This window comes from Candoia aspera, chromosome 7 (genome assembly GCF_035149785.1).
Source record: "Candoia aspera isolate rCanAsp1 chromosome 7, rCanAsp1.hap2, whole genome shotgun sequence".
Lineage (NCBI taxonomy): Eukaryota > Metazoa > Chordata > Lepidosauria > Squamata > Boidae > Candoia > Candoia aspera.
In genome coordinates, this window is record NC_086159.1 from 23,944,713 (window position 1) to 24,066,608 (window position 121,896).

General features: G+C 38.4%; 3 protein-coding genes across 11 annotated transcripts; 2 read left to right on the forward strand and 1 right to left on the reverse strand.

Annotated features, from left to right (window-relative positions):
- Positions 1-9,248: 9,248 nt before the first annotated feature.
- On the reverse strand, positions 9,249-16,840 carry CKAP4 (cytoskeleton associated protein 4). Its single transcript, XM_063309526.1, has 2 exons — positions 16,117-16,840; positions 9,249-12,078 (listed from the first exon to the last, which is right to left on the reverse strand). The coding sequence occupies exons 1-2, from the start codon at positions 16,480-16,482 to the stop codon at positions 10,753-10,755; spliced, it is 1,692 nt and encodes a 563-aa protein (XP_063165596.1). The 5' UTR covers positions 16,483-16,840; the 3' UTR covers positions 9,249-10,752.
- Positions 16,841-26,519: 9,679 nt separating this feature from the next.
- On the forward strand, positions 26,520-49,704 carry TCP11L2 (t-complex 11 like 2). Of its 4 annotated transcripts, XM_063309113.1 has the most exons (13): positions 26,534-26,657; positions 30,484-30,515; positions 31,852-31,951; positions 35,459-35,516; positions 36,154-36,326; positions 38,470-38,605; positions 39,095-39,215; positions 40,403-40,623; positions 41,527-41,663; positions 43,005-43,195; positions 44,198-44,379; positions 44,497-44,669; positions 47,038-49,704. In XM_063309113.1, the coding sequence occupies exons 5-13, from the start codon at positions 36,188-36,190 to the stop codon at positions 47,280-47,282; spliced, it is 1,545 nt and encodes a 514-aa protein (XP_063165183.1). In that variant the 5' UTR covers positions 26,534-26,657; positions 30,484-30,515; positions 31,852-31,951; positions 35,459-35,516; positions 36,154-36,187; the 3' UTR covers positions 47,283-49,704. The 4 variants fall into 4 exon arrangements, with proteins under 4 accessions (XP_063165184.1, XP_063165183.1, XP_063165186.1 ...); XM_063309114.1 differs by lacking the exon at positions 30,484-30,515 and having other exon boundaries at positions 26,520-26,657; XM_063309116.1 differs by lacking the exon at positions 35,459-35,516.
- A 1,907-nt stretch (positions 49,705-51,611) lies between these two features.
- POLR3B (RNA polymerase III subunit B) lies at positions 51,612-121,600 on the forward strand. Of its 6 annotated transcripts, none has more exons than XM_063308541.1 (28): positions 51,612-51,705; positions 53,252-53,284; positions 54,126-54,182; positions 54,273-54,337; positions 54,993-55,068; positions 55,471-55,571; positions 59,768-59,859; positions 61,641-61,758; positions 63,262-63,370; positions 68,492-68,614; positions 69,618-69,734; positions 73,131-73,265; positions 78,028-78,189; positions 80,335-80,535; positions 81,659-81,821; positions 83,413-83,566; positions 85,881-85,955; positions 87,271-87,369; positions 88,212-88,339; positions 92,627-92,836; positions 94,949-95,107; positions 95,528-95,645; positions 96,109-96,251; positions 106,197-106,300; positions 107,204-107,370; positions 108,951-109,064; positions 109,672-109,845; positions 120,965-121,600. In XM_063308541.1, the coding sequence occupies exons 1-28, from the start codon at positions 51,640-51,642 to the stop codon at positions 121,092-121,094; spliced, it is 3,393 nt and encodes a 1,130-aa protein (XP_063164611.1). In that variant the 5' UTR covers positions 51,612-51,639; the 3' UTR covers positions 121,095-121,600. The 6 variants fall into 6 exon arrangements, with proteins under 6 accessions (XP_063164611.1, XP_063164612.1, XP_063164613.1 ...); XM_063308542.1 differs by lacking the exon at positions 120,965-121,600 and adding an exon at positions 112,804-113,001; XM_063308543.1 differs by lacking the exon at positions 109,672-109,845.
- The last annotated feature ends 296 nt before the right edge of the window (positions 121,601-121,896 follow it).

Sequence of the window (121,896 nt, forward strand, 5' to 3'; positions counted from 1 at the left end):
GGTCCTGCCCTGTAAATAGCTTTGTCATCTTCCCCTGGCTAGCTTTACTTTGAATGTTGGGATACATCTCATAGTTTAGGAAAGTTTATAAACCTCTGATGGAATCTTCTTTGATAAAACAATTGTGTCTTCCCCATTTCTCCTTCATCTTCTATGATTGCCAAAAAAAAAAAAACCAAACAAGCAAACAAACAGATAGAATCCTACTATTTAGGATCCCAAGAGCAGTCTAAACAATTTTCATCCCCAATGAAACTCTTTTAACGAAAATGGTTATGATACAAGGAAAGCTCCTTTTTGAATCAGGGGATTGGTATGAATTCCACCACACAGCTTGTAAAGTGGCATGTTGTGTACTCTCCAGATAGAAATACCAAACATGAAATTTCCCTGGTTATACTTTATTCAGAGTTCCTAAAACAAACTTCCCTAGGGGTATTCACAGTAGATGGTCAAACAAGTCAAGATACAGTAATGGCCACGACAGTGTGACTGAAGGTCCTCCTGTTTTTTATGTGAAACTCCTGGCCTCCTCCTTTCACTGTGGCTTCCAAATGTATTGGCTACCATCACCCATCATTCCAGAGGCCAGGCTAATTGGGGATGATAGAAGTTGTAGTACACATTTCTAAAATGCCTAATTTGAGAAGCTCTTTGAATCTCAGATATATCAGTTCCATTAGTACAAAACAACAAAACTGATTATTATGACACATCATCTTAGGCTGATATATACAATTTATGTAGCAAATGTTTACTGTTCTGCTACTTCAGAGAAAACAAGTAAAGAAAAGTCAGTCTGTAGAATTTGATTCCTTGCTGGTCAAACAGTAGCTCCACCAAGTGGTGAACATTATTATTTTGTGACAAATGCATTACAGAGAATTTTACAAATATTTTGACATATAATACTGTATTGGGGGGTCATAGCCACTTTCCATATAAAATGGCCATGATTTTGTCCAATTGAAAAGAATTAAAATAATGTAATTAAAAGGAAAATCAAATATAATGTGACATTAATAAAAACAATGAATGCAGAACTAAGAAAGGCAGACAAGAGAAATACAGCTCATAGTACCTGCTCTCTTTTTTCTGTTTGGCTTTTCAAGACTATTTGATATGTTTTCAGACCTGAAGTAAACTATATCAAATTTTGATTGTGACATTAAGTCAGAAAAGCCAATTGGCTGTACTTAATATTAGGCAATATTTTTATTTATCAAATTTTGTCACTACACATCTCCCCCCAAAAAGGGACTCTCACTATGTCTTGTGTGTTCTTGGGTGACACCTTCCCTAGAGATATCCAGCTGGTACTCACGCTTTTATCCCTTAGACTCTTGTATTTTTATGGACCCTAGAGTGGCTTATATTATAATTTCCTAACTTCATCATTTCTTTCATATATCTATCATTCTATCTGTTTCTTGGTTTAATTATTTAATTCCTTTAATGTTTTGTTTTTACGTACCTTTCTTGCTTGCTCGTTGAGATATTATGATGGAGAGATGGGTTTTCAAAAATTCAGAGATAAATCCCTATTTTAATTAACTCTTAAATGAAAGCCGGCTGGGTGACCTTGGGCCAGTCACTCTCTCTCAGCCCAACTCACCTCACAGGGTTCTTGTTCTGGGGAAAATAGGAGGAGGAAGGAGTATTAGGCATGTTTGCTGCCTTGAGTTATTTTTAATAATAATAAAGGCAGGAGATAGATAGATAGATAGATAGATAGATAGATAGATAGATAGATAGATAGATAGATAGATATGCATATATATATGCAAGGTGCTGTAATGCAAATATAATCTTTCAGCTAAAAACAATATTGAATCTATGTTCATAAAAACATATTTATATGTTATTATAATAAAAATATTCTATTAGAACATTTCTCTTAACTAGTTCTAATAATTAAAAAAATGTGGTGCAGATGGAGATACAGACTAAGACTAGAGACTGTCAGACAAAGGCTTCTGCAAGTAATAAGAGAAGTGGCAAATTCACTATATTAAAGAAGACAAATAATTCCCTGGAGTACCTAGCCATACCCCTCATTATGGTTCTTACCACATGTATAGGTTATGTATGCTCAGAGGAAAAAACCCTAGGGGCAATTAGGCTATATTATAATAAATAAATGCAGTTCCACTGTGGTTTCTGATTAGGACAATAGTTTGCTTGAAGAACAGTTGCTTATCTAGGATTTCAAGTCAAGACATTGAGTAAAAAGCAGATGTTTTGAAACTAAAACATGTTTTAATGTAGAGTTGACCTAACCAATTGTTTTATCTTTGGTAACCCTGTGCATTCTTTTTCTCATTCTAGGTGTTGTTGCACAGTAGCAATAGCTTGTGAGCCTGTAACAGTAGCTTGATAATTGATAATAGAAGGCGGATCTTTGTAATTCAGGGACAGGCAGAAGTTTGGGGCTGGTGTAGAATGTGCTCTCACAAAATAGCTGCCATGGTGTAGGTCTTGCTTTCATATAAGACCTTCCTTCTCAATCATGATTCATCCATACATCAATAGCTGGCCATATTGCAATTAAGGAATTAACGTCTTACCATACCACTGTCGGTAACATAATCCTGGCAGCTGTTCTATTAATACGTTCGTGGTAGGCAGACATTCAGCAGGGGTGGCTTCCCCCCATCATTGTCCTTTTATGCCAAACCACCCCCCCAACCCAGTCCTTAAGTGAGTTTCAACCAGGTTTTACTGGGGCAAGAAGAGCCAAGCTTCCTCTCACTACTAAAAAGAGCCAAAAACCTCACAACTTTCCTAATAATGTATATGCATTTTAAAAGTCACATAGTATAGACATGGTTCTTTTAGCAAAATAATGAAGGGGTGTAGAGCAGAGATGGAATGTTAACAGCAAAATGGCAGAGAAAGTTCACTTCGAATTCACACATGAATTTCAAGGAAATTGTTAATCGCACTATGCTTATTATGTTTTCTGCCCTGTCTCATAACTTCTTAAGGTTTTCATTCCACCACAGACCAAAGTGGTGTGGATAAGAAAGCCTGGAATTTTGTATATTTATGTCTAGCTCGGAGAGAAAATCCTTCTGTTGCTGACCTAGTTAGAATAACCAACCCTTTTGTCTTTATGATGGAATGGTAAGAGTGGGTGGAGATGACTAACATTTCGATCAGAATAGTTTTTCCAATAGTTCAGATTGCTAAAATGAAAATCTTTCTTTTTTCTTCCTCTGTTGAAAAGCCCATGCAATAATAGTCACAGTTATGTGTGTTCTTCCACTCTACCTTCTTGAAAATCAGACACCAGTGGGGCACCTGAGCATCCTTGCATGTGGCTTTCTTGTATAGCAGCTGGGCAGATAGATAAGTCAGAAAGGAAGATGCGAGACCCCCCACCAAAATTGTACAGCAGGGTTTCTCAACCGGGTTTCCATGGAACCCTAGGATTCTGCGAGCGGTCACCAGGGGTTCCCTGGGAGATCAAGATTTATTTAAAAAATTATTTCAAATTTGAGCAACTTCACATTAAAGAGGTAAGTTTCATTCTTTATTTTTAGTTTAACAACACTGCTAATGCACTGTTAATACGGGCCTACACATGAAACAAATATAATAGTTTTGTAACTTCTGGCCTACAGTATATTTGAGCCTGAATGTGCAGGGGTTCCCCGAGGCCTGAAAAATATTTAAAAGGTTCCTCCAGGGTCAAAAGATTGAGCAAGGCTGTTGTACAGGATGGAGTACTTCAGTTCAGGATTCCAACCTCTTTATTCATCTAACAGTCAGTCAGTTTGCTTTCTGTGTTCACCTGATATGCTCAATCTTCATTCACCTTTTTTTGAAAGATAATGAGTGCTCTTGAGTAGGGATGGAAACGCTGGATGGAAACACTCAATCTCAGTTGCCTTAAAATGTTTGATTTCTCTGCTGTAAAAAGACTCTCATTGTGAACCAAGAAATAACATATCTAGACAATGAGTTGTCTCCAGCCTTTTCTTATTCATCTATGTCTGTGTCTCCCCATCCTTTCTTGGCATTTTTCTCAGCATCTGGCTATCAGGTTATCTTTCCCTCTGAGTCACTCAACATTTTCTCCCATGGTGTTCTGTGGGTAAGGTTCCTTCATTACAGCTTTCTGATGTAGATATGGATTCTGCAGATCTCAGAGTTACTCTGCATTGGTTGATTCATCTCCCAAGTGCTGAAGTTGGGGATGCCATTATAGTTACATAAGCATGAGCAGAGGAAGGCTTAAATTGGACCCAGAGGAAAGGATCAGAGGATGGTCAACCAACTTATAGCCTGTGGGATGCATGTAACCCATGGGCCACAAGAATGATTCTATCCAGTTCTATCCAGATTGGTCAGCCAGCCAAACTGATGTTTCTCTATTGAAATTCCTGCCAACTAGTTGATCAGTGAGGGAACAAGTGAGGGAGAAGGAGTAATGATCAAATGAGAAGATACATGGTATGCCAAAGTCATTTGGAGTTTGGCTTCCTAAACCAAATAAATTAGAAATATATGTATGTTTGCGCATACGTGTGAAAGCACCTGGTGTGTGACGTACGTGTGCTCAGGTTTGGGCTGGATGGCAAAGTTGTTAAGTGGATACATCACTGGCTCAAACACTAAATTCAAAGGTTGCTCATCAACGCTTCATCATGCTACATGAGGCGCCACAAAGTTCACAGCCTAAAACGCTGTTCTAAAGAGATGCTGCATTCATGCTCTGACATGTTCCAGAGGCCAGAAGGGCAGAAAGGCTGATTCTAACTGAATCTTAGGAAAAGAAACCCTGACAGAATGCTTTGAAAGTGGAAAGTTACCCAGAGAAGAGGTGACTTGCACTCACTTTGTTAAAACAAAAGCTGGACAGCCATCTCTTAGAGATGCTTTTATTTGGAAGAGGAGGATGCTGAATACAATGGATTATATGGGCTCTTCCATGGTCTCTTTGAGATGCAGCTGATAAGACACAGGAGTCTTACCAGAAAAATACCTTTCAGTCCTATCAATATATAAAGGTGAGGTATGTAATTTCTGCAGTCTACTGTGGGTGGGTAAAAGACTACAAAGGTTTCCACTTTGTATCTTGGCATGATTAAAGCATACAAAATCTGGTGGAGAGAAGTGAAGTCAGGGAAGAAGTTGTACCTCCCATACTTGGAACTGCTTCTATTTCTTTTGCAGCAGAATACATTGATTTCGAGCAGGTGACATATGGGAAGAAAAGAGCTAGGTGCTTTATTTTAGGACGTTGGGCCATGAGGCAGGATCCAAAAATATAACAACATAAGAAGAGTTGTGTTGCACCAGACCAAAGGCCTGTTTATTCAATATTATGTTCTCACAGTAGCCAGTGCCAATGGGACACAAACAGAACATGAGCATCTTGCTGTGTTCTCCAACAACTCCTGTCGAGAGGGATACTTCTTCCGATACTGGAAATAATTTATAGATGTCGTGACTAGTAGCCATGAAAACCTTTATTCTCCATCAATTTCTTCTCACCCAGGAATTTCTCCAGCCTACTTTTGAATCCATCACCACATCTTGTGGCAATAATTTTCATGGGTTCCCTATGAGCTAAGTGGAGATGTACTTTCTGAAACTTTCCCACAAGATTGACAAGAGATCTCACATTCAGGAACTTGTTTACAGCAGAAGCTCACAAACATGACTACATGGCTAGATTAGTTGTGGATGTACATACATACATACATACATCTGCCTACAGCAGTGCACAGAAATCAAAGCCTGTGTGTGAGTGTGGGTGTGGGTGTGTATTCGTTCCAGGGTTTCATTCTAGGCCTTTTCAAGTAATCAGAAATTCAGCTGTTCCCTTTACAGCCTTGAGATTATGAGGTACCTGCTCAGTGTACTGGGCAAAAAGTGCGCATATACAAACACACATACATAGATGTAACACGCATGCTTCTTACACAGAAGAAAATATAGACACCACCTATGGCATAGCAGATAAAGGGACTGGAAAAAATTTAAGAAGGCAAGCTCTATATGTTTGTGCTGCTTTATTATCCTTTCCAACCCAACAGAATGTTGGAAAGAAATTATACAAAAAGACTCAAGGCTCTGTATGCTCTCTGAATACTAAGATAGAGCATACTATGTATGCTCTCTGAAGCTTGTACCGAACGGGGCCAAATTTGATGCACGGGGTAAAAGCCAGCAAAACAGATTGAATTAAAAGTGGTCCAGATCAAGCTAAGGAGGGGAAAAAATCATTCCAGGAAAGCATCTCCTAATGTGTCTGTACTGGAGAGGCAGTCAGGCAGTGTTTCCAAATACAGCAGGTTGTTTTATTCTAAACCTGCCTCCATCTTAGTCACCTGGCCAAAGAAAGTCTGCCTTGTGCTTCCCAGGTCACACATGCACAAAACTGCAGACACACACAAGAGAGACCTTAAACATACACATAGACCTGAGACGTTACTTCATTACAGGTAGTCCTTGTTTAGCATCCACAATTGAGATTGTCAACTTGGTCATTAACTGAAGCAGTTGCTAAGTGAAATTGTGACTGTGCTTATGATCTTACTTCAGCTTGGCTTTACAGACCTGCAAAGGTCGTAAATGCGAGGATTGGCCATAGTTACTTTTTCATCACTGCCATAACTGTGAATGGTTGCTAAACAAGGACTACCTGTATGAGAAAGAAAATACAAATACAGACACCTCATACGCCCATTGCTACCACGAGGGTTGGAAAGAATTGCAGAAATCTTGCTGTCTTCTTTCTGTACCTTGTGTTATCTGGGTTCTACAGTTCATAACTGACTTATAGGAGGTGAGCAGAGAGATAGCCAAGTCTGACATCAAATTATTTAAGCTGGTAACATTGAAAATCAATTGCCAACTAGGGGTCCAAAAGGATGTATCCAAACTGGATGAACAGACTTTCAGGTGGCAAACACAGTTCAGTGGCAGCAAGTGTGATGTTGGGTACCCTGAAGCAAAAATAAATGCAAGCTTTATATATGGACCAGTAGGGACTAGTTGGCAGTGACTAACAAGGGATCTTGAAATTGTAGTGGATTGCTTAGCAAAAGTGCCCACTCGGTGTCTGGCAAAGGTGAATTTTGTGTCAGAAATCAACTGAAGATATAATAGATCAGTAGAGCATAGTAATTATATACCAACTTATCAATATGTAAATATATAAAACTGAGGTTGGATGCATGTAGAATACCGTTTTCTTCCCTGTACTTAAAATAGTGTCATAGAACGTAAAAATATCTTCTCTCAAATCTGTTTTGAATATTTTTCTAAACTCCTCAGCTCTGGTCAGGTTTTTTCCTCCTTGGTTTAAACGTTACCATATATCCAGTTTATACTTGACAGGAAAGCCATGTTCTTTATGGAATGCTAAGGATCCAGCCCTGAGCCTTGTTTTTACAAAGCAATTCTAGGTGGTATTACAACACATTGTCCCTAGATGGTAGCATCCAACTGTTCCAGTATTAAGTTACTTCTCTGGAAGCTCACAGCTCAGATGCTCAAGATCACTTTGCTTCTGAGATTTACCAATTAAAGCCAGGTATAAAATAGTTAAGGAACTAAGTGTCTCTGAAGGTATCATTGAACCTGGGACTTTTCCTTTCACATTACAGTAAAGGATATTGAGAAGCACAGATAGCCCCTGCATGAATGCCTTTGAATGTCCTCTAATCCCCCCCCCCCCGAGAATAGTCAATATTGAGATTGCAGGTTGTTCATCCCTCCTGTCAGCCCTTCAAGGTAGACCAGACTAGAAAACCAATTTCATGCAGGTCAATACTACTTCATTGTAAAGCTATAGTAACAGAATCTTGCAAGTCTGAATGTGTTTCCCCTCTCCTTCACTCTTTGTAAGAACTAGGGAGGGTCCCGAGACATTTACTCACTACAATCTTGCTATGGTCTCAGACCTCTATTATCTGCCTTGGTAGCGGCTCTTCTCCTGGCCCTCAAGGCCATTCCCTCTGCCCTCTGCAACCACTCACACCCAATTCTTTCTTCTTGTGCATGGATGGCAACATCTGTCTTCACATCCACACTAAAAAATAATTATATACATCCACACATCAATCCTGAGCTGACAGTCCTTTCACACTAAAATCTATTGCTATTTTAATTCCTAAAGTTTTTTTTTCAATTTTAGTAGTATAAATTAGTAAGGAGAATCCACATCATACTACTGAGACAGGCAATCTTTTAGGGCCAATATTATATTTGGACATAGGATGGACACGTTCACAGAAAATCCTCAGCATGGAGGACCTGCCTGTTCACAAAGTGGCAGCTAGGCTGGATTTGGCCAGGCACAAAATTTCCATCTGTCAGAAGGCAAAGTAGGAATAGAGACTATACCCAGGGGGAATTAGAGGACATTCAAAGGCATTCATTCAAAACAATATACTAACAAATATGATGCAAATCATCATGCCGTTTAGCATTGCCATATTGATGTGTGTACTGTAATATATTTTCTAATGTGGATATGAAGACAAATGTTGCCATCTATGCCCAAGAGGGAAGGATCAGCTGGCTGTAAGGTTGCATTGAGTATATTGCAGCCCCAGGGCTACCTGTGGCTCTCAATCTGTGTTTTCATGTCCTTTCAATCCCTCTGACCATGATTACTAAAAATAAAAAGTGGCTGGTATCCATGGCTAAATAATTGGATTCACGTTTCTTATTAAGCCATGGTTTATTCAAATTTCTTAAGCCATGGTTTATTCTAACCACTTTTAAACAAGCCAAGATGGCCTAATTCACACATGTCATAAACTATGGTTTAAATACACCATGGGTTTACCAAATATACAAAGTTTTTAAAAAATATGTCATGGTTTAGCTCAACGTGCAAACTGCCTTAAGATAAATTTCTTATATTTCATTTCCCCTTTTACTAGCTAACTAGTCCCCCCCCCACAACCACAGGTGTATATATAAAATACTCTTTTCTCAGAATAATAAATCTAGAAAAAAGATTAATGCAACCCATCCTTGGGTTATAAAAATGTTACTACTTTGGGTTTAGCTGTATGTAATGTAGCTTTGCAGAGAAATAACACCCAAGAGCAAATGGGGAGTAGGAATGGATGCACGAGTATCAACTGAGCCCATGACTGTCTCAATAGTAGCAGCTATTTAGTAAGCAAAACTAAGGACTCAAAGAGAGTAATTACACAACTTATGTGTTTTGTCCCTTACCTAATTTCTGTCTACCTCAAAACTAGAAATGACTTGTTGACTGCAACCAGAGTAAGTATTTATTCAACATTACACATACTGAGACAGTTATTTCACAGCCAACTACACAGTCATTCCAGACTCACAAGGAAGACGATAAAAGCACTCCAGAAAAATAATGACTTATCTCAATACAAGGCATAGTTCCTGTTTTTTAAGGCATCTTATCTCTAGGGAAGCAGTTTCTGAATACACTGCTTGTATTATAAATGACTACTGCACACCTTGTCTGCTTCTCTTCCTGAGGATTCCCTCCGTTACCTCTACTACTGATGTATTTCTGATTTGGATACCTGAATATATAGATGCTAAGAGCATTCTTTATACAGCCTTCTTCTGTTTAGTTATCTTTCTTGACAATTAAGTATAAATCAACAGAAAGACTGATATGAAAATATTTTCCAAAGAAGATAAACAAGAATCTACCCAACTGTAAAACTCAGTGGTTCTGTAAAATGAACAATATTATGAATACCTCTTCTTTGAAGAATTACTCAAATCCAAAGGTAGTTTTTATTTATTTGTGGACTTTTTAAAATAATCAATCTGAAGTCTAATTTTATTTCATCCAAGTCAATACTTGGAAGGGAGTAAGGCACTTAAGACCAGTCGTCATTGTATCTTGCTACATCATACGGAGATGTTAAAATAATTGCAGTAAACAATTCTATTTTTGTTGCCCTATCTTCGGGGGGCGGGGGGACATGTTAAATCTTTTGATTTTCTTTTTCTTTAGCTGTTTTCATTTCCCTGTCATGATCCCTATACATCTCTACACCAATGAATTAGGACAGCAAAGGTAAATGCAAATTCAGTTGACAGCACAGTAAACTGTCCCAAGAGAAGGCATTATTGGCAAGGTTCTATCCAATACTGCCCATAGACATGTTTATTGCCCATAGACACATCAAAAGCAGCTTTGGTTTTGCTGTGGAATGGCCACATTGATGAGCTTCACAGTCTCACTGTAAATTATGGAAGAACCCCATCTCAAATGTGATTATTCCATACAATAATTTTCACAGGAATACTGTATACATTATACACAATTACAGCCCTTTGCATATTCCAATTAGTACATAGAAACCTTCCATGAATTAGCTGCTTTATTTCAATGACAGAAGATTGACACACACAATATAATGCATATGTGTGTCTGTTTTCTTTGTTCAAAGGAGTGGGACAGCCTTTGTGCATGATGGAAACCTCATGTTTGTTAAATTAATAAGGAAAGTGGCTATCATAATTTGCTTTTTGGGTCCACACACTCACCCAGTGCACTATAGAATAAGCTGCAGAAACAAATTAATTTGTCCTAGAAAATTAAAATAGTAAAAACAGTAGGGCCTACCTAACTGGATTGTGTTAACATTTTTTCCAGAGACATCAATAGCTCCATTTCAATTCCACCAACTTCCCCAACAATAGAACAACAAAGCTCCTTTGGACTAGGAAAACTTTTTCTTTTTGGTAGTTCAAAGTTAAAACATGCTCAATACTTGATGCTTAAATCTTTTCATGTATATTTTCCATTTGAACAAACAACCTATCCAAGTCATTCCTTATGTCATCTAAGGAATCCTTCATTGTCTGCACATTGTTCTCGTTGGTTTCAATTTTCACTGAGTAAGCAACTAAACTGTCAACTGCTGTCCTAAGCATTTTTATGTCAGATTCCACCTGACCAAGAGAAGATCGCACTTCATCAATAGAGCCTTTAACAGAAGAGAGTTCTCCCTGATTATCTCCAGATTGCCCTATATTCACTGAAGACTTTTCTTGGTCCAGCAAAGCAAGAACTTGTTTCTGGATATGATCGAGTGCATCAGCATTATTGGGTAGATCACTCAGACTTCTCCTTAGTTCATCAACATCACTGTAGATTGAGAGCTGTGCTTCACCAAGACTCCTTACCGTATCAGTTAATGAGCGTACATCATTTTCTATAGTACTCTGGACAGAACCTAGACCTTCTTCTAATGCAGCGAGCTTACTGTCATATTTGAAAATAAAAGGTTCTGTTCCTTCTATGTTCTGTGCAGATGGTGATATCAGAACTTGAACAGTCTCTTCTATGGACTCAAGCCTGGATTCCAATTCTTCATTGCTCTTCTGCAGACTTTCTATGTCATCTTTGGAGAATGCATAGCCATCTTGTATACCGGCAGAAGACTTGATGTGCACCAAGTCATCACTGAGTCTTTTGAGTTCCACTGGAAGATGAGAAAGGGATTCTTCTGCTTTAAGAACTTTCTCTTCTAAAGTCTGTAATGAAAGGTGCTCTGTATCAGCTACTTCTTTAAACTTCTCATGTTCCTGTTTGAGGCTGACAAGTGCTTTAACTTCAGACAGCACATCAGATTCCATCAAATTGATGGTACTTTGCAAAGACTCTATAGTCTTCTCTTTGGCTTTCAAGGATCCCTGCATCTCATCAACAATGTCTTTCAAAGCCTGAAGGTCATGTTTGTATGTTTCTATTTCACCAAATGAAGCCACCTTTGTTTTAATTTCATTGATTTCATCTTGGCTCTTTTTCTGGATATGTGTGAATTCAGCAATATTATCATTTATAGATCTTGTTAGCTCTGTCAGCCTTTCTTCCACAGTGTTTTCTAGTGATGTGAAATCTCTTTCTCTGGCATCTTTTACAACATGGATACCATCAGACAAATCTTTAAGAATTTCATTTTGTAATTTCTGGAGAACCTCACTAATGCGACTGATCTCATTCTCCCCTTGCTTGATAGCCTTCTCAGTGACTTCTTGTTTTTGCTGAGCATTTTTCATTGTCAGTTCAAAACCACCACAAGCAGACTGTAAAGACTGTATCTAAAAAAGAAATGCAAGCATAAAAATAAGTTAAGGCTGGCATAGCAAAACGGATCATGTCCCACATTGGAAGGTCTGTAACTAAGAGCAGAAGAATTGGACATGGTAGATCAAAATAAACAGCAAAATAAATACGACTTAAATACATATATAACCACACTTATTGTATAACTAAAGCATGGTTTAGAGATCTGATTAAAATCTTTACTAGGTTTCTACTTGTGGCACCCTGAACGTTTATTCTTATTCTTACCAGACTTGTATTATTTTATACCAAAGGGAGAACCAGGTTCCATCATCAAAGATTTTCTGATGGAAATAAAGGACAATACAAGCAGAAATTTGCAATTTTTAGAATAAGAATCTAAAATTTTCATAATCCAATTTTGCACCAATGGTTAGATTCTGTGCTGGAGATTCACATGGAATATACATGTAGGGCATATGTTACAGTACAGTGAAAATATTTCAAAATTAGGATTACCAGGTCTGGGCTGCAAAACCATAACCACCTCCAGTTGGTAGCAAGGGGACACTAACCTTTTTCTGCCACCTACTGGTTCCCCATATTCTTAGAGCCCAGATGTGGTACTCCTTTAATTATGCAACTATTGCATTTGTAATTTCAAATAAACTGCTCCATGTATGTACTCTGGATGGTATTCTATTGCAGAACTTAAATAGTATGCAAATCTTATTTCTCACAGAGTAGTCTATCAACTGGATTCCATATATTTTCTGTAGTGAAGCACTCTGTATATAAAGCAAAGCACTGTTTTAATTTTAGTTTTTAATTTATTTCTGGATTTATATGCAGACTTTCTATCCATCCAACAACTAAGCTGGCTTATATAATAGTATTGTGGCCAATGTCTTTCCTTTACTAAGGAACAATGAGATATGAGATTTCCCTATTTTAATGCTTAGAATGTCATGCTGGCTTCAGATAAGACATAAGTTCAATAACTTTATGGCTGATCAATTATAAACATGTTGCTTTGTAGGAGGTAAATACAGGAAATATTCACTCTCACAGCCAATATAAACCAGTATAGAAAATTTGTGCAATGTCTACTCAAGCTTTGGTGTGTGTGTGTATATTTTTGTGTTTACACACAAACACATAGATGCATGCATGCATGCATACACATACACACACACAACAGGTATTCATTCCCTTTAACCATGCAGCTAAACACTTTAGAATTTTACCCAATTTCAACTGCAGAAGTACAAGCAGAATGGTATACCTTGGTAATTCTATGTGCCACTGAAAAACCTCACATTGCTTTATCTATCTGAAAACAAGGAACAAGGCAAGAGTGAAGCAGAGGGACTGCTTCTGAAATCCCCCCAGGATCTTGCATGCAGGGGCAGGAAAACATGCACTCCTATCCCATCCCTGATGTATGGCACACAGCCAGGCTACTTGCAAGACTTCCTGTTTCCTATGGTTTTGCCCATCCCATGAGATCTTGCAGGATAGGCATGCTCTGGGTCTCCTCTGTCAAACAGTGTCAACTTTTAAACAGTGGATACAGGAGGCATGTTTCCCCTTTTGTGGCTCCTACCCTATGGAACAGCCTTCCCCATGAGATATGGATGGTCCTGATCTCCTAATCTTCCAGAAGGCTTTGAAGACCCAGTTTTTCCCCAGGGACTGACACCAGGATGTCAGTTGAGCTTGGTATGTGCGCTTTATGATGTGGTTGGGTTGGAGAGCCTTAGCCACATTGTATTGTACTTGTTTTATTTTGCTTTATGTTTTATGCATTGTTAGCTGCCCAGAGTCACTAAGTTAAAAGGGACAGCCTTATAATTCTATAAACAAATAGATGGGATAGGAAGTGTAACAATGGTTTATGCTATGTAACAAATGTAGAGGTTTTCCTCTACTGATGTACGATTTATTTTCTATCCTGCCTTTATTTTTATAAATAACTTAAGGCATCAAACATACCTAATACTTCTTTCTCCTCCTATTTCCCCCACAACAACAACCCTGTGAGGTGAGTTGGGCTGTGTGTGTGTGACTGGCCCAAGGTCACCCAGCCGGCTTTCATGCCTAAGGCGGGACTAGAACTCAATCTCCTAGTTTCTAGCCCGTTGCCCTAACCACTACACCAAACTGGGTCTAACTGGTTCTGATTTGCAGAAGACTTATGTGAATTTTTAACTCCTGCTTGCTTAACAGTAATATAAATGGAATGACTGTCTTTTGCTGTCCTAGATTGGATTGCTGAAGAAAGTTTGGAATTAGCAAAAACGTGAGCTGCACTGGATTTAGTACATATACCACAAATCTGGACACAGAATTCTTTAACCCTAAGGCCAAGCTCACGTTGTACAGAGCCACAGATTAACCACAGACCACCCTGCTTCAAATCTACCTCTGCCATAAATTCTCTAGACCGGTGTTTCACAACCTCAGCAGCTTTAAGACATACTGTATGGACTGGCCAGGGAATTTTGGGAGTTGAAGTCCATGTGTCTTAAATTTGCTGAGGTTGAGAAACACTGCACTGGACAGAGCTTTCAAGCCATGGAAGCTGTTATTTAAAAAAAAAGGTTCTCACGTTACCCTAAAGTTCTAGGGAACACAGTTTGAAAAACTCAGAATCTTGATTTTCTAGCTCTCACAGTTGCAAGCCCAACAGATTGCAACATATCCACTAAATTCTATGACTACATAACATACTGTTCTGAACTATATGGTGAAGCCATCCCCTCCTCATCCCAAAACTACAGTTCTGAGTGACCCTTGAGTAGAGGTTTAGAAATTAATTACTGTACACCCAGCTGATTAGTTGGAAATACTAATACCATTAAAGCAGTTCAAAAGAACCACTGATTTAGATTGTTTAAAGATGAAACTTTACTGAGTGGAGCAATCTGTGGCCCACAAACTTCCTCTATAGCTTTGCTGGGCAACCTGCAGTTTCCTCCTAGGAATCGTGGAAACTTTTGCTCCTTTTTAAAAAAAAGTCAAATGGTAATTAAAATAAATATCCATGTATTTTTTAAAAAAGAGTGAATTCATAATCTAATCCAGTTTCCACAAAATGGGGCATTCCTGAGATACTGATTTCAATTCCCATAATCTCCACTCAATAAAGATAAGGATTATGGGAACTGGTCAATAACTCCCAAGGGCACCATTTTGGGAAAAGTAGAATCAGCATTCAATTACCTTATCAATGCATGCTTCCCCAATGGAGAGTACTTATTACAAACACTGCAGCTTAACTTTTGCAGTCAAAATTCACTTTGTCAAGTACGCACTACGGCTCACAAAAACTTAGGCCGCTTTGGGTTTGACGTACACAAGGCTTCTCTGGCTGCACCCCTGAGGCACTTCCCAAAGAGTCAATACCACCAAACACAGTGAGGCTTAGCTCTGAGAAAATTTGCCTAATTTTTTACTACAGTATCCGATTTCCTACCGCAAACGGAGAACCAGGCAATCCAGCGTCCTCCAACTACCCTCCCTCGCCCCCGGCCATACTGGCTGGAGAAGACTACAAGGACATTCCAAATTATCAGGAAACACCCAGCTGCTGCTACTTCACAGGCCTTTTTCTTTCCCGAGCACTTCAACTTTATCGCCCGGCTATTGCCTGCAACGTCCTAAGTACTGCAAATTCCTCCGGCGCGCAGACCGCACGAGCTAAAGCGCGGCTTGCAAAAATGCTCCTCCGTCACTTTCCTAAATCCAATGAAGCCGGGGCAGAGGGAGCCTTTAAGCAGCCTTCCCCGGCTTCCCCCAGGGGAAGACGGCGTTCCAGTGCCACGCGCTCGAAGGTACAGAGCCTTCCTCTCAAGCGCGGCTGCTTCACGCGAGCGAGCCTGCCGGCGTTTCAGGCGGGGCGAAATACCGCCGCACGCCCATCTTCGAGCAATTAACTCCAAAACGGGGGTATATTTTGGCCGGCTTCCGACTCCCCCCTCACACGCTCCCGCTCGGCGGCCTTGCGAGAGCTGCACTCGGCCCTCTGCAAGGAAGTAAATGTTTATTTCTTTACCGCCCTCCCCGCCTACCGTCTGCACGGCTCCTTTCAAGGAGCGGGCCAGCTCTTCCCGCTGCTTGGTGAAGCCCTCCTGCCTCAGGCTGATCTGGCTGACTTCTCCCAGAAGGTGGTGGACGTAATAGCCCGAGACTGCAGCCGCTGCCAAGAAAGTCACGGACAAGAGAAAGTTCAGGATGGCGCCGAAGCCGCAGGACGAGGGACCTTTGCCCCCGCCAGAAGGCGGCGAGCCGCCTTTGCTGCCTTTGGAGTGGGCCGGCGGCGGCGGCGGCGGCTTCTTTGCCACGTCATCGGGATGGCTGGAATGGGCCCCCTTTTCGGAGGAAGCGGGGTTGCCGCTGCCCTTGCTGTTCCTTTGTTTGGCCGAAGAGGAGGACATGCTGGGCCGGGCGCGGTGGCTTGACCCTCTTGTTCTCTGAAGTCGTCGGAGCGTGTTGGAGCAACGTGGAGGCTTCACCAAAACGCGCGTGGAGCCTGCGCGATGCGAAAAGCGGCTGCTGCAGCTGGGACAAGGGCGTGCTTCCCCATTCAATTCTAGGCACCGAGAGACGGGAGGGAAGGCAGGGAATTCAGGCGGGCTTCATCTCCGCCCTGCCCAACAGCGAGCGCCGCCTCCCGACTTCGTTAAAGCGGGGGTGGGAAGGGCGATTGCCACGCACACCGAGGAGGAAAAGGATGGTCCGAGAGCGCAGAGAGAGGAAGGAGCAGGGAAGCTGCATTTCCTGCAGGCTGGCAGTTTTGCAAAGATTTCCTTCGAGCACGGGAAAAGGGGTGCCCGATCTCTTGTCCTCCCCCCCGCCCGAAACTTCACCTGAGTTTCTGCCAGTCTTTCCAGCGCTACAAGCCTCTTGGTTGCCCTGAGCGCAGCCGCTTCGACCTTTATTTGGGGAAAACCCTTCAAATCCAAGAATTTTAAATTCGAGTTATACCTAGGGGAGAACCTTGAAGACGTGGCCCCGGGGGAGTTTTGGGAGTTGCGGACCAGCACGTGGGGAGGTGGAGTAACCGGGATTATTTCCTGTGGTCAGGGATTAATCCTATGTTAAAAAATTGGCCTGAATGATTTATGCACAACATGTTTGCTTCTTTTCTTCCTGTTGGTTTTCATATTGCTGTCTGTCTGTTCCTTTCTTTTGTATAGGAAATAAGATGCATACAATTATAGCAATACAGCCAGTTTGGTGTAGTGGTTAAGGCATCAGACTAGAAACTGGGGAGGCCCTGGCTTCTAGTCCTGCCTTAGGCACGAAACCACCTGGGTGGCCTTGGGCCAAACTCACTCAGCCCTAGGAAGGAGGCAATAGCAAATCACTTCTGAAAAGCCTTGCCAGGGAAACTGCAGGGACTTGTCCAGGCAGTCTCTGAGAATCAGACACCACGGAATAGATTAAAAAAAAATCATAGTAATAGAATTGCAGGCTACAGGCCTACAGGCCTTTCCCCGTTTGTACCTAACCATGGCATAAACATGCCCTGGCAGCATCCTTTTTTGTGTTGTGACCCCATGAAATTTGCTCTCTTGCTAATCCCATCCTGTCTCTCTTTCAAGCCACTGTAGTCACTTTTCTTCCTATCCAGATAAGCCCAAACAGATTTTACACACCTTGTGGTTGTCCTTGAATGGTGTTGGAATAAGGCAGAAAATGCTACTTTAACTCCAGAACAGAGTTAAGACTGACTTGAGCCTGTCTCATTTGTGGGCTGGGGATAAGATGAAAGCAGTATCAAGGAGACTGGACCCAAAAGTTGACAGGTGGTCTTTGTGCTGTGAGTAGGTGCGATTTGGGGAAATTTGTTCTCACCCATCTCGTCCCATATGGGAGGAGATGGGCAGGGACAAATAAAATAGACAGACTCACTCAGCTGGGATATTCTCTTACAGGAAGATTTTTGCTGAACTGCTACATGTATTAGAAAGGAAACCCTGTTAATTTCTGTGGCATGCTCTGCTAATCCAATTCATGGGTTTCAAAAGAAAGCCCCACCTTTCTATTTTGAATATGTGCAGGCAAATTGCCTTCTTGAAGCTGTAGCCTATGCATATCTACATGAAATGCTATTTCATAGGATTGTAGTTTAAACATTCTTGGTCCTTAGAATTACAATACAGTGTAATGGGAAAGTGCCACATTTTAAATCATATTCATAAAGGCTGGATTTCAGCAAAACCTTAATATTTTAGAGAAGGTCCAGACTAAAGGTATTTCATATGGGGCTTTGGTTGGGTGATCACCTTGCCTCCTTCAGAATAGTTCAGAGGATTGAGAATTTTAGCAGACATGGCTGCAGATCTGTGCCAGAAGCAAACTGACACAGCCACCATCCTACCACCAATCAGGTTGATGCCAGTGCTGGGTGCTTTCCATGTGCTAGGATCAAGCTCCCTCCTGCACTGAGGGCAGAGTTTTGTGCACACAGCATGATGGTAACCGTTCTGTTTGTGCAGAATCTTGCTATTCCAGCAAGAAGCAGCTGGAATCTGTTGCAGTGAAATGTGCCTAGTGATGCAATTGGTTTTATTGCTGGGATGTTCAGTGTACTTCCTACTCAAACCTGAAGCCATATCTCATAATGGCCCCAGATATTTTCCGTTTGTAACTATGCTAATATTTCACTAGTGCTTCTTCCACTGTTTTCTGAACAGAAAAAAAGCTGTAGGGAAGGAAAAAGCTAAAATAGCTGCCCAGTGGTTTTTTTACAGGAGTGCTAGGAGTTTTCCATGCAGAAGCAATTGGTCCTTTAGTAATATCAATCAAAAACAAATTATGGTTATTTCAACTTTCCCTCTTGAATAGACTGGTAAGAATGCTGGAGGGTTTCTGTGAAATGCTGAGAGTGATACACAGCAATTTAAAAAATTAAGCATCTTTACGTTTTCAGTATTTTCCACATATACAGTACGGTCTTTTAAGGATGAATACGAATTTGATTCAGTGATCCAGTTGCAAACTGCAGAAGTGTAATTGTTATACTATTGTCGCTGTACCCTTTATGTAGTAACTTTGCTACAAGAGAGGAAAAAAGGCAAATGTTGCAGCTATTTCTGATCTACACTGGCTATAATCTAGGTGAATATAGATGTTTCTGTAAATACTTCTGTTTCTTTTCTCTAAAAACAGAGCATGTTGAGTCTGTTCAATGGAGTAAGAGTCCTCAGTACTAAAATGTGAACATCTCATATATTTCTCTCCCCTGCACCAATTTCTCTGCTAATCAGTTTATTTCTGAACTTTGGACTTCTTTCCCATTTACAGACAGAACTGTATTCATGTGGTTTCCAGTGCCATAGATAACAATTTTAAATTACCTTGCCCAAATAGACTGGCCTACATTAGATAGGATGTATGACATACTAAACTCAATTATTATTGAAGGAACAAGATGGTAAATGCAAAACTAAAGGCTGCATCCAGTGCTGAAGAGAGAAAAATGTAGTGCTATCAGATCTGTGCTGCAAACATCCAGGTGGCCACTAAATGGCACCCAAATATCTCTTTGTTCCTGGAACCCAGGTATGGTAGCCTCGGTACAGATGAGCTACTGAACAATCATTTATTTATTGAGAAGCAAATCCCATTGAGTTCGATGAGACTTACTCTCAGGTAGATGTATGTAGAATTAGAAGCCTTAGTTTCCAAGTCAAGATGGCAACTTTAACCCTTAAGTGTTTATTGAGGAAAAATACATTTCTAGAACTACTATTCTAGTAGTAAGGAAATTGTTACAAGATTTGCCTTCTCCAAGCTTCTGAGCTACTTCTGACAGAAAGAGGGGAAGTTTGCATGGTGTAAAGTAAAGCCCAGCTGCACCTTTATAATAATGCCTTGTGGACCATATATTGTAGATCGCATAAGCATTTTAGAAAATTAAAAGGAAGATGTGGCATTGGCCTAGCATTTGGAAATGGATTCAGGTAATCCCCATGAAATGGCTTTATACATGGACTTCACCAGATGGACAACACCGAAATCAGATTGACTACATCCTTTGCAGCCAAAGGTGGCGGACTTCTATACAGTCGGTAAAAAGAAGACCTGGAGCTGACTGTAGTTCTGATCACGAACTTCTTCTTGCACAATTTAGGATCAGACTAAAGAGATTAGGGAAGACCCACAGATCAGCTAGATATGAGCTCACTAATATTCCTAAGGAATATGCAGTGGAGGTGAAGAATAGATTTAAGGGACTGGACTGAGTAGATAGGGTCCCGGAAGAACTCTGGACAGAAGTTCGCAACATTGTTCAGGAGGCGGCAACAAAATCCATCCCAAAGAAAGAGAAAACCAAGAAGGCAAAATGGCTGTCTGCCGAGACACTAGAAGTAGCCCAAGAAAGAAGGAAAGCAAAAGGCAACAGTGATAGGGGGAGATATGCCCAATTAAATGCAAAATTCCAGAGGTTAACCAGAAGAGACAAGGAGTTATTTTTAAACAAGTAATGCACGGAACTGGAAGAAGACAATAAAATAGGAAGGACAAGAGACCTGTTCCAGAAAATTAGAAACTTTGTAGGTAAATTCCAGGCAAAAATGGATATGATCAAAAACAAAGATGGCAAGGACCTAACAGAAGAAGAAGAGATCAAGAAAAGGTGGCAAGAATATACAGAAGACCTGTATAGGAAGGATAACAATATCGGGGATAGCTTTGACGGTGTGGTCAGTGAGCTAGAGCCAGACATCCTGAAGAGTGAGGTTGAATGGGCCTTAAGAAGCATTGCTAACAACAATCAGCAGGAGATGACGGCATCCCAGCTGAACTGTTCAAAATCTTGCAAGATGATGCTGTCAAGGTAATGCATGCTATATGCCAGCAAATTTGGAAAACACAAGAATGGCCATCAGATTGGAAAAAATCAACTTATATCCCCATACCAAAAAAGGGAAACACTAAAGAATGTTCAAACTATTGAACAGTGGCACTCATTTCACATGCCAGTAAGGTAATGCTCAAGATCCTGCAAGGTAGACTTCAGCAATTCATGGAGCGAGAATTGCCAGATGTACAAGCTGGGTTTAGAAAAGGCAGAGGAACTAGAGACCAAATTGCCAATATCCGTTGGATAATGGAAAAAGCCAGGGAGTTTCAGAAGAACATCTATTTCTGTTTTATTGACTATTCTAAAGCCTTTGACTGTGTGGACCAGAACAAATTGTGGCAAGTTCTTAGTGGTATGGGGATACCAAGTCATCTTGTATGCCTCCTGAAGAATCTGTATAACGACCAAGTAGCAACAGTAAGAACAGACCACGGAACAACGGAATGGTTTAAGATTGGGAAAGGAGTACAGCAGGGCTGTATACTCTCACCCTACCTATTCAACTTGTATGCAGAACACATCATGTGACATGCTGGGCTTGAGGAATCCAAGGCTGGAGTTAAAATCTCTGGAAGAAACATTAACAATCTCAGATATGCAGATGATACCACTTTGATGGCTGAAAGCGAAGAGGAACTGAGGAGCCATATGATGAAAGTGAAAGAAAGTGCAAAAGCTGGCTTGCAGCTAAACCTCAAAAAAACCAAGATTATGGCAACCAGCTTGATCGATAACTGGCAAATAGAGGGAGAAAATGTAGAAGCAGTGAAAGACTTTGTATTTCTAGGTGCGAAGATTACTGCAGATGCTGACTGCAGTCAGGAAATCAGAAGATGCTTAATCCTTGGGAGAAGAGCTATGACAAATCTCGATAAAATAGTTAAGAGCAGAGACATCACACTGACAACAAAGGTCCGCATAGTTAAAGCAATGGTGTTTCCCGTAGTAACATATGGCTGCGAGAGCTGGACCATAAGGAAGGCTGAGAGAAGGAAGATCGATGCTTTTGAACTGTGGTGTTGGAGGAAAATTCTGAGAGTGCCTTGGACTGCAAGAAGATCAAACCAGTCCATCCTCCAGGAAATCAAGCCAGACTGCTCACTTGAGGGAATGATATTAAAGGCAAAACTGAAATACTTTGGCCACATAATGAGAAGACAGGACACCCTGGAGAAGATGCTGATGCTAGGGAGAGTGGAGGGCAAAAGGAAGAGGGGCCGACCAAGGGCAAGGTGGATGGATGATATTCTAGAGGTGACAGACTCGTCCCTGGGGGAGCTGGGGGTGTTGATGACCGACAGGAAGCTCTGGCATGGGCTGGTCCATGAAGTCACAAAGAGTTGGAAGCGACTAAATGAATAAACAACAACAATCCCCATGAACTCTGGTTGAGCTTGGTAAGGGCAGAATTCAAAGAGAAAATGAATATAAACCTGGAGTACTTCTGTGAAGAATGTATCATTCAGATAGTATTTACAAACTCTTATCATCTTGAACAAGGGCTGTGACTTCAGGTTTCAAATTCTGACTTCCCAAGTGCTGTTAATTTACTGTTGCATGGAATTGGGTGGGTCTGCAAGGAGTAATTAAAGCGTTCAGCATTTAAGGATCCAGAAGAGTCTCTAGACAGAATGAATATATATACCATTGGAAGCAAAATCTGTGTATCTCCCTTTGGGCAAAGATCTTTGGACTGTACTGTTTGAGTTGAATAGGGTGTATGTGCTTAATACTTTTTGCTGAACATTTTATATACTATGGACATAGCTAAATAAAATTTGCAATCTGAATCTTTATAAGTTTCATTCCATATGAGCTTAATTGAATCCATATAGCCAGAGCATTTACTTGGAAAAAAATGTAAAGAGAATGCTAGAGATCATTCTGGCAGAAGGAAAAGACGACTTAAAGAAGCAACAAGGCTCAAGGGCACCACCTTCTCCTTTTATATATGGGTGTTGGTTACTGGCCACACCTACAGTTGCAGTTATTTTGTGAATGCACTGATAGCAACCTCTCAAATTTCCGAGTGTACTCTCTTAACCAAAAGGATTGCCTTGTGGCATATTTTTATAACTACAGTCCACTTTATTAGGTACGTTTCAGGGTGTCAGGACCATGTCAACAATACCCAAGATGCAACTGCTTGAGAACAGAATGAACATGTTTGAGCAAGACAGCAGTGACCTTGCTCTGTTTCCATCCTTGCGCCTAATCCCAGGGTATTTTTCTTTGTAACCTGGAACCCAATCAAGGTGTCAGAAGTTTGCTATGGGCCCTCCTTCAACTCAAGTATATTGCTTTTTACCTCTGGATATTGTGCCCTTCTGCTCTGTCTCCTCCCCAAAAGCCAGCTATGTCAAAGAAAATGTATTCTGTATAAACTGACAGTGACTTGATCAAATAAGGGAGAAAAACAGCTCACTGATCAATGGCAGTTGGTTTGTATTTCCCACCTTAACAGTCAAACACAATCTCAGATTCTGACAGATGATAGTTATAAAAATGAAGGCAAGGGAAAAGGTAATAGAGTAGCATTCCTGAATCAAGTGTTGGTCATATATCTCCCAGAATCCCCAGGCAGCTCATGTTGTCTGGGAATTGGGAGAATTATAGGCCTCGAACATTTGAAGCCAGACTGGGCACAGCTGGAAGAAACTAAGAATGCTGGGAAACTCTGCTGACATAATTTTGTCAGCCAGTAGAAGATGCTTCCAATCCTCTGTTGGTAGGCTAACTTTAAAATACCAGTCCTCAAGAACTGTATAATCAAAGCAATAAATATTTTGTTTGTGTATTTAATATTATTTGTATTTATAGAACTAAAGTCCTATACCCCTGTATAGTTTATAGAACTTGAGATACTTTTTCCCTTACAATTAGCTTCATTTTAAAATAGTTTTCTGAATAATACAGTATTACACTAGAGACTTAACAAAAATCAGTTACATGTTTCTGGTTAAGGTGAAATTTGGTGTGCTTTTGTTTTCTTCTCTTTTTGTCATTGCTGCTGCTATGATAAAGTATGGTAAACAAGGATACTGTAAGATCTGTAACTAGGGTTGCCAACTACTCTTGCTGCTGGTGATCCTGAGGCTTTAATAGTACATAGCACAAAAATTATGAATGTTCTTGGCAAGGAAATGCAGAGATGGGGAAGTATCACCCAACAATTTTCTGCTGCTTGTGCAAGAGTTAGAAGCACTGAGCCTTGCCAGGAGAAAAACAGTTGGCATACATATCCATCACACCTTTCAGATTTAGCAACCAAATCCATTCATTATACCTTTCTGTCTTGCAAACTGTAATTCCTTGTATGTCCATGCTTCACTTCATATATTGCTCTTTGTTCTTTAGACTTCTCACCTCTTTCTCAGGATCTTGTCAAATCCATCCAACCACAGTCTTCTCTTTCCTCTTCACTATTCATTTGCTTTGCAATCAATCTGCATCCGTTACTCTATATGACAAGATCATCCCAATGTGTTTCTTTTGCACTGCTCGCTTACTTATGCATTCAATCCTTGTTTATTCAACCCATTCATTCATGACCCTACTTGTTTTACTCCACATATATCCCACTTCTCTGCCTTCAAATTACATATCTACTGCCATATCCAACTCTCATTCCTTATAAAAGAGTAGGCAGAAACATGCTGTTATACACACCCTTTTTAATTTCTTTCATTGAGCATTCATTCCTCACAATAGACTACATACAGTTGGCAACTATCTACTATATAATGAGTTTCATTATGTTTGCAGACATGTCTATTTTTCTCAGAGAATGACTTCACTCTAGACTGAAAAAGTGAAATATTTCTTCAGCTACTGAGAGACCCGTGCAATAAAGCCAGAAATTTTGCATCAGGAGGTTATAATAGTCATAGGGGAGAAGAAAAAATTATGACTGCTGTAGCATTGGAGTGTTTTGATGACTTTATAAAGCTGGAAACAGTATAGCATCCTGCCCTCCTAACGGATGGAGTCCTAACCATACGATTCAGTTGATTCTCCCAAGAAATGGGGTGGGTCAGTGAAGCAAATACAAATATATACTATAGTCCCTTCAGGATTTCTTGGTTAAAGCATTAATGGAAGAAACTACAATATGTATTTTGAAATGGCCTTACTGTTATTTAAATTTAACATTGACTTTAAAAATTTGATCTTTTCAAGCCAACTTTTGTGGCTAAACAAATACTGTGTTCCACTTCAAGGCAAATCATTCTGACACTGTAAAAACTTATTTTGAAGAGGACTTAAAACATTTTTTATTATGTGCCATCAAGTCATTTTCAACTCCTAGTGACCACATAGATTTTCTCTTTCCTTCCACCTTTCCAGCACTAGAGCCTTTTCCAGGGAGTTGGGTCTTCACATGTGTCTGAAGTAGGATAACTTGAGCTTGGTTCTTTGTGCCACAGATGAGAACTCTGGGTTGAGGTGTTCAGTGATCTGTTTTCTTGGCTGTCCACCGTACTCGCAGGAGTCATCTTAACACCAGAGTTCCAAAGTGTCAATACTCTCCCACTTCTTCTAAGTCCAACTTTTGTTTCCATAGCATCTCACAGTACAACTGAATTGCTAGATAAAATTAATATATAGCTCATCTCATTTTCCACAGCGACTATCATGTTTCCAATGACCACCAGGTAGATCACAGGGAACATTCCTTCACAATTGTTCCCTCCAGATGCTCCTCAGTGCCTTTGAAAATGGAAATTCCACCCAGTTACTGTGGTTTGTAAAGTTCCCCAACTGAGGATACCTCCAAATCTGTTGGCGAAGGAACCAGGTTTAAGGCAGACCTTTCCATGGATTTGTCTGATCCAGCTCTGCCTGGGTCTCTTTACCTAATGCAGATGTGTTGGGGCTACACCTCCAAAACTGAAGTTCTGGGAAGGCACCAAGTTGGGGAAGGCTGAATGAGTCCCAGTAAAGACATTGAAATTTAGCACCGTTGGTCCAAGAGTTATGCAGTGACAGAGAATATACATGACTCTTTCTTGTTTTCTTTCGCTTCCGTTCTGCGAAACCGTCTCCTCCTCCTCCTCCTCCTCTCTTCCACCATCAACGAGAAAACATTTTATCTCATTCGTCTATGTAGCCAATTCAAACTCGCAAGCACTGTGACAAAGTCGGGGCAAAATCAAGCAATTTACATTCCTACAGCAACATAAAACGGCTTGCCTGAGAGGGCAGGAAGGCCGTAGGGGGATTCGGAGAGAGCTGCGCTTTGGTCCCAGCGCCGGCGCCGAAACACGAAATGAGCCGCTGGGGGAGGAAACCTCCGCACCAAGGAAGCAGGAAGAACTGGGGACACCTCGCTCGCTTCCGTAAACACCGCTCAGCCCCGCCCCTAGCAGGGAGAGAACATTCGTACCCAGGGAAGGGGAGCAGACCCACCTCATGGGAAGGTGGGAGTTGCCTCTCTTTTTGGAAAGGTATTGCCCAGCCGGCTTCGATCTACCAGAGGTAAACCTTGTCGCTTCACTCTCTGAGCGTTACTTCCCTTGCCTGTCCACGTTGGTAAGATACGGAATGAGATGCTCCCCCCTCTCTCCACAGAGAAGTGGGAGCGACTAGGCAGCTGCTAATAGACAGCCAAGGACTATGTATAACCAAACGGGGGAGGCGGATGGAGAGTTAAAGTCCGAGTGAGAACAGCTGAGGAGCAGCCCAAGCGAAAACGGGGGGAACGGGGGATTCCTCTGCTTGGAAGAGTCTCTTGCGGTGAGTGGATCTTGATTCGCCCTCTTCTTCTTCCTCTCAAGAAAGAAGCGCTCCGCATCTTCCCCAACCCCGAGATCCCTACCGACGAATCTTGGATTGCCCGGGGAGCCTCTGAGGCTCGCCTGCACTCGGGAGAAGGCGGGCGGGGGGGGTCATTCTGGCTGGATCCTGACATGAAGTGAAGCCCCTGTTTGACTCTGCAGTTCTGATTTGCAAACGATGGTTAATGGCTTAGCGTGTTGTCGAGTTCAGCCCATGTTGGCTTATTTAGCCGACTGGTTAAACAACGCAGGGCAGGGGGGGTCTCGGTCTCAAGGCGACTCCTCTCGCCTCTCAACCACAAAGCGCGTTTTTGCAGTGCGGCCAAGCTGAGCGGGGGAGGCTAGCAGTAATTCCCTCTTGGGGGGCGGGATCCGACGTTGGCAACCCTAATCATGTTGTCCTTGTGGAAACACTTTTTAACGACCCTCCCTCACCATAACTTCTCGGGTGCAGTTAAAGATCCGGCGGCGTTTATAGAAAGAATCCGTGGCCGAGATCGCGCAGAGAAGGAGCGGAGAGAAGCCATCTGGTGTTTGAAAGCTTTCCTTGGAAACGCTGGCTTTGCTTGGACCGGAGGGTGCCAGGACGCTCGCGCCTCTGGGCCGGTGCCAAAAATACAGCTGCGGGGAGGGGATCAGTCGAACCGAGGAGGAAGAGGAGGAGCTGTTTTCGCCGTCAAGGAGGGGCGGCGGGTTACTCATTAGCTGTTGTAAATCTTGTCGAGCGGTGGAGGATTAGAGGAATACAGCAGCTTTCATCTTGATTGCTAGTACAGCCTCCTACTCTACCCATTACATTTCGGGTTAAGGAAATAAAGCCTAAGGTGGGAGCACCCGAAAAATCCGGATGACCACTGCATAGGAGCCAAGGGCAAGAGTTCTGTATATATGCGTTGCCATCTATTTTATTATTTTTTTGAATCGATTTCCTTACAACCACAATTGAAAATTAAAAAGCAAAACTTCCATCTAGTGGTTGTCTAGATTTCTGCAGCTTAGATCCGGTAGCACAAGTTCCAGATGTTTACAAACATTCTTGCACTTAAATCATCATTATCATCTTCATTAACAATGTTGGGTGTTTTTTTTTCTAATTTGACCAGTAGCAGAAAGTTGCTTAAAATATTAAATGTTTCTAAAAGCGTTTTAAAAACAATTTAATAATAAAGTTAAATTAATAGCACAGGAAAAGGGCAGGTGTTGGCTCTTTTAAATGAAATAAAAATTCTGATTTCTTACGATTTTTACATGGGATCCACATGAAATCACTGTCAAATCATAAGTTATGTTTATTAGCACAGAATGCACCATAACAATCACAGATCTCACCATTTCTGTTTCTGCACAGATTCTCATGATTTTTACATGAGATCATGTGAAACCACCATCAAATCACAGAATGCATTTGCCAGCATGCAATGAGGCTTCTCAGTCATAGATCCTTTTGATCCCACTGTGGTATTAAAACAAGGATTTGAAGCATGGCTCTTCCTGATTTCATATAACCTACATAAAATCTACATAAAATCATCAAGAAGTAAATTATGTCTGTCAGTTCAGTACAGTTTAACAATCATGGATCAGACCATTTTTGGCTCCAACATGGCAGAAAAATAGGATTTGAGGCAAAGATCATCTTGATTTTGCATGATTCTTAAGTGGGATTCACATGAAATCATTCTAAAGTCATAGAACACCTTTGTCAGTATGTAGTGAGCTACCACAATAACAGATCCAATCATTTTTAGCCCTATGATGGTATGTGCACTTGGATTCAAGGCATGGATCTGCATGATTATTTACATCCGATCCAGCTGAAATCATTGCCAAAACACTGATCATTGCTTTCTGCATAAAACCAAACATCAAAATCACAGATCTGAGTATCCGCAGCAACACCATAATGCAACAAACTTGTATTTGAAACAAAAATCCTGATGAATATTTTTGATCTTTACACACAATTTGTCTGAAACATCAAGTAATAAATCACATCTTCTAAATGGGCAACAAAACAAAAGAAAAACTGGTAATTTTTGGTTCCATTGTGTTGCAAAACCAAAGGAACTTTTTTATTTAAGTTGTACCTGATGATAACTCAGCCACAGAATTCAAAGCAGAGAAAATTAATCTGAAAGTAAACACAGAGGATACAGATCATCCAGGATGGAGATGATGGATGGATTGATGGATTCTGTGAGCAGATGCCAAAATCTAAGGGAAATGCATAAAAATAGTAATAATAACAGGTATAAGAAAAAAAAATCCTACAAATTCTCAGAAATGATAGCACCTGCACTGTGATCTGGGAAAGGAGAATTATGTTTCAATAACAGAAGAATGAAGGAGAGAAGAATGACTCACTTTGAAGGAATGGCAGAGTGGACCTGTAAGTCCAGGGGCATTTGTAGTAGGAGGAAAATTACACTGTAACACTTCATTGCAGGTGAATCAGAGGTGGAAACAGTGAATTGCAATCCACTGTTCAATACCAGGAAAGAAAATTCCATGCAGAAAACTTGCATGAAGTAAACCTGCAATAAATATGGACTCAGGGATTAAATGAATAATATTTTCTTGGGGGTAGGGGAGAGATTCTGCATTTTGAAGAGTTCTGTAAATTCCACAAGCCTTTGTCTCTCATATCTTCATCTTATTACAGGTAGTCCTCATTTAGTGACCACAATTGTGACCAGCAACTTGGTTGTTAAGTGAAGTGGTCACCAAGTGAAACTGCAACTATTTAAGAACTTATTTCAGCTTCCTTTGCTCTACAGACCTGCAAAGGTTGTAAATATGAGGATTGGTCACATAATTACCTTTTCATCACCGTTATAACTGCGAATGGTTGCTAAACAAGGACTATGTGTAAAGGACTGTATTTTAACTGAGGTACACTTCCTCTCTTCCCTTTGGGGAATTCATTTTAGTTTTGAAAGAGTAACTTAAATGAAGAAAGCAATATTCTGGAGGGAGGGAAGTTCAAACATTCTCTCTTCCAGAGCTGCTACTTCATAAAGTATGATTTGCCCTTTTAAATGGAAGAATATGTGTAAAATGCAGATGGAGGGGGGAGGAGAGAGTCCAGTTACAGATTTTCCAGGTCATGTTTGTAGCTGTCTTAAAGAAAACACTAAGACAGCTGAAGCTTGGTACAAATGCAAGGGTTGGCTAGAACAATAGGTTGAAAGGTCATTAAAGCACCCATAACACTTGGTAAAAATTATGTAATGGAATCTAAACTATTAGATAATGCTAGAGTCTATGCAGAACATACCTAAATACTCTGCAAGTATTTAGACAGATCTCTGGAGAGTTGTCTGCCCCTTTCCCAGTAGCATGGAGGGAGAGAAAGAAGAAAAGTCTGTCTTCTCCAAAGATTCAATTTAGCCCACAGCAGGAGGGAAAAAGGGGTCGCCTGCTCCTGGATTAATGCTGACGTTACACATAAAAACTAAATGGTCTGAGTCTGATTTACAGACATCACTAGTGTTATCAAATTAGGGTATATGGGCAATAACCGCCCAGAGTCCCTCTTTGGGGGAGATGGGCAGTAGCAAAATTTGAAAAATAAACAAACAAATAAATAGCTTCTCAAAAAACAGATCTACTCAACTGAAACACCACTGATGAAATCAAACTGATTTCTCCCCTGTTGCAACATTACCTGTTTTGCTTCTAACAAAAGAATTCATAGGGGAAAAAAACTGTTTCCCATTTGTAAGTTTTCAGAGAAGTTAATTCTGAAGATATTTGAAATAATAATTGCACTTAATTATCCACAGCCCTACAATTAATACAAGACAGAAATAATTCAGTAACTTTTCCTATTCATCTTCCATTCATTCATTTGGAGATCAACATTGGAGGTGATTATTGCAATCCCTTTGAATGGGGGTTGCTGTGTTTCTGATATAAAAACAAAAAGATGTGCTTGTGATACCTGCTAATCCCCCCACCCCCACAAACATGTAAATTTTCCCACTGAAGCTGAAGCCATATAGAGTTTCAAGAGCCACGTTGCCTTATTTATCTGTATCTGTATGTTCTGGAATCCTTTTGCCTTCATGAAAAGAGAATCAGGACACACAATCCAAGAATTTCTAGGTGAAGTTTTGTCCTGTCATTGATGCACTGATTGTCTTGTGTGCAAGAAGCACTGATTGTCTTGTGTGCAAGAAGAAAGGTTGCACATTCCTTAAATGATTGATTCCTACCATGAGAAACTACTGTAAAGTGAACCACTTTTCTGTTTTCATTTTCTGCTTGTCCAAAGAAGTATTTATTCTCCAGCCTTGCCTTACCCTGGTGTCCTGTAGATGGGTTAGATTTCATCTCATGTAATTCCTTGTCAGCAAGGGCGATGCTGGCTAGGAATTATTAGAAGCACCAACCTGGGGAAAAATTAAACATTTTCTTTCCCAAGGAAGTAAATGCAAGCTGCCACTGCTGGATCTTCTACATTTCTGAGGGGAGTTATGCAACTGATACCTTGTATGACTTCCCATAATCCCATTGGCTTTACACTAGAATTTTGGTCAGTGCATGCATGAGTCAAGGTTATGGAGTCCTTGGTGCTCTCTGAGCCTTGTTGTTTTCTTGCAGACGTTTCATTGCCAGACTAGGCAACATCTTCAGTGCGAAGAGGGAGTGGGCCTGAGAGCAAGGTCCACTCCCCCTTCGCACTGAAGATGTTGCCTAGTCTGGCAATGAAACGTCTGCAGGAAAACAACAAGGCTCAGAGAGCACCAAGGACTCCACAGTGCAACCCTGAGCTACAAATATTTGAGTCAAAGTTATGTTTGTCCCTGCCACTGTAGGGGTATTTACAGGTGGTTTAGGAGTAAAATGAAATTTTCAAAAGATCACTCCATCAGCTTAAGCAGTTGATGTACTCATGCTCATGGAGATATTCGTGCAGGAATAAATATTGCTGAAAAATTAGTATTGATGAAATTGTAGGTGTTTTCACAACTATGTACAGTAAATGTTGGAAGTGATGGGGTTGAAGAGTCTAAACTGTCATGCAAATTCCATCTCTGGCTTGCTTCTTCTACCCCAAATAGGCACAATGCTTATATCGATAATATGCTCTACAGTTATATTTGTTTTGCTCATTAATCTCTTCTTCTTTTCTGCGTCTCAATCTCTAGATCTGCTACGCACTATTTAAATGATCTTCAGTATACATATTGAAAGCATAACTGCCAATGAATTGCATCAAATCCCATACTGGGAGCAACTCTTGAGCAGGTAAGGACTAACCAGGATAGGCAATCTAAAACTAGTGCAGTAAACATGGTAAGCAGGGTGTTATAGGTCACATGTATACGTGTATTTCTATTTTTAAGTAAGCTTCTTTTAAGTATTTAAATACCATCTAAAATTTTCTAATGCTGTGTAGTTAGTGATGCTTATTTTCCAACCAGAAAAATAGAATGACAATAAGGCCTTGAAGTTCTATTTTAGGTTCTGATTTATTTGTCTTATGTAGCTGTTCTTAGGACAGATAGGCTGGAACTACCATGTGCTTTTCAGGTTGAGCAAGTGAAGTATGTAGAGCTTTCATATTTACTTTTATTTATTGCCTTCTGCTGTAAGGTTATTTGTAGTAGCTTTCCAGCTCCCTAAGATAGCATAAAATGTGCAGACTGCAACTTTATCCACTCCAGAATCCTGCCCAGTCCAGTGGTGCATGGACTCTATCAGTCTATTTCTGGTTGGTCCCATGTATATAGTTGCATACCTACTGACTGTCATTAATTTTCTGAGATCACCATGTTTTTCATGTGGTCCTGCAGCAAAACATTACCCCAGAAAAATCTTGGGCCCCAAATATCTGAAAGTCAGAAACTTTGTACAAACAACTTCATGACATTCTTCCCAGTCTCCTAATGATCTGATTATTGTTTTTTTCCCCCCTGCAGTTGGTTCTTTTCAGCATGCTCATTTGATGATTGTTTTATCAGTGGAGGCATTTGTCTTCCTCATGTTGCTGTAAACACGATCTTTTAACAGTCAGTTAAGGGCAGACTCATTTGATAAGTAAAAATGGTAAATTAACAGCATTAGCCAAATGTCTCCTATTTGCAATTGAAACCTTAGGAGTTTATTATTTGCTTAAGCAGAGGAAGCAGGAAGAGTTGTGAATGAGTCTGACTAACTTTAGTAAATTTCTGATGCACGCAGCTTGAGGGACAAATTAAAAATATTTTTCCTGATGCTTTGTTTACATATTCTGGGTAAGCAAGTGGCAAGAAGTATTTGCAACTGGTATCCTTGCTTACTTCTGAATAAGCATACAAGGAAAATCAGTATTTGGACATATGGATGATAATAATAATAATCAGACAGAAATAATCATATCCTTGTTTCTGCTTATACTGGTAGGTGGTATTTGGTCATCAGTGCATCCCATCCAGTTCTGATATCGGTATGCACAAACATCAGTTTTCTTTAACATGTGCATTTTTAAATTGCAACTTTCTGTAGCAATTTTATATATGATCATTTTCCTAAAACCTTTCCCAGAAAAAATGGAAAAGTGTACACTTTGATTATTACTACATCACATATAAAGTCAGAAAGAAGGTCCATTTGTAAAATGTCAGTATGGTAAAAACTGAGGACCAGAATGTACTCAAAAAGGAAGCCTATTCCTGTTAGCTACTTTAAAAAGACCACAGATGGGAATCGAAGGAAAGAAACAATGAAGTTGGAATGGAAGTAACCCAGATTTCTTTCTGCAGTCGTCATTCTCGGTGCAAACGAGGAACAGTCTTTTTTAATTGCCTGGCTCAGTGACTAATGTTCTTGCATACTCTGTGCAATATGAGATCAAGACACAAAATTCTAAAGTATGTAGTTGAATCATTATTATGTCAGTTCTGTTCACTGGGTCTATCATTCATAAGTTGGGTAAATTGTGCCTAGACTGTATAGCTTCAAACTGTGGTTTCATTCATACATCAAGCTAAACCATGATGTAGCTTGTTTGGTTTTGGCTTAGTGAGCTGCATAAACTCAGCCATTGTCACTGATAAACCATAATCTAGCTTGTTCGTCAAATACAGACCGAAGAGTTTGTATTTGCTGCTTTTGAGACAAGGCCTTTGTTTCACCTTGTCCGATCAGCTTTCCTGTAACTGCCCAAGAATAAAATGAGGTTTTTAGGGTCTTCGTTACTGTGAACGTCAAGGTTTCTTTATAGCTGCAACAAGGAACTTCACTTGCAGATCAAGAGTGGGCAACTACTACACTGCTGCTGTAAAGTACCTTGCATGTTTGAGGACAAAGAGATTTTTGGGTGACCTCAAATGGAACCATTAAAACAAACAACAGCTGTGTTGTGACTTACACTTTTGATATTAAAAAGTTCTGAAATAAAAGATGCCTGTTACATGTGATGATGTTTTGGTCCATCGTTTTCCCAAAATGCTACCCTCCTGGTAAGAAAACCTTTGATTTCAATAATTCCTTGCCTATATGATAACGCATATTGAGGACACCAAGTTAGGATAGCTGTTTTTACTCTATTCGCTCCTTGTGTTTACATGTTAAGTTTATACCTGAGAAGAGAAATGGAGGCCAGCATACTATACTCTCCTTCACCATTTGTGGAGGTGATCCTTGAGGTACCCAAAGAGGGTACCTTCCCTACAATTAATTGGCAGTTATGATTCAGAAGATTCCTATGGAACTGAGGGACAGCTGGCAAATGTTCATGTTGTAAACAAGAGGTTCATGCTTGTCTGAAGTACATTGTGTTGACTCATAGCCAAAGCAGTTTAGTAATTGTACTGTGACTATGTAAGTTCCATCTGGAGTTTTAAACTGGATGATATCATGTTTATTTCCTGTCCTGCACACGTGCCTAGAGATAGTTGGTGGGATTTTTAAGTTATCTGACTGACACTGGAAATGGTTGCTTTTCCTTGGCACAGGAAGTATTTCATTGCATTAAATCATGAGAATTATTAATGGTTCACTACAAGAGATGTTATATGTTAGTAATGGCTTCTCAGATTGTGGGTTTTCCATATTATTTATTTAGCATAATAATGGATAAAGTATATGGACTGGGAAATGTCTGGTTTAATTCTCTTAGCACACTGACCTCAGTTGGTGATGGGTTTCATATTCATTAAATTGGCACACTATTTAATTCGCTAGTCAAATATTCTAAGTTGATCAGTTGGATGACTGCCAGTTATTTAACTGTGGTTAAATGTTATTGAATATTCCAAGAAATCAAAGTGATCACTTCTCCTTTTGTTGCAGCATCTTTTTATTAACAAGAATAGAGTAAGGATCATTTGTCTCAGAAAATGGAGTGACACTTCTGTTAGCCTGATTCTAATAGTAGCTGCTGGAATCTGTATCCAAGGAGGAGCCTCCTTGTACACTGGCTGTGTTGTTTGAAATTCCAGTGAAAAATGGAACTTCTTCAGTTGTGGAGAGGTTAGTTAACAAAATCCTGAGTGCTCTGGTAAGGAAGAGCATCTCAGTCTCCATGGAATCCAGTGGTCCATAAGATGCTGTCCTAAATTCTATGGGATTATAGCCTTAAAAAATTGTTTTTTATTTTTTAACAATGGACATCAAGTGCCCACTCTAGGTTTTATCTTTTGTGTTAGAATATGAACCTGTGTTATACAATTGCTGTAAAGACTGATAAAATGATGCATGTGGAGAACCCTTTGAAGTATTGGCTAAATTCTAAGTGTTAAATTAAATAACCTCTGTCTTTTAATTTTCAAGAGGACTGCATCTACCTCTAGACAATTGTGATAACTCCATTCTGTGCTTGCTTACACAGGTTAGTATACAGTTTTGACTAACGTTCAGTGATTTACTTGTATTAGACCACATTTTCCATAATCATCAACTAGGCCAGTGGCCACACCTGGGGGTCACTAGGGCTGGGAGTGGCTGTAATAAGAATTAAACATATTTGGGCAAGCATGGAGAATTGAATCATATAAAGAATTGTTGTTTTCAAACCACAGAATCTGAGATTATGAATAAAGTGTTCCAGGTTCCATGTCTAATTTTATTCTTTTTCCTAAGGTCTCAGCACTATCTGGTACATTGTCATAGCCAGTTTGTTACAAAATCCAAAGATGTTTAGTAATGTTATTGCCTGATTCAGTTTGAAATGTACAATAAAATAAGTTGTATTTAAGATGGCAATACTTGTGTATCAGATTTATCCAAAGGCAAGATGACCCCATCCCCCAGAGGAAGCTCAGAGAAAAAAATCTCATCTGCCTCACATATGCTCAGTGAATCTAGGAATATCCTTCCATTTTAAAGGTAGATTATTTGGAATAAACATTAGTCTTCCTTTCAAGTAAATTCAGTATTAATGCTCTCCAGTGATAACAGTTGAAGTCTCTCTTGTACCAGTATCAAACAGATTTAAGTAAACTCCTTTTTAAATATTTGTTTGGCAGGTTCTGTATACTGGATCCACAGAAGTGATCCAAAATGCCTTTCAGTGATGAGCAGAGCAGTGACTGTGATTCTTCAAGATCCTCAGAAAGTGCAATTTCTTCATCAAGTGACTCTGAATACTCAAGGCAGAGTTTTACCAGTGATTCTTCAAGCAAGCCCAGTTCCCCAGCCTGTAAGCAAGAAGCATACTGGGATATGTTCCTTTGAATTGCCAAAAGGGTCTGTGATACTTAACTTCAAATTGGGTATTCAGGTCCTCCATTTTGAGGGGGACAGTGGTAGACTATTGTCTTCTGGCCTAATTTGGACACTTGTAGGATTCGTGTCAAAGGAGGCTAACGAAGGGTCTCTGACACTTCTGGATTGTGTCCTCAGAACACTCAAATAACGTAATTCCCCAAATTGTGCAAAATTCAAGTGTTTTCCTGTGGGAGTTGAGTCTCTCAGCATTTCAGAAGATTTCAGTTACCTTGCATGAAATCATACAAAATCTTGTGGGTGAAAGAGACTGCCAGAATGTTAAAATTGTAGCAGGTATAAGGGACGCGGTGGCGCTGCGGGTTAAACCGCTGAGCTGCCGATCGGAAGGTCGGCGGTTCGAAACCGCGCGGCGGGGTGAGCTCCCGTTGCTCGTCCCAGCTCCTGCACACCAAGCAGTTCGAAAACATGCAAATGTGAGTAGATTAATTGGTACCGCTTCGGCGGGAAGGTAACGGCGTTCCGTGAGTCATGCCGGCCACATGACCACGGACGGGTCCTTAGGGACAACGCCGGCTCCAAGGCTTAGAAACGGAGATGAGCACCGCCCCCTAGAGTCGGACACGACTGGACTTTACGTCAAGGGAAACCTTTACCTTTACCTTTATACCTATGCCATTGCACAGTGGCATCAGAGATTATTGTTAACCTCTGGCCAATATGGTGGTGAACAGATGGCTAGAGGCCTGGAGCAGCTGGCAACACAGATCTGGATTCTAGCAGTTGCCCATGTATTGATGCTGGGCATTGGTAGAGATCACGAAGAACTTCCCTGAAGAGCAGTTTATGATTGCCATTAAAATGTCTTACCTTACCCATCTGCAGAGAAATGCCAGCGATATCCTTGGATACATTTTGAAATTTTGCCAAAAAAGTATAAAATAGCAAAATAGCCTGAGTTGCGCTCTGCCTGAACTGAGTGATCATCTTAAAACACGTCCACAATATTCTGTAACATATAGGTGTACTGCAAATGCAGTTCAGTGCAAAAACATTTCACAGTGCAAAAAACTATTTTTGATAGGATGTGTGTTTTCTCATTTTATTTCACCTCTGCTTAGTGTTTATTCATTTATTTTATTAATACCCTTCTGTATTGGGTTCCCATAATAAAATATCTTGCAGTGGAGTATGTGGGGGGAAATAAGAAAATAGAAAAATTGTTATAACCATAGAAGCAAATAGCATGTCAATAAATTGAAAGCATTCAGTTTCATACAGATATATTGAGATACATATTTTAAAGAGATTTTATTAATTGGCTCCCATGGGCAAGCAATTTCTGATGTCCAGAGATTTGAGTTGGCCTTTCCATTAGACAGAATGAGGCAACTCTGGATAAAGTTCTGTGTGCAGTGTAAAGCACCTTGGACCAATGATGTTAATCTGCCTCCTTCAAGTAAAGTTACCATTCCTGTTCTATTTTTGCTGTTAAAGTAAACCACAAATGCCAGTTTGATTAGCTTTTGTATAGAGCAGTGTTTCTCAACCGTGGCGGATTTAAGATGTGTGGACTTCAACTCCCAGAATTCCCCAGCCAGCATTGAGAATTGGCAGTTGAAGGCCACACATCTTAAACCTGCCAAGGTTGAGAAACACTGGGGTCAAGTTGAAAGGAGGAAGTCTCTGGGGCAGCACATATTAACCAGGGCTTGCTGAATAAGGAACAGTTGGCTGATTTCATACGTAAATCATGGCTTGAGCCCACAGACCAGAACAAAGCACAGTATGACTTAGTATGGTATGTGAACCCAGCTGCGGGATGGTGGGGGGACTCAATTAATTTGTCCTGAACTTTCTAAGCTAGCATGTTGCCTTAGGAATAGACACTGCCATCCTGTTACAGGAAGAGTGACAGGGGCACTTTTTGAATCATATTTCAGATAGCAACATATCCTGAGTAAATCTTGCTTGGAATTTGGAAAAGAAAAGTACATATTTTGTGAAAAGACAAGTTCTAAGTAAACCTCTAAACGAAGAACCCATTCAAAAATGTAAAGTATTGATCTGTTTTCACATCAAGTCAATGTGGCATGCAATTTATTTCTTGATTCCAGCAACAAGCCCTCCCAAAATGGTTACATTTGATGAAATGATGGCAGTGGCAAGGAATTTGTCAAACCTGACTCTCGCTCATGAAATTGCTGTAAATGAGAATTTCCATTTGGAACGCATAGAGCACCCGCAGAACAGGTAGGCTCGGGTTGTAAAAATGATGGGAAAAAGAGAGCCAGCTCTGAAACAAATCAACAAGCATTTACATATGGTTTGCACAGTTTCAGGGGTCCTTTCAGATGTTCTTTTGGTGCAGAATGTGTACTCAACAAGCTAAGCAAGTATGTTTTCAGTTTAAGCTTGTGATTCAATCTCACAAGTCCATGAGACTTAAACATTGCTACTCAGAGGAGAACCCGAGTGTGCAGAGTTAATTCCTGTTAATACTGGCTGAGATTACCCATCACACAGCTTTAATCATGGCTTCTATAACTGTAATGGCTCATTTCACAAACAAATTGACCCATGAACCTTGGTTTATAAGCCACCGTGGTTAGGATCTTTCAATAATGAAATGATAGGTTCTTTCCTCTAGGCAGGAACTTGATTTGACTTCTGTAACAGTTTTAACACTTTTCTTTCTTTGAATGCATATGCTGCCCTCTCTTTCCACCTCACTCCCAATAGCTTGCCTGGAAGGATTAAACAAATTGTACATCAAGCATTCTGGGATCGCTTGGAAGAAGATTTGAATGAAGATCCTCCTGAGTATGAGCATGCAATCAAACTGTTTGAGGAAATTAAAGAGGTGGGTTTTTGCTCCTGTTCTCTCAAGCTAAGTTTGTTGTTGTCTTGTTGATAGCGGCCACATAACAGGTCCAGTACAATGGCATTCTGTAAATCAAAGTTGTAGATGTGAAGTGTGCAGCCTCTCATGCTGTCCATAGCCTGACTACTCCTCAGATGTCCTGGCCATGATGGTTGGGGGAGTGGAGAAATTGAGGTTGAGCACACCTGGGATGCCACCAGGCTGGGGAAGGCTGCTGGAAAGTTTTATAATTAGACTAAAAGTGTCATGAGTACTGATGGCGAACAAGAGGGGGCCTCTATCCAGGGGGGAAAACGCATGCGTAGTACTGAGGAATTAAGCAGCCATTCAAAGAGACACAGATCAGACCTGCCTTAACTTTTGGGGTTTATCTGTCTGGATTTTTCCCACACTTCTTCAGTTTGTTAGGATTCTGTTCTTGTTGTTAGGGTTTTGGGGTGGGGGCAGTGGAGGTGGTTGTCTGTGTGTGCCTTTGAGTCAGTTTTTGACTCCTGGCAACTCCCTGGACAAGTCCTTACGGTTTTCTTGGCAAGATTTTAGAAGTGGTTGGCCATTGCCTGCTTCCTAGGGCTGAGAGAGAGTGACTGGTCCAAGGTCACCCAGCTTGCCTTGTGCATAAGGAGGGACTAGAACTCAGAGTCTCCTGGTTTCTAGCCTGGGGCCTTAACCACTATACCAGACTGGCTCTCTAGCTGCTAGTAGTACTCATATGTATTAATTTTTCATTATATTTTGCTCTTCCTCCAGGCAGTTCAAAATTGCCTTCATGGTTTTCCCTGACTGGGATAGATTAGGCTGAAAAAAAGCAAACTGAACCAAAACCACTTTTTTAGCTTTGTGGCCACTTAGTTTCTCCAACGAGACTCTCAAGTGAGACAATGTAGATATAGAACAGCATGTACCTGTTTGCATCTAGGTATGGCATTCAAATCATTTGAATTGAAACGTTTATAGAGAGTGACCTCAGGTGGCAAGGTGGGCAGGACTCATAATAGCCCTTGATGAGGGAATTTAGGCATGAGCAACATAAAGCCACAGTTGCTGAAATTCCTTCTAACTTATAACATTGATTGGTTCTCTGTGTGTGTCTTTGACCACAGGAAACACACATTGCTATTATGGGCCATTAACTACAGTTTAGTTGCCTTGTGATTTTAATCTTGCAGATCCTTCTTTCTTTCCTGAACCCGGGGGCTAACAGGATGCGCAACCAAATTTGTGAAGTCCTTGACACGGACCTCATAAGGCAGCAGGCTGAGCACAATGCAGTTGATATCCAGGGTCTTGCAAACTATGTCATTAGCACCATGGGAAAGCTGTGTGCTCCAGTAAGGGATAATGATATCAACCAGTTAAAAGCCACTGGGAATATTGTAGCATTGCTGAGGTTGGTATGTGATTTGCTTTTTAACACTAGGTGGTGGGTAAAAGAATGATCTCAATCAGTCTTCCCCAAACATGGCTTCTTCCAGGTGTCCTACGCCATTTAGAATTCCCAGGTAACATGCCTGTTGGAGTCCTCCCATCCCATCCTTTGTCTTTTACTGTTAAGGATAGTCAGACATAAGTAATACCCACCATTGACTAAACCATTGCTGGCTGAGGAATTCTGGGAATTGAAGTCCACACATCTCAAAGCTGCTGAGGTTGAGAAACACTGGAATAAAACATTCCATGTACAATCACCATCTTGAATCTCACTTTAAACTATGAATTCGGCCTATTTTTTTTTCAGTTTTCTGCTCTTTCCCTATCCCCTGCCTTTTGTAAAAGCAAGCATGCACTTCCATGCCACTTCCATGCTCATAAAAGGAGCACCCTATTATTATATTTTCTTAAGGTTCAACACAGCTCTCACTTTTTTTTAATTAATCCCAATGGATGTATTTATTCCATCTTGGAGGGAATATGCTTTTTAAAGCCAGTTGCTTAAGAGCACAAGGTGTGACTCCTGCACTACCAGTTTTCCATAGGCAACTGGTTAAGCCAAACAGGACTGCTATTTGATTTAGGTTATCATTTCTTGTTATCTTCCTGTTTGCAGTAGCTATAGGTTATATAAAGACATAACTACAGGAAGATTACAAAACAGCTCAGATTCTGCCAAGTAACTTTACAGTGTCATGCCATATCTTTGAATCTTCAAGGCTGTTATAGTTTCTTGTGAAAAGTAAACTCTTAGGAAATTATCATAAGGGTGTGTATCATGTTCACACTGTGAGAATGACTAACAGTATACAAGTACAGTGTTTGAACATACTTCAGATTTGTTATTTCCTTATTCTTTCAGACAAATATTCCATGTTCTGGATCTCATGACAATGGATATGGTTAATTTTACCATTCAGAGCCTTAGACCTCACCTTCAGCGCAACTTGGTAGACTATGAGAGATCAAAATTCCAAGATATACTTGAAGAAACTCCAAGTATGTTCTTTGCTTACATAAAAGGGAATAGTCAATGAAGTGGCAACAAAGGCAATTGTATGAGATCTGAAGCAGTTGAGCAAAGAACTGCTACAGATTGTGGGGGAGTATCCTTCTAAAACTTTTTGAGTCCTATTGGTAAAACAACCTTGATTTGCAAAAGGGCTTGGGCTTACATGTTTTCCTGTCTGGGAGGCTTACTCAGCTTTTGAAAAGACCCTCAAGCACTGCTTGAAAGTTATACATCCTGTCTGATCAAAGCAGTTAATGAAGGGGTCCGGTATTCTGAATGCAGGTTGTGCTGACTGTAAAGAATGCTGAGCCCCATCATATTATTTTACTGTGTCCCATCGTATCATTAGGGGAGGTGCCTGATGCTGCTTCCTTCACCTTCTGTTGCATGTAAAGCCTTTGTTAGAAGCATAGGAAGCTTCCCATGCAGACAGAATGTTCATACGTTCTTAAGAAGCAAATGGAAATGCACAGACTCTTGATGTAACATTTAAGAAGACTGATTATGAACTGGTTCATGTATCGTGCTATGTCATGGTTTGTTAAAGATTATTAATGAAAGTATAACTGGCTGGATTGCTTGATTCATCATATTCATCACTATTACAGCAGAAATGAAATTTTAGTTTGTAAATCCAGAAAGCAATCATTCTTCCATGGCCTTTGTTTAGAAAATAACTGCTTGGATAGATGACGAGTGAATTAGGTTAAGTCCCCTACCATGCATTTCAAATGTATCATAAAAGTTTCTTGATTTGCTTAAGAGTGCAAATTGTAATTGTTAAAGTAAAACAGGAGGCTTTGTCAGAAGTTTCTCAAGGGCATAATCTCTGTCCTTGGTTATTTTTTTTAAATATGTCTTTTTTGTTTATAAGATTGGCTTCTAATGGCTGAAACTGTGTGTGTGTGTGTATAATACGTTATTTTTGGCAGTTTCCCATTAAAAGAGAGAAGAGAGACCTGATCCTCCTTCCAGACAAGGATCCTGCCTTCCCACACTATACTGCACTGTGATCATGTCATGCTTATGAGCAGAATTTGTGCTGGTAGTGCACACAACTTGAAATGGCCAGTTTCTTCTTCTACCATGGATGTTTCCTACATTGTGTGCTCATGTATGATCATAATGTCATTTTGTCATGTTGTGACCTTAGTCAATTTTTAAAAACTTTCTCTAGTTTTCAACACTGACCTCTTTTATTTCCTTTTGGTGATTTGGTCCTGGAGTTATACCCCTCCATAGCTTATTTACTGAACTGGGTACATGCCGTTGTAAAACAGACAGTACAGGCCTGGTCTCTCTTATCTCTCTTGTCTCCAAATGTTCAGATGCCCTGGACTTGACAACTGAATGGATAAGGGAATCAATACAAGATGAATTATCTTCCATTTCCTGTGAAATGTCATCATCTCTTGGTGCTAATGGGATCTCGAAACCAAACCTTAGTCCTACAGTGGTGTTAACAAACAGCTACCTGAAACTGTTACAGTGGGATTACCAGAAAAAAGCAATCCCAGAGGTAATTTGCTTCCTATATCAGGACTTCTAAAACGTTTGTTCTCCTTTTTCCTGTAGTGGATAGTGGATATACATAGCGGATAGCAATTTATTCTTAAATCATGATTGGCTTAACCATGATTTATGGAATAAAGCACAACACACTAATCCAAAAACAAACAATTCATGTTATAGATTAGCATGTTGCATGAATCTAGGCCAGTAAACTGTTTAATAGTTATTACCATCTATAGTGTCACAGGTAGGATTTTTCCAGGAACAAACTTGCAACTACCTCATTCAAGCCCATTAATAATGAGATCTGGTATCTTGACAGCTATATATTTCATTGCATTATAACTTCATGCCTTGTATTTGATGTGATTAGTTACTAATGGAGCCCCTGACTCTGTGGTAAACTACTTATTTACTTCTGTAGAAATTAATCAGAACACCTAACTCTGCAGACCTCATCAGATGTGATAATAGTCATAATTTCAATAGTTTTAGGAGACTTGTCAAAGTCATGGCAGTTCAGGATATCTATAACTGCTAGTCTTAATGTCTGTTTAGTATCTGCAGGCTCTCAAAATTTTACTATCTTAAATAGCAATTATTGGGGAGCAACAGCAAAAGAGGAGTAGTACCCTTCTATCCACATTTGAGAGCTTCCTGAATGAGCCTGACTGGTTAACGTTTGACATGGAAAGCTGGAATAGATGAGCCTTGGGCTTTAACCAGTACTTATGTAGGTTCTATTTGCTGTTAGAGATTTAAGTAAACAGAATTTAATTTTAATTTAAATATTTATAAAGAAATGTTTATAAAGAATGGAGCATAGACATTTTGCATTTATATTACCAGCACTTTTGAATATAATGAAAATCCTGGTGGTAGTTACATTTCTCAGGAGACATTTTTATCCTGAAAAAGTTAGAGTCCTTATAAAGATGTATGTTGATGTTAAATGTGGTCAGTTGTTTGATGATTGCCCATAAATGTTACACTGTTCCAATTGTTTCAGACACTAATGACAGATGAAGCTCGCCTTCAAGAGTTATCCAAGAAATTGAATCAGATGAAGATTGTAGCAAGTATTTCTCTCATAACAAGCAACTTGGTCCCTGTAGTTATTGAGGGTATTCCAGACTTTCTTGAGAAACAAAAAAAGATTTCTTTCGTTTTGCTTGAAGGAATGCATAAGGAGTAAGTAAACACATGAATTACTGAATAATAATAATTTTTAAAAAGTCAAAAGCATTATGTGACAGCATTTTGTATTCCAACTGTTTTCTTTCTAATTTCCTCCCCTATTTCTTGCAGGACTTTTGATTTAAAAGAAGCTCTTAACACAATAGGTATTCAGACATGTAGTACAATAAATGAATCACTCACAGAGAGAGGCTTTCAACCATTAAATAAGGAAATTCAAGCAAATTTGATGGGTCAGCTCTGCAACATTGTTGAGGAAGACAATGCTGTTATCACCTTAATTGGTTAGTGATAAATTACTTAATTGACAAATTTCTTTAATATGAAATGTATTTTTAAATGTAGCTGTGACTCCTTCCAGGCATTCTCTTACCTACTTTTGAATTTATCTTTTTTTTTTAAAAAAAGGTGTCCCCTTGATCCCATTGTGAAGATTGGGCCATCTACTTCTTAGCTTCAATAGTACATTGCTGATTTTAGATTATCAGTTGCATGAAGAAGTCCAGAAATCCTAGCTTAACTAAACGATGACCCAGTTTTAGCCATATTGTTGTTTGAACATTGTTGTTTGCGCAGGTTCCGGAGGGCGGCTGGCTCTGTCTCTCATATTTAAAACCTGCATGGACCTCCCTCACCAGCTTACAATGGTTTGTGCAGAAGGCTCTTCCCATGCAATTGACCATAGAGTTTGTGACTGTGTTTTAACTGTTGAATAAACTACAGCTGAGAGGGTTCATTGCATGTTTTACAAATCACAGAGTTAAGTTTGCTAAACAAATTACTCTAAACCAAGCAAACAACATTATGACTTGTTATGATATGTGAATTTTGGCAGAGAGAGCTGTAACTGGAGACAGGGAGACTTTGCTCAGGCATTCAGAACAGGAATTGGGAATCTATGGCTTCTAAGGTATTACCAAACTGTAACTCTCAGTATTGTATCCGCTGAACATGTTGGCTGGAGATACTGGAAGTTCATTTCTGGAAGAATGTAGTGGCAAACTACTTCCATATTTTTAATGAGAAAATTATTTGGATGTCTATGTAAGATTAAGAGATCAACAGATTTTACCTTTAGTAGTGCAAATCCCAGTGCAGGAAGTATATCTGCATATACATGCCAGGCTTAAAATGTCTTTTATACAAAACTTTTTGACGGTTTCTTTACAAATAGAGAACAAGTTGAAATCTAAAGTTTTAAAGAAAGTTGTAAACCAGCCATGATCTCTTCAAATCAAAGTAATCCTAAAGCAACTGTAATTCCCTTCTCCCTTTCACATGGAGAGGCAGTGCTGGTAGGCATGAACGTTTAAGCCAGGAGAGCATGTGTGCCAATTGTACCCTTACCTGATGCAGGAAGACTTAGCAACAATACTTCATGCTCTTATTGCCACCTGTATGGACTCCTGCAGTGTGCTTTACATGGGGTTACCCACAAATGAGCCTCGTGTGGTGCAGAGTGGTAGGTGGCAGCATTGCAACCCAAACTCTCCCCACGACCCGAGTTTGATCCCAGCGGAAGCTGGATTCTCTGGGTAGCCGGCTCAGGTCGACTCAGCCTTCCATCCTTCCGAGGTTGGTAAAATGAGTACCCAGCTTGCTGGGGAAGATGACGACTGGGGAGGGCAATGGCAAACCAACCCGCTATAGCCTGCCAAGAAAATGTCGCGAAAGCACCCCCCCCAAAGGGTCAGACATGACTCGGTGCTTGCATAGGGGACCTTTCACCTTTCACCCACAAATTACAGTTAGTCCATAATGATGTGGCCTGTGTCTTGGTTCTCAGGGTTGGGAGCATGTTACACGTGTGTTGCAGCACCTGCACTGGTAACCATTTCAATTCGGTGTGCAACATAATGTGCTGGTGTTTACCCATAATGCCCTTCATGGTATGGCAGCTGGATACCGACAGGACTGCCTCTTCCAAGCAGATTTGGCCCAGCCTGTTAGATCACATAGGGGTTCTTGTCCCACATTTCTGGAATGTCCAGGGAGTTGAAGCTAGAAGGAAGGCGCCTAGAGTCATGTATACAGTGAGATGGGTGGTGTATAAATCTAATAAATAAATGAACAAACAGGGCACTTTTGTTCGTAACAGCGCTAATAATATTGAATGGGCTCCCCTATGAGATCAGACTGGCCCCCTCCCTGATAGCTTTTAGGAAGTTATTAAAAATAGAGCTTTTTCAAAGAGTGTTTCAGCAACATCAGCTGCACCTCTTCATATTTTTTCCTACTTTGGCTTTTGCTTTGTTTTTTGCAATTTTGATTTAATCTGGTTGTTTTTACTGTGACATGGTAACCATCAAGGCTCACAAGGTTGCAGCAGGCTGCAAAAGCCCATTTTTAATAAATAAATGTGTAGGTAGACCTGTCTGCATTGTAGACTTCTCTGAAGGAAAAAACCTTAATTGTGTAGCTTTCCAATGCATTTTGCAGTCTACGTGCCAAATCTTTTGTGGATTAGATGTCAACATCTAATGCATGAGTATCAATCAGGGTGCCATCTGTATAGCCATACTGCCTTTTTTTGATGTGTGGATACATTGCAGTTAATCAACATGTCAGTTGGTCAGTTTTCATTCATAGTGGGAAGTTAATGCTGTCCTGAGTAATGCCAGGATGTCTAATTGTGTGTGTTTTCCTTTACAGATAAACGAATTCATGCATATATGAAAAGCTTGCTTGCTTCTCCATGCTTTCAGAAATCTATGCCTACTGTTCCTGGAGGTCTTGGTGTGATTCAGAAAGAGATAGAGACTATTGGATCACAGTATGCCAGCACTGTTAACCTTAATAAACAGGTTTATGGACCATTCTATGCAAGTATCTTGCGAAAACTTCTGTTCAGTGAGACAGAAACAAACAAAGCAGAACTTGCACCTTCTACCAACTGAAATACATCCAGCTTCTGTTTTGTTCCCTCCTTTTCACAATATTTATATTGTGATTTGCATTCTTCTTCTGAATACTCATAGCTTGCAGTGGTGACTGTTAATGGGAGACAGAGAGAATTGTATCTATATTATACAGATTATATTCAAATGAACAAAAGTTCCCTCCAAATTAAAGCAGTTACTAAATTTTAAAAGTATAACTTTTGAAAGGATTAATTCTGTTTGTAACAATGAATTATAACACATTGCACTTATTTACTGTAAATGTTTTTTTCCTACAGAAGTATTTCAGATGTGTATGATAAATGCCCACAGTAATATACATCTTTTAAATGTTTAATATGCTTATGCTAATGACTATGGTGCAATAATGTAAAAATGTGTAATTCAGATTTAATCTGAAATAATTGTTAGGGCATTAGCCCTCTGTCTTTACTCCAAATGGATTGCTCAAGAAAGCCCCCCCCCCCCATTTCTCTCTTCTCTCAAGCGAAACGGTGGGGAAGAACATGTGTCCAATTTGTCCCAGACTGTTTCCTGTTTTTAGCCCTTACTGTATGCAGTCTTCTTAATAGTCCAGTGCCAGTTGCTTAGAATTTAGCCTTGGATGTCTCCTGGAGGAATAGTTCCTTTTTTTTTTTAAGGGAAGTCATGATTATTTTAACTCAGTTGCTTAACAACTTGCTGAATTATATACAAGCTATATTTATTATTTTCTCAAACTTACTGAAGGGCTAAAACACATTGAGCATATAATCCTACCTTGACTACCAGAATGAATCAGAATTTCAAAATAGAAAGTTTCTGCTTTAAGAAGAATATGGTATTAAGCAGCAAATGCTGAACTTGTTAAGTGGAACAACTTTTGCAGATTTATGTCACTAAGTAGTTCCAGTTGATATTTTATTTGCTTTTGTATAAAAATGAATTGTCATCACTTTGGATATAATATGCAGCCTTCTTACCATATGATGCTTCTGAAGTGACTGTCATAAAGACTTTCAAGAAGGACCTCAATGTTTAAAAGAACTGCAGATACATTTGTATGTCTGTTTTTATTTGTACAGAAATAGAACTGCGTACATCAGCCTTCATCAACCTGATGTCAAGGAATTTTGAGAGTTGGAATCCCTACAATATCAAGGAGATGTTGGATTGGGGAAGGCTGATATTCCTTTTGTAAAAAATCTCTATTGAATATATATATATATGGCTTGGCTATTTTAGAAGAGAACAATTTCCTTTTTCATACATGTGTCAATTCCATATGGGATTGAACAAAAGGGTAACCTTTTGTGATAAATGCTTGTTTGGCAATCCAGAGGTGCTTGTGACAGCCAACTTCAGCTTTACAAAGCAATTTTCTTAAACGGCACTGTTTTTTTCAATGTCTTTTAGGCGATCTCCTTGTTCCAGTCTTCCCTTGCTCTTAATATTTTGTTTTTTTAGTTTTCCAAGTAAAAGGAAAAGTATTCCACCTCATTTTTCTAAATAAATTTTAGCTTTTTTGGGAAGAGAGAGTGAGAGATGATCGTGGTAGCCATCAAAATATTATGTGTATGGCTAAAGGAAGTATGTATTGAGCCACAATATTTTTTGATACTAGTGACTTGTATCAAGAAGTGAATATGTGAATATCCAATATACGGTGAATAAAGTGTGGCCCTCTGATGCTGTACTATGACTTTCAGCATCCTACACGTTGGTCATACTAGCTAAGGCTGTTAAGAACTGTAGCTCAACAAATGGAGGACTACACTTTACTAACGCATGCCATATACTGACAAAGCAATTATCTAATTCTTAACCTTGAAATTTAAAAAGTGTAAAATATTTTGGACCTATATATGACTTGATAAGGTTGTGAAGTTAACATCTATTAAAAAAAACCCTTACTGCAATCATGTTCTGTTCTTAAGCACCCTACATTATGCAGGGAGATCAAGTGGGGAATGTATGTCTCCACAAATTGTTAATTTACCTGGAGGATTAGATCCAGATCACATTTGTTTAACCTGGATACCATTGAAAACAATGGAACAAGTTAAGCAGAACAAGTCCCATTTATTTCAGTGGGTACTAATTGCAATGAAGAGTATGAATCCAACCTATATTTATTGTACAATGTTCATGCAGAAGATATTGTGTGATTTTTATAAATGACTTGAAAAGGGCATTTTATATAGCATGGCATGTCTATTCAACAGTCTTTGAACATCTCACAACTAATTTTCATAACCTCTTTGATGTTCAGAATGCTCAGTTAAGTAAATTTGTTCCTCTTGCATGTTACCTACTGAACTAATATTATTGAAGTATATTTACTTCATTTGGCTAAAGTGAGATATTGTACGTAATTGGTTTGTTAAGTGGTTTTTGTCTTATTATATGTATTCATTAAATTTGGTTTGATTTGAAAAAATGTGTGTGGAGATTATCTCTCATTTTAAAGTACTAATACAAAAACATGAAGACAGAAGTACAGATGGTTGCTAGACCTACACTGATTCTTGGAAGTTTTTAATGGATAGTCTAACTACGGGTAACAGAGCAATCTTTAGTGGCGAGGGGGGAGCGGGGAGGGAACAAGTGAAGTAGCAATAAAAGTATGCTGTATCAGAGCCACTAAAATAAGATCTACTGTTTCAATCAGCACCTGGAACATGTCAAGATGCATTGATGATGCTTATCACATGGCAGCTGGCATAATCAGTTCACATAAATAATAGCATATTCCAGATTAGGCTATTTGCTTAATTATGCAAAGCCCAGCTGCCTATTTCAAGCTAAACCTCTTGTTTTGTTTTGTTTTGGCTCACCTGATACCATCAGACAAACTGTCTACATAATACACTCAACCAGATCAGTTAAAGACTTGGCTATAAAGGACACAAAGGGGGACTTGGACTGCAGAGATTCAGATTCAGTTGCAGCCGTTCAGTTATGGAAGCTTGATGGGTGACTTGAGCCAGTCACTCTCAGTCAGACCTATTTCACAAGGTTATTACTGAGGAGGGAAATGGAAGATGGAGTAGTATATAAGCTGTTCTAAGATCCTGGAGAAAAAGCAAAATACAAATCTTACAAGTAAAAAATAAACTTGAAGTTACCACACTGAGACCAAAACTAGAAATAAGTCATGCAAATCAGTCAACTGCAGATTGCATACTGTAAGAATTTGTATGGAAGTTATATTTACGTATTTCTCTTCAAAGGTATACTGTTAAAAGGAAGCCTCTGCAAATATTAATGTAAAACCAAGTGTAAACATAAAAAAGATACTGCTGTTGCTCTACAATTGAGGATTCTCTGATTCTCTGAAGTCTTGCAACCCCTTTAAAATGATGTCTGACTGACCACACTCCATCCATACACAAAATTAATGATTTCAAAAGTTTTAGAATGGGCCTAGAAATAAATATGCCAACTATGTTAATACAGTAGTTACACTTTATATAGTAAAAAGAAATGTACAACTTTATAAAATGGATAAAAATGCTGAACTTTACTGATGCATACACCATACAGATACTCCAAAGACTATGGATTTCTTACTATATGCCATGCAGCAGAGATGCCACAAGCACAGGACATTGTGCAACTTAATCCCTGAGTGCCTTTGGCTAATCATCTCTTTGACCAGCCTGTTCACAGGGTTATATACCTTATAGGTATAAGTTTGTTAAATAAATAAAATAACTGGGATTCTACAATCTGGGCAACAACCTGATAGCACATAGAAACACAGAAAATGCTTAACTCTCTGCTACTTGTTCTCCAGATTTTTGCAGTACAGGCATGATCTAGTTGGTATACCTTGTTAGGCTTCTGAAGGAAGCCTATAGATAGGATATATATCTATGAAACAAATAAAGCCTGGCCATTATGTGTCACATGCAGCTGGCACATACGTTTAGGCTCTAAAGCAGTATCTCTCAAACTTGGCAACTTTAAGATGTGTGGACTTCAACTCCCAGAATTCCCCAGCCAACCATCACGTTGCTCTAAAGGATGGTCTGTACAAAACACTGTTTCTAACTATTTTGACTTACCTGTTTAATTTATTAATTGCTTTTCAATCTTATCCGAAAGAATAGTGGGCTGGAAGGATTAGGATGGGGTAAATGAGCTCTGCTCTTGGCAAGATACCTTCATCCAAGGAGCCAATTACACCCACGGACTGCAACAGATATCTAATTCTGATCAAGCGATTTCACTTTCTCACGACTGGCGTGCTTTAGTAGCTCATTGAACGGAACCTCTTTTCAGCTCGCGAGTTGCGGAGGGGACAGATTTCAGCGATACACGCATGCGCCGAACGCAGTAAACGCCGGGTCTGCAGGGGTCGTTCTGCAGCATGGATGCGGCAGAGTTAGGAATTTTTACTCCCGAACAAGCGGCGGCTCCGGTAAATACGGTGGAGGTGAGTGAAAGCAGCGGGCCCGAAACAAAATAGCGGTCGTGGAAGCTTGAAACTTTAAAAACCTGCTGAGAAAACAAAATTGAGAGTGTAAATGTAGCTTCAAAGGGTTCTGATTACAGTGTCCTTTTCTGACCCCTTTTTTACTATTGGAGGAGGATATAAGAGACACATTAGTCACCCTGCAAGGTGAAGCATAGAGTAGGTCGTTTACATGGGGTCAGACCTTTTTCCTTCTCAGCATCCTGGTGATTAGAAGGGGAATCAGTCTCCAGACAAGCAGGGCTATCCTTGATAAATTTCTCAGCTTTCTAAGAAGATTGACTTGTCTTCCTTGGGCTGATTAGTAGATTTGCTGCTATCAGTGTTCCTGTATCTATGATTCTGTATTCCCGAACCAGTAGATTTAATTCATTTCTGCTTTTGGCCTTAAGTGGGTTGCAAGGTGCTACCTCTTATCTCCCATACTCCTCTTCCTAGAGATCTTAGGTCAGAAGTTCTGGAAATGTAACATCCCTAGACTTTGTTGGAGTATGAGGAATCCCAGATGAAGCAGCTGTTGCTCCAGCCAGTATTGCTGTCTCATGTTTGATCAGAGCAGTTTTGTTTCACCAATGAACAGTGATGCTCATGGGTACTTCAATAACATTAGGTGCCTGTGAATCTCTCACACACATGCACTTTATCTGTGGTCTTTCTTAACACATTCCTCCCAGAATAAAAGACTTAAGTAATATAGATTGAAATTGATTACTAGCCATTTTTCAGAAAGTTACTTTTGCTAATCCTGATTGAATTAGGAAAACATGGGTCACTTATAGAAGCAATGAAGGAAAAAAACTAATGGGAGAGTTCATTTGCCAAGGTAAGCCAACATGTCCAAGAATTCTGGTCTGGTTTACTGGGAATGAGTCACCATGTTGCTTAATAACTTCTGCTTGACTTTAGGTTTCTGATCCTAGCTTATGAAGAGAAGCTAGAACTTCTGGTTTGCAGTTCATGGTATCTTCCATGCTTTGTTTAGTCTCCATTTGACAACAGGAGCCATTTAGGAATAATCCAGAATTGGGCACCAACATGAAAGCTCCTTCACAATAATCCCTAATTCTTAGACATCTGAAATGAACTGTTATGTATGAACAAGATCATATTATATTTACATTGGTTTGAAGGCCATGATTTAGCTACCTTGCTAAAATAGCATGGTTTGAAGACCACTAGCCACCTTACTAAATAGGGAGTTCTAAATCTGATCAAAATCTGAATGAGAAATCTGTTAGAAGTCCAGTACTTTTAAAATTCTGTAGAATAAGAAATAAAAGTATAAATGAGCTAAGCTTGCAATCTTATGTACGTTTGTTTATTTAACTAACTCAGAAGTTCTAGTAGACCTCCTGGATACATGTTGTAATAAATATATTTTAGTACATATTTCTATGGATGAGGCATTAATTATAAAACTTTTCATTTAAAAAAAAATAAAAGTTACCTATTTTTCTTGAGCGTTTATTCCTCACCTTTTGACTCTTTTGATGTATTTTGTTTTCAGGAAAAATGGAGATTACTTCCAGCTTTTTTGAAGGTTAGTACAAAGTATTTATATATAGTTGCTGGTTTTACTCAGTTGTTCTCTACAATAATGGGAACATACATTTAAGATAGTATATTCCTGGTGTGCATTTTGTTATTTCTTCATCTGGACTATTAATTCTTTCCTTCTGTAATACTGTATCTTCTGTAATATTACATTTTTTCCTTTTAATTTTACTCTCTCAGATTTATTTAGGAATTAAACTTAGAGAGTTTATGTGGGCTGAAAGGTAGTATAATTACAGCCAATAGGAGTTATGTAGTTTGGTTACTTTCATGTTTTGTATTATTTGTTTGTATTATTAGCTTTATCTGTATTTTAAAATAACTACTGGATCAGAAGGAAGATCTGTTTTATCCTCTTTATCTTAAGGGCCAACTAGTTCATTACAAGCAGGGCTTGAGAGTAATAGTCTTCTCATGCTGTTGTACTTCAGCAAATAGTGTTACTAGAGGCCTGCTCTCCCTGATTCTAGAAGGTACAGTCCAAGTTTCCTTTAAAAAACGATTTTCTGATACATGTGTGTTATCTTCACTTTTTATGTTTTAAAAGTATGCTAAGAAACCTAATATGAGAAGCACTATATATGTAGTTATTATAAACGATAGATCTAAACGTCCATGCACATCTCATAATTTATGCTATGAAACTAATACATTGCCAGGATGGCTGAATTATTGTCTGCAAAACCAAATTCATATTTTAAGTAATTTAAGACGTGGAAATCCTTCAAGTAAAACTTCGAAGTATTAAATGAGATTTAAGCAGTTCAAAAGTTCTACTCTTTTTTTTTTCCTTCACTGAAGGTAATCTTCCTTTGTGGTTATTTTAGGTGAAAGGACTTGTAAAGCAACATATAGATTCATTCAATTATTTCATCAGTGTAGAGGTAAGCCATTTTGTTTAACTGAATATTAAAACCTGTAGTATATAGCATACCCTGCAACGTTATGTAAACCTTAACTTATTTCATTTCCAGATAAAGAAAATAATGAAAGCCAATGAAAAAATTACAAGTGATGCTGACCCAATGTGGTATTTAAAGTAAGCCTAAATTTTATTCTGGTTGTAGATTAAATAACCTGAATTAGCTTCTATGCAGGCTTTAGTTTAATCCATGAAAATCCGCTGCAAAATCTTATATGAAGTGCTGCAAATGTGCAAAATAACATACGATATAATTGATTTAGCTAAACTGGATTAAGTGGCAATATGGTTTTCCTCCAGATGATAGATTTAATAAAAATCAGTTTTCTTTTTTCTTGCAGTTAAATATCATTTGTAATATTTAGTCTGATTTTTCTAAATATTCATAATTGGTTTTAGTAAATGGAAATATAATAACATTAAACTTGAACTATATATTTGGCAACTGATTCATATTCTACTAGAGTCAGTTTGGTCTAGTGGTTAAGGTGCTGGGCTAGAAACCAGGAGACTGTGAGTTCTAGTCCTGCCTTAGGCATGAAAGCCAGCTGGGTGACCTTGGGCCAGTCACTCACTCTCAGCCCAACTCACCTCACAGGGTGGTGGTTGTGGGGAAAATAGGAGGAGGAAGGAGTATTAGGTATGTTTACCACCTTGAGTTATTTATAAAAATAAGGCGGGATAAAAATAAAATAAATAAACTTGAACTATATATTTGGCAATTGATTCATATTCCACCTTTAATTATGTTTTATTGGGTCTTACCTTGCAGATATCTCAATATCTATGTGGGTACTCCAGATGTTGAAGAAAGCTTCAATGTAACAAGACCTGTTTCTCCTCATGAGGTATCTGCTTCTATTCAGCATTTCACTTTAGAATTTTTCTGAGAACTAGTGAATTAGAGTTTGAATTTATAATAAGCTCTTAGTTAATAGACTGGGGGTAGGGGGCATAGTCTGTTAAAGTAGAATGAGAGTGTACCTGCATGTATGTAACAAATTTTTATGCGTATAATGTTTGCACAGATTTTGACAATTACATCTGAAATCTGCTAAACTGGATCCACTAATCCACTCTACTATAATATTGTAGTTTACTCTAATAGTATGGTTTACTCTAATGACATCTATATTGCTATAAGTAAAATCCTAGCAGTTAAAAAAATACGGTAGTCTCTTGGAGAAGCTTTGAAGGAGTGTTGAAGACTTCCACATATGGAAAGTTTATTTTATTTTTTTCTTTTTAAGTGTCGCTTGAGAGATATGACTTACTCTGCCCCAATTACAGTGGACATTGAATATACTCGAGGCAGTCAAAGAATTATTCGTAATGCATTACCTGTTGGCAGGTAAGAAACTAATATTAGGGTTAGTTAACACATAGTTTGAAAATAGTTAGAAACTGTACTTAATAATGTGGATGGCCTTGATCTGAACAGACAGCAAGATTGCAACCAGCACTTTTATGGACAACTGCTGTAAGACTGGTCATTTTCACCGGACTGTGAAAGGGAGGCATATGTTAGTCCAGCACTTTGAATTTAATCTACCTTAACATTAGACTATTCACAATAACTCTACCTGATGGAACTCTTCCTACTTGTGTCCAGGTAGTAGCTTGAATGTGGCAAGTATGCAGTGGTAGGTCTCTACTCCCAGGAATAGAATTCATGAATAAGGCAGTCTGTGCTTGAGCTATTCTTTGTGACTACCCTCCTAATCACAGAAAGTCGTACTGAGCCAGGGTTGTTTTTTAGAAGTTTGTTACCTTAGATGGCAGATCCTTGCAGTCTGACTTCATACTGAAGTCAAGTACCAGCTGTAGCCCCTAAGTCAGTGTTTCTCAATGTCAGCAAGTTTAAGATGTCTTGTTGGGGAATTCTGGGAGTTGAAGTCCATACATCTTAAAGTTGCTAAGGTTGAGAAACACTGACCTAGGTGATGGGTGGATATTCCTGTTTGCCAGTTGAATAACACAAGGTGAAAGGGAGCATGTCTGCAATGACAGCCTATCCTAGTAGAGGGTGATCATGATTGCAGAAATGTATTGAGTATGGAAAGGGAGCTGGATCATCTCCAGGAGGAAGGAACTTAGAAGTCCAGCAAAAGTTCCACCTTCAGCAGTACCAATAGCCAAGGCATGGATTCACAGAAGAGGTATTTTTTTTGGCAAGCTCAAGCATGCTAACCTTGTCTGGAAGAAACATGTGTCATATGTTGCTAGCCAGAAGAAAATAACCACCTGTTAACTAGCAGGTCAGAAGGTTCCATTCTGTGATACCTTAGTGTATCCATGGAAGGCAAGATAACGGACACACTCCTATTTTGGGCAATCAGTGCCAGAATCTGGCCAGACATGATAACATGTGCCCAGCAGTAAAATCCTTTCAAGCAAGAGGGTGTTCTCCAGGGCAGGTTATATGGTTAAGATGAACTTCCCCTTGTTGGAATGTCCCACCTGTTACCTGAGAAGGACTGAGGGTGACCCCACCCCCTCCTTCAGATTGTTGGCAGTAGCTTGCCCACCATCCCAATAGCCAGCACTGATCAGTGGGTGTTGTCCCTTAGACACCAACTAACCTGAGTCATACTCCAAGCTAGTCACTGATTGGTATAAAGAAGTCATATTGAAGTGATCTTTGGCTTGCATCTCCTGAGAAATGCATAGTTTATGGAGGAGATCCTATATAGCTCAGTAAGATGTTCCTCTAGTTCCAGAAATAACCCTTGATTAACACTGGATGGAAAACGACATATAACTCACATGGGTTTCTCTGCAGCAGCACTTGAGTTGCTCACACTAAATGGACTTACCACATGTCTCCCTGTTAGTCTCTATATAAACCTAGTTGCACTGGGATTCAGCCACCACTTATCCAAAAATGGCCCACCCACCAATAGTGCTGTTGCTGAGCCCCAGTCAACAACCCAACTGGGTCAGATAGGGTCTAGCATCATGGCTAGTAGATTACAGTCTGAACAGCAGATGAAGAGAGAAGTATCCACAGGTCCAGAAGTGAAGATACTTTTTAAAAAGAGTTTCTTTGCTATAAGGTTAGATTTTATATGGGTAGATTTGCGATCATGTGGCATGCTGAAGAAAGTAGGTAAATTAAAGATGTGTGCATGTTTCACACACAAATTTTGGTGATACTGGGAGCTGTAGATTCATAGATTGCTAGTATGGGCCAATATGTTGTCTATTCAAAAAGACTTCTTTAAGCTGATTTTGGTGGACTCTTATACTATTAATGCGGACCTTATGCATTTTAGAAGGCAGAGAAGACAATGCTGGTTTGTTCTTTGGTCTTGTTAAACTTCAAGGCATATTTAAAGAACTAAAAAGACTTTATGTCAGTTTGGTTGCTGGTTTGTACATAGTATGTTGGTTGTGTTTTGTTGATGAGCTGCTAGTGCATTTAAATGCTGATATTATACTGGTAAAATACTAGTAATGAGTGATGGTCAGCATCTTTCATTTCGCTTTTGTAATGCTAATGAATGCTATTCATGTAATTAAGCAGCAGCACCAGCCCTTTCTTTTGCAACCAGCAGCCACCTTAATGCAATCAGAAAATCAAGCATAACAAAGAACAGCTTAGACACTTACTTTATGTTGGGTCTTATGCCTAGTAGACAGGTGACAAAATCTCCATGTCCATCTGCTACAGGGGGTTGATAGTGACTGTTGGCTGTGCAACCCAACTTACATATCTTGTGCATAGTACTTTTGCATCATTGCAAGCAGCAATCATCCTTTGGAGGAATAGCTCTTAAGCTGGAGATAATGTTCTAGTCTGATAGGCATTGGCATTGGTGGAGAGGAAACAAAATAAGATTTAAAAACTTCAGCATGAGTAGGGTCTCTGATTTGATTGGTCCTTTTGGGTCTTGAGCTTGTGTGAATTGATGGATAGGTAGTTAGATATAGAAATGCAATTAAAATCTTTCCTGCAAAGTTGGCTCTGTTAGTATCAATACAGTAGCATTATTACAATTTGTTTTATCTTCTTTCAAATGGTTGCTCTTGATTTCCTACATGTCACTTGCATTTTCTTTCATATTTTCATTTCAGGCAATTGGGTTAGTTACTTATACAGCTTTGTGTATATAAATATAGATTTTTTAATTCCATATAACAACTCTTTCTGCTTTCTCTACTTTGTGCCTCTGGGATATCGGTGCCAAATTTGCACATGCATAATTAGATTTCTCTGTACCAAATGAATGAACCTTCTAAATTACAAACTCAGGAATTAGGTTACAGGTAGTCCTCGTTTAGCAAGTGCCTCATTTAGCAACCATTTGCAGTTACGACAGTGATGAGAAAGTAACTTTGCAACCAATCCTCGCATTTATGACATTTGCAGGTCTGTAGAGCAAAGGAAAGCTGAAGTAAGTTCTTAAATAGTTGTGGTTTCACTCAGTGACTGCTCCACTTAATGACTGAGCTACTGGTCCCAATTGTCACTAAATGAGGACTACCTGTTTTTGTATATTTTGTATATTGCTGCTCTAAGATGATTGACACATTAAGCTGTTTATCTCTAGCAAATAAATAACCATGCTGTCTCAGGGGACATTGTTGGAAGCTGAGTATCTGAACTGAATTGCAGAGATAGCATTTAAGATGTAGATGTCAATTCCAAAAAGGGTTTTAGGCATAAAAAAACTAACAAATGTTTTTAAAATGCATTGATAATTTTTTTTTTAACACTGAGAGTGGGAAGTGAGAAACACTCAAAATTGCCGAAGCCCACTTTGCCATGTGATGCCATGTTGGTACACAGCATGATTGTGGCAACGCTGTGGAAATGCCTGTAATTAGCTTAAGTGCTGGAGCTCCTTTATATCAAATTAATTCAGGTTTTGTGATGTGGTAATTTCCTGTATCACTGTTGCTGTGATTACCGCCAAATGGACACCATCTTGCCCTTTGCTTATCTGGCTAAAGAAATTAATATATTTCCAATACTTGCCAATATTCGCTGCATTGATGCATAATCAGTTTGAGTTTCTAATCTAATTAAAAACAGGTCATCAATATATTTTGACCACTCTTTGTAAGCAGATGTGAAATATGGAAAGCTGCAAGGGAAGGATATGAAGAATACTTCCACGTACCATTTCCAAGCATTTATATCTCATTATTTGATTTCCTGGTTATGTATCTCCTAAGGCCTACTTGTTATAAGAACTGTATTTATAACAATCCAAAAGGTCTTATAAACTGATTTGGCAGGTAAAGGATCAATAAAATTGCTTCTTTCTGCATTGTATGATTGGCTGCCCACTAATGTAAATAGCGTTGGCATAATCCAAGTCATAGTCGATCTATGTTAATGCTTTGCCTTGACAATGAAATAGAGGATTTCTCTGTTCAAATACAAATACAAAGGTATTGTGTATTATCTGAAACTAGGAAAAAAGAGAGTGGCTGTCACAATTATTATCTGGCTTACTATTTTTCTAGTGGTATTTGGATAACCTGTCTGAAAGACAGGCTGGTAAACCATTAATCTGATACTATTTTCTTTTCTTACAGGATGCCAATAATGTTGCGCAGTTCCAATTGTGTTCTCACTGGGAAGACTCCAGCAGAATTTGCAAAGCTTAATGAATGTCCTTTAGATCCAGGTTCCAAACTGGTTTTCTAACATTCTTTGCTATTTTTAATTAAGCACTGATTCCTTTTAACATAGTACTTAGTAAGGTCTTGCAATGCATGAATTATTGTGGAATCTGAGGTTTTCCAATTTGCAATAATCAAAACAGTTACTAAGTCTCCCATCCAAGAATAGAGCAGCATGTGATTTGCTTGTATTTAGCTTAGTCTTAGCCTAGTACTCCTTAAATTTGCTCAGATTTATTTATTTATTTTTAGCATATTTATATAGCTGCCCATCTCACAAACACGTGACTCTAGGCAGTGTACAACACAACAACAGTTAAAACTCCATAATAACCTAAAAACAATAAAAATAAATAAAATAAAAAGATAAAATAAAAAAGATAAAACCCAAGAAATTGGAGGTACAAACATCACTTAATCTCATACAGCCACCTTTCATGCTCTCCCTGGGATCCCCAAGGCTGGTGAAAAAACATGTTTTCAGGGCCTTCTGGAAGGCTAACAGAGATGGGGCCAACCTCACCTTGGGGGGAAAGATGTTCCAGAGGACGGGGGCCACAGCAGAAAAGGCACGCCACCTGGATCCTGCCAGATGGAGATCCTTTGGAGATGCAACCCGCAGCATTCCCCTCCTGCCTGACCTGGTGGGACAGGTAGATGTAATCGGGAACAGGCAGTCCCTCAAATAACTTGGTCCGATGCCATGCAGGGTTTTAAAGGTCAAATCCAGTACCTTAAATTGCACTTGGAAGCAAACTGGCAACCAATGCAGCTCGCAGAACAGAGATATAACCTTTACCCTCCTAGGGGCACACACAACTGTCCACACAGCTGCATTCTGCTGAAGCTTCCGGGTGTTCTTCAAGGGCAGCCCCATGTAGAACTCATTACGGTAATCCATTCTGGTAGGGACCAGGGTGTGAATGACCATGAGTAGAGCCTCATGGCCCAGGAAGGGGTGCAACTGTCACACAACACAAAGCTGTGCAAAGGCCCTTCTAGCCATGACTGCCACCTTGAGCAGCAGTTGTGAGTCTAAAAGGACTCCCAGATTGTGCGCTGGGTCTGTCTGGTACAGTGCCACCCCAACCAGTACCAAAGATGGTAAAGTCCCAGAACCAGAAGACCCAAAAACCGAGAGCCACTCAGTCTTGCTAGAGTTCAGCTGAAGCCTCTTGTTCCCATCCAGACCCCTACAGCCTCCAGGCATTGGTACAAGACATCAACCGCATCACTTAGTTCACCAGGGACGGGGATACATAACTGGGTATCATCATATTAATGATACCTCATCCCATGGCGACAGATGGTCTCACCCAGCAGCTTCACGTAGATGTTAAATTGAAGTGGAGAGAGTACTGAACTCTGCGGAACCCCACATAATAAGGGTCAAGGGCGGGACCTCTCAACACCGACTGGTGCTGGCCCCACAGAAGGGAGGTGAACCAGTAAAATACTGTGCCACCCACTCCCAGCCCACAGAGCCGATCCAGGAGGATACCATGGTCGATGGTACTGAAGGCTGCCAAGAGGTCAAGCAGAGCAAAGACAAATGCAGTACCCCAGTCCCACCCCCACTAGAGATCATCTAAAAGTGCGACCGATGCTATCTCTGTCCCAGGCCTGAATCCCAACTGAAAGGTGTCCAGATAATCCACTTCATCCAGGGATTTATTAACTTATATTGCTGAGGGTTCAGGAAATTCCAAATAAATATTTCAAAATTATACAAATCTTGCTAGTTAGATTTCAGTAACAGAATAAACGTTCATCTTCCATTTGATAGGTGGCTACTTCATTGTCAAAGGGGTGGAAAAGGTCATTCTTATTCAAGAGCAGTTATCAAAAAACCGAATAATAGTGGAAGCTGATAGAAAAGGAACAGTTGGTGCATCAGTTATCAGGTAAAAGAATTGCTGAATAACTGTCTCTTATGTTAAGTCTGTCTGTGGTTCAGAAAGATGTTTTAGGATTATTCCAAGAACCTGGACATGTTGGGGGGAGAGTTCTTTTTTCTTGTTTTTTCCTTTCAAATAGCACGTCCACTTCCCAACAAAATACCCTATCACAAACCTCTCTGGAAAGTGCCATGTTCAAAAGAGGCTCTCCATGCCATTGTTGGGAAGTGGCATAAGTGTTGCTAACGGCAGATCCATGGGGCACATGCCACAGGTATTTATTTATGGTCCTGGTTCTTCTGGCTGCATATCTGATCAATTTTTAGTGGGCGTGCCTGTCTTACTCTCTTGCAAATGCAAGGGGAACAAAATCAAGGAAAAGCTTACTGAAGTTGGGTAGATCCTGAATTAACTGAATGATAAAAGAAAGGAAGGTGGGAGAATAGCTGGGAGAGGAATATATAGCAATAGCATTTAAGGAGGTAGATATTTGTGGGATGTTAGTCTTCTCTAAAAGGGCTACAACTTCTTTACAGAGTCCCTTTGTTTTTGTAGGTCGATCTCCTTTAGCTCCCTGGCTCATGTGCTTTTGATGGCCCTAGGCAATTAATTTCTCCCTCAAATGTAATAATTGTTGAAAACTAGTTACTACCCAACTAGGTTGTATCAGGTGGAATATCAGAGCAGGACTGAAGGAGTCCACTTTAAATCTTTCCTCCGTCATGAAGATTTCCCCCTGCTGCTGTTTCCTGTCCTTCAAAATGGCATTCCTTCTTCAGAGCATTATCCAAGCGGGAAGATGGCAGACCAAATTCCAATTGCCTGTCCCACTGTCCCCTCCTTCTGATTGGTCTACTTTTCTAACAGCCCCCCCAGGGTCCTTAGCTCTTCCCCCTTATCTTCCCAGCTCTCCTGATAATCTCCAATGTCCTTCATAACCAGTTTCATCCTCCACCTCCCATTTAGCATTCACTCACATTTCTCTCAACTTTGCTGGTACCACTCAATCCACTATCTCTGTCCCTCATCCACTTTTCCTCTCTTCTTCACCACCATTGTTTTTCCTGTTCCAATCAACTAAGTCCAGGTTCCTCTGCTGTCGAACCCCTGGCATACTTGTCTCAGTCTGCAAGTCCAACTTAGTCACATACTCTGCCACCAGCTTCTATTGCTTGGCTTCTCTCTCTGGTTAACCAATGGCCAGTCTCTCACTCCCACTGACTGGCAGCTCACTATGACTTTTCCTGCTGCCAATCAATCTTTTTGGCTATTCCTGGCCTGACAGTTATAGTTGGCAAAACTTGTCTTCTCTCTGGATCTCCTCCTCATTCAGCACAGCCAAAAATAGAGAAATGGTTGGTACAATAGCTGGTTTTCAATTTTAACAGCAACCTATTTTGGAGCTATGAAATTCCAAATATACAAGAAGTCTTAAGATTTTTTTCCTCTCTATAAATAAAAAGTATAAATATTAATGGCATGTTCCTTTTTTTTTTAACAAATGCCTAGCTCTACACATGAAAAGAAGAGCAGAACAAATATAACCATGAAGCAAGGAAGGTTTTATCTGAAGCATAACACCCTTTCAGAAGATATTCCTATAGCAATAATCTTTAAGGTACTTTAAGAACAAACACCATAATAATGATATTGCTCATAAAAGAACTTCAGAAATTTGAAAAAATTTAAAATGATGTGACAAATTTAGCTCTTATCCACTGATTTTGTTTGGGTCTGTTGTTTTTATCCAACCTTTTCCAACCAAATATTTTTTAAAATGTGTTCTGACTGCAGTTCTCAGAAAATATCTGGAGAATGCTTGGATGGGAAAGGCTGTCTTAGCAACATGTTCCATATTGTAGTGGTTGTAAAAACACTTTTATTCATTGGTTTTGAGCACTTGGGTTGTATTTGGACATTGTCCAAATGTTCATATTGTTGTCTGCTTTTATCTCTTTATAAGAGGAGAGCAAAAGGAGAATTGAAGGAGAAAATGTCTTGGGTAGATGGAAAATAAGATGTGACTGACAAAGGAAGAAAAACGTGTAAAAGGATGAGGCACAGGACTGGGAAACATGACACCCTGTGATACCTTCCTATTTCCTTGCCTATGTGACTAAATAAAAAGTTGACTTACTAGAGGCAAAGGATCCACCTTTAGCATCAAATCTGTTTGCAGTCCCAAAAAGGTGGAGGAGTACACTGGGCATGAATGGACCCTATTTGCCTTCTGCTATATGGGTGTTTTGTGTCTTGCCAGGCCCGCTAGAGCATCCATTTTGTGAACAGTTAAGTCTCCTATGACAGCCATTTTGTGAGTGTCATCATCACAAGCTCTCAAAACTCCTCATATAGTCCCAGACAAAAAAAGGTTGCCTATTTGTGATTGAGCAAGTAATGATACTTGAGGATGACAGATGTTGCCAGTGCCTATACAGACTGACCAGATTTTTGAACCCTTTATTGATTGGAAATTTGTTATTAACTATTTCGGAGAGAGTTTTAATACTGTTCTCAACTCAAAATATGCTAAAATGCACCTAGAGGTGTACCTTCTGAAAGAAAATATATACAGAAATGAATGCTTGAAAGAAAATGAATATTTTTTGTAGATATTTTTAAGGCAGTCTCTTGATTAAATTGACATATTTCCTTGTGGAGAAGCTGCTGGCCAAATTGGGTCCATCTTAAGTTCATTTATTATACCTTGGAAATTCTGCAAGACAGTAACCTAAAGAAGCCTTCCATAGTCTTATATCCTTTAGATGTGTTGGATTACAACTTCCATCTGCCCCAGCCAACTCATCAGGGAATCACACTGGGAAACGCGGCTCTAAATAGATCTGAAAAGCTTTGCCAGAAGAGGGCAGTGCTTGATTGCAATACAACAACCAAAATAATGGAGTGAAAAGTTATCTTTAGGGATTAAGACTTTGTGTGTTTTTTGGTTTTAACAGTATAAAGTGTATGTCCTGATAAGAAAGAAAATTATCCAATTCATTTTGCCAGGTCTTTAACAAATTATTTGTTCACATACATCAGAGAACGGCATCAAATGTTCTGAAAGCATGTAACTGTATTAACTACTTTGTGTTTTAGTAACTATGAATTTAAATTTTACCTTTGTGCTACATGCAACAATATATTTTTCATGAAAGTAAATGTTTCTTAGAGCAGTGTACATGTTTAGGGGGTAAAACTCTAGTGTTGTGAATTAAATTTATACTGTTACTGCCTGTAATCCTGTCTGTATGGATAGCATTTTAAATATAGGGAATGGATAAATATTCTGCTGGTAGTATGGGCAGTAGGATGGTTAAAATAAGAGCAGGTTGACTTTGTAGAGTTTGAATGGTACGATAATACAATCTTGGTTATACTATCATACTTTGGATTTGACTTGTAAAACCTTTTTAGAAATTGACTGTCACTACCTTCATTCAGGAATAATTTGAAATAAATGTTGCTGTTGGTGTTTATATCATACATGAACAGCGACTAACCTTTAGATAGTATTTTAATATATGGTGATTTGCAAATATCTATCTGTCTGTCTATGGGTATTTGTGTAAAAACAGGTTACTTGTACTGATTAAAACCCCAAACAATCCTGAGCAACTGTCTTCATCTTTCTTGGATGAGTATGAGGTATGAATGCTGTACCAGTGAACAAAGGTGAAATAATGTATGGTGAAGTAATTTTCCCAAAGAACTGTTTCCTGACACTTAACATACAGCGTTTTTTCAAAGAACTGTAGTACACATTCATAACTTAGAAATTCTTTGAACGTAATTGGAAGTATTCTCTTAGATATTCGCTAATACTTTTCAGTTTGTTGGGGACTAGATAAAAATAGCTTTCTGTGTTGAGGGGTTTCTTTTTATTACCAGCTCTGCCACACATTCCCTAGCAAATCATCTGAATCATGGCTTGGTGGATTCTCAGCTGCAGGCCGTCCTGGTAGAAGCACATTATCTTGACCCATTTCAGACTGGCTTTAGAGCAAGCTATAAAGTTAATGCTACCTGGGTCAGCTTGATGGATTTTCTTAGTTTGGGGATCAGTAATGGGAGTGTGTTTCTGTTGCTTCTTCTGAACCTCTCAGTTTTCAGTAGTAGTTATTCTGGTTAATCTGAGAGAATTGGGAATAGAATGCATGGCTTTGTAGTGGTTCCATTCCTATCTCACAGGTAAATTTCAGATGGTGTTGCTTGGAGACAGCTGCTCCTCAAACTGGGAGCTATTATATGGTGTCCCTTGGGAATCCATTCTGTTGCCAATGTTTTTCTAAATAACACTGCCGGGGAAGATCAACAGGATGACACTCATATCTATTTCTCTATGACAGGAAATGGTTTAGCTCTTCTGAACGCCTGTCTGTAATTACTAATTCCTGAGTGAGGGTAACAAAACGGAATCCAGACAAAATGCTTGTTGCAAGGAGTCATAATTGTAGGGCCAGGGGTGTAGATTTGCTTGTTCTGAATGGGATTACAGCCTCCCAGAAGGAGTAGGTGCACAATTTGGGTTGCTTCTGGATGCAACTCGCCCTGGTTTTCCAGACTGAGGAAATGGACAGGAGCACCTTTTAACAGCTTCAGTTGATCAACCAACTGTATCCCTTTCTGAAAACTGATAATCTAACATCCAGTCTTCTCTATAGTAATGCACTTCGTGTGGTGCTGCTTTTGTATCTAGTCTGGCAACTTCAGTTGAAACAAAATTCAGTACAGTACAGTAGTCAGGTTGATCTTGGGAAGAATGTGAAATGATCACATTACATTTGTGCTTAAAGCACTGTGGTGGCTACTAACGTGTTCTGGGCAAAACACAAAGTGCTGGTCATTACCTTTAAAGCCCTACATGGCTTACATTCTGGCAGTTTAAGAGAATGCCTCATCCATGAACTTCCATTCTTACTGAGAATATCTGAGCAGATTCACTGGCAGTTTCTACAAGTTTACCAGAGAAGAATCTCCTCCTCTGTTGTTGCCCCAGCTTTTTGGGATGTCCTCCCTGGAAAGTTGAGTGGCTGATGATTTTATTCGCTATTAAAAAGGCCTTCAAAACAAATCTTTTGGTGCAGCATTTGACAAAAGAGTTGTAATATTTAATTTTAACCATTCTGCTTATTTTATGTTTGTTTTAATCACTATTGTAAATGTTATCAGTATTTTAACTTTAACATAATTTTTACTGTATCCTGCTGAGAAATTGATAAATAAATATTTTCCAAATACTGAAGTCTAGCCCACACAGTCACTAGCAGCTCCATCTTTCAGAGGCTTTTGAGATTTTCAAATGTGAACCTGCAGGAAAAGAGAAGTACAGCTCAAAAGTACTCATATGCTGGTGACTACTGCCTCCCAGCCATTTGGTGGCCACAGACTAAAAGTAAAGACTAACAACCTGTAAAGGAAACAAAAGCAGAATCAAGCACCTTTTTAAAGAGAAATAAAGAACATCAGCTAACATCTTGAGGTAGGCAATTCCACATAGTCCAGTGCAACCAAGCAAGCCCCTTCCTTGCACTATTATTTGAAGGCAATGCTGCATACAAGAGGTGCTTTTACTGTAGCTGTGCAGTTCTAAAAAATGTAGAGCCCTTCAATTTTATTGAATCCTAACTTCTGTTGTGTTTTTGATACAAATTTTTGATATGGCAGATTTCCAAGCAAATATGTGAAAGCAGAAGCTTTACTATTATCTGTAATTTACGAAGGCCTGCACCACTGGCTGTTGCTTTGAAACACGTTATTTATAGAGAGATTGGGTAGATTGCTTCCTGAAAAGCTCATTTGTAATTTATTAAGCCTTTTTTCAATAGAAAATATAATCAAGTGCTCATGAGCTTGTGGGAAAAAAATAAAATAACATGATTCTAAGAGTAGCGTTCTGTATGAAATCCTAATCTATTTTTATAAAAGTGGGCTCATTACCAGTACTTGGTAATGTTGCATCATGAAGAGGTGGAGCTGGCTCCACTACATTGGTAGATTCTGTACATAAACATGGCAGGTGGTGGTAAAGGTTATAGCCACTGTCGTAATTTCCCACCATACTATGGAATGTTTTTAAATGTTTCTGGGTTTCGTTTTATTTTTTTGTGCCTTCCCATGTGTATCCTGGATTCTCCACGAGGGCAGGTCTATGCTTGCTCAGTGCCCACAGTGGTGTTTGTATGCCATGCACCTGTGCAGTGCTGCATTAACAATCCAGGTTCCTCTTCCATATGCAGCAGTGCTCAGAGGCAGGATTTAGTAGCCTTCAGTAATACCACCTTAAATGCAGCTACTCCGGAGAAGGGGAGTTACATACTGGGAGCTTGATCACTGATAAATTTATACAACTTTACTGGATTACATATATACATGCTCCAATTCCTGTAGCTCTTCATCTGGTTTATTACAGAATAAGCATTTGTCAGTTACTATTTATTAAGACAGTGAGTGTATGATGTTTCTTTTATCTATCAGCCAATAACTTTCTAGCAAAAATATACTGTCCCGCCATTCATCTTTCCTGCTTTTGGTGCTGCTTATCAAGATTTCCTTTTGATTGTTGAGTATGTGCTGCTGCCAATGCCAGATGGCCCTATTTCTGAGAGAACTCGCTTTTGCTTAAGAGTATACTGACTACAATACCAAATTAGCATAAGCAAATGTCAGCAAGTTAACACAAAGCCAACATTCTTTCTCCCCTTCTCTACCTTTTATTTTTCTTCCTCCCTCTTTATAGGCCATGGGTGTTGAGAGTGACCAAGAGATTGTGCAGATGATTGGAACAGAGGAGCGTGTGATGGCTGCATTTGGCCCCAGCTTGGAGGAATGCCAAAAAGCTCAGATTTTCACACAGATGCAGGTGTGTGACATTCAAACAACCATCTATACTGCATTTGCAATGAGAATGGTCATTTTTTTTCCATTTAAAAAATAATGGGTAGCACAGAAGATGCATCAGTCAATCTTTTACCTATCAACCCTCTTTGCTTAATTAGGTCAAGAGTGTAAGTCCATATCGAAAAGCCTGTATCTAAGAGTTGATTGGAAGGGTTGAAGTAATAAAACTCTGGATCACTCCACTAGATGGCAAATGGGGTTTATACATTCTATTCTATTATTATTATTATTATTTAAACTTGTATCATATGAATGGGGGGAGGGGTGGTATTTTAAAATATCCTATCCACGATCTGAAATGGCACACTATGTAATTACTGACACATTTGTCCCATCCACTAGCTGAAATTACTTTGATAGGTAGGAAAAACCTTGTTCATGTACAGTATTTTGACCACATGAATGGGACTCTTAACAGATTTATTGAAATACCTAAAATGAAATCAGACAAACAAAATAAAAATGAATATTCTATACATAAACTGAAGATGTTGCCTTATATTTCAGATTACAATTATTTTAACTGTTCACTTCCATTTTTTTAATAGCAGAAGGAGCCAATATGTTCAGCAGAAAACGCTGAGCCTTTTTAAACAGCAGCCATCTACTGCAGTAATCACTGAAGTGCCATAACTAGAAAAAGAGGTGCTTATCCATACATTGTTAAAATCAAGCTAGGTGATATATTTCCTTAATTGTAAGAGATTAATTTAAAATAACATAGTGTAACAGAGTAATTGTTACTGCTCAGCAATTTCTACCAATCATCTTTTTAAAATAAACTTGTCCTGCTGTCTGGTTTTACTTTTAAAGCAGCTATGTTCTGGCCTGTTGGCTTCCTTGTAAAATAAAATATCTCAATAAATACTGATCTTCCCCGAGGGGAAAAAGTACATGGAAAATGATTCATGATATGTACATAATGATGATAACAGTTTTCAGCGCACAACCTTTTCACTTCACAGGCATTGAAATATTTGGGAAACAAAGTCCGAAGACAGCGAATGTGGGGAGGTCCCAAGAAGACCAAGATGGAGGAAGCAAGAGAGTTGTTGGCAACAACTATTCTTGCCCATGTGCTGGTAAGTTATTTGTTCTTAAACTACAGGGTACTCTCTCTACTTTGCAGGAATGACTAGGGAATGATAGATGAAATGGAATTCAGGAAGAACTGCTGTTCAATTTATTACTGATAGTTTCTGGTGATAGTTTATATATGCAACCATTTATATGCCACCCTACTTCGTAAAACTCAAGGCGGTTTATAAAGTCAACTATAAATCGACACAGAAAAAAGTAATCAATAGTTCCTTGTATATCATTTTAAACAGGAGTAACAGAATTAAATTCTATTAATTTATTGTATTATTCATTTAATGCCAGTATTAATTGGTGTCCTCATTTATAGATTGGTGCATGCAGCAGCTATGCACACCTATGGTGATGAATTTCCAGTCTGTCCTGCTGAATAAATTGTTGATCCTGAGTGGGTTGCAAGGCAGTCCCATTCAGAATTTTTGAGAGAGCTGTACATAATCAGAGAGAGAGATCCAAGTATCTATTAAACCTGAAAAACTCTCTGCCCATTAAATAAAACAGTATTCTCCTTCCTCGTACTACACGTAATAACCACTAAATTGTTATTGCCAGCAATAACAGTAAAGCCATTCATTGATCACATACCTGCATTCTCTCTTCTTTCCTGGTTCACCGTCTCTTCTGTGGCTTGAAGACAGGTATTTTGAATTGAGGACCAGCACTCTGCTCTGCAACACATTAGATATATTGTAAAAAGATACAATTGTTGTTTGTGTTATTGCTATGACCATATGTAATAACAGAGTTATTATAAGCAAAGTCAGCCATAGGTAAATGATCAGGCTAATTGTCTGGCTGGTAGTTTACATAACAATGAATGTACTGCTCTAAGATGACATTAATTCTCTCCAGTACTCTATTCAGCTATAGATAATACTGAGAGGAAATTTGGAGCTTTACACAGAATAATTGAAAGAGAGTTTTCAGAAATATCCTGTGAATTGAAAGCCATTGCCAGATATCAGGAGTTTCGGCAAACTGTGGTACCAGAAAACATGGTGAAGTAATAGAGAAATTGTCTCAGTGGCAGAGGATATGCCAAGACAGGGAATGAAGTGGGGCATTTAAAAAAAGAGATAAACTAAAATCAAAATGGCATCCAAGCATTGGATGCATTGTGGATCAGTTATAAAATCCAAGGACATTGTATCTCAAGGCCCTTGTGGAGAGGAGAGTGGATGTAATAGTTCAGAAGGTTTTCCAGTTAGAGTCTTAGCAGAGAGAGAAAAGTGGCATGAAATAACCTAGTTCTTAGTATTTTCTCTAGTCATAGAGAAGGAAAATGCCAGTTTGGAGAGCCAGTTTGGTCTAGTGGTTAAGGTGCTGGACTAGAAACCAGGAGACTGTGAGTTCTAGTCCCACCTTAGGCATGACAGCCGGCTGGGTGACCTTGGGCCAGTCACTCTCTCTCAGCCCAACTCACCTCACAGGATTGTTGTGGAGATAATAGGAGGAGGAAGGAGTATTAGGTATGTTCACCGCCTTGAGTTATTTATGAAAATAATAAAGGTGGGATAAAAATAAATAAATGCCCAGCTAGTTATGGTAGAGCTCCTACACTTCTTCCCACAAGTAAGAAGAGACAGAGTCATTGTGACAGAGTTGTCGCTGTTTCCAGGAAAGGAAGAAGGAAAAGAGAAGGGTTTCCCCGATGGTCATCTGTCCAAGCACGTGCAAATATATGCTGTTCTTGCTAAGTAAGGATTTGATCAGTTAAGGAGGGATTCTCCCAGCCCTAAGTTTTTCACAAGGTAGACCCAGTATTGGTAAAGTTGGAGGGCAAAGTGGGGGAAAGAATAGAAGTTTGAGGAAGATTGTAAAATAAGATATAATATCTCTTACATGGTAAAGCATCACACTGTTTGTTCAGCAAGCTAAGAATATAAGAGATTCAAAGTTAAGACAAGAAGAGAATGTGTCCACTTGACATGGCAGTGTATGAGATTGTGAATAGTTTATTAGTGTTTCAGATTCTAGTGGGGTTCATAATTTCTTTTAGCTAGTAGAAGGGATCATTGCAGGGAGAAGACTGCCCTGAAAATTGGGAGTGGATTGTAGAAGCAAACTCCAAAGACAAAATCAAAAACATAACCTCTGATACAAAGGGAGAGCAAGGATCTGGATAATGGAGGATGGGCTAAGAAGTGAATGGGTTTGAGTTGAGAAGGCCTATTGGGCCCTGGAATCCCTTTAAAGGAAACCTACTTTTTAGTAAGACAAGTTAACAGTGTGACCAGTGCAGAAAAATTAGGAATATTTGTGATAAAAACTGGAATATCCTGAAAGATGCTATACATCCCTATGGTTATGGAGGTAGGACAGAATGGATTGTTCTTTAGCTGGATCCCTCTGAATCCCTTTTGAAGAAATATGGTAGCCCAAAGAATCATGAAAGGCACATTTCTCTAGCTTAGTGCAGAGGCTGTAGTAATAAACACACCAAGGAACTGGTCAAATATCCTCAGAATAAATCAGCAAATTATCTAAATAAGTAGTCAAGAATCTGTCCAGAAAACCATGGAAAATAGGATTCATAAATCTTTGAAAGATCAATGTACTGTTCCACAATCTGGAGAGTATTACCATTTATTCAAGCTTTGCACAGTAAGAATCAAAGGTAGTTAAATGTTTGCATTGCTCTTTCATTTAAATCTGATGTAAGCCATTTGGAGGTCTAGTTTGGCAAAAATGTTTTGCAGTTTTCAAAATGATGGGAAGGTGGTAGTGATTCCTAATGTTTAGGGAGTTCAGAAGCCGGTAATCATGGACTATACATAGGGAATAGTCCCTTTTGACAAAAACGCAAGAGTACTGGTGGTGAAAGAGGAAGGGCTTTTAAAGACTTTCTATGCATTTTGTCATTAGATCCTTCAGAAAGGCTGACTCTGTACTGAATATTGGATAGTGGTGCTTTGCAGGAATCTGGGCTCCAGGGATAAGGTGGATTGTGCAGTCACAGAACTGATGGGTGAGGGCAGGGTCTGTGTGTCAGTTTTCTCAAACATATCATAATGATATATATATTTGATAAGCAAGGCAGGAAGGATTATTTGCTCAAAGGTGGAAAATGATTGGGTTTTGAGTCTTACTGTGCAAAGCTTGAATAAATGGTAATACTTTCCCTGCAGCCCCTGTGAGTTTTGCATCCCGGAAAGTTTAAAGTGAGATCATCCTGGTCCCACTGTGTATCCAGATAATGAGTTTGTAGCCATTTCATCCCAGTACTATTCATTCCTTCAATTTGCATGGCATTCTACTTACCAGATGGGTGGCTAACAGAGGGTTAAAAACATCAAACTAGAGATATTTCCATGCAAGGTACTGTCACTTAAATCAACTTTCTCTTTCTATCATTCTACATCTCATTTTTGGTATATCAGGTAAAAGAATTCAATTTCCGCTCCAAGTGCATCTATACAGCTGTGATGGTACGCAGAGTGATCCTAGCTCAGGGAGACAACAAAGTGGATGACAGAGATTATTATGGAAACAAAAGGCTGGAATTAGCAGGACAGGTAGGTGCACCTCAAAGCTTAATAAAATTGGACTATGTTATTTTGCCTAATTTAGCAGCCAAATGCACATAGTAATTTAATTTAAAGTGTTAGTACTGCAGTTGTGATAATTTCTTAAACAAACTGATAAGAGAAAAATTATGTTCCTTGATTGAAAATAAAAAAAAGTTTGCCAAGGATTGCCTTCCAATCCAACCAGAGAAGACATATTTTACTGAGCTGCCTCCCCCTTGCTGTCAAATGGAGCAGGTATGACTATAGCCATAGGGCCCTAGAAATTGCCAATCCCCTCAGAGTGAAATGCAGAAATAGACACTGCAGGTGGGGAGTTTATCTCAGTCTGATCCAAGTGCAGAGTGAAGAGAGCCTTGGCACAACATGCTGATATAGTTCTGGAATTGAGCACAAAAATGGCGAACGCAAAAGGGCAAAACGGTAGTTTTCTCATTTTCTTTAAGAGACAGGAGTGGGAGGAAGAGGAATCCAAGTGTTGGCAAGTGCATCTAAGAGTAAAAGTCTTCTGAGTTTACACATGCATGAATGTGGATAAAATTCCACCTGTTTCATGATTGCTGAAAGAAGGAAGAACAAGTTTTTGAACAATGCTAAAAGGTGAATTCTGTGGTATTTACCTTTTATATAGCTCACTATTCTGATTTTTTAGAAACATAAAACAATATTCTTTGTTAGATTTTCAGAAAAATACTGGTTAAAAAGTACAATCCTATATGCGTTTAATTGATTAACCCTCTACTTTTTAGCAAATTAATGAACTATAATGTGCTTTTATTAAGTTATTCTTCTCTGTGATAGTGTGCAGCTACAAATCATTACCGTGGTTCAGGTTCAAACGTACCTTGAATTTGCCACAATAAGTTGAAATAGAATGATTTTTAAATTAGAGTTTCATAAATAGTGACATACGTCTACTGCATTATTAGTTATTTTAATATTTATGATCAAATCTTTTGTGACTTAAAAAATGTATCTTGCATGCGTCTTTCTGCTATTATTAACATAATGTCTGCATTATATCTGCAAAATAATAAAGCACCTTACTTTAAGCCTGTTACTCAGTGTTTTCAGTTAATGTTTCTGTCTAAATGGCTTTCATCCTTTAAAAAGACGGTAGTGTTTCTGGCTAAAAATCCAGTTGCTTGAAAATTTGAATGAAAAGGGGTTGATCCTGTATTAGGAGAAAAGCAAAGCAGTCTGCACAATGTGAAGACATAAAAGGTATTGTGTCTATAAAAATGTGTGAAAACAATAGTAGCTAATTTCACACCCCGTGGGACAAGGGAGCACAAAATGTGCTTTAGCTTTAGATAACAGTGGTTTCCACTAGCCAAGTTGGTTTACAGAGCTTTCGCTTCATTTTTTCGGCCCACAAGAGGCTTGGCAGGCCAGGTGCCAGCAGAGGTGTTAGTGGAACCTACCGACTCCAAGCTTAATCTTTTCACCTACCTTTTCTCTTTCCTTAATGTGTTCATTATTTGCTGAGCATTTCCCTTTCCCTCCTCTTTGTCCTTGGGGTTTGTTTGGCCTTTTTTTTCTTTTCTCTCTTTCTAATTCAGCTCGCTTTGTATGGGCGAGATATGGAACAGCACCAAAATCCGGCACCCTGGAAAGGAAAGGATTTCTACCCTGTGACAAAAGAAAACCGTCTTGACTTCAGAGATTGACTAATCCCAGCTGTTCTGATAATATAATTAAGGCTGCCTAATGTCTTTAATTTTGCAACCAGTTTGTGTGAAAAGGAGAATTTGGCACTTTAAAGCCTTAAACACTAAATGGCAATCTCAAGGAGCCTAATTAGAATTCTCTGACATTAAGCTAATTGGTGAAATTCTATTTCAGCAGCTTAACTACTTTATTAATTTTTTTTTCCTCAGGATTTTCCATGGAAATCAGTTGATGAACTGTCACTTTCTTTCCCTTATGCCCTCAACCACACTCAGATACAATTTACTCCTCCTTTTCTGAAATGCCTTGGGATTGCAGTGAAAATTTAATGATTATTTTTGCTGTGATTCCATTCCATTCTGTGTTTAATCACTTACTCTTGATCTAAAACATAGGCTATTGTGAAACTTCACCATGCTCTTAGGCATAAACCTCTTTAGACTGAACAAAAGTCATTCTAACTTTAGAACAGATTGGAACAGAAAGAAAATGATGCTGATTAGTGGAAACCCTTCTGAAGCCAGTAAAAATTTATAGAGTGTTTATTATATATTCCATATTGTTGATCAGAGAGCCTCAGGTAGATCTGGGAAATACTTCTGTCTGAAAGTTGGATAGTTGCTGCCACTGAAGTGACTGAATTCACTATAAAACATGAAAAGATTTGCTTGGTTTTGCTAATAGCAACCAATCAACGTTTATTGATCAGCCCTAAGGCCATATCAGAATACAAGATTAAACACTGCATATTAATAAAACTGTATATAAAATTAATATACTGTAAAAAGACAAGTTAAGTAAGGAGTAAATAAAAATACAGTAGATAAGTATACTTATAAGTGAAAATACACACCATTTTTCCGTGTCACCCCTACAGTTTACCCTGATCAACTCCACATATGTAGATCTGAAGTGTATTGATTTACTTAAATACAAAGCTGTATTATATGTTATTTTTGGGTCTTGGCCACACATAAAATATGTTGTTCTAATATGTGATTCCCAGTGGGTCATTCGTTTAATATATGGGTCAAGTTGCAGATCGCTCTCCTTCTTGTACAAATTGCAGTTGAATAATATATGTGCTATATCCTCAATTTCAGGCATTCCGCATATACAAATGCGTTCATTATAAGGGATGCTGTTAAATCTCCCATATCTGACCATTGTATCGAGCTGATCAAATCTAGCTCGGGTGAATACCTCCCTGAGATATTTTGGCATTTGTATTTTTAAATAGTTGACAATTAGATAAATGCGTTTATATTGGCTCAGCCATTTCGAATTGCCAGCCTTACTAAGGGTGGCTATATCTTTTTGCGCTTCTATATCTGAGATTCTTTGTGCGGCACTCTTTTTGACTTGATCTCCGGAAGCGCAGGAGACAGGGAGACCACAGCTCCTCATATAATTTGTCAGTTGTGTAACCCAGGAGATCTGTAGTTGGGATTTTATCTGTTCTAATAAACATAATCTTGGAAGTCTATCAGACTCCATTTCATTGATTTTACACCAATAATTATATGCTCTAATTTTAGACTGAGTAGATTGTGTAAATTCCCATTTTGGCTCTAACTGCAGCAGCTGAAATTTTTATATCTACACCCTGGATGCTTCTCAGATGCTGGGATTGTGTTTGTTCTATTAATGTAGTGGAATTTAAGCCCCAGACTTCTGCTGCATATAAAAGCATAGGAGTAGTTTTGCTAATACTGTATATTGTATGAACAAAGCCATTATGGTTGTAAATAATCACTTATAGTTTATTGTGGTTTATTCCAGTATCAATGAGACTGTTATTCAGACTTGGAAGGTACAAGAAACTCAAAGTAATAATGGAATATGCACGGCTTGCAATAGTTGTCTCTTTAAAGTTGTACTTTAGAGGGCAGTTTATAAAATCTGGAATTTGCACAGCTGATAGTAAAGCAGTGCATTTACTGTGTATTAGGTTTTCAAAGTGATCTAGATTTTGAAACTTAGGGAAAGGTATGAACAGTAATTTTGGAAAATGCAGTATCTGAACTGGCATAAAGTCTATTACCAAACAAGGATTTAATAATTCATCTCCCTAACTTTATAATATGACTACTAATGCTAGGCGAAAACATAATTGAACTATGTCTAATAGTGAGAAAGTAGTTAATTTCACTAGCTCGTTTAAGAAATCACTGATATTTGCAGTTAGCTGAACCTCATCAGCTCTTCAGAAGCTTCAGTTGGGGCCATTTTAATTGAATAAATTCAGCTGCAATTTACATATATGTAGGTTTATGTGCAAATGCATGAAATGCCATATATTGATGCTGTGTATTGTACCAGTAAAATGAAAACCAAAGGGAGCTTTATCAGCCAGTGTTTTCTACAAACTATTAGGAACATAATGATGGAAAGATGACAAATATAATCAGTGGAAATGTTAATTTGGAAAGCAAAGTAGATGATTGGCCTTTAGCCAAAAGGGGCAGAGTACTGCCAATACATCTAAGAAGATGGAGACAGTTTTTAAAACAGATTCATTCCATGCAGGAATTAAATTATGCAATAGACTCCAGAATGTCTTAACAGGGCCTGCTTGAATACTTAGTTTGCTTAGCACTTAACAATGTATTGTATACTGGGAACTTGCATTTTTGGCATTCAGTAGTAGCTGTATTTTAGTCTTCCTGACAGTTAGAGTTGTTGTAAAAAAACCAAGGTTTGGAATGGAGTTATTTCCTAGGCCCAAGAGAAGAACTTAAGAGTGAAAAGCAGCATTTAATCTAGGGATACCTTGCTGTGAAAAATGTTAGATAGCTTTAAGATACAGTATCTCAAAAAATCCATCAGTAGAAGCAGCACTGCATGTGAATAGCCTAACTAGTGAGCAGACTAAAAAAAAGTGACAGTCAAATTAATAAAGTAAAATAATTAGTTGCAAAGAATTTATTAGATATTTTCTCATGCTGGCTGGGGAATTCTGGGAGTTGAAGCCCATGCATCTTAAAGTTGCCAAGGTTGAGAAACATTGGTTATTGCAGTGGTGCTCTAGTTCAATATTTCTTGGTTTGTAAATGAATTACTTTATATTCTGTTGCAGCTTCTTTCCCTTCTGTTTGAAGACTTGTTCAAAAAATTCAACTCTGAGTTGAAGAAAATTGCTGACCAAGTAATTCCCAAGCAAAGGGCAGCCCAGTTTGATGTAGTTAAGCACATGCGGCAAGATCAGATCACCAATGGTATGGTGAATGCCATCTCTACTGTAAGTGTTTCTTTTGTTCTTGAAATATGTAGGGTCACCATCTCCTACAGCAGCTCTGTTTAAAAGTCCCAGAAAATAGTCTCATTTCACACAAAGTTGCATTTCTGTTCAGAACTGTGACCATAAAAATACAAAATAGATAATGTATTTTGTTCCAAAAACTACTTTAGTGGATAGTTTTAAAAACAGAATTCCAGGATTAGATGTTTGTGACTGCTTTCAACATTATTACATGATTGATTCCCTTAAGTATTGGGGATCAGTCAGGTAATCCCTACAGTAAGCCCTCTGTTTAATTTAACATTGAAGGAGGGGTGTACCTGCATGTCCGTTAAAACCACATTTATATTATATTAGTTTACATGACTTGCATCAATTTAATTTAGTTTGTTGTTGTTTAGGTTTTAATGATGCCATTCAAATGACATAAGTTGATGTAAATGATATAATGTACATAAATTGTCTGGACTACTTTGGATACAACACACTTTGTCCATTATTTGGGGGCGATACCCAAGGAAAAAATTTATCTCTTGTATTCAAAGTCCATAAAATGGAGGTGCCTAAACTAAGGATCTGCTATATTATATTCCTCTCGCTCTTTCAGTAAAACCTTCAGTGGCCATATGAATTCAAGTGATTTTAGAAATAGCTGTACTCCTGCACCTGAGTACAAAAAAATGCATTACCATTTTACTTGTTAAAAATATGTTGTATATTAGATTGCCTTTTTAATATATTTTCCTCTGAAAGAATAGTCCACCCTACAAATGAATGGATACTAAAAGATTTCAGATTGCTCTGGGGCATTTTTCAGCTCCTTCTGTTGAATCTCTTATTACTTTATGGAATGCAGGAATGGCTAGGTGCTTGACGAAATCATTTGCAAGCAATCAGTCTGATCAAATAAAATCTGTTTACCTCCCTGATACTCTTCTGGGATGCGAAAAATTAAGCAGATTGTGAGATAGCTTAAATGCAAGGGTAGACAGCCTTAAGATACTATGAGCCAACTGACAGGTTTAAATGTAAATTACATGTTGTCATATTGCACAATGGTTCTTTTTCCTCTTTTCATTGAAAATCTTCCTAGGATGAGTTTATAGCAGAATCTTTAGTAGTCCGCTGTGTTGTGTCTGTAAGTCATTTTAAACTTCATCCATTCATGGTTTCCATCATCTGGATAGCATAATAAATGTCTGTCAGTTGTTGGTTGTGTTCAGGGCATTGTCCCTATTTTGTTGATTGTCTTGAGAATGTAAGCAAGATCCAGTCAATTTCTTGACTCAAGTGAAAAGGATATCTTTAGGTGTGTCAGCCCAGTTGTTGAATGTTCTCTCCAAACAGAGCTACTTAGCATCTACATTAACGTCTTTCTACTACCAGAAAAGACTTGTGCGTGTTTCCAAGCTCCTTAATTTATGTTATAGCTCTCTAATTTAAAAACAACAACTCTATTTCTTTAACTGCTTTGCTTTATTTGGTGTTTTCTTGTATTATATTGTTGTCAGTACCTGTTCTTCATACCAGAGTGCAGGACTTAATATACTAGTTTTAAGTCTGAATGAATGTTATAAAAAAACATTCCTCAAGTTAAGAACAGTTTATCCATGGTACCAATTACCAAGAAAGAAGGAAGTGTCCCCTTCACTGGAAGCATTCAAGTGGAGAGGCTAAACAGCCCTCTATCAGGGATGTTTTAATTTGGATTAATACACTAAGTAGAGGACTGGATTCAATAGTTTAAATAACCCTGTCCAACTCTTAAGATTCTGTGATTTATATTCTGGGACCTGTCCAGGGAATGTACTATAATGCATCCTAGAAATAAATAATCTTTTGGGCTGTTCAGTAACATTCCAGTTGTTTCTCAACAGAGAGATGTCTTGTTTATGTATCTCTTCATTTTAGTATTTGTATCAAAATGCCAAATGAAGTCTGAAATGCATCTTAGATAATTGAGAAACTTGCCTGTAACAAACAGTTGATCAAAGTCTATAGCAAAATCTTGGCACATTGGAATTCAAAATATCACCAATAGGAGGTATTGTTGCTATTTATACAAAAGTTTCCTAGATTTTATATATAGAAATTTAAAATGTTGTTTTAAGCTTTCACCAGATTTACCTAATTCTTTACCTTTAGGGGAATTGGTCACTGAAGAGATTCAAGATGGATCGACAAGGTGTGACTCAAGTGTTGTCACGCTTGTCCTATATATCTGCCCTGGGTATGATGACAAGGATTTCTTCTCAGTTTGAAAAGACCAGAAAAGTGAGTGGTCCTCGATCTCTGCAGCCATCTCAGTGGGGAATGCTGTGCCCATCAGATACTCCTGAAGGAGAGGTAAATTCCATTGGGTTAATGCACTTCTTGTCATATTATGTTATGCTGTGCAGTTTATGATATGGGCAGTTATGCATGCATGTAAAGTTAACACATTTATTCCATACTAACGAATATTAGCACAACCTAGATGACATTTCTTGCTGTGCTGTATGTATCATTAATGTACCTGTCTGCCTCAAATTTTTTAAAAATACTGATTTATTGTTTTTATTGTTTTCTGAGCTTTTCAACAGTTTATTGTCTCAAAGTCTGCTTTTTGTTGTACTGCCTTTTCCCACTCCCATCCTTATTTGCTCTCTTTCACCTCCAAAATGAGGAACCCCATGCATTGCCGTGTCCTTGTAGGGCTTCTCATGCTGTTAAATGAGTCTTGCTGGAATGTCCATGATTCAGCAGACTTTTTTTCATAGCTAGTTTCATGCTCTGAACTTTCCCTAAATTCTGAGTGATGATTTTATGTTCTGGAATTCTGTTGGCAGGCTATCCTCTTTAAAAGGACAGCTTTGAATTATTGGAAACAAATTGCTGATAAATAAATTCTCCTGATAGTATTTTGCAACAGGACTATTTTTTTAGTGCAAAATGGTCTAGCTCACCCTGTGAAATGAATACCTTTACAGCAGATTCTTTCACTTTACTTTACTAGGACACTTGGGTACAATCCGGGAAAAGTTACACACACACATTCAATGTGTTTTTACTTAGACATATGGCTGAGCTCATTGGGTATAAACAAAAAGAAGGAGCTGTAATTTTAATTCCAAGTAAGGTTATAAATCTATAAATCTCAGTTAGCCTTACCTGTGACTTAGTTTCCCAGGATCAAATTGTGAGTCCCATTCTGTTTGTTTTTTTTAATTGGAATTAGTCACCACTAACCAGGCAAATTCCAGTAACAATCACTCCCAAGTAACAATGGGTAAAATTGCAAACATAAATAGTGACATTATATACTGCACAAAATTACATACCAATATATCTGATATATGACAACAGATTTGATGGCCACCTAAGGCAAAATGTTTGTTAAACTTTTCTCTCAGTACCTAAGTTGTATAAATCCATTTTTATATACCCTTTTTCCTTTTTGACTTTTTTAATTGACTTCTGTTTTCTTCAGGCTTGTGGCTTGGTTAAAAACCTAGCACTGATGACTCACATTACTACTGACATGGAAGATGGCCCTATTATTAAATTAGCTGGTAACCTTGGGGTTGAAGATGTAAACCTTCTATGTGGAGAGGAACTTTCATATCCAAACGTGTTTCTTGTTTTCCTTAATGGTATGTTACTGCTTTTAACCCAGATGAAACAGGATACTTGAACCTTAAATACTAGCATAAGCTCTTTGTCTCTCTCATAATAATCAAGGCTGGATCAGGTGACTTTTCAGAAAAAGAGATTTTTAATGTGTGATTGTGAATGTTAACAGTGCAAATACAGGTTTCCAAACTTTCTCAGTCTCTCAGTAATTTTTTCACAGCACCCCTAAGCCAAAACTGTGAACTACTTCAAGCTAGTAGTTCTTGTGGTATCTGACCAATGTTGAATATTGCTATTTCCTTTGAAAAGTTAAATATCCCACAGTGCCTCTGTGAGTTCACTGTGGCATCTCGGGGCCATTTTGCACAGTTTGGGAACTACAGAGTGCAAATGTGCCAGGTAGAATGTTTCTTGCTAATTTTTGAGGGTTCATCCCATGGCATAAATGGAACATTTAAAGTTACATTTAAGTGTTGATTGGGGAAGCCACTTTTCATAAATCTGTAATATATTCCTTTCATTATAGGGATACCATTTTCATATAATGGACATGATTGTAAATCTTGTAAATCTTTTATGTTAGTTATGACATGAGACAAAGCTTTAGAAATACAGCTTCCACATTTTAAAAGTAGCTAAATGCAGTTATGGTGGGAAATAGCCCTTAAAATGTTGACAAATCAGGAGCAAGATATGAGGTGGTAAAGTCTGTCCCTGCACAGTTATTGTGCACTGATCCCAATACTGTTATGAGGTGTTCTCAGCGCATCATCCCTCATGCAAAATGTTCCCAGATAGTATGCAATAAATGCTTAAAGGGCATCAAATACAGCGTGAACCTATTTTAATAAAAATAGATACACGATAGGGGATGTTGAGAGTTATTGTCCCTCGCATATGGAAAGCACCAATTGGGGAAAGGTTGTGTAGAAATGACAGAAGAAGGATATGCACAAAAGAAAGCTTTTTCTCTCCATGTGCCACAACTATGGAAGTTTCAGCCCAGCAAGATTTTTCCAGAAAACATAATTTTTAACTTTTAGGAGACCATACCGAAGTTCTTAGAAGTAGGCACGAAAGCCGGTTGGGTGACCTTGGGCCAGTCACTCTCTCTCAGCCCAACTCACAGGGCTGTTGTGGGGAAATAGGAGGAGGAAGGAGTATTAGGCATGTTCCCCGCCTTGAGTTATTTGTAAAAATAATAAAGGCGGGATAAAATAATAATAGTAATAATAATAATAAAAAAATAATAAAATTGCTTTTATGGGATTATGAAAATTGTTCTCCATTCTAGTCTTGCATCACTTTATTTTACTTTTCAGTGCTCTAAATTTTACTACCATTTCATTTCTAGGAATGACTGATCCTGATGCAAATTATAGCAGAAATCCAGTTGAGTTTCACGCTAAAATTTCTTTAAAAAGCTCACTGACTTTGCTATTGATTGATGTACGTTTAGGTCCTCACAAAGAACTGAATTTGATCAAACATTTCATAACTATGATGACAGTAACTTGGATTGTTATTACCATTGAATGCCGGTGTTAGCCCAATCCATCCATCCAAAAGAAAGTAACATTTACAATATAATGCAATTGTTTGCTTGAACAGGCAACATCCTTGGTGTCATTCGAGATCATCAGAAACTGGTCTACACATTCCGGCTGATGCGCAGAGCAGGCTATATCAATGAATTTGTTTCAATCTCCACAAATCTTACAGACAGATGTGTCTATATTTCTAGTGATGGTGGAAGGCTATGTAGGTAAGAATTTTGAATATGCTTTTCCTGGGCCATTGCACCAGAATATTCCATTCCAGGTATATTACCATGTTTGTTCAGTTCATTCACAAAAAAGTTTTACAGATGTGCACTCCACAAGTTGACTGCCAAGCACTTAGCATTTCACCAACAAGCCAGTCATATAAATTGGAACTCAAGCAGAAGAGATGCACATTTCAGCAATAAAATGTATCACCATTGGAATGTATATTACTTAATTAGAATTACTTAATTTTTCAGTTTTGCTGTGGCTTTCTTCTTTCATCCTATTGCAGTTGTTCAGATCTCCAGTTCAACCTTGAAAGCAGGAATGAATTCTTAAACTGTTTGCTTGTAGTTATTTACTGCATACTGGGAATCATGTGCAAGTAGTAACAACCCTTGATGTTCAACTGTGCATGCCATTCTTTGTATCTTTGCTTGTATAGTAAAAAGCCTTTTAAAACTTAGGTTGCTGACTGAAAGCATGCATTTTAAGTATGCTCTCTGATAAGCTGTTTTTTTTTTGTCACCAATGATGTAGAATTCTAAAAATCACTTCAACAGAATAATGCAATAATTTAGTGATATATTATTTGTCATTTTTTCCAAAGCTATTTTTCTTGCTTTGAAAACTGCAGAATTTGTTTTGGTTCCCTGGTATGATATATTTAACAGTGTTACTACTGTACATAAGCTAAATAAATGTATTTCCACCAAGCACAAATTGGTAAGAACCAACTGAAGATACCATTCAGTTAGCATTTTAATCAGTAGCTTGGCATAATCAAATCAAGTTGTAATCTGAGATTAAAGATTGTCCCCTGTTGAAAAAGTCCCACACTTGGACCTGAGCTCATGAGGGGCTTAGCAGTAGGTAAATCACAGTGAGAGTTCAGTTCTGGGTTTTCTGGAGCCAATTCTGAATTTTGAAAGAAAAGGTAAATTTTCTTTCAAATGTGTGTGGAATCAGCATAAAGCATAGAAGAGTGTCTTACACAAAGACAAACCAATAGCCTTGCTGAGTCAGGGTTTATTAATACTGACAGAAAATGGCTTTCCAAGTTTCAAGCAGGTGTCTTTCAGAGTGTTATGTGGAACTGGTAGGGATACAAAACGGATGGTTTCCATGTGCCCTATTCTGAACTGTGTCCCACAGAGTGTTCTATATTATGCTGTGTGCTTTTTTTTTTTTCTTCAAGCCTTTCCTCCAAGAGACATTCACTCACATTTAATTTATACTTCTAATTTACAGTTATAAAGTTAGAGAATTAATTAAATATTAAAGATAAAGATAAATGTTAGCAATAAATTATTCACTAAATGAATTGTAACAGTTGATACAGCCCTCTTTAAAATATTTGTCTGTGCTATTTAATGTTAAGAATGGTTGCAGTCATTTATAAGGAAGACTAAATGGATACCTGTAATGCATTCCCTAAAGCTCTCATGCTAGGCATATACTGTATATTAGAAAATAAATGCCAAGCACTGTCAGAATGGCATATACAGTCCACCAGTTGTTAAGCTGTCAGAGCAGAGAGATACAGATGTTAAAGGAGTATTAGGTATGTTCGCCGCCTTGAGTTATTTATAAAAAAAATAAAGGCCGGATAAAAATTAAATAAATAAATAAATAGATAGATAGATAGATAGATAGATAGATAGATAAATATTATGTTATGCCTTTGTGTAGATCAGGGTTTCTACAGGACTTACACATGCACACACCAGGAGGTAGGGAGATCAGTTTCTGTACTTTGACACAGTGCATATCCTGTGTGGTGTTTTTAGTTACACTGATCACCAGTGGCGCCTCCTGGGGATCACTGTAACTGAAAATAAATGCCAGTAACTAAGTGGTACTTCCTTCTAAGTTCATCTGCCTTAGAAATTGATGGCCTAACGTGAACCACCATGTAGTTAAATACAATTCCTGCATGAGATTTCCTGATCAACCTTGGAAATATCTTTGTAAGTGCAGTGGAAAAGTACATGCAGACCTGCTCCCATACTGCAACAAAAGCTGTGTTCTGTATGTCAGTTGGAAGCCCTGTATTCCTTCAAAATGTCATCTTCCTGTATATGCTAGGTCTTTCTTTCTTTTTCTTTGCTGACCTTTTAATTTGCACATTATATTTACAAGAGTAATCTGTCTTTTCTTAATGGCATGGTGTCTACAGCCAGCTAAGACTGAGTATATGGGCTCTAGGACTCTGGTAACTTCTGCTATTAACATCACCTTCATTTCATCTTTGAGATGACATGATGATAATATAGTATATAATATGTGTTAACTCTGTTTCTTATAATCTAGACCCTACATTATTGTGAAGAAGCAAAAACCTGCTGTTACAGAAAAGCATATGGAAGAACTTGCACAAGGTTATAGGTAAACAACTCAGCAAGTTATCCTTGTTTCTTTTCAGGATTCAGCTTTTCATAAAAATAGAGTAAACAGCATTTCATATATTTGCAATACAGTATTTAAATATAAGATACTTCTATGCCCTTCACACCATTTTGGGGAAAGAGCTATCATTCAGTATCTGGGTCCCCAAAATGAGACATGGAGTGACAATATGCCTGACAACATTCCTTGGAGCCCACCAAACCTCCCTCCCCACCATATTACTTTTATATATCGTTGATTAAAAATAAATGAATGGGAAGTATTTAGCTGCATGGGATCTCTGCAATGAGCAAGTGATCTGGGGGTGAGAAAACAAAAAGGTGCCTGACTACATTGTTCCACCCCTCAGAGCATGTCTTGTGCTTGCCTTTTGGGTGGCAGATCTCCCCATAAGCTAACAGTGCTTCATGTTAGCCAATATATAGATTGGGCCAGTGGGGTTTTCAAGCAGGCTGGTGTATGGACTGGCTAATGCAGCTCCATGTTAGCCAACAGGTAAATTGGACTGAGGGGATTTTTGGAGGGGGGGCGGGTAAGTCCACTCATTGGCAAATGAAACTCTTTGTTAGCAAAAGTGTAGATTTGATTAATAGGATTTTTGAATGGGCCATTCTACCCATTGGCTAGTGAAGCTTTGTGTTAGCTAATAGCTTGTTGGTGCCAAAAATGTCATTCTTCGAAGCAAAAAATTTACAGTGGTAAGTGATGCAGTTGTGTTCTGAGATCATTTTGTCAATGCAAAGGGCGTTGCATACTTCCTCTTCCTCCTGCTTCATCTCCCTAATGTAAGAAATAAAATGATGGGTAGCTGCAGTGCGATACTTTGTTTACCATTCAGTATATATGTGCCTTATGATTAGCGAGACCCAGTATGGCACTCTTGTGGTGAATGCCCATTCCAAATGCACTCATTGGCACCACAAAAGTTAGAGATGGAAACTCCTGGCTGAATGAGTAAGGCACATACTTTACAGAAACCAAATCTGGTTCAGTCCTCAGCATCTCCAGGTATAAGTCAGTCAGTCTTCTCCCTGAACCTTTGGAGGGCTGCTGCCTGTCAGAGTCCTTAGTTAAATGGGTCAATACTCTAGACTCTTAAATACCAATTTAAGGTATTTAATATCCAGATACAGATATTTCCAATCTGTATCTGGAAAATCATTTGTCTGAAAATCCTGTTTTCACTTTGCTTTAGTATTAGAACTTGCTGTTTATCTTTTTATATATGCTGTACCTTTACAGAGAATTATGTGAGAATGTAAATTGTTTTGCAAAATTCATATTCTGTATTCAGGAACTTTGAAGACTTTTTACATGAAAGCCTTGTTGAATATTTGGATGTGAATGAGGAAAATGATTGCAACATTGCACTGTATGAGCATACAATCAATAAGTAAGTGTTCTGGCATCATTAGAACATAATTTTTGTATTGTAACACTGGAATTGGTACAAGAAGATGTTTTATGTTGGGAATGTATTGTAAGAATGAAAAAAGAGGAAATTAATGCATGCACAAATATATATGTGATGTTAAAAAGAAGTTTCTTTTCAATTATTACAATGGTCTTCAAGAACATTTATGTTTGTGTGTATCTGATGAAGATGTGTGACTCCAGAACTCCTATGGCAGATATGTGCTTCTTTGTTTAGTCCCTAAATCAATTATTTTCCATTTTCCTACCATTGTAGTAAATTAGATCCAGTAAGTTAAGGTAAGATTTGAGTACGTGCTTGGAACTCTCTGCCTGCAAAGCACCACTAAATCATGGAAGATATGTAATATTATTGGCTAATATAACAATGTAAATGTTCCATAATTATTCCCATAAGCTATCATTTTTTTCCTTTGTTCAGATAGGAGACTTTTCCATTATTTAAAACAAAAATCCAAAAGAATTAGTTAGTTAGTTAGTTATGAGATTTGTCTACCTCCTGAAACCTAATAGATTCTAGGCAGCTTACAAAAGTTATAAATAAAACATAGTATGGAATAAATAGTATAATTAATTAAAATAATAAAATCCAAAATCTGATTTCCTGATTTGGTACTACAATTAATGAACTCAGTTTGTTTGGTATGGCGCCACTGGATATAATTAATCCCCAAAGGTCTTTAAGAACAGCCAGGTTTTCACCTATTTCCAGGCCATGGGAGTGAGGCCATCTTTACTTCAGGGGTTGAGCTTTTCAGTATGTAACCATATGGTTTATAACTATTTTTTTCCCTTTATAAGAGAGACAACACACTTGGAGATTGAAGCTTTTACTCTTCTTGGAGTCTGTGCTGGTCTCATTCCATATCCACATCATAACCAATCTCCAAGAAACACTTATCAGTGCGCTATGGGAAAGCAAGCTATGGGTAAGACTTAAGATCACAGTAGTTGCTTCATTTGCCCCAGATTTAATTTCCCTCACCTTTGTTAGATATTTCTGATAATCTGACTTGGAAACACGAACCTTCTCCCTACCCAACCTTGAGATTATCTGATGAGCTTTCCTCCAGGTCCCCCCACCAAAAGAGGTGAGGTTGGCCTCTACAAAGGAGACAGCTTTTTCATAGAATTTCCTCCCCGGAGAGGTTCAATTGGCAACCACATTAGCATCATTTTGGTGCTAGGTGAAGAGCTCTCTATTTTCCCAGGCTTTTATTTGGTTTTTAATTCATATTTTTCAGACGTTGAGTGACTGCCTTGTAGCTACCTAGCTGATACAGTGTTTTTATTTTATTTTATTTTATTTTATTGTTTTACTGTTTTATTGTAAACCACCCAGAGAGCTTCAGCTGTTAGGTGGTTTAAAATTTTTAATAAGTTAAATGACACATAACTTTTCTGCACTGGACTATAATTCAGTTTGGCCTGAACATCTGACTCCATTGACTGATCATTTTAAAATGTATTTTCAAAATATTTGAAACTAGAAGTGAATGTGATTTATATCCCCCTTTTTTAGCACAATGTTCTATACACTTTCCTTTTTTAAAAAAAGAAATGAGAAATTTACTCAAAGGCTGATACAAAACATGGATGAGAAACATTTTGTGACATGTTTTCATTTATCAGCATTAAGTTATCAAGGTTATTTTGTATGGAAATGTAATTAAAACTCTCCCTTTTCAAAAAACAGGAAATCCCACAATTCATCAGTTATTTCTTAAGTAGTAAATATTATTAGTGGGGCGCGGTGGCGCTGCGGGTTAAACCGCTGAGCTGCCGATCGGAAGGTCGGCGGTTCGAAACCGCGCGGCGGGGTGAGCTCCCGTTGCTAGTCCCAGCTCCTGCTCACCTAGCAGTTTGAAAACATGCAAATGTGAGTAGATCAATAGGTACCGCTTTGGCGGGAAGGTAACGGCGTTCCGTGACGTCATGCTGGCCACATGACCACGGACGGGTCCTTACGGACAACGCCGGCTCCAAGGCTTAGAAACGGAGATGAGCACCGCCCCCTAGAGTTGGACACGACTGGACTTTACGTCAAGGGAAACCTTTACCTTTACCTAGCAAATATTATTAACGCTATGTTCCACAATTCATGAATAAGAAATAAATTTGCATAACAGCTGTGTTGCACCCCCTGCAAATATATGCATTATCGTTTGTTCAGTGGTTCAACCTTTTGCTAATATGTACTTACTAAAATTAACCTACATCAATAGATTGGGCTCACAATTAGCATAGTGGGAAAAACTCACTGTATATATGTATACCATAAATGTATGCTATAAGTGAACATACAGTACAAATAGCTAATTATCTATTTTGATGATTTTGATTGTTTTGTTTCATTTTGTTTCAATCCAGCAATAACTTCCCTGCCCTTTGCCACTTTTAAATAAGCATAAGAGGATCACATGTACAAACACCTACATTGCTGGCCCCTATAGCCCACATACATTGGTACTAATATGTAATCTATGTATGGACTTGGTAATTTACATTAAATTAATTTACATTAATTTACATGAAGACACTGCAAAGAATTTGAATAGGTGCTTTGTAAACCATTTTGCCAAAAGCAAAGCGTCTCCTTTTGAAGTTTTGAGGAAGTCACACCCCCCCTGGAATGATCCTGCCAGGCTTCAAAGTCTTTTCCCATGAGTCTTTTGTCTCTGCACCCATGTGGCCGCATAGCTGCTTCCCACATCGCGAGCAGTCCCAGCAGGAGTGCTGGCTGTGCATGGAACTGCACAAGGCTTCTGGGGAATGCAGCGATCTCGGAATCCAATGGGGAGTGCTTTCCTTGTATGAGCTTGTATGGTTCACATGCTTTGCACAGCATTTATTTATAAATTACACATTATAACACACGTGTTTCCAATTATTTCCCAAGACAAACAGACATGTACAATCTGTCATTTGCAAATTACATATTACTGTATAGCCTTAACCTGGCTTGACATTTCACCAGTTCTGAAATAACGTCTGCAGGATTTTTCTCAGCAGCATTTGCAACTTTCTTACCACCACCCATTCATTTCAGTGAAGCTTTTTTCAGTGAATTGAAGTTGTCATTGCAGTACAATTTGTTCAAAATATTAACAGTGAAACTTAGGTAGGGTGTCATTCCTGGTGGTCACATGAATTCAGTGAATATATTATATGGCCAAATAATGATTCTTCTCTGTTGATGGGGGGAGGGGGCATTAAAAAATTCTCATGTATTTTTTTTTTCACATGGGTAAAACCCCTACATAATAAATGTTCTTTCCCCTCAGCATATTAGAAACCCTTGGAAAAATATTTTATATACCATCCCTTTATTTTAATTGCATCCTGTTTCTTTGTTATGCTTTCTTTTTCCAGGAGAATCTATTTTAGGACTATTAGCCTCAGAAGGTTTGGTTAGTTACCACACACAGTTAAGCAGGATCAGTGTGTACAGAAAGCCAATTCAGTATCTGTAGAGTTCTTTTGTACTTTTCTGTGTGAAGGTCTTTTTTTCTCATTTTGTTTTCAGTGTCATTTGCAATTCATTGTCTGTGTTTTTTGAGGTTGGTGTATTCAGCTGCTTTGACCCTGGGTCTTGCACATTTAGCTCCTTGGATACAATCCTCTGACGTTGCTGCTGACGATGGGAATACAAAAGCTGCTGAATATCTTTAGTAATAATTGTTAAAGGCTTTGTTTCTGTGTGCTACTGCAAGCACCTGAGGAATGAGCAAGGAGATAAAAGTGCAATTCTGAAGTTGAGATGTAATAGACTGTTTTTTTTTAAAAAGAAAACATAGACACATGAAACATCTAGTTGTGTGCTGAATATTTGCTAATAATGCCTAGACCTTTTCCCCCAACTTCTTCCCTTCTGCGCCCTCTAGATGTATGGGACTGCAGTTCCTATAATCACCAGCTGGCTATGGTGAAAGAAGTTACAATCCAAGGCACCAGATTAGAGAAAGTATAGACATAGAGCCTATGGGAAGCTCTATCCATATAATCCTAGATTTGCTACTAATTAACTTCAGGCCCATCTGCATAGTTTACATTTGGTGCTGTGACTTATGAGTTGGTTGTTTTGAATCTGTCTGGACAGTGATTCATCACATCAAAATACATTTGTTCTTTAAAAGAGTCAGCCCTCCCTTATGGTTGTCTCTGCCTGTCCCTCCCCACCCGCTGCCACTGTATTGTACTGTGTTGTGGGAGACACATGTTCAAGTCCATTTAGTCACTTCCTGGGCTGTCAAGAATTTGGGATTATTGAGATAGTCTTTTGGCTCCCTGCTGAGAAGAAAGGACTTGTTACTCAGCATTGCCCCATTCTGATCATTTGAATACTTCCATTGCCTGAGAAATGCCTTCCTTAAGGCTTAGCAAAAATTAGGGTGAAGCGAATCGGTGGGTCTTAAATTACACAGAGCAGACTAGATGAACTGAAATTCTGATGATATACATTGGAAGGTGTACAGTGGGTTTAGCAGAACTAAGATGATATTTGTAGATGATACTTTGAGAGGTTGGATTATCACTTAAGTATTTTTTTATAATTCTTAGATCCCGTGTTTCCTTCAACAACCCTATGGTGCATCTTATCTCAGTAATCTATTCAGGTACTAATGAGGCTGAGACATTTACTAGTCATATTCCAGATACATAGGAACTGTTTGCCTCTTTAGGGCATCTTGTGTAACGATTTATGGAGCCTCAAGACTTACTATCCATTCATGCCTGCGGAAAAAAAGCTCAGTCTTGTGGTCATTATATTTTGTACATTGGCTGGTCCACTGAAATAGCTGTTATATTTATAACTGGGTTACTTCAGATCTACTCCTCAAAAGTGTCTGATAAAAAGGCTATGATTGGCAATTGATATCTGACTCTGGTATAACTTAAAGTCTAACTGATTTTTGAAATAAAAGTTGTCAGAGGCTTAAAGCTGTGCTTGAGGCCTAAGAGATATAGCCACACCGATAACTTTCTGCTATAGTTTATGTTTTATGTAAAAGTGGAGGAGGGAGGTTGTGTATTGTACGTTTTCATTTAATTAGCTCTCAGCTAAAATGAATGCCAGGGAAATGGATGACATAAAATGATTGCTGCTTTTTCTGTTGATTTCTCCACATTTTTTGTAACTGATGTCGTAAATAGCATTACAGCAATAATATTAAGCATCCATCAAGTTTGCTTAGGGTATGTTTTTTTAATTGCAGGTACCATTGGCTACAATCAGAGGAACAGGATTGATTCCCTTATGTATCTGTTAGCATATCCACAAAGACCAATGGTTAAGACAAAAACAATAGAACTCATCGGGTTTGAAAAACTGCCAGCTGGACAGAATGCCACAGTTGCTGTGATGAGTTACAGTGGTTATGACATTGAAGATGCTCTTGTTTTAAACAAGGCTTCTTTAGACAGAGGTAGGAAGACTCTAATTATGTAATAGGACAGCTGTGTCTCTTGCTTCAGCACAATACAAATAGTTCACAAATATAAAGAAAAATAATCACGATTTTGATGTTTAAATTGACAAGCCATGATTTATTTTTAGATACGTTTGCATACCATAGTTTGTGAAAACTATGATTTGGTGTGATATCTGAATTGATAAATCACTTGTAACTATTTGTCTGACGTTAGACATACTGTACCATACAAGTAAGGGTGCTGAGCTGATGGACAATTAAAGCAGGTCGCTCAAAATCTGATTTCCTTGTACTTTTGTGGGCTCACTTTATAGGTCGAGTTTGAAAATATTTTTTAACATAAACCATGGTTTATAGTTACATGTAAACTGAACTATTGTACAATAACTTTTCAAGAATTAGAGTGAATGGAGAGTTGCTGCTGAAAATGCTTCTTAGGGGGAGCTCCAAATTCACTATTGTAACTGAAATAAACTGGTCATCTGACTTTAAAACATTTACATTTGGCTGCATTGTGCCCTATATAATACTGCTTTTTCATTAATAATGAAAATCAGTGAATTTGAACTGTAGATATTTTCAGTAGAGATGAACATTCCTTGAATACCATCAGGAATTATTATGATACTTGGAGAAAAGTTAATAGCAAACAAGCTGGATCAAAAAAATCCCTTAGCGTTAAACTGCCTAGCAAATAAATGTGGTTAATAATAAATTTGCTTCATGTTTTTAAGAAAGCTAAAATCTTTGTGGTTTATCATTGGGATACAATGCCATTCATGCACCTTCCCCAAAGGGTGTATTAAATCTTTTTGAGGAAAAGCATATTGTATGCTTTTCAAAGACTATTACTTGCATTCACTTCAAACAAACTTGTCTGGATGTTACGCTTTTTAGTGTTGCCTCATCAATCATATTTAAAACATGGCTCCTCTGCTTGAGGCATAATATTGTGGGTGCCTGAATTTACTTTGTGTGGTCAGACTGCTTGCATACTGCAGTACATTCTACTACACTCGCCCATCCTTAAGAGCCCTTTTGCTAGTTGCCAGGCAGTCCTAGTAGTATTGCTGGACATGTATCTTTGGCATTAATGTCTGCACACTTAATTTATTCTTTTTTGCCTAAAACAATAGCAGACATGATTTAAAGCAAAATGTTTTCTTTCTGGTAGACTAGTAACATTAGGGGGGAAATCAAAGACTTTCCAGAATTACTTCATACAGCCAAATGATACAGATCTACTGTGCATAACTTCAACTGAAAGATAGTTTTAAAAGAGTAAAGGTTATGAAGAGGCATTCTCCTTCATTTAGGAATTACTAAGCCAGTGGGGGCCAGTGAAAGAAATATAGCACATTTATGTTTTACTCTTTGTTTTGTAATCTTGTAACCAAAGTTGTCAAGGCTAATTAATGTTTCTGGTTTGATATTTTTAGAAAAGTAACAAAGTGGTTTAGACCAGAGAAACATTTCTTACCTAAACTATGGTCTTTAAAAAAAAATATCTGGGAATTAGATAATAGCTGCATTTTTATTGTACTTTAAACCTGTTAAAAACACAAGGTAGTTTGTTCTAAAATGTGCATGTTTTATTCTAAAAAAATGCAGTGTTCTTTCAAAAATATAAATGTAATATAATTTGATTCTGCAATTATAACAATTTCTTGTTTTTAGCTCTTTCAAAAATGCAGTTATCTGGGAAGCTTGTGCCCTCTTTGAACTTACAGTTTTAATGAATGATGACACATAAATGTCTTGTGGCACCTTAAACTTTCTCTCATGACATAATATTTAATTGTCATAGGCCACTGCGTTTCTAACAGAATGCACTTTGGCTCATGCCTTACTAATATTACTATGAAATCAGTATAATTTAATTGCTTGAAAAGTGTCTGTAGGACTCCAGCCATAGTTTCTAAGTTGTCTACATATTTTACATATTAAGTGTCATGCTATATAAATAGCTATTCAATTTATGAACTCTTCAACTGTTTTCTGTCCTGTGGATTTGTACAATATATTTAAAACGTAATCATGGATGTCTGATTGTCATCTTAGGTAACTCTAATAGTAGTTTTGATTGACATTTTTGTTTTCTCTGAGGCTTTGGAAGGTGTCTTGTGTACAAAAATGCTAAGTGTACTCTGAAGCGTTACACAAATCAGACATTTGACAAAGTGATGGGACCCATGCTGGATGCAGGGACACGCAAACCAATTTGGCGGCATGAAATTTTAGATGCTGATGGTATTTGCTCTCCAGGTATATAAATATTGTTTCCTTTATTATAAGAAGTATTAATTTGAACTACTGTTTTTGTCAATGTGCTGTTATCAAACTGAACCCAAATCTGCAGCCTTTGCCTTGTAACATGGCGAGTAGTAGTGACCTGATTCAATGGAGGGCTTTTTTTTTTTTTTTTTGCTCTTGTTGTTTAATTATGTACGTGCATTGAACTTATTGGATGGTTTAACAGCCCCTCAAAAATCACACCCTCATTTTTCAGTGTTTTGCTACCAAATTTTGGTGACATGATCTTGGTTGACTCCAAGGGGCATAAATAAGGGGCTTGAATGAGGCCTGTGGCCTCAGGCCATAACACAGACCCTGCTTTCACCATTTAAGGGTAATGAAAATAATTCGTACAGGTGGTAAAAATGTTATTTCCTCATGTACTTACAGGTGAAAAGGTAGAAAACAAGCAAGTGCTTGTGAATAAGTCGATGCCCACGGTGACCCAAACCCCTCTGGAAGGGAGCAGCGCATCCCAGCAACCCCAGTTTAAAGATGTGCCAATAACGTATGACAAGCTACTTTATTTTACTTTTAGAAACCAACAGAAAAGAAAGGGTGGGTAGAAAATGCTTAGTTCTGGAAAAGAAAATAGAAGTGAGCCTCGTCAGGCATAGTGGTGACTAAAAGGGTTCAGATGTCTAGCTTTCTTGGTAATGTTACATTAAATATATTATAAAGGAGCTGGATCTCAACTTGTCTCAGCCTTTTGTAACACCCAAGTTCCTTATGGGCCCTTGTTCGTTCTTAAACTAGGCAGGCAAAGGCCTTTTCTTCATCTACCATTCCTATTGTTACTTAGTTCCCATACCTGTTTTGCAATTGCTTTCAGTACTGAAACTTTGCTTGAAGTAAAAATGCCACTTGAAGTTAAAATTTGCAGGCTGCTGTTTTACAGATATCTCGTGTTGACTAAACTTGGCTGTCTTTTTCCTTGAACTGAAGTATGTATATAATTTTCTGTTCCTTAGTTACAAAGGTGCAACTGATTCATACATTGAAAAAGTCATGATATCGTCAAATGCAGAAGATGCTTTTTTAATCAAAATATTGCTAAGGCAAACTAGACGCCCAGAAATTGGAGACAAGTTTAGCAGTCGTCATGGGCAAAAAGGTACATTTTGTTACATTTTAATGGTTTCAGTTTAATTGAAATATTTTTCCGGTTGTTCTTGGTATAACAGCAGAGCACACTAAGTAAAATACTGTAATTGTTGTAGTGCCTGGACTGGACTGAACTAGTATTTGAATCTTTTGCCTCTGGAAAGAGTAAATCCAGCTGCATAAATGCTGCTGCTGCTTTGGAAGTTTAAAACTGCCCAGAGTCCCTCCTTTGGGGGAAGATGGGCGGTGATAAAAATTTAAATAAATAAATAAATAAAACTGAACAGCTACTACGCTCATGAAGGAAAATGTATTACAATGTGACCTAATGATGAAAGTTACTATATTTTGAAATGAATGGATAATATTGTGAATAAATTCACATGCAGTCATTAAAAATACTTGGGTTTTTTTCCTCTATTCAGTAATAAGTGACAGAGACACAAGAAACCACTAAGAATAATAGAGACTGTTGCAGTAATAGTTATTTAGATGTATTTGAAAAGATGTGAAAACTGGTCAAATTTTTGATTACTTGAAGATTTAACAACTGAAGCTTCCTACTTAAAAACCATCCCAGCTTCTTTGAGGAGCTTGTCTGTCTGTCTGTCTATCTACTTGTGAGTGAGTTTGTTGTCTGTCTGTCTGTCTATGGAACTATGCTATTCCTATTTCAAATAGTTAAATTCTAAAGTAGGAAGAACTCACTATGCATACACAACCAGCCAGAACTTTTCCATTAAGTCTTTATGGTTGATGCATACCCAATTAAAATGTATGCAGTGTTGCTTGATTACTTAAATCAGGCATAGTCAACCTTGTGCCCAAATATTTTGGACAACAGTTTCCACAATATAGTAGCTGAGACCGATAACAGTGAGCAGCACCATATTGCTATCCCTGACTTAAAGAGTTGTTGAAGCGAGAAAAAATTAACTCCATGAACTCAACTTAATGCTTCCCTATGTTTTAGTATATAGCTCCACTAGAAGGAGTAGCAGCAAGAGGTGTGAGCTAAGAACTATCCGCTCAGTAACATCACTTAGGGTCCGTTGTCATCTCTCAGACTAGCTTAATGCATTGTGAACATAAAATACAATAAAATATTAATAATTAAATCAGAATAGGGGTACTGTAGAATCACTGCCAAATCTGCTTTCTGTAATCAGACATTCATCATAATATCCTAGTGAAATTAATTATATATGCAATGTTTAAACTAGCTCCACCTGAAATATATTATTACTAGGGTGTGATTCTCTCCCTTAGCAATTTGCAAGGAAAGAAGATAACAGAAACATGGTTGGGAGAAATTATGGAAAGGAAAACAAGTTTTCATGGGTTTCTAAGCCTTTTTGGAATCACTTTTAAAAATAAGAGCAGAAGCTCTTTGGAATAAAGTCCGGTAATCCTTTCCCTTTGGTCCCTTACTTATGCAGCCTCAATTTGGGAGAAAAGGGGAATGAAAAGTCCTGTTGTGTGAATGGATTTCCATTCCCATGACACTGCATTTCATCCTACGTACAGACTACTCCTGAACAAAGATCAGACTTTTTAATTTTCCCCATTGCTTTTCAGATATCAAGCAGATAGGTGCAAATAGCTGAAGTCAGATTGAGCAGTGATCCTCAAAGTGCCTTATTTGTGCATAAATATGTTCATATACAATGAGCCATGTGCAACCAGAAGTGGAGAGGTCTTCAGTGCTTTTCATAAAGGGACCTGGGGTCTGAAATGGTTTTCAGATACTTTCAGGATCCTCAATGTGCACATACTATTTTCAGTGCAGTTTAAATTGTATACTTGGAGATCTTAATCATAGAACCATGGAAATAGCATTTATAATGTAACTGAGGTTATGACTCATAGCTCTTGAGCCATAAACTTCCACAGTCCATCCCTTCATGTTACTCTCTTGGGTTCTTCCAACTTGGAGTTGTCAAGGTTGTTGACAGAGTGTGGTGAGGTGAGGGCCCCTACCTGTTTACTCAACTGTTATCCATAATTAAATTGGCCAGGCCAGGACTGGTCTCACAACTAAGAGAGGTGATCAATACCTATGGTCACTGTGTTCCCTTATGCCTAAGAAAGCAGTAGTAAGATCCTTAACTAGCACTAAATTTGCAGAATGATCTGCGCTGCTTGCCAGTTTTTAATTTAGTAGAATTTAAAATGTTGGTACTGATCTAAAAAAAACTTAAATAGCTTGGTGCCTGACTATCTAAGGGACAACATCTTCCATTACAAACTGAACATGTCTTGTTGCTATGATCAGCAAGAGATGCCTTTTGAAAATACCCCTGTTGTCAGAGATACCTCTTTCTGACACATAGGAGAGGGTCTTCTCCTGTGTTGCTCCCAAGCTGTGGAACTCAGGATTCAATTTGTCCCCCACTCTTAGTATTTAGGAAGTTTGTAAAAGTTTTTCTAGGCTTTTAATCATTAGATAATATTTACTTTATCATCCATTTTAATACATATTTTCACATTTTATATTCTGTTTCTATTTTTAATTTTCATTGTCACCTTGAGTGCTTGCCAGAGGAGAAAAGCATGGAATTAAATAAATAAATACTGTTGATATTTAAATACTCAAGGCAGAAGATGCACAGCATCCTTATTGGTATCATTCTGTGCTTAAACATGAGCTAGAGGATTTTTTCCTCTTCTGACATTTAACCAAAATATAAATTCCTGCCACTTAAACCAGTTGACCTCATAAAATAACTCTAGTCTTTTTTAGTCTGTTAGGACCTTGAGGCTCTTTAAATTCTTCCCATCCTATGTGCTTTCTGGGCTGAATTTTTGCTTTCTGTGTGTTGATACCAACCTCCACAATTCAGGAAGAGCTGTACATGTTGATATGTATTTTAACTGGACACACGTTGATATGTATTTCAACTATATCAACTGTATCATCTATAAATGGAAACAGCATCTAAATTTCTGAGTACTGTAGATAGGGTGCTTTGGAAAATGTGTCCCCTACAGTTAGAAAGTTGGGGTAATTTTACACTTGACTCAATAAGTCAAAATGTGAAAGTTCTGAAATTCGGAGTTTAAAACACTTATGCCATCCCTGACATTTCACAAGGTCATCCTATTACTGTAACATGTATTTTTAGTGAATATTAATGTCCAGTTTTATCAGTGGCTTGATTGACTTAAGTTTTCATTAGTGTTATCCAGATAATTTGGGAAAAGCAGAAGGCAGCCTTTCCTAACGTGGCACCTTTCAGAGCTGTTAGACCAGCGTTTCGCAACCTTGGCAACTTTAACATGTGTAGACTTAAACTTTCAGAATTCCCCAACCAGCATGGGAATTCTTGGAGTTGAAGTCCTCACATCTTAAAGTTACTTAAGTTGAGAAACAGTGTGTTAGATTGTAGTTCCCAGATTTGCCAGATGTTTTGGGGCTGCAATTCCCAGAATTTGCAGCCAGTGTGTCGAAAGTAGTTACAGCCCAACACATTCTGGAAGAGCACTGGCATCGGAGATCAACTTAGTGGATATCATAGTTATTTTTTTCAATTCACCCAAATTAGAATCATTCTTAGTTCCAGAGAAGACTGAGAGAGAATTTCTGGCTTTTATATATCTTGCATCTTTATATTTCTAGATTTTCTCTTCCTTCTGTATGAATCCCAGTGAAAGAGAAAAGTTAGAGTCCTTTGATGTGAAAAAGCAATCTATCACTTCTTTGAAAGAACAGTTCTCAGTCTCTCATGTGAAAAAGGATTAACACTACTAACAAAGGTCGTGCAAATCACAGAACTAAACAGTAGTCCTGAGCAGTATTCCTGAAGTGGAAGAACTGTATTTAAGCAACGAGGATTGGAATGGCAAACAGAAGCTGTTTTAATAGCTAAAGATCCCAGATAAAGGCTTAAACCTTTCCTTGAGTATCCACACTAAAAATACTTCTAAAAACAAGGAAATGATTTTACATTCATTGATATTATGTTTATGAAAACATTCTATTGCAAAAGGATGTGTTTATTCTAGTGCAGAATACACTTTATTTGCAACATTGATTATCTCTTAATATTATTAAATAATGTAAAATGACATTTATAAATTAACTTTAAGGCTTGGTCTGGCACATAGACATTTTTCTTAAATCTATGATGGCTTTTCTTCCTTGAACTGGATACATCAGAATACCTGTAAGTATTTGTCTCTCATGTTTTTTATCCTTTTTTTTCAACCAATAGATTCCCAAAATACTTAACAAAATAACAAGCCAATTAACACAATCCTACAAATATCAGACTAAGTTAATAGGACTTACTCCCAGGCAAATGCATGAAGTATGCATCCTAAAAAACAAGAAAATTGGATTTCAAATGCCATTAGAAACATACATCAAGTGACAGACAAAATCAAGCTCTGGCTGAACTATTAAAAGTCATACTGGTTGATTAATACCATAAATGTTCTAATGAATGCAGTATTCTGTAAACAGAGTCAGAAGGCACCACTACCAATGGCCAGCATTTAATGGCCAGCCACTGTTACTCTATGAATTCTTTATTTCTTTACCCTTGTGCAATGTGTGGGTTTCTTGTTTAAATGATTGGAATTATTCTTCATAAACAAACTAAGAACAACAAGGTTTGATTAAACCAATAATCTATCTAAGCTAGCAGTATGTTTTCACAATAATTACTTTGGGTTTAGAGGGACGTGAGTGCAAGTCTGCCCTTTCACTTGTATTCTCTAGCAGCTGGTCATCAGAGACATAATGTGTCTGACATTACAGTTACATTATAGCTATCATAACAAGAAGCTACTGATAGCCTTATCTTCCCTGATTTTGTGTAATTTCCTTTGAAGCTCTCCACACTGGTAAACATAATTACATCTTCCACAGATAACAAGTTTCACAGCTTAACCATGCATGCAAGAAGTATTTTCTTTCTAATAGTAGTACGAGGAAATGGTGGACAAATAGTTTTAACTACGTTCACAGAAGGACGCAATTCTACTTTGGTTATTCGCTATCCAACTCATCCCAAGATCTTGAGTCAGGTCACATTTCATAAAAGCCTTACAAAATCATGCTGAATTAATATGGAAGCATAAATTATCCATTCTTTTTTATTTATTGTTTGCCAACTTAAAACTAGTCCACATTTTTAAAAAGCATACAAGACTTCAAGCTTTTTATCTTATTTTCTTTAACAAGCTATTTAACTTACTATTCTAACAGTCAAATGAGCATTTTCTCTAAAGAACCAAACAGGTAACCTTCTGACCCTTTTCAGTAATTCTCCCCCCTCCCCCCACTTACTTTTCCCCTTCCTGGCTACAATGTTTTTATGACTTAGGATAAAACGCCCAATTTTGCTTAAAATTTTAAAACCATTTTTCTCTGAAGCTCATGATTAAGTTCACTATCTGTATTTTTCAAAGTTCCTATGCTTGTTTTACAGTAACTACTTCCAGGAACATCGTAAGATTTTCAGTTAATCAGTTCTTTTTGTCCTTCAGACTATGCAAATTTATCACATCAGACCATTCAGCAGCTCATGGGAAACCAATGTACAAGCAGTATTGTCTTCTAGCACCTCCTCTGACTTGGAATCCTTTTAATAAAGAGGCTAATCAAGTTTGCTTATGTATTATTTATTGGTTAAATTTCATTCTGTTCATCTAGAATCTGCCCAGTGAGATGAGAGATCTGCAAATTATTCACTATGGAAAAATTAATTGTTCCCTGTTAGGGAAATCAGTGCATATTGGCAAAGAGTTTCTGCTAACTGGAAGACCATTGGTATCTGGGTTTTTTTCCTCCCAAATATAGCAATAAACTGGGTTCCATAAATACATGTGTGCTGCTCTAAATTAATGGATCTAAAAAAGAGAAAGTAGGTATACAGATTATCCTGACCTCTTAATATTAATGTGGAATTAATAAATTACTAAGAAAATATATGTTTTAAAATATTTTAAAATATATGAACTTCATAGTATAAAGTTAAAAGCATTTTAGGATCTCATGCTGCAGAATCGCAAGACAAGCGGAATACTGTGGGAGATACAATGTAAATTCTTTGTAATAAAAGATCCTCTGTGGAATACATAAAAGTTTTAAAATTACACTAAACATCTAGAAGATACTGTCCTAATGGCAAGTTCTATTTTTAATCTTTTCAGCAGAAACTGATAAAACTGCAGCTGTGGCTTCTGATCTTTTAATTGTGGCCTGGCTTACATTCTTTATACTGTGGGGCTTAATCAGGGTTTAAATGTCATAGGATTATTTGTCTTTTCTGAATTTTAAGTGCTTTACTACTTAGTTTCATGGGTATCAGTTTGTTCCCGTTGCCTTTTTGCATGATGGCAGAGTAGGATTTTAACAGCTAAAAAAGAAACACTATAAATATCACTAATCTTTGGATTTTGCACATGGGAAAAAATACAAACCTTTTGCAGAGCATCAAAATATTTAGGCTTGAAAAGCAGAACTTCACACATACCATCCCAAACTGGACTCTGAATTAACAACTCTGCATGAGTAGTGATGTGTAGCTGTTTGGATGCAGAGCAGAAGATGTACTTTGGAAAGTAGGGGCATGTTTGCTGCGTCCTTCATAAAGAGGCCACACCTTTTCCCAGTAACTACATGGTCCCAGTCAAGTGTACATTTGCTTTAAGGAGGGGCTGATAGAGTATGACAAGATCATAGCACCTTGGTGCCATCTCTTGAAATTTACACGTGTGTTCCTGGATTTTAGTGTGGCTACTGTGTGAGACCAGGAAAGGGGATAGCTTCCTTGAGCCACATCCCCTCTGAAACATCTTTTCTGCTTGGGAACTGAAGAGCTGCACATCTAAACATACGAGATTCTTTAATTTAGCCATTATCCTAGCCACAGGTATGTACCCACTGTCAGTTCAGAGGTTCCAAGACTAATGATTGTCCTTCATTTAAATAACCTTCTCCCATGAGTCAGGGTAATATTTATGTCCTTGTGAGGTAATACTTAATGCACAAAATCACCTACCCTTGTGAGCAATAAAAAGCAGAAATGAAGAATCCTCTTAATAAACAATTTATTGCCAAAATATTCTTAATTTAAAATTGTGTTTCAGATTTTGCTGATGTTTTATTTTAATCAATCAAATAACCAATTCTATGTTTTGCATCAATTACCCTCTGTTGAAATAATTGGAATGGGGTCAAATATTGATGAAGTTTATTATACAGAGATTTATTTGCCAAATCATAAATCTTAATTCTATGCTCCCTAGAAAAAGATGGGTACATTCATCAGAAATAGGGACATGCAGATCCATAGAATCTATTAAGATGAAACCTCTAGTCCATAATGAGCATTATGTTGAAATAGAAACCTGATGTACCTTTATATAAATCTGGTTTTCTTTTAAGTATAATTGATAATATGATAGTATGCATGTGTACTTAAAATTACATGCCATGGTTTTGAATGGGATTTACTTCCAAAAAAGTGAGAGGTAGTATTGTAATCTAAAACTTTATTTTTTTAATATAATGGTTGCCCCCTTTAGCTAATTTTTTGCACATATTCAAGGGTGTGTGTGTGTGTGTGTATGAGACAGTGAAATAATTCTTCAGACTTTCATATGCCTAGAGTAGATTCTGTGTCTCAACAGCTTTGATTTTTGTTGTAGATTTTGAAAAGGACTTGTTATTTTGCTGTTTTGGATAACCTTTAATATAAAGTAATATGCAGACCTGGCAAATTAAAATAACATTGTAAATTAATAACGAAGAAAATATATAATGCTTTGACTGAAAAAAAAATTGTTAACATTCTAGAGACAAAAAAACCCCCAGAGGTGCTGTTGCTCAATTCTTTTAGAATGTTTCAGCTGATCAGCTTTTTAGAGTTTGGTTAAAATTAAGAATTTTAACTTATTTCTGAAAACAAGAACTTCTTAAAATGGCTTGCAAAAGTGGTGGTTTCTTTTCCCTCAAGTCTTTCTAAATATTTTGTTTTAACGTCTAATCTCATTACGCTTTCTTTGTGTTTAACTTGTATTAAAATCTGTCAGCTATGACTGGTCTCATAAGCACAGTCAGCGGACCAGAATAAGTTAATTATTTACTTGTGTCACTAGTGCTCTTCATCTAATGAAATGCACAGCTGTGTTAGATCTGCAGTTGGACGTCTCGATTCCATTGTTACACAAGTCAGCAAAGGGTAGAAGCTGCTATGATGGAGAGGCCTCTGTTCTTTCTGCTGTTCTGCCTTTCTGTGTCGATTTCATGGATCTTTTATCATTCACTTTCACACAAAACAAACAACACAGTGGCTGTCTGCTATGGGAACCGGCTTGGCATATGAAAGGGTTTCAGTGCCTGAAGTAATTTTAAGTTAGCTCAGATTTAATTTTTGCCTTATAGGTGCCCTTTTGGCGTAATAACACCAAGCAATTTCCTAGTGGAGGGAAAGATGTAAATTTGACTAAAACTGCCCAATAAATGTGTAAAAAAATGGTGGGTGTGAAGTTTGTCTTGAATGGTTAATGTACATAAGAACCAACCATCATGGTTCAAGTTCCCCATGTATCTGTATTTATATTTATATATATGTATATGTTTGTGTGTGTTTATATATACATACATATATAGGAATGAATGATGCATACTTTAAAATATATATATATATATATATATAATACTTTGTATATTTGCTGGGAAACAGCCAGTCTCCCAGTCATGGACTATGTGCACATTCCACACAGCCAGTTGTTATTGTACATATTAACCACTTATCTGTGTATCAATGTGTGTGTATTTGTACTTATTAAATCACATGGTAGCACAGTTGCTTATTTCAAAATGTGGGTATTGAAGTATGTTTTTGACTATTTGATCTTACTAAATTAAGGTTTAAGTGCTGAATCACTATTTAATAATGAATTAAATTATATAAACATTGAGATAGTGGTTAAGGTATTAAAGAAGAACTGGGTGACCTTGGTTCCAAGTTCACTCATAGGTATGGAAGCTCACTGGGTGACTAAGGCCAGTCTCTGGTCTCAGACAAATCTGCCTCCCAAGGTTGCTGTTGGAGGGTTAAAAATGAAGAAAAATAGCCATGTAAGCTGCCTTGAGGAAGAAAGACAGGCTATCAATCAAACCACTAAATAAAATTCTAAAAAAATCTTTTTTCACTATGCCTTCCCTAGTCCCTGTGAGTTTAGTTCCTTGGTTAATGTTCTGAGCAAGCCCCAGGATCACTATATTTTCATTCCTTTCCCTTCCAAGCCAAGGCTGTTGATAGACTAAATTAGTTTTAGTCAGTTCATTACGATTGCTAAGTTTTCTCTAGATTAAGATACCCTCCAATTTATAATAGTCATAAAACAAATATTTCAGTATACAGTTATTAAAATCTTCTGTGGATTATAAATATTTTTTAGATCTGATTGAATCCTTTAAACTAAAATTTAAACTAAACTGCCTGAAGGTAGCAGAAATATTTCTAGACATTTGCATTTACTCTGTGTAATGACACTTGGGAGCCCATGTTATCTAAGGTTGGCCATATTCTGGATTAAGATGGGGTATGAGCTAGTCTTTTTTTTTTTTTTTTTAATTTAGGCTATGTGGGATTGAATTTTCAGAAATATAATTTGGAATGGATACTTCTGTGCCAAAGCTTGGCTCTTGCAGAGTACAAAGGAGACAAAAGCTATGTATCAAAAGATATTTTAGTGTGTAAAATATCAGTGTAATTTTAAAACCCAACTTCTTCCTGACAGTATTTTGTCCTGACTACATTTTCATGTGCATGAGAATATTTTTGTGGGAAATGTTCTAACACTATTTCCTTAATGCTTGTCCAGTAATGCTTCATTCAGGAGAGGAATTGGACTACATAAAAACATAATGTATGCTATTGATCTGACGTACAGTGTGAATTCTTTGCGTTTGTTTGAAAGATACACTCTATTCTAGGGGTCTGTGGACTGATTGTACCTCAGGAAGACATGCCATTTTGTGATTCAGGAATCTGTCCTGATATTATTATGAATCCCCATGGCTTCCCATCACGTATGACGGTATGTAACAGCATACATTTATAATTGCATTTCATTTTAATGGATTTTTGTAATACTAAGATTTTATCTTTTTTTATAAATTTCTCTATTAGCAGTGTCCATTCTCATATTCTACATCATTCTTCGTAGCGTAGAACAAATGTGCAGTCTGTTACATATCTTGAAAGCTGAGCTTTTCTATATGCTGAAAGAAACTGGTTTGCCCAATAACATTTTTCAGGATTATGCTTATCAGTTGGGGCATTTATATTCATTATTTATCTGTAATGTGTATCTTCGTAAAGCAGTGGGCAGCTGCTTGGTTGGAAGAAGCTGGTGAAAATGAATCTGTGCTTCTCTTAGTTACTGCCAGCATGATCAAACAAAAACTTTTTGGACACTGTATTACATAGCCTTTGTTAATTGTCTTCTACCTGATTCCATTTGTTGCTTATAAAGCATTGGTTATAAGTCAGAGGGGCTTCCCAAGTTTCTTGTTGCCTGTCCTGGTTGATCAACTCCAGTTTATAGTTTTGTTTTAGCTCGCTGATTCCGTCTCCTTTCTTTTAAAATGTTAAGGAAATGTAGCTAATTGTACATAATCACCATAACAGTAATAATAAACTTGAAGAAATAATGCAGCTCAGTTGGAAAAGAGACTTTCTTGGTTGTATTGCCCAAGGAGAATGGACAAGGCTGTATGGAAATAGAAGAAAGGAATACACAATGACAGTAGTTGAATAGATCAGTTTGGTCTACCAACAACACCTTGGTCAGGCAGAGAGTGCTGTCTGGCATCCACTTAAGGTACACCAAGGGCTAAGATATCTTAAGTACAACACTTCTATTCTTTGAACAGCAAACCTCCCTTTCGTATCACAGATTGCTGTTGGTGGAAAGCTGTCTCTGTTCTGTGTTGCACAGGTGGGAAAACTAATAGAACTTCTGGCAGGAAAAGCTGGTGTCCTAGATGGCAGATTTCACTATGGAACAGCATTTGGGGGCAGTAAAGTTAAGGATGTGTGTGAAGATCTTGTTCGTTATGGCTATAACTATTTGGGGAAGGATTATGTAACATCTGGCATCACTGGGTAAGAATATCTTAAAAGGGTACTGGGAAATACGCCATTTCCAGTTTTTAATGCATCTTCTTGTGTTGAATTTAATATGTAATGATAATATGTGTTAATTTTTTATATGAACTGTTTCAAAAGGTTTTTCTACCACCTTATCCCTAAATCATCCAATATAACAAAACAAAACAAAAACCAGCTTTTCCATATTGGGAAGTCTTGTTTGCTAATAATATTTTGCTAATGATATTTTCAAGGACCTTGGCAGAAGTGTGCTCTTAGAAGTATAGTAGCCTTCTATTGTATAAAGTTATATAAAATATAGTTTTGGAGGCAGGTGTTAGTCAACTGGGTCTTTTTTGTCTGGAGCTTTTGACAATTATTGAATCAGTCTGGCATAGCTGACTGATCTCTTAACTTCCCGCTGTGTTGATTAAACTATCTTCAGAGATGTGGTGTTCAAAGGAATATGAGATGACTTAAGAATACAATAGGGCCATATCACAATATGTCTTTATTTTATCTTAATTGTGTTTTTCAGTTTCTTATTCCCTCCTATTCCAAAACCAACCAATTGTCACTGAGTTATTCCAAGTATGGAGGATGTATTTTTTTTAATCTTAAATCAGATTTGCTATCCAGATTAAAGTCAGGGAAATAAACACTTTCTTTAAAAAAATTGACATTGTGATTTTCCTGACAAAATACATTGGGATGTCAAATCTTACTTCAACATACTTAATGAAAGTTGAATTTGTCTTCATTTGTAAGAATGTTAAAAGCCTTTTTTTCTTCCTCTTTTGTTAGCACTTTTCAGTCCCCAGCAGTAGGTGGGTTCCTTTTAGTTGAAACAACAATCTATTTTAAGGTCTTAAGCTACAGTTTCTGTGTGATTCCTACCACAGAATTGTGCCACTGATTTGCAGTAATATTGGTCAGGAGCTTGAACAGTACATGCCTCCCTTGGAGCTCAGGTAGTCCACCCTACATTATACTTCTGGGTACAAGTCAGTAAAACACATCCTTTTCTATTAAGCTTTATAGAAAAAGTAGAAGAGCTGGTGATCACAAAATAGTAAGAGGGAGGGAATTTGCACCACGCCCCATAGTCACGGGGAGAAGGAGGGACAATTGAATTTGTCCCCACTGTGGCTTCTACTGTTCCTCTTAGCACTATGTGCCATTACCCCTGCTACATTTCTCCACTTCTTTTTTCTCCCATTGGCCCCATTTTCAGGCCCTCCACCTTGGCAGCCACTTTAAAAGTCCTTTTCAGGAATTTCCTTCATGTAAAAAAAGAACTGAACTGTTTGTTTTTCAGATAACAATACTCACATTTTACTTTCCAATCACAGATACCTGGTTTTTTCTCTCGATTGAGTAAAAGGTTGCAGTTTTGGCTTCTGTGAGGATGGGACCTGGCCAAGACATAATGAAGAGAAAAAAACCAAGTTGTCTACTATTCAGTTTTTCCATATGTAGCATCATTTTTCTGGATCCTGGTTATATGAAAGTCATATATTTTTGTATATTTTTACAATGCTGATCTGTTTAGTTTTACAGTTAATTTCTCTGCTTTTATTTCATTTCCTTCTCAGGGAACCCTTAGAAGCCTATATCTATTTTGGCCCTGTGTATTATCAGAAGCTGAAGCACATGGTCTTGGATAAGATGCATGCAAGAGCCAGAGGACCCAGAGCAGTTCTTACTAGGTATGAAGGAAGCAGGAACACAGGTGCACAAAATGAATAATATTTAAAGATATACAGTATAAAAGAAAACCACCGAATTGGGTTTGATTTTCAAATTGTTAACTGTTTTTCAGCTGTTACACCTGTGCACATTTTTCACATATACTTCAAATTGTTTTCAATTATATTGTACATTGGTGGTGGTTACTATTATTTGTTAGATTCATATCCTGCTCTTCCCCTAAGTTGAATTCCAGTTTCCCCCAGAGGAAACTTCTGTGAGCAAAGAAGGGCTCAGAGTGGGTATAACTGGCCCAGTGTTATCCAGTGAGCTTCAAACTGAGGGTGGACTTGAATCTGGTTCTCCCCACTCTTGATCAAAACTTGAATTACACTGCATACCAGGGTCCTTTAAGTAATATATACAGACTAAATATTTCAAATAAATAATACAGAAGAAAGTACACTATACTATTATCCATTATATAGAGGTGATCAGGTTCATCTTCCACTTTCACTGCTGGATCCTTAGCCAGTTGAAGGAAAGACACAACTTATATACATATTACTGAATCTTAAATGAATCTGGAACTAGAAATAAAATAATTACAAATTTCTTGATTTAAAGGCAGCCCACAGAAGGCCGATCCCGTGATGGGGGACTGCGTCTGGGAGAAATGGAAAGAGATTGCTTAATAGGTTATGGAGCCAGCATGCTCTTGTTGGAGAGGCTTATGATTTCAAGCGATGCATTTGAAGTAGATGTATGTGGCCAGTGTGGATTACTAGGCTACTCTGGCTGGTAAGTGATAATGTTTGATGCTCATTTACAGTCTGTGGTTATGCATGTCTTTAGGATGCATATAACATAATGATAATAAGGTGTTTGGTGCAAGAGATAGTTGGGAACTAGAGTTTCCCAAGGCAGGAATGCTGAAAACATAAGCAATGACAACAGAGGTCCCAGGAGACCCTGCAGAAGCTGCTACCACAACAGCAGTGGTAGTCTGGTATCAGCACTAGCCTTGTTGCCTGAAAAATATGTGGACTGCTAAGCATACTTGTAACCTTCTTAGCTCAGAATTAACTTTATATCTTTATGAGACCAAAGGACTGCGCCATAACTGAACCAGTGTGGGTTTCTTTATAAGCGTTGTGATTAAGGGACAATCCAGTAGATAGTCTTCTAACTGACCTGGGCTAATCCTTACTTGGATAACTGCTAAATTCATGGCACATCAGAAGGCTAACTTTGAGGATCCTGTCTTCCAAGCGACAGCCATCTGTGAAATTCATCTGCTCTGGCAGGGCAAGCACTGATTGCAAGAGTACACTACAGGGTGCCAGGTACTGGCACAAAATAAGAGTATGGTTCCAGGTACTGGCTGGAATGAGAGTAGTTTAATTGAGAGTTTAAAGAAAGAGTGCAGTGTGTTATGTGACAAGTACAGTTGAAGTCTGCCTGGAAGCTTAAGTTGCTACAGGCCTGGGCAGATGGAAATACATTACTATTCGCTCCATACTTCTGGTGGCCAGCAGAACTCTACTCTCTATACATGAGAATTGCACAATTACACATCAAGCATGTGCTTACCATGGAGAGTTTGGTATTTCACAGAAGGGTACTCAGTTAAGCCAGTGTCCTCCCAAAGCATCAGTACAGTGCCAAAATTGTGGGGCATTTTGCCAGCAAATGCCCTAACTGCTCCTGAGCAGAATCCATGCCAGGAAACTATATGGTTATTGTCACCAAGAGCTCCCAAACTGAGACGACTAGAAATGAAGCAGAGCCCAGATTTGCAGAGCAACTCACCAATATTTAGGCATTTTGATTGTGCTGAAAATCCAAACTGGTATCAGAATCCAGCTATAGACTGTATTGATGGCCTATTTCTACTCTTAGGTTCAGTCATTGTGTGCACAGAAACACTGGCATGCCCTCCAGCCCTATTTGGCCTCCCCTTTGTTTTTGTCAGTAGACCTAGGAATGGTGTTGGTTTCAAGCTCACAACATATTCATTGGAACCAGAATGGCGATCACTTTTGTCTCCCCTGTGCCAGACAGTGGAAAACAGCCAGGCAATTACAGGTTTGAAAGGCTTTACTACCATGTCATAAGCTTCCTGATAACAGCTGGTAATTGAGTGAGTGATTTGCTAGAGCCCAATGTCTTGCCTTAAAATTTGAGTCGTCAGCAGGACAAAGGCAGAGGCTGAAATACAAATGTTGTCTGTTACAGTCCAGAGTATGAACACCAGAGAATTCAACAAGCCAATCCAAATGTCAAGCCAAGGATTTAAATACAGGGCAAGGAACAAGACTGACAGGAGCCCAGGACTAAAGTCAGAAAGTTATTTCAACAGGGGACAAGGGCCAGGAGGTGCTGATTTGGCTAAGAGTAGAGGTGCTGCTGCCCTCTCCTCTCAAGCGTGTGTCGATCTCTGTGTCTCAGCTTTCACTGCTGCTGATAGGTTCTTGGGCTAGGTGTCCTGCCAGGATCTAGCCCTTCTTTGTGTAAGTCAGATTTCACCTGCTTAGACTTAGTGGCTACAGGTATCTGATTGACTGCTGACCCTTCAGGCTGCCAGTCTGTCAGGTCTGTCTCTTCAGCCTCTAGCTTAAGGATTCAGATGAGACCATAGCAGGATGTGAGACATGTAGCCTGCAAGAGGTCAGACCCTCATCAATCACAGCTTCACCAGAGGACTCACCAGTCTCACCATCATCTCTTTAGAATATATAGATGTATTTTGGAAATACATCTACTTCCCTGGACATCTTCCAATCCTGTAGTTTTTAAAAAATGCCTAAACTTGGACAAAGAAAAAAAGGGTCCATCAGCTGAACGTAGGAATTATACTAGAATGTGATTGCTTGTATTATCCATGTTAGAAATAGCCGAGTTACAGCTTTTTTCCCCCAGAAAAGATAGTAGAAGCTGGGTCATTGTCCTTTTCTATCTAAGATGTTTATTTGTTTGTTTGTTTGTTTATCAGATTTATATAGTTACCCATCTTGCATATCATAATCCTGTTTTACAGATAATAAGACAATAAAAAGCATAAACCAACATAAAAACTCCCAGTATCCACACATCCAAGAGGCAACTTTCTTGGGTTCCACCCACATGATACCCCAATGTTTGTCAGAAAAGCCAGGTCTTCAAGGCTTTTTGGAAGGCCAGGAGGGTAGGGTTGTGCTGGATGTCAGGGGGATGGATGTTCCAAACAGCCGGGGCCACTACCAAGAAGGTGCGCTGCCTAGGTTCCACAAGACGGCAACATTTAAGGGAGAATTCAGATTAGATCCCACTACAAATCTGGCAGTAGAGCTTAATAGAAATTATATCTTTTGATAGGAGGAGGATGGTGATGATGATGATGATGAATGTAATGAATATTTTGAATGTAGGGAAAAACTTTTTTCTCCAAAATGTAAGATGTGGAATCAGTTCTTCCTTAGTGTTTTCATGATTCCCGTTTTTATCTGCCCTCCACCAATAGGTAGAAAAGGGCTTAAGGACAATTCTTTGCGGTAGAAAAGGGCAATGTCTATGAAAAAATTTAAGTGCTAAGAAGGGGAGCATCTGCAGCAAAATTTTGCAAATGCTGCATAATTCCTATGCTCTTCATCTGAGAAGATACCGTAACCGGCTTGGGAAACACAAGAACAGAGATACCAATATCATTTCCATCCAATTCCATCAGGCTTCCCTGAAAATAATACAAATAGTGTACTTTATTGTTTCATGTTGCTTCAGGGGAATTATTATTGCCAGCTCAAACCCCTCAAATGGAGAAGCACTGAGCTGCTCTCCAGCCCACTAAGGCTGAAGCTTCAAGTAATACCACACTTTGGCTCCTCTTGCAGCTATAACCATAAAGGTGCCAAATTTGGGATAGGCGAATCAGAAGCTGCTCTCTGTGCGACGGGTCTTGGCCTGGGAAGCTGTCAGGAGCTCTGGTTGTAAGAGGGAGAATTCTTCCCATCTCTAAACAGATCCTGTCAAGTCTTCATTGGATTAAACTTTGGTCTGGTCAAGAAGAGGATATCTTTCAGTTTCTTCACCCAGTTTTGAAGACTGATGCCTGCCTGCTTCTACGGTTCTACTTCCTTATGCTTTTTTAAAATTAACTGTACCCTGTTAGTTGGTTCTGTTGTCCCTCACTTAGCTATTAGGGTGCCTTGTTCTCCATTGCAAAAATGTAGACAGGAGGAAAAGTCTCATAATGAAATGAAATTCAGGCTCTCCTACTACAGGCAGATGCCAAATCAGACTGAGTAATGGATGGCCTGGCCTGGCCTGGCCTGGCCTGGCCTGGCCTGGCCTGGCCTGGCAAACCTTTGTGGCTGCCAACAAGGGAAAAAGGCCAAAGATTACTTTCTGCTTGGTTGGAAACCCATCTATTTATTTTGTTCATAATGGACATAAAGTATTCAGGCTTATGGGAAATTGAAGATGGCAAAGAAACTATTATATAAGCTTTTAGGCAGCTCTATCCCACATTAGTACCAATCCTAACAACCCACAATATCATGTATAAGCATATTTAAATATTTTTAAAAGGCAATCTCCTTCAAGACAAACTTGACTCCTGGTGACTCTCCTTCAAGTCAAAGTTGACTCCTGGTGACTTCATGGACATACTCATGCAGTTTTCTTGGCAATTGTATAGAAGTGGTTTGCCTTTGTTTCTTCCATGATATTATTTTGAAATCCTGGTCTAGTCTAAAGACCAGGTAGTTTTTTGAAATCTCACATCTAGCTTCTACCCAGGTTCAAACTTGCTTATCTTCTGGAAGGCATGCAACTAAAATTAAAAGTTAACTAAGGAACAGATTCAGTATGCTTAGGAGTTGGGAGTTGATGGATTATGGAAAGAGATATGAGACATTATCAAATGGAAGTGAAAATATATTCCTAGAATTTGAAAGGGAAAAAGATCCATTGCCTTTCAGAACCAGGTATCCTCATGGCAAAGTAAGACACAGTATGCCTGCCTGCTTCTACAGTTCCACTTCCCTATGTCCCTTTAAAATTAACTGTGCCCCATAAGTTGGTTCCATTGTCCCTCACTTAGCTATTAGGGTGCTTTGTTCTCCATTGCAAAAATGTAGTCAGGAGGAAAAGGCAACAAGAAGGATATATAATAATGCAGACTACCAGCAACAAGGAAAGATAATCTCAGTCAAAAATATTAACAAATAGAGGAACATGACAAGAAAAGTAAAATAAGAAATGTTTTGAAGAAGTTCAGAGAAATCCTAGGAAATTTTACCATTTAAGGGGGGAATACTCAAGAGTAATCTTGGGAGAGAGTTATTAGAAGCAAATGAGATTAAACAATGGTGGAAAGATTATACTGAAAGCCTTTACAAATGGGATTATAGGATGATAGAAACATATACAGAGAATAAGTCTATAAAGGAAGCACCAGGTGCAGATCAAATACTCACTGAACTGTTTAAAGCTGCAGGAGAAAAAGCAAAATGCTAACAACTCTACATGAACAAATGTGACCTAAGAGATTGGAAAAGATGTACAAAATTTACCAAAGAATGGATATGCAAGAGACTGTGCAAACTACCAAACTATTGCATTAATCACTCGCACAAGCAGCATTTTGCTTAATAGTTCACAAAGAAAGGTACATAAATCTATACATAAATACGAAATGCAAGATGAACAGGCAGATCTTTAAAAAGGGAGACATAAGATCAGATAGTCAACATAAGATGCATAGTGGAGACAACGGAAGAATATAAGGATGAGAATTCAATCAAGGCCTTTGATTGCATACATCATGCCAGAATATGAAATATATTAAGGCTTATGATTATATAGGACATCTTCTTCTGAGGAACCTTTACAGTGAACATTTGGAGAAGCAGAGTGATTCAGAAAAGGAAGGGAGTGAGAGAAGAATGCATATTATTCTGGTATCTGTTAAACTTACATAGTAAGTTGGCAGGATTGGACGAGACAATCACTGGAATCAAAATAGATGAAACATTAGCACTTTGAGATGTGCAGTTGACACCACTTTGTTAGCTGAAAGAAAGGAAGGTGTAGAAGAACAAATTAGGAAAGTAGGAATTGAAAGTGAAAAATCTGAGTTAACGTTAAATGTCAAAACTCAGTCACCATGTTTAATGAACTAATGGACAGTGAAGAAATTAAGTTTTGTTTTCTTGAGCTCAAGAATAAAGACTGACGTGCTGGAGAAATAGATTAATCCTAGGGAGCAGGTAATGAAGAACTTAGATAAGATCACAAAGGGTAAAAATATTTTGATGACAACAAAGATCAGAACAGTTAAAACAATAGGGTTTTCAATGATAATGCATAGTTGTAAAAGGAGGTTGTTAAGAAAGAGCTATGAAAGGAAGATGGACAATTTCAAAGCATAGATACCTGCTAAGAAAACCATGAACTGCGAGAAAAATCAGTCAATTGTCCCTGGACCAGTTAAACAGGAAGTAGAAACTCATGTGCTTTGGATATGTGAGGAGGAGATGGGCGGGGATAAATTAAATAAATAAATATGTGATGGGAACAGATCATGAATTAGGGAGAAAAAAACCTTCTCAAGGGAAGTTTGGGGGAAGAAGGAAACAACAGATCGGGTTGATGGATGAGATCAAAGAAATTACAGGACTGTCCTTCAAAAAACTACAGATTATTTTTAGAGCCAAGTCAAGATGGTGAATGTTTATCCATGCAGTCAGTTGGAGCCAAACCTACCTGTTGGCACTAATTAGCTCTTTTATAAAGCCTAAGATCTTCAATTTTGATTCTAGTTTTTCTTTGTAATTGTGGGGAATAATTACAGTACAGTCCAATAGGTTGTACTGAATTAGTAGGGAATAACAGTGAACGTTGCATATGGTATATATATTTATTAAAGAACAGTTATTTAGAAGAAAGTTGTGCATTGCAGCACACAAAATACAATATCAGAAAATTACACAGTGATTAAAGACATAAAGTTCCCAATTTGCCCCTCTAGAGTTGTGGTAGTGGTGGCGGAGGAAGAGGAGACAACTAGTAGAACTAATGTTAAAAGAAGGTAATTGAAAGCCACGAAGAAGATGCTACATACAAATGCAGAAAACTGCTACCCATAGCTATGGTAATTTATTGCACGAAAGGATTGCATTTCAAACAGGAAAAAGTACAAAATGATATCTTGCCATTCAATTGGTAGAACATTTACAAAAGTTGTTTGACTGTGGTGAGTTACACTATATAAATGTGGAAAATACTTTTAAAGGAAGTAATTCTGGTCTTACAATGTCCGATGGTGATCATAACCTATAATTGGGTTTGTTATCCAGTTATTAGGTGATTATGTGCTCTGTCTGTCAATAGTAAGAGCCAGGCAGCCCTTTAATGAGCAGCACAATAGAAGCTAGGCAATTACAGCAACTCCAGACCTCTAAAAGGGCCTTTGCCAGTAAGTCTAGCTTTAGTAAGGAATTGCTGTATAAATTAGCATGCTTTGGAAAAACTGTATGGAAGATAGAATAGGAAAATATTGGATTTAGCTGTATAGCCATGAACTAGGAATCAAACAAGTATTTCAAGTAAACGTATGGTACTTGATACTTCCAGTGGTACTTGGATTGCATGGCCCTCAGATTGAAACTGTTGAGGAAATGGCAGCAGAATGTTGACAATTCAGCAAATGTTATATTAGCTGGATTTCATTTTATTGCTAAATCAAAAAGGATAAGTTATTTCCAGTGGTTGAACTGCTTCTTCTAACGAAGTTGTTTATTCAGATACTGCTCCTTTAAAGATAGAACAATCCATAGATAAACTGTTACGCTTGGAGATGCTGAATGCTGCAGTTATCTGGAACATTATGCTGTAAGAATTTGAAACTGTGGGCTCAGTCTAGAGCTTATCAGTTGTGTTCTTTTATCACGGCAGTAAAAGCAGTAGAATTTAATGTGTTAAATGGAATTCCAATATCTCACTTATGGTGAAGTTTTAAACATTATACCTATTGTATTGGGGTGGTTCTTTTCAGATGTTGGGTTCTTGTGTCCCCTGAGCTTGGTTGTTTTCCTGCAGACATTTCACTACTACTACTACTACTACTACCTCATCATCATCGCATTAAGAATCCAACTGCTACCTCTATTCTCTTTTCAGATGTGTTGGATTGCAACTCCTAAAATTCTCAGCCAACCAATTCAGTGCTGGCTAAAGACTGGGTGCTGTAGTCTATTCATATAGAAGAGACCACTTTGGGGAAAGTTGTTTTATTACAACCAAGCTTAACAATGTATACTAAATATACATTCTTCCTTTGCTCATTCCTCTACCATTTCCTTCTTTCCTTGACTCCTGTATGTGAAATTTATATTTGGTGCTCTTTAAGGCTGGTATTTTTTTATACTTTGTAAAAAATAATGCATATTTTGTAAAATTTCAGAAACACATTTTGTACTTTCTAAAATACATGTAGTGCTTTACAGTTAAGTATAAAATAGGATATGGTGTTAAATGAACAATAGGTGCCAAGAGAATATTCCTATCCCAGCCCCTTTGTAGTTATCTGATATGCAAAATTTATCAGTAAGAATAACATATAGAAATGCCGTCTTGGAATCTGTCCTACCATTAGCAAAATCCTTCCAATGCACTTTTGGGTTTTTACATTTTCTAGAAAAGCAAAAAATGAATGCAAGTGGAAAGGGTGGTTGGCACTTCTAAAAAAGTTGATTCAGTTTATACTTGTTCTTGAAAAATACTGGCACACTGTAAGTTAAGGTTAGTCCACCTGATGTCCCAAGGCCTCACATGGTCCCCAGACACTTTGGGGGAAGGGGGGACTTCCGATCAACTCTTATTGATGAAGATTAATCACATAATTTCCTTCCATTTTGAGGTAGGAAACTTTTAAAAATTATGGCTAGGTCATAACACGGGCTTACTTAATGTGGTTTTAAGGAAGGACAAAACAAACAAACTAAAACAAGAAAAACCTCCAGAAAATCCTGGCTTTGCCCATTTTTAATTGCCCCACCCAGAAAATGTTAAAGGTAATCTCTGGCTACTAAAAGAGTGCTCATTCTTGTTCTATGCAGAAGAGAAGCATTTTTACAATTTCTCTTCCCCAGGCTCTTAATTTGACTAATTTTGGTCTTGATTTTGACTTCAGTGTTTTTCACTTCCAGTATTTTGTATTTTAATAATCGTTAGCTGTTCTGAAGCATACATTAGCTGTATCATACCTCCAGGCAGTGCTCTCTGAGATTATTTAACAGGTTGCCACTTTCAGGCATGCCTTCCTAGTGTGTCACCCAAAGAGAGATTTTAGTCTTGTTGCACACATTGGAGAATAATATTCAAGTAATCTTCCTTCTCCCCTTAAAACTCTGCTTTGAAACTGTCCCTAAAAAGATTGACTTTGGTTAGAGTGAAACCCTGGTGGCTGAATTAGTGAGCTTTTTGGACAGGCATTCTCAGGGGGAAAAAAAGGTTACTGTTATTGTTGATGGGTTTCAGGGTATTGTCTTTCCTCTCTGTTCTGGCAAGTACAGGTTGGGCCATTCATTTGGCTCACAAATTAAGATTGAGGGGAAATCTCATTCTTCACCCCTAAATTGGAATACTATAATTAACATTTCTGTGCCACTGACTGAGAGTTTCCTTGGTAATAGAGAACTGCAGCTGAGGCTCTCACAGCACTTAAAGGGCGCCACCAATATGTTAGCACATCCATGTCCATTAAATGTTACCATAGGTTGATTAACAGTGGAAGTGATGTGCGGGAAGGGAGTACAGCATTCAAAGGGATCCGTCCTAAAAGTTAGAATTGGCTAATTGGATCACACTTTCATCTACTGTGTATTTAAATTTACACAAATTGTAGTATCCTAAAAGGAATACTTTCAAAAAGATTTATTGTATCATAGATGGCATGATTTGATCCCAAATGCACCATATACAAAATAACTACCTCAACACCTGAGATTGTCAGACATATTTTTTCATGGCCCTCATAATGTCCATCATAACGCCATATACGTACCTTTGGCCCACGAAGTCTTAAAACTCTTGCCTAAGTTTGCTGAATGTCCTGGAACATAGTAGACTTTGTGTCATGAGCACTGATGGTGAGCAGGAGGGGGCCCCTATCCAGGGGGGAAAACGCATGCATAGTACTGAGGAGTTAAGCAGCCATTCAAAGAGACGCAGATCAGACCCGCCTTGACTTTGGGGTTTATCTGTCTGGGTTTTTCCCATGCTTCTTCAGTTTGTTAGGATTTTCTGTCTTATGTAGCAGTAATAAACACTAGAGACCTATTCCTCGTCTCAGCGTGGTTTCCTGACTGTTAGGACACTTTGCGTCTCTTCAAGATTTGGGGAAAATTTAAAATGGCTGGTGTAACTGGAATGCTACCACTGTAATTTATAATGAGGACCCCAGAGTATGAAGATGCCTACGGTCAATCCCAAAAGTTAGGCAGCATTGGCAGTTGTGACAGACTGGGAGGGTGACCTTGGAGAAGTGGGGGAAGAGAGGCTGCCTAGGGAACAATCGGATAAAAGGAAAGGGACCCCGGGAGAGGGTGGCTGTCTAAAGAAGAAACTGAGGAAAGACTTGCAAGATTGTTGTCAGCCCTTCCAGGTTAAACCAGACAGGAAACACAACTAGATGAACTAATTCTACTTTACTATAAGGCTACATTAACAGAATCCTGCAAGTCTGAAAGTACAAACCTCCCGTCTTCCCTATTTATCGCTTGAGCGGTCAGGGCAGGTCTTTCCTCAGTTTCTTCTTTAGACCGCCACCCTCTCCCGGGGTCCCTTTCCTTTTATCCGATCGTTCCCTGGGCAGCCTCTCTTCCCTCCCTTCTCCAAGGTCGCCCTCCCAGTCTGTCGCAGCAGTACATCAACGTCTAGTTTCTGCTTATCTACCAATTTTGTTTTATTTCTAGATGAACCTCCTTGTTTTCTTTTAGTTTTTATGGCCTAAAAAAATAATATAAAAACATAAGTTTTGAATGCATTTCACTGACTGGGTGATTTTGTGTAACGTAAAGAATGTATTTATACAGACTGTGCACCATTATATTTGCGTGTGTGTGTTCTTATGTTAACAGTATGTAGAAATTGGTCTTATCTGCTGCACATTTCAGCTGCGTTGCTGTGGCATCAGAGAGTATCTCAACGTTTCATTTGTTCTTGGGGATGCAGGGGAGTAGCTGGGATGTTTCACCTGGAAGAATGTGGGAGAGAACATTTGGGATGGAAGGCTTCAACTTCATATATTAATTTGAGCTAATCCAGTATATAATTGTCTAGCTAGCATAAATTGGCATGCCCCTCTGTCTCTAATAATGGGTTTAAGAGTGGAAGACTGGTAGGGCCAAGCAATTTTACTATGGCTGGGAGTTGCTACCCCTTTTTCCAGCACTTAGGAGCCACTGTGAGGTGAAAGAAATCATGCAGGTGGGTTTGGAGGATTATGATGGGGGATTTTTGAGCAGAGATAAGGGTTAATTTCATGTTTTAAGCCTGGGACTTAAAGCACAGGACATTAAAGTAACGCTTTTGGCAGCAGAAAATTGTATTGTTACCATTGAAGTGGGGAGAGAATTGTGCAGGGGCACCTTGGTTGGTTTAGGCCAGTGTTTCTCAACCTTGGCAGCTCTAAGCTGTGTGGACTTCAACTCCCAGAATTCCCCAGCTACCATGCAGGCTGGGGGATTCTCGGAGCTGAAATCCACACAGCTTAAAGCAGCCAAGGTTGAGAAACACTGGTTTAGACACCACTTTGTCTTTGTTCCCATAGATAGTCTTTCCTCTGTGGCAGATGCTTAATAACTGGCTGTGGTGCATGTGATGTGTTTGTATGATGTGTGATGAAAATGACACTCACCTTGTTTTTCCTCTCTTTTAGGTGCCATTACTGCAAATCTTCATGCCACGTGTCTTCTCTGCGTATACCCTACGCATGTAAGCTTCTCTTCCAAGAACTTCAATCTATGAACATTATACCCAGATTAAAATTGGCCAAGTACAATGAATAAACAATTGAGAAGCAAAGAAATAAGAGGCAGGCAGAAGTGTAATCAGAAGGCATTTAAGTGACAAGTGCTAAATCACTCAGGCCACAAGTTCCTTTTTGGTTTTCTTTTGGCTGGGAAACAGTGCTCAAGAGAACCTTAGAAGCTGCAAGCACAAAGGCTCAAGCTGTGTTTATCTGTGATAATAAGCTAGAGGTTTTGTATGGAAGACAGAAAAGGAAATAGATGCAGTTATGTTCTCATCTTGGTGCCCTTTGAACTGCATGGAAGCACGACAGATCAACCGTTTGTAGCAGAACAGTCAAGATGCACACACATATAAATAAATAAATAAAAATTTGAAATGGCAATACACTGTTAAAATCAATGAAGTTTAAAGGACCAACTTTTGATGTTTTGGTGATTGAAATGTAATTTTTATTAAGTGGAGGTTCTTTTTCTGTACCAAGTATAGTTTCATTTTTTAATGTTATTCTTGAGATTGGAAATTAATAAAAACTTAAAGGATATTGTCCAGGATTGATTTTCATGGCCAAATGTCTGACGATGCTCTGATATAACAATATTAGAGTCCTTTGTATTAGTAAACAGGATTGATGCAGCCACAGGTTATAAAATAAGCTGCCCTTTCCTGTCTGTGGAGTTCTATACAAGACTTATTTGGCGATTCAGAAATGTACAGCTGCAGAATTCTAACCCCACAGGGAATCTTAAGATATCCTGAATCACACGGTACTTCCATTTGCATTTGCAAATTTTGGGGGGGGCAGGGAGAAGAGTTACCAAATAAACACTGACTATAATG

Bases quoted from the DNA above. Each gene is read 5' to 3' on its own strand.
- TCP11L2 (XM_063309114.1), top strand. From the start codon at position 36,188: ATGCCTTTCAGTGATGAGCAGAGCAGTGACTGTGATTCTTCAAGATCC. The intron at 38,606-39,094 runs GTAGGCTCGGGT...CACTCCCAATAG, and splicing joins ATAGAGCACCCGCAGAACAG to CTTGCCTGGAAGGATTAAAC. The intron at 40,624-41,526 runs GTTGGTATGTGA...TTATTCTTTCAG, and splicing joins AATATTGTAGCATTGCTGAG to ACAAATATTCCATGTTCTGG.
- CKAP4 (XM_063309526.1), bottom strand. From the start codon at position 16,482: ATGTCCTCCTCTTCGGCCAAACAAAGGAACAGCAAGGGCAGCGGCAAC. The intron at 12,079-16,116 runs GTAGGCGGGGAG...TTTCTTTTTTAG, and splicing joins TGAAAGGAGCCGTGCAGACG to ATACAGTCTTTACAGTCTGC.
- POLR3B (XM_063308541.1), top strand. From the start codon at position 51,640: ATGGATGCGGCAGAGTTAGGAATTTTTACTCCCGAACAAGCGGCGGCT. The intron at 59,860-61,640 runs GTTCCAAACTGG...TCCATTTGATAG, and splicing joins TGAATGTCCTTTAGATCCAG to GTGGCTACTTCATTGTCAAA. The intron at 95,108-95,527 runs GTATATAAATAT...ATGTACTTACAG, and splicing joins TGATGGTATTTGCTCTCCAG to GTGAAAAGGTAGAAAACAAG.